Genomic DNA, 144179 nt, shown 5'->3' with positions numbered 1-144179 from the left:
ACTAAATATGTTAAAATAGAGCAAAAAAATTAAAATAGTTGCAATAAAATTTATGAAAACATATTTATAAAACTGGTATAGAAAATAATTTTAAACACACAAGTGGAGCACCAACTATAAACTAAGAATTATAAACCTGACTACATGAATATTAAAAACTTGCATGAAAAAATACACCCGAAAAGACAGGACAAGATGGGAGAAGATATTCCTTATATATAACTAACAAATAAGTAGTATCCAAAATAAAGTCTGACAACATTGATGATATAGGCAAACAGTAATTCCCATATGCTGCAGGGGAGAATATGAGCTGGTATGACCCACTTGAAGATCCACTTGGCCGTAGTTAGTGAAAATGGAGAAGTGCCTACTTATGACTCATCAGTTTGGTTTCTAGATATATTAGCCTAAAGAAAACTCTTGTATACATACACAAAAGACTGCTGCAATAATTTCCATTGTCGCTATTTGGTGCGGAATTATTTTTACTAGAGAATAAATATGAAAATATTGAGATAGATGGACTAAATAAAACCCAAATTAATGGTTGTGTTGCCTTTGGGGGAGAGAAAAAGGAATGATTTATAAACTGAAGCATAAGAGAAATATATGTCATGATCCATTTAAGAAAAAATCTGAAGGAAATATATATTAACATTTGTTAAATTTGGATAGTAGCTATGTGGGTGTTTGTAAACATTACTATTATTTATACCCTTTTAAAATTTGCATATTTTCCTTTTATAAGGAAAGTGTTATATTTTCCTTAGCTTGCCACTGAACTTGAAATCAAACACCTGGACTATAATCCAGGCTCTTCTGCTAGATACCTGCATGTCCACGGACAAGGCTTCTGAGTTTTACATGGAAATGTAACAAGTACCTTAAAAAGGGGGATAAAATGGGATACCCTGAGTCACAGGGCTTCACGTAGTAGCCAACAGTACAAGTTAGGTAGGGACTGCCAAACAATGAATGTACCACAAACTGCATAGCTTCAACCACAGAAACTCCTTGTCTCAGTTCTGAGGACAGAAGTCCAAATGCAAGGTGTCTGCAGGATTGGTTCCTTCCAAGGACTACACAGGAGAGGTCTGATCTAGAGACTCTCCTTCGCTTGTAGATGATCATCCCTTGTGTCTTCACATCATCTTCTTGCGATGCACATCTCATTCCATGCCCCCCTTTCTTAAGAGCATGTCAGTTCTACTGGGTGGGGCCCACCCTACTTACCTCACTGTAACTCAGTTATCTCTGTAAAGACCCTGTCTCCCAATAAAGTTCCATTCTGAAATACCGGTTTTACATCTTAAACATACAAACTTGGGGAGGGCACAATTCAACCCATAGCACCTACCACACATAGCAGATACTTCAAATATACAGAAAGAAAAAAGTTGTCTTCAAGAATGCTAAATTCCTCCCAACTCAAATTGAATTGAATTTAATGATACCCATTTGTTGGTCAAATGTTAAGAGGCAAGACTGAGGAGTGGCAGAATGAGGTTTTCGATCTCAGCTCCTTCCTTTTCGGATGCGTTAGGACACCTGTGTCAGTGAGCCCTGCAGCCAAAGAAGCCTGGACCGGCCAGCTTCTCACCTGTCACTCTCTATCTAGTGTGCTGGGGGAGGGAGGGTAATACCAGCAATGCCAAGATCATATGTTTAATTCCCCTCAGAGCTAATTAGCTTCACTCATCTTGACTCACATCGGCCACTCGGCTGTTGCCCGCTGACCCACGGAACAACTGAGGCCAATAAAAACATCAGGGCACTGGCTGTTTAAAAAGCCCTGATTCTATTCTGAGTCCCAGAATGTATTCCTTAAGAGCAGGAAAGAGGCCGTGGGAAGTTACCTTTATCCCCGTTCAAACCACCATTGTCATATTATTTGAAATCTCCATGACCAGGTAATTAACACTATGCAAAAAAAAAAAATCTTCACTGAATGGAACAGCCTACACACACCAATGATGGAGCAGCAAACTCTGAAGACAGAGGGACCTAAAGACGCCATAGCCTGGGGTTAACAACCCTCTTCTGGCCATTTCTTTCCACCTAATTAGATATATTTTCATACTGAAATAATGACAAGTAAGTTTAAACTGAATAATCATTACTTATAAATAGTTTACCCCCATTTATCAACTATTCCACCTCTTTTCTCTGTACAGAATTGGGCATTGTACAGAATAAGCTTTTTAAAAATGTCACCAAAGAATGTCACCTCTCTCTTGTTTTTTATTTGGTCAAATTTTTGTTATAAATCAAGACAAGCGTTTTCACATTGAGATGCAGACATCAGCAATGACATTCCCAATTTCTTATAAATGCATTCCAAATATCCAAGTCTTTTTTTTTTTATTTTTAAGTGCAGCTCCTTACTGCCTCAGAAATCTGAGTCTTAGAATTGATGTGGACTGCAATTCAGAAAAGTCAGCGAGGAACACAACTCACTGAACTCTTCGATATACAGATACAATGGGGGAGACCCTGCACCTGCACTTCTCTCTGCCTCAGTATCCTGGCAGAGACGGCTGGAGAGCACACCTGAGAGTACTCCTGGTTACAAGCAGCAGAGACTCAATTCAATCCAACAAAAAGAGAAACCTTCTTAAGGTTGTATTTACTTATTTCTAGAGAAAGGGGAAGGGAAGAAGAAAGAGAAGGAAAGAAACATCAACATGTGGTGGCCTCTTACGTGACCCCCCCCCCCACCCACAACCAGGGACCTGGCCTGCAACCCAGGCAGGTGCCCTGAATGGGAATTGAACCAGCGACCCTTTGGTTTGCAGGACAGTGCTCAATCCACTGAGCCACACCACCCAGGGCCAGAAAGAGAAATTTTTGACACTTCAAAAGTCCCATAGCCTTCTTCAGGTACAAGCAGATCCAGGTGCTCAATTCCAAGCATCCATAACTTCTCATCTCTCAGGTCTATAGGATCAACTCAAAGAATGACACAGAGGTCCAGCAGGAGCTCTCAAACCACATTCTACTAGTTTAGCAATACCAGAAGAAAAATATAAACTTCTCTTTTCGGAAATTTCCAGGGAGAATCCCCGATTTCATGACTGCATGCCCATTCCTAAACCAAACAGTGAATCTCAGCAGCTGCTGGGCTCTCTTAGGCACTAGGCCTGGTCCATGTACCTGCCGACAGAGCACAGATGCGGGATCAAACTCCACCTCAACCATATGGATTGAAATAGGCAAGGGCTAGTTCCCCAAAGAAAAATTGGATACTGTTATCGGGAGGGGAAATGGCAGGCAAAAGCAATAGATATTCATTATCAAAGGCCTCCGCTGTTAGCACAGAAAAAAAAAAATACTGTTACTCCTAAGAGGTTGGTGTCAGAAAACACAGCAACAAACTTATCATTGTAACCGGGGAAAAATGAATTAAAAATCCATATGGGCAACTAATTGTAAGTTGTAGTTACCATCCAAAAGCTGCTCTAGAGGCAGGAGAAAGAGCCAACATAGAGTCACACAGGACAGTTGTGCAACTCGTCCCCAGCCACGCATAAAGTCACACCTAGACTTCAATATTGGACGCCCCACAAGAACCAGGAGCTATCATTATCATGCCATTATTATTAAGTTAATAAGAAAATTGATACATGCTGCCTTTCAAGCCCTCTCCATGCAAGGGATGAAGTCCTTTTGTACATGTCATTAATTAATTTTTTGTAACAATTAGTTTCAATGCTCCCGTGAGGCAAGCTAATTTCTCACCAGAGTAAAATGAGCCACTTAGAGAAAACTTGTGTTTCTGAAAGGCATGGATGTCCAGCCCTGATAACGGTTTTGGATCAACATATGTTGCCCCACTCCACAGGCGATGCACATGGAATTGAAAAAGATATGAAAGAGAAGGTGACCTCACTAGGTGTGCTCTTTCAACTGCCACTTACCACTCCCCCGGTTGACGCCTGGCCCCTGGGATTCTCTATCCAGTGGCAGAGTCAGCGTAGGGATCAGGCGTTTTTTGCTGCCATTGTAACACTGCATCATAATTAATGACAGTGTCATCCAGGGCTTAATGTAAATTAATTCTGTATTTGTCCAAATAACCCAACATAATTTGTTTAAGTTTCATGTGTAGCCAGATTTTTGAATGCATTATATGGAAAAGGGAAAAGACAGTCCCCTACAGAGGGTTTGGGGCTTATTTTTTTAAGTCAGGAATTAAATAAATAAAGGACTCACCATATGTGCAGCCTGGGACACTGCTTGCAGCATTTAGCAGGGTCAGATTATCAAGTTTCATTATTTGATACATTTTTCAGGCTGGCAACAGACTCGCAAAGAATTGATGGGAGCAGCAAATTCATTTTAAAATGGGTTTATCGCTTCATCAGGTATTCATTTAAGCAGAATCCACAGCATAACTGGATCTCTTTGGCCCTCTGTGACATGTTTTTCCAAATGGAATGATAATAAGTATGGAGATGTAATATGTAGTTAAAGATTACCCATCTCCGAGAGGCACCCAGTAGTCGAAGGAAGAAATTACATGCATTCTCCAGCCACTGCTCACTAGAGGATCAAGGGCCAGCTGTTTAAGGGCCCCGTTAAAGAGAGACCTAGAAATGACACGACCCTTCTGGTTTTTAGTGAATGAAACTAACAGCTATGTTATAGGAAACCGTCATGAGGGCTTTCATTTCTGGTGAGAAAAATTATAAATTAAGCATTAAATAAGGTATTATAATACATTTCCTTAGAGTTACTAAGCCAGATCAAATAGGAAAAGGCATTAAATTAGTTATGAATATAAAATTACAGTCCAAAAAATATTATTAAGAGACTTCAAGCTATTTTGGATTTCTAGAGCATGTGAATTTTGCACGTGATATGTGCACCAAACCAAAATCTGCAAAATCCGAACTCTAGTTTGAGGTAAAGAATGTTAGTTTGCTGAGTTCTGATAGAATATCTTGTATTTAATGAATCCTCTCATGACCTCCTTAAAACAGTCACTTCAAAATGTAAACTGTTGATTTTCCAAATGCAGATTGACGTAATATTTTGAGAACACACACAGCTGTCAGCGGGGTGATAGTATGCCCAACATCAATAGACCATGGGTGCCGTGGTGGTCCCAGAAGATTACAATGGAGCTGCACAATTCCTATTGCCTAGTGACATCCAGGCTGTCATAATATAGCTGCACAACCCATTACTCACCTGTTTGCAGTGATACTGGTGTAAGCAAAGCGACTCCACTGCTGGTTGTGTAACAGGATACACATGTAGTTACAGAAGTGGGCTACAGCATCCAGGTTTGTGTCAGCACACTCTGCGATACCGGCACAACACAAAGACACAATTGCCTAATGACGTGTTTCTTGGGAGGTGTCCCCACTAAGTGGCCGATGCCTGCATGGAAGGGCACTGCTGAGATCTCTACCGATATGCACTAAGAATCCTGCCACGGTCCAGACCGCTGGTTCTCAGTCTTGGCTTCATGTTGGGATGACCAGGAGAACTCATAAAATACCCCATGCTCAGGCCAGGTATATCAGAAGACTCACTAAGGATGTGCCCAACCCATCAATATTTTTTAAAAAAACCTCCCCAGGTTCTTCCACATGCAGTGAACCTGAGAACCACTGGTTTAGCGATGTTCTCAAAGTCGGGCACCTTGGGCAGCAGCCTCAGCCTCGTGATCCTGGGATCTTGTTAGAAATGCAAAGCAGGTCCCAGCCCACACCTACTATATCAGAGCACTGGGCAATGGTGGGCAGGGAGCAGTCAGTGCAGGTGACTCTGACGGACGCCGAAGTGTGAGGACCACTGGTCGAAAACTTGGAACGGCCCACCCGGAGAAAGCGTGGACCTGCAGAGCACACACACTTCCCTGGGACCATCACTGCTCACCACTCTACAGCGAAAGTGTGGAAAGTCCGGGGTGGATCCAGGCTCTGAGGTGCTTGAAGTTTTTACAGTCTTAAGACCTTTTTTTAAGAAAAACACAAGAATACAAAATTCAGTGCAAAGTAAATATTTATTTAGAATCAGAAAAATCTCCCTTTTTAATTTCATGCTAACATGCTATAAAGTATCACAAACTACAAAATAACAGTACTTTTATTAATTTATTTTCTGGGTCTCCTCTCTAACACTCTTTTCTTACTTTATTTTTCCGTCGAATACTCTTTAATTGCTATTTCACAGGATCCAAAATTTGTAATATTTTCTGTACGGATAAAAATAATAATTCATTCTTTCCTCTAGCATGGTTTTTTTTTTTTTTTGCTCGTTTGTTTTATTGAAAGTTAAGGAAAGGTGTCTTTGGGGTTATTGTTGAATTTAGGAAAACCTCTATTATGTTTCACTCAAATATGAGCTATAGGATTTTTATGGCATTTTAAGTATTTTATTGCAGCAACTAACCTTAAACCCTCTCTGGGTTGAAGTCTCTAACCAGGGCCCTGGAAGTGGTCTTTGCAAACAAGAAGCCTTATGCTTTATTCTCTTCACGCTAAACCTGCCTTGTGCAGACTTCTGATAAATTAACTTCCCCAATCAACCCACCACCTAGGTAACTCGTTCTATGCCTGTGGGGAGGAGGGGGAGATGGTATAAGCAGTTAGGAATGTTCAGGAAAAATCCTGCCTGATGGAAGCTAAATGAAAAGAATCCTTTTTCCCCTGAAAGAAAAGGGCAGTTTGGGGCTTATTTGCATACGTAGAAATAGCCAGATTCCCTTCTCTCTACTGCTCTAAAGAGTGTGATGCTTCAGCTTTTAAAGCTAGAAAGTCCCAGTGGGGTCTCATGTAATTTTGTAGATAAATGGAAAAAGACCAAATGTGCACTGTGCTGTTGAGTGCCAAAGCCGGCTCCCTATCTTTGTGAGAGTTGACTGTTCAAAATAGAATACTGCTGAAGACCCTCATTAGATAAATTCTGGAAGAGAATTATCATTTGGACACCATTCAGAATGGGTTTTTTTACTTGGTTCACTCCCAAATCAGCAAATAAGTGGAACAGAGAATATCCAGGGGGCAGCATGGCTTCCCTGCCCATCCCCAGGGCTGCAGCTGAGGCACACCGGGAACTCACCACCGCCTGAGAAGAGCCTGAACTGAGTGTCGTTAACCCCGGACACTTCAGTACTCAGACACACCTTATTTAACATATAAAAACAATAATGCTGCCGCGTGGGGAATACTTGTTCAGGTTCCAGTTCTCCAGTTCCTTCCAGGGTCAGCACTGAGACACTCCCTCCATATGTGCACCTGCTTTATGGACTCGGGAGCTTTCTATTTTTGCCCACTCACGTGCAGATGCCTAAAACACAGCAGGTGCCCAGCAGGCATTTGTAAGATGAGTGAATGGATGAGCTGAAAGTTGATAGGATTGTAAGACAGACTGTGATAAGTGCATACATGAGAAATAAAAATTGTACCTGGTGCAGTGTTTTCTTTTAACTTTTTGGTTTAATAAAATAGCAGCCTAAATGAAAGTCTCTTTACAAGCTGTCCTTTATCAGTATTTGTCTGCTGACAGGCTAAAAAAAGACAGAACCTATCTTGTTAAGGAATTCAAGAATGCCTTAATGAAGTAGGCAGCATTTTGGATGTATTTGGAAAGATGGAATTGGACAGATGACATATTTCAGGAAAATATTCCAAATGGAAGGAACCCAATTAGCAAACGACATAAGAGTAAGAAAGCATGAGGTGTGTTTGGAGAAAAATAATGATACAGTTGAAGTGAATTGCAGGATTCCTAAAGAGGAGAACACTGTACCGCAAGTGTGAGTCTAGAGTGTCAACCTAGGATTTCTGTAGAAATGTGGGCGGCATGGGTAGATTTGATGAGGAGAGTGGCATAACAAAACTGTACTTCGAGAAGATGTACCTGCCATCAAACATGCAGTGAGGACTAGAGAAGAGAATGGCTGCAGAGAGACAAGATCAGTAGGACAGTAAAGCAAGCATCCCAGTACTAAGGAGCCAATCTTAACTACGATGGTTGCTCTGGAAATAGAAACGAGGGATGAATAGGAAGAGTAGGCAGGATAAGCTTTGCCAAATGTGTCAAGTGGGAAACTCTGTGAGTACGGGGGAAAAGAAGACATGCAAGAAAGCTCTGAAGTTTGAAATCTGGAATCATCATAGTAAACTTGCTGGGATTATACTGTATGGTCTTCAGGCATTGACCCTGAGGACAGAGCCAGTGACCACCAAATGAACAGGAGGCTGCCTGGACCTTTGGAAGCCACCTCCAGGCCTAACCCAAGCTCCATGAAGACAGAGAAACTGTGTCTTTTTTTCATCACAAAGTACTCAGCATATGTACCTACTAGGAGCAGTTAAGAAATGCTTACTAGGTAAAAGAATAAAGATTATCATTGAATTAATGGAAAAGATTTAGATAGCAAAGTATAATGAATGTAGAACTTGGAGAAATAGATCAAACACAAAACCTTGAATAACACCTACAAAACATACATTGCAAGAGGAAGAAAACCATCTAAGACCTGCCACTGTCCTAGGCAGTGTTGAGATATAATAAGCAGGTTAGATTAAGCAGGTTATAATTCATATGCTTCGAGTTCATTGGAAGATAGAAAAATATTTGTACCTGGGATACTTATGGACCCTGGAACAAAAATTGCATCACTGGAAGTTGATGCTGTTTCTTAAAGTGATGGTTAGAAGGAGATGGGAAGGTTGAGTCTCCCATGGTTCTCCATTCTGAGTGATCACACTTTCTGGGGGACCTATGGAGGGGTACCAATTGGAGTCTGTGAACATGTTAATGTCAGAATGATCTTTTTACATCAAGTTGCTTACTCCTCTATTTAATACCCTTGAATGACTTCACATTACACTTAGGAAAAGTCAAAACTCCCTAACATGGCCCACATACTCCTACAATATCTACTCCCCGCCAGCCTCTCCCACCCCCTCTTGTGCCTCCAACTCTTGCAGCCACAACACTGCAAACTACCACTCTCAGCCTCTCCAATGGGCCCTTCTCCATCCTGTTTCACTTTCTGATTAGAATGCCAAGCTCTCAGCCACCACTCTGTTCCCCACCCTTTCACTTCATCTAGTTAATGTCTCCTTACTCTTCAGTCTCAGTCCAAACACCAGTTCTCTGTGGGAGCCTTTCCCTTCTCCTTAGTTTAGGTCAGATTTCCCTATTATATACTGTTAGCATTCCACAAATCTTCAATTTATAGCCTTTATTATATTTTATAATTAGATGCTTATTTGTTTCCTTTTTAAAATATAATCCTTTGCCAATCAACCATCATCTCCATGGTGACAGAGTTGGCTTTGGTTCACTTTTATACTCCCAACATTTAGCAGCCTGACTGGATACAATGGTACTCTACAAAACTCTTAATATTAACAGCTAATGTTCTCATACATTAAGCATCCCCTTAGACATTGTTTGAAGTGCTAACATGAAGTGAAAGCAGTAGAATGTGATGTGAAAAGCATGGATTTGAAAACGGACAGCCTGGGTTCGAACCTCAGCTTCCCCATTGATCAAAGGTGTGAACTCAGGAAAATTATTAAGTTCTCTGTACCTGAGCTTTCCCATCAATAAAATGGAGATAAATGTAAATCTGTGTGATGATTGGGTAACTAAGAACCAGAGACACTGATTAAGCTGCCCAAGGTCTTAAAGTTGTCCGCAGCGGGACTTGCAATCTGAAGTTGCTATTAAACTGTTGGCTACCTAAAGGAATAATAGTACACATTATATTAATACATATATATGATTCCATTTCTAAAATTCTTTAAAGATAGACAGGGGCATCAATAAGTGCCTGCCCGTGTCCCTCATACCCTACCCTGCTCCTTCCTTTTCCTTAGAGCCACAAGTAGACTATTAGGCCTAGACCACCCCAAAGAACACCCCAAGAAGTGAAATCAGGCCAGGATCATCTTCCCCAACAATGCCAGAATCAAACCTGAAAGAACAACAACAACAGGTACCCTGGAGCAGACCGGTGACAAACATGGGTGCACTTGGGCCTTGTTTTTAAGTGGAATGTCGCTTCACAAACAGATTTCAAATGTCATTCCTTTGCCCATACATACCAATATGCTTTAATATTTATCACTTACTAAACACATGAAAGATTGCACAGAATCTGTGTCCAATGATCCTTGATGATAAAACATTAGTGACCCAATTCTTTCCCAGACCTAATGATACTTTGCTTCAGTGGCCTAGTGCTATATCTCATATGAAACAAATAAGACACTCATGCATAAAATTAATACAGTAAGCTCTCTAGGCAGTGATAAATTTGGAAAAGAAACAGGCCCACATAATCATTTCCTCTCTCACGAAGGCACATTTTCTATAAAACCTTGAGTCACCTACATCTCGACTTGTAAGACTCTTTGGGAAATTACGCCATCACATCCCATGAAACCCTGCAGGGCATGTGCAGTCAAGGTGGAATAAAGGGTGCACCCTTTATAAAAGGGAAGCTGTTGAGGAGACGCTTAGAAATATGACCACTTCAGTTTACATGGAAAGGCTGTTGATCTCTAAGCACTGAGAGAACTCTCAGCTTGCCCATCGCTCTTGAGTTTTATCCTTACCATTCTGCTCCTTTTTGGTTCATCTGTCCTGAATAAATGGGTCCTGAATTCTCTTGTTTTATGTAGGGGCAACTGAAGGTGATTGTTTGCCTGGGAAACCATTGGTAAGTAGCTGTATCAAGAGTATAATCATGGAAAAGCAGGGGTCCTTGATTTCCTCATTAATCACTAGGAAGCGCCTCTCCTTCTGAACAGGTGAATCTCATGAAGATGCTCGCCAGTGAAAGCCAGGTGTCCTCAGACACACATCTTCATCACCCAACAATGAACCTTACTGCGAGAGTTTGAGAAAGAAACACTTGAATGCAGGTTTTCAAATCTGAAAACTAAACGATGTTGTATTCAAAAATTCGCATTTGTAGCTTTTGGAGAACACAGGAGGTAAACATCGCTGCATGGATGCTGTTTGACCTCCCTGAGAAGAGGGAAATGAAGGATCTGCTATATTTAGGGAGTACACTGTTAACTTGCATCATATGTCATGTTATACGAGGGTAGCAGCTGAGGAAAATAAGGGATTCTGGTGGAAATAATATTGAGACAGGCGGTTGTTGTGTTGACTTCACCAGGCTCAAAGCAGCATCTCTTCTGAACTTCAGACGCCTGCTATGGCTTTTTAGGTGAGGGTTCAGAATGTGTCTCGTCACTACTATATAATCAGGAAATTATACATGTGGGTGTGTTTGATGAATTCCTTTTGACCTTGTCAGTATTTGTTTTTTGTTGTGTCACCCTGAAGAAGGAGATGAAAAACAAACATTGTCTTCTACGGTTCTCTTTTCAACAAAAGGAGAACTTGCTAACCTTCTGTTTTACCTCTTCAGGTGGGGGTCCTGAACCCCAACGCAGTAGTTTACATATTAAATTGATTAGCAGGAGTCTCCATGGAAAATGAAAGGCAAGCTAAAACACACCCCGAGGGGATTCTAAGGTGCAGAAATGTGATCTCCTTTCTGTATAATCACGGCATTAATATTAATAGTGAGCTAGGTGTACTTGCTTAGCAAGCAACTCTTCTCCCCCTGGGTGTTCTCACAGCACCGACGATGCTCCCTGGTTCTCGTTCTGTTTCCTGGCTTTGAAATCCAGGCACCAGGATGTTAGCACTTTCTTGCAGATTCTTCCTTTTCCTTTCAGGTCCGGAGTCCCAACTCATCCTTCAAATGTGATGTTGGGTTGGCCAAAAAGTTCATTTAGTGTTTTTGGTAAGATAGCTCTGGTAGTGCTTAGTTGTCTTTAACTTCATTTGAAACAATTTGGTTAAGACTGTATTGTGACAGCTGTCATATCAGTGTGCATTTAAAAAAAACTTATCAAAATTGGTGAGTTTTTGTGCAGCCATTTTAATATTGAAGATGGAAGAAAGTATGCAACATTTTTGGTGTGTTATGCTGTGTTATTTCAAAAAAGGTAAAATATAACTGAAATATAAAAAAAGATTTGTGTGGTGTGGGGAGATGGTGCTGTGACTGATCAAATGTGTCAAAAGTGGTTTGTGATGTGTCCTGGTACTATTGACATTTTGGCCAAATAATTCTTTGCTGTGGGGCTGTCTTATGCATTGGGAGATGTTTAGCAGCACCCCTGGGTCTCTACGCACTAGAAGCCAATAGTGGGACATAGCTGACCTTCTCAAAATATTCATATCAATAAAGTTATTGGTGAAAATGAAAACTGTGTCTTTTAATTTACAAAAATACTCAACAGACTTTTTGGCCAACCCAATGCATACTCCATTCCATCGTTACACCGGATTTCCCTTCCTCCTCCCTCCCTTTATGAAGGGTTCTTTTTCCTCTATTTCCCCCATCCACTTATTATGCTGAATTATAGCACTTCTAATAGTGACAGCACTGGATCCCTGAATTATGGGAACTTAGGTTTAATTAAATATTAACTAGAAAAACTAACAATTTAAGTGCACACATAAGTTCCCACAGAAATGCAACCCACATGAAGAGAAACTGCATTTCACCATGAAACTGCCATGTTCAGAGCTTAATTTTCCCCACGAATGAGCATAATTTTCCCCATTTCTTTTTTAGTGGTACCTGTCTTTGGTAATTTAGAGAAAATGGGTGAGTAAAGATAATTACTGAAAAATAACATGGGACACAGTGTTCAGGATGATAGGTTTTTATGTGTTACTACTTGTGTTTATTTGTAAGCATTTTAATGAACAACAGTTAAAACGACCCTCTTTGGCACACTGTAAATAAGTCGTTCTTAAAAAGCTATTTATTCATACACGTTAGAGCCGCCATGGCACCTGCTGGGTCATTTTGAAATAAGAGAGACGTTCGGTTTCTTAGCTTCGTGAAAGGAGATCAGATCTCTGCGCAAAATAAACACAACAGTTTTATATATAAAAAGACAAGATATCCTATCTCACTCCAAAACTACTAATAGGGCTCACTACTAGAGCATATGTAAGTTTACTTAAATCCACAACACTCTTAACAGACTTACAGATACAGAGACCAGACTGACGTTTGCCAGAGGGGAGGGGAGGGGTGGGGCGGGGGCGCTGGATGGAAAAGGTAAAGGCATTCAGATGTACTAACTGACAGTTTAAAAAAAATAGTTACAGGGATAGAGTGAATAATACTGTGATGGCTGTGTGTGGTGCCAGGTGAGCACTTAAAATATTGGAGGGAACCCTGTGTAAAGCCTATGATTGTCTCACCACTATGCCGTACACCTGAAACTAATACTGGGTAATGTCAAATGCAAACTGTAGTTGAAAAATAAAATTTATAAAAATCTTTACCATTCTTCTCTCTCCCTAATAGTTACATGTTACGGTAGGTGTGCACAAACAAATAATTCTCACTGTTGGAAAAATAAGTCTTTGTCTGCTCAGAAGCCCGATGCACTCACTAGACTGTTAAACCTGAAATAAGATTTCAATGCACAAGAATGTTAGACCTCAAATATTCTCAAGTTCATCTTGTCCACCTCAATCATTTTATAGATAAGCAAGAAAAGCCCCAAAGAAATAAGTGGTTTTCAAAAATAACACAGTAACAAAACATATTGTGTAGCTGTATGGAATTGTGATACCCACCATATTATACTGAACTTTCTATTTAAAAAAAAAACGGATTTCGCTCGTGTTTTGCTCCTCTCTTTATAGCACTAAAATATTAGTATGTACAACTTTTAAAATATGAACTCATAACAGCAAAGAAAATGAGAAAGGAGGCAGCCTGCAGATGAGAGGTGTGTGCAGAAAGGATAATTAGTGGAACAAGGCAGAGGAGGCCAGCCTTCTTAGTGTTAACGTGCGCGGCAGATGGCAGGAGGGATAGGAAGTCCCCAAATAGCCGAAGTCCAGCAGACCCAAAATAAACCAGCCCGGCATATACCAGAGAGACATACAGTTTTACAAAAGTTTCCAGAACTAGAAGATGAGCGCCAATAAAATAAAGCTTGAGAAGAGTGGATGGGGATGGATAGGACAAGGAAGTCATAGAACAAGATGAAAACAAAGCTCATTTGAAATGCCAGGGAAAACCATTGCTATACAGAAGCAGAATATAATAATCAGCAATCGACGTTTTCCTAAATCCATATATTTTTTAAAAGATTTTATCTATTCATTTCCAGAGAGAGGGCAAGGGAGGGAGAAAAGAGAGAGAGAAACATCAATGTGTGTTTGCCTCTTGCATGTCCCCTACTGGGGTCCTGGCCTGCAACCCAGGTATGTGCACTGACTGGGAATCGAACAGGAGACCCTTCGGTTCGCAGGCTGGCACTCAATCCACTGAACCACACCAGCCAGGGCCTAAATCCATATACTTTTTAATTGTTGAGATTTTAATTTAACAAACACCTATTGAGCATTTACTATAGACAAGGAGTTGTTGGAATTACAAGTTGAACAAGAAAAACTTCTAGTGCTCCAGGAAGTTATGTCTGGTCAGGAAGACATTTACACATCTAATTAGAGCATAAGGCATACCAATATGCATTCTATGACAATGGTCCAAGCAACTTGTAATAGCTCAGAAAGAGAAAGATAAGTCAGGTTATGCAATCCAGAAAGATTAGCCTGGTAAGCACGAACACAGGAAGAATGCATTTGCCAGATCATGGAGAGCCTACAATCCCAGGGAAAAGAATTTGGACATACTTGAAATTTTTAAGAAGCATGGAGCCATCAAATATATATGGTACAGGAGAAAAGCGATCATATTTTTTAAAGTGAAACTAATAAAAGTATGCTTTACATTCAATAAAATGCATCAATTTTAAGGGGACAGTTTGATGAGTCTTGACAAATACAGATACCTTCATAACCACCATCCTAATCAAGATATAGAACATTTTCATCATTCAAAAGTTTCCCATAACTTTCACAGTCAATCTTTCCATTATTTACCCAGCCAACTACTGATCTGATTACTATCACTATAAATTTTGTCTGCTCTGCAAATTTATATAAATGGAATTCTGTAGTATTCACTCTTTGGTGTCTCGCTCAATTCACTCAGCATAATGTGTCTCAGTCTTCACCTTACTGTGATGCTCCCACCCCATGCACCTCCTCCGTCCACAGAAAGCAAACTCCTCCATCAACAGAACTTGCCCACCTTCAGAGTCTGTCCCCAGCCTCTCTTCCCCTTATCTATCACTGTCCAACCCCCAAACTTAGCAAATAGACAACAATAAGCCTGTGTTTTCCTTACCAACTAACCAATAAGGCATGATTGATGGGAGCAGCTCATCTGTGCTCCACATGACATCAGTGGGGAAGTTCAAGGGGCTAAAGTATTCTCTTCCAAGAGGACGCATTCACACAGCTGGCCCCTTGGTGCTGGCTTCTGGCCGAGAGTTGGCCCTGGGCTGTCAGCCAAGGGCCTTAGTTCCTCTCCGTGGGGTGTTTGGGCTTCCTCTCAGCAGGGTGGTTAGATCCAAGAACTAGTTTCTTCAAGAGACAAGATATGGAAGTAGGAGTTGTTGATCTTTTAAGGCATGGTCTCAGAAACTGGCCCCTCACTTCCTCTGCATATTATGACTAAAACAGTAAGAGAATTTATACAGAATCAATGCGCAGAGACATGGACGCTCCCCTCTCAATACAGGGAACCCCCAAAACTGCAGCCGTATTTAATCTAGCACACCCTCCTATTCAAGGAGGAGGTCTTTTAAAGAAAAGATTTCCTCAACAGCAAAGAAAGCCTACATAGGGCATCTACACAAATTCACCTCATCTTCTTGTCAAACATGATGAACCAACAGAAGAACGGTGGGGGAAACAAAACTGATACAAATAATCAGAAATAACTTGTTTCCATTCTCATTTTAATTCCATTCTAATTTGTAACTGTCACCAAGATAGTGGGGAGTGTTCTTATTACATCCATAAAATACACAGAGGCAGGTTGTAATTTTAAAAAATCTGAGAATGCATTACTGGAAATTATGTATATTTACCAAAATATGAAATTCACTAGAGAGATTGCACCTTAGAATAGATGTGGCTGAAGACCAACTTAGACATCTGAAAGATAACCAAAAATAAATCAGTCAGAGTTTAAAGCTAAAAGACAAAATGATGAAGCTGGGAAAAATTAAAGCACACAGAAACTTGCTCCAAAAGGCACAACGTGTGTCTGCTAGGCATTCCATAAAGATGATACCGAGAAAATTAAAGAGATGAGCAAAGAAAGAGAAATTACCTTAAAAATATATTTTTGGATGAAAAAGTCACCTAATGTCAAGGAGAGTGAATGATAAAAAGCTCACACTTAGCTGTCTGGAGGTGAAAGTTTTGAAGTTTAAGATGAAAAGGAAAGCTCTATAAGTTGGTGCAGATGGTAGAATCTGATAGTAAAAAGGATCATCAGATTGACATCAATATTAACACTGAATTCTAAAAGAGAGTAATTAATCCCTTCAAATGTCTGAGGAGAAATGATCTGAACTTAGAATTTTATGACTAGCCCAACTATCAAGCAAAGTGTGGACAAAATAATTACATTTTCGAACATGTGAGGACTCAATACTCTTATCTCCCGAGACCCTTTCTGAAACAGCACTTAACGTTACGTTCCAGCAAAGTGAGAAAAGAAATCCAAGAAAAGTAAATGGAGTCTAATAGTAAAACAAACCCAGTACTGCAAAGAAGTACTATCCCTGGATTGCATCAGTAAAGCAGGTCAGATTATGATAACAAGTTGCAAGTCCCCACGAAAAGTGATTCGATCACATTTCTTTTAAAAATGTGAAAAATATTCGCAACGTTCCCATAAAACTAAAACGTGGCATTTAAAAATTCCGAGGATAAATGAAAAAGCTCTATGAGAAAGTCACAGTCTAAATAGAAAGCCCACTGTTGAATAAATGAAGGAAGAATCCATTTATCTTAATGCTGAGAATATTCTCCTTTAAATAGTACAGGTTTAGTGACTTGGCATTGTATTTCCTTTTCTCTGGATCTAATTATGTATTTTTTGGTTTAGTGCTGCAATGAATAAAATTTACATAATCATTAAATATTATGTTATGTTTGATGTTTTAATTTTACACTTCACCAATGGGCAGATCCACAATCCTATACAAACATATATATTAAAAAGAGAAAATATATGTTTATATGTATCTGTGCATCTACACACATGTATATGGTACATGTACATATATGTGTGTATGTGTATCCTTACATACATCTCCTCTGTAAAATTCATGTAATAACTGACTAGAGGGGGTGAAAAAGAGTGGCAGACAGTGTAGGTATGCAATTTCCTAATTTTACATGAATAGATACTACTTAAAATTAATCGTTCAAAGAAAATTTTAGATATGTAATTTACAACTCTAGAGGAATAATTAGAAGATCTAAAAAAAAAAACATAACTTAAAAAATCCAGAAGTGAATGATTGGTAGCATATTTACACTGAATGCCTCAGTTAATTCTAGTGGTTAGTATACACATGTTACGTAAAGCCATTAAATCAAGAAGTAAGTTTACGATATGCCATTCAGTACCATTGGGGTCACCAACTTTTTGAGAATGTAGGAATGGGAAGGGAACCCAAGACACATCCGATTGCCCCCCAGGAAGGGACATGACTTTCTGAAGCACCTCTCGTGAGCAAAAGGCAAACCCTTCTTGCTGAGCAGCTGGGCTCTGAAGACCGCAGTCCTGGAGGGGAATCGGGGCGCGGACGTCCGCATCTGTGACGGCGGCCAGCGGGAGCCATCAATCCCTCCGTGTTCACGTCAAGGGGACTCGATACCGGGGTTTGTTGTACAGAGATGGCCTATGTTACTCGGGAATTATGAGGTGGTTCTTTCTCACTTGTAGTAAAAATACTATTAGTGTTAGAAATAGCATAAAAATAGCCCTGGCCAGGTGGTTCAGTTGGTTAAAGCGTGTTTCCCATGCACCAAGCTTTCAGGTTTGATTCCTGGTCAGGGTGCAAGCAGGAGGCAGCCAGTGAGTGCATGGGTGGGTGGACTGGTGAGTCAATGTTTCTCTCTCTCTCTCGCTCGCTTGCTCTCTCAACAATCTATACATAAAATTTATTTTTTTAAAAAAGCATAAAAGCCTGGCTGGCGTAGCTCAGTGGATTGAGTGTGGGCTGCGAACCAGAGTATCTCAGGTTCGATTCCCAGCCAGGGCACATGCCTGGGTTGCAGGTCATGGCCCCCAGCAACGGCACATTGATGTTTCTCTTTCTCTCTCTCTTTCTCCCTCCCTTCCCTCTCTAAAAATAAATAAATAAATCTTTTTAAAAAACACTTAATCTCCCTCATAAGTATAAATGCAATTAAAAAACAAAAACAAAAAATAGCATAAAATAATTCCAAATAATTATTTCTGACATGAGTATTTTTTGTAATAGACTCTGTAAAACCATATGCAATTAGGACATTTTTGCTTGAACCCACCAGAATATAAGGCATGTTCTTCTTCCTATGCAAAATGAGACTCTAAAAATGTGTGAAAATCTGATCTACCCTAATTACAAATTCTCTGTTAAATTTATTCTACTTCTACTCTGTATCATGAAAAGATAGTAGTACATATTCTGTAATTGTATCACTTCCTTACCTATAGGTTACAGATACAACATAATTTTGTTAATTCTGTTTTCATAAAATTAGATTTATAGATATTGTAACAGAGGATGGGTTGAGATTTAAATACCTTTATGGTTTTTTATAAAGTATTACATTCATAAAATACTCAACAATGATAGGAAAGTATAAGGAATAAGGCAACTAATAACTTAAATCATACCACTCAAAAATAACCGGCATTAAAGTCACTCTAGATAGCTCTCTCTACAGATGAACAAGTGGGTAGATGGATGAACAAGTAAGGGAGATAGACAGATAATAGAAAAAATTGTATAATTGGGATTACATGTACCTACTGTTTCATAAAATCTTTACAAGTAATGATGACATGTCACATTCTTAAAATATTTGTGACAAATGACCTTCTGGCCCCTTAAAGATTCTCATTAAAAATCACTGTGCTCTGTGACCTAGCATTCCTCCTAGACTAATTTTAACACACTCAAATTATTCTAAGTTTACATATTTTTTGTTTTCATAGCAAGAAAATCACTGCCAACATGTATTAAGCATTTACAATGTGCCAGGCACTATTTTAAGTGCTCTTACAAAGATTGCCTCGTTTCTTTCAATGCCTCCAACATGCCCATAAATAACTGAGTTCAAGTAGAGAGGTAAAGCCACATGTCTGTGGCCAAACAGCTAAGTATCGGACCAGTTCTAAACCCAGGCTTTTGGACTGCAGGGCCTGCGCATGTAAGCACGAGTCCAGACAAAATTCATAAACCACTGATTAAAACAACCCAGTACATGGGCAAGAAATTAATACCATTCTCCTCATTTAAACTTATGCTGTCTTAAACTCATGACAATACATTGCCAAGTTCAGTAAACAGCTAATCTACTAGACAACAGGTACTGTGGTGCGGGCATGGAATCAAGGGAGAAAAGGGGAAAGGAAAGAAACATTGTATAAAGGTTTTTATCACAAAAGAACAAAGTAATGGGCAGAGGACACAGCTAGTCTATTTTTATAATGTCTGCATTTACCAACTAAGAAATGAATTGTGGCTTATTCCTTGACTGTTCTTTTTCTGTATGTAAATATGCATTTTCTTATAAAACTGTGAATATATTTCCTATGTTTCCTACTCCATTCTGTAGTCTCCTGAGCATTTCCCAGATCGTTAACTATTTTTTTAAAAAATAATTCTTACCAGCTCTTTGGATGTAACTTTAATGGGCACATTTTAGCATATGGCTGAGCTATAAAATATTTTAATTACTCCCCAATTGTTTAATGTTTATGCTGTTAACTTTTTTCTAATGTAAAACAATATATTTAATAAACCTTAGGAAGGTCCCACAGCAGGAATAAAACGATGATTCAACTTTTTCAAGTGTTCAAAACAAGAGGACGACATTTATTCGAGAGATTCTTGGATCCCTAGAATCCCAAATCCATCTCCTAAGTGGTGTTCTCTCTACTTTTTATCCTTGTATAAAATGATCATTTTATTTTCTTCTTTAAATCTCCTCTCTGTTCCATGTATTGTTTTCTTCATTTCTTTTCTTTTTCCCTGTTTACCTTTCCTATGAGAGGGTCACCTTTAACACTGAAAGTAGCCAATATGCAAGCGTCTAAGTTTCCGGGGAAAGCAACTGTTGTTCTTTCTCATTAGTTTCCTGTCTCTTGTTTTCCAATAAACACAGGAAGACCCATACGGCACCAATCTGTACCCAGTTGCCCAGCCTGAGTTCGCCATCACCACGGAGCAAGCACTCAAGCTTGGCTTTAGGGAACCCCAGCACGTCCAGCTGAGGTCCAATTGGGTTCAAGTGATGTGGTACATTAATGGCTGTGGTTACTTCTTTCCTTTCGCAGAGGGAAATAGTTCAGTGGCTTCATTTTTTATGCTCTCATGAATTCAAAAATAAATAAATAAATAACTCCAAAGGCAATAAATTATTCATCGTGTTGCTTAGTCTTAAATCCCAGGTTAATTTTTCCCTTCATTTTCACATATACTCTTTCCTATTCCATAATGCTTCAGATACCGGTTATTAAATACATGTGCTTGCGTGTTGATCACTGGGTTTAATCACATGAATGCTTATCAAATCCAAGGGACTAATTATTTTAAGCTTTCTACTGCATCAAGGAGCATTTTGCTGGGAATTGAATATTAAAAATGCAAAAGATCTCTCTATGTAAAATATTAACTGATTTATTCTCATAAGGAAAGACAGTATAAACTGAAAGAAAACTGCCCCCCCACAAAACAAAATATATTCAAATTGGCTTCCTTCAATCCATTTTGATGTTCCTGCTAAATAAGTAGTTGAAGGAGAAGCCATTTAGTTTGCACCAAAAGACTAGAAACCAACCATCATAAATGGTACTAAAAAAGCTTCTGTAATTCCATCTATTATATTTTGGGGTTAGTCATTATAGCTGTAACTGGCTGGGTAAGAGGTGGTATCCGGTGTTTAAATACGGAGAATGACTTCTTGTGTATGGAAATGTGTCTTGCCCTGGCTGGCATAGCTCAGTGGATTGAGCGCGGGCTGCGAACCAAAGTGTCGCATGTTCGATTCCCAGCCAGGGTACATGCTTGGGTTGCAGGACATAACCCCCAGCAACTGCACATTGATGCTTCCCTCTCTCTCTCTCTCTCTCTCTCTCTCTCTCTCTCTCTCTCTCTGCCCCCCCCTTCCCTCTCTAAAAAAAAAGTAAATAAATAAAAAAAAGAAAAAAACGAAAATGTGTCTCATGTGGGTCGGTTAATCCAGAACATTTGTCCCATGGCTTTTACCAGTGTGAATACAAAGCTAATGATGGGACAAACACCAGCAATTTCAGTTTTGTTAAATGTGTCAGGTGTTCAAAGGATGCAAGGCTGCCTGGTGGCCTAGCAAGGGGAAGGATAAAAGCAGCCACACGTTGAGAGAATACTTGTATTTAACCACATGGGACCATTTCTGAGAACACCTGTATGCACTGTGGCTGACTATTAGTGCTGAGAAGAGGTCCAGGAGGCCATGGTGTCCAGTGGATTTTAAACTGTCCTTCTCTGAACCCTGAGCCTCTTCCACAGAGGGGGTGCCAATGGCATAGAGAAAGAAGGGAAGGCTAAGCAGGCCTCCCCACCTTTTAATCAAAGATGCTCAGCTTTGGTCTGTCTTACAAAGTACATGAAAAACCTAAATCTTCATTTAAAAAATTCTTTGGTCCACTCCCTCATCTCACAGGGAGAAAACTGAGTATCCGACAGGTCACATTATCCATCCACTCGGCGGTTACCCAGGGGCAACCTCAGATGTACTGTCCAGCCCTTTACCTAGCCCGGCAGCTTTGTTTTTTTTAATGATGCTACATTCATATCCTCAAAAGTCTACGTTGACTTGAAATTTTCCAAAAGCCAGATTATTTTTGGTCAACTGCCTTTTCTTAATTTGCTGACTACATCTGGAAAGTCATACTTGAGAGAATTATCAAAAGGGAAAGCTTTTATTTCAGTGAACATTTTCTTTGTTCACGATCCAAGAATCTCTGCTAGGCCTACGACTTTAAGTTGTTAAGCTTCGTTTTACTTTAGTGTCTTCATTTTTTAAAATGAGTATCATAGGCCCTGGCTGGCGTAGCTCAGTGGATTGAGCGCGGGCTGGGAACTAAAGTGTCCCAGGTTCGATTCCCAGCCAGGGTACATTCCTGGGTTGCAGGCCATAACCCCCAGCAACCGCACATTGATGTTTCCCTCTCTCTCTCTCTCTCTCTCTCTTCTCCCTCCCTTTCTTCCCTAAAAATGGATGAATAAAATCTTTAAAAAAAAAAAAAGAAATAAAAAAAATAAATAAATAAAAAATAAAATGAGTATCATGTGATAATATTAAAACAGCAGTAAGATACCATTTCACATAAAAATGGTGATATCAGGTCTAGCTGAAAAAAATGGGGCGATAGCACTCAAGCACAGCTCCTGTGAGTATAATCTGGTTAAACCTTTGAAAACACTTTAGTACAATCTAATAGAGTTGACAACACAGTATTTTATAAGCCAGAGGTACTACTTCTATGTATATGTTCTTAAGTATCATCTGGGAGACCTACATGAGGATGCTCATCGCAACATTATTTCTTAAAGTGGAAAACTGTAAACCAAAGTCCGCCAACAAAGGACTAGGAAGGGTGGGCTTCCAGATGACCAGCTAAGGAACCTAGAAGTCACTGCTTTGCCCAAACAAGTAAAAAGATGAACAGACTGAAAAATCAACAATGCTTCTTAGATCGTAAGGGAGGGGAGGGCCCCCAGGTAGGAGAGACAAACAGGCGAACGAGCTCAAGCAGTCGAATGACCACAGGGAGCCGTGTCTCAGCAGAGCAGAGGTGGTCAAGAAGTGGAACCTGGGAAGCAACTCCCAGAAGGAAACCTTGAACTGGAATTGACCGGCTGCTGGAGACTCAGTGCAGACCAGTCCTGGGGGTGGCGGTGGGAGCTCCCGCAACATTTCGAGGTTCACCTTGAGGAGTTTGAGCTCATGTTCACAGTGAATCTTCAGTAAATACAGGAGAAGAATCCCCTCAGGCGTCCAGCAAGGGAAGGGAACAAGAAACCATTCTGAAATCCAGCAGAACACTGAGGTCTTCTGAATAAAGCCTGTCCTCAGGAGAAACTAGCTAAGGGAAACTCACCCCCCCACCCCACCCCCAGTACTGCTGGAGTCCAATTGACCTGGGGGAAGGGAAACACCCAACTCCAGGGGCTGTAGCCGCCCCCAAGTGTAGGGCCCATGTTGCCAAATATGAACTAATTTCTTTTGTTTCTAAGGAAAATATCTCATCTGCTTCACAATGAACTGTAATTTACGACAAATATTTAACCATTGGAAAATGTCAACGAACATTATTGGGCAGGATTCAGATAATGTAATGTTTGAATCTCCTGGCAGCGTGAACGCACAGAGTCCTGTGCCAAGATCGTCAATTAAAGGACTGAGTCTGCTTCCAAAACTTGTTATTTCTTGGAACACTGCTCTTAAGATTTGTCTAAAGTATACTATCTGTACAAATATAAATATTTATTTCATTTGCAAGAATGACTCACCCTCAGCAACAGACAGAACTGTGTGCCCGCACATAACACGAACAGGGTCCCAAGAGAGACAATCTGGTTAAATGGCGACCAAGTCTGCCCGCCACACGCCTGGCCTGGTTCCCGAAGGGACCGACAAACATGACCTTCAACTCCGCTTGCCAGTGTTTTCTGCCTTCAACGTGGTGTGAATGGATTCCTTCCAACTAGTAACGTCACTGTATCCATCACTGCTCTTTAAGTCCTGCAAGAGGCTATTTTCCCATTTTCTCAATGGATATTTTTTTTCAAGATCTGGAATTTGAAAAAACATAGGGTCTGTCAGACGTCAGGCTTGCTTGAGTGTGGTCGGTAGGGTACGTGAATGTCCCGCACGAGATGGACAGCCGTTTGAACATGTCACCTAAAATGTCATATGGTGGGCTGGAGTGTGATATGGTTATGTTACAGAATTATATGTTTATGATTTTGTAATAAAAGATTGTGTCATAAAAAAGGGCATCATTTGTGCCAGACCCTGGCACAAATTTAATTTTATTTAAATTTCCCAAGGAATGCAAAGAAGGAAATCCCACGTGGAAACCAGCACATGGAGTTGAGACATATCCACCATATTCCTGGCTGCGTCACAGCTAAGAAAGGGCAGGAGATGAGTAGGGCACAGAGAGAGATGTAACAGGAGCTTAAATTGTGTCTGTAGTGTGGTCTTTTATGAAAGCTTCAAAACAAAAATGATAACATTATGTCTGTTAGTTGTTTTGGAGAGTATATATGTATGTTTGATAAATTATTTTACTTTACCGGGGTTTTAAATTTTTCCAAAAAAAACCAGGACCTCTACTGCTGCTGACTCCTGGGTCTCACTGCCAGAGGTCCTGATTTTGTGGGTCTGGGGTGCGGACTAAGAATCTCCATTTTTATCAGCACTGCAAAGGAGAGTAGGGCAAATGGCACAACACCCAGCTGGGGTGAGCGCTGGCCATGTTCAGGGAAATCCAGATGCAAAACAGAGGTACCAGCAAAGATTCCAAAATCGTGGCCATCCCAAAATGGAATTTGGAAATCACATCCCGAAGCCCGAGGAGCAAGCCCCAGCAGCAGAAGTAGCTGGGGGCCTGTGCCCTGGCCGTGTGTGGCAGACAAGGCCACCAGAGGCTCATGACATAGCACCGTGTGGATGCCTCTCACACCACAGGTAGACGCAATGCTCTGACCATCTGTGGCCACCCCTCCCGCCCCTGTTCACTTGTTTCAATAACAGCACAGCCACGTGGGGGACCGAGGGGAGGCAGACAACGGAACTCTGGACTGACAGAGAAGTACTATAAGAACGTCTCAAGTCCTTCCTTTATTAAAAGAAAATTCTAAGCCACATTCGTACGATTGCTTTCTTAATGGTGTGCTTAAATGACACTGTCTGACCTCATTGTGTTCCTTCTACAGCCTTTTTATAGTCATTTATGCTTTCTGATTGCTTTGAGATCATGAACCAGTTAATGGTTAAATTACTAGTTTCAAACCCTCATTATAAAGCAAGAATGTCAAAATCCTTGTTTCTCTTGATAGCTTGATTTTAAAATTTTTAACCCAGTACTATTAATTAGCCCATACAATAATACTTAAGAAATATTTATGCCATGAGAAATTTATGTATGTTTTATGGCACTAACAAGTGCAGCAAGAAGCAAGTTTTAGGGCTTCTGATAATTAAGACAATGTAAATCCAGACCCCTGAATTCTAAATTGCTGTGTGCTCTCTCTTCCTTCTCTTTGCGTAGAAAAATGCAGGTCTGATTTAAAAAACAAAACCAAAAAAAAAAAAAAAAAAGAAGCATAGCTCCCTGCACTTCTATGTTTGAGTTCTCAGAAAAATCCCGATTTCTGCATTAATCTTTTGACTTCCAAAAGCAGAGCTTCTGAAAGCTTGGTGAACTTGACCTAAGATTTTGATTTCTAAGCCTGAAACTCTCTCTCTCTCTTTTCATCTCCTACTGGCTTTTGCTATCTGATGACCAAACTGAAAGAGACTCCCGCTCCAAAACGCAACTGACGAGGCTCATTTTCATCCTAATCAAAGCTACACCATGTGGAAATTATTTGGATATTTTTCCAAATGCCGTGGAGTAAGTGGGATGCCATCTGCACAGGGAGTTGCACAGGCTGTTGCTCTGACTCTGGCCTTTAAACAGTGCCGCAAGCTGTGATTGCAGTATAATGGGCTACACCCGCTAATACATGGACTTTCTGTTATAAAAAATTAAAACCGTCTAATTGTTCTCCATAACTTCTAGTTGACAAAGGCATCTGCCTAGCAGCACCTGAAACACCCTTCCCACTTCCCACTTAAACTCAGTGTTCACAAGTAACACTGATAATTAAGATGATTGGACAGTCCAGTGCCAGAATCTGGGTGGTCTCTGCCCTGACTGAGGCAGGTGCGCTGAGATACTGATGATCATGCAGGGCCGAGGAAAATCAATCCAGGCTTTGCCTCATGAAACACAGACAGCATGAATTAAGGCCAAAAGGCACGTCAATTTCCTTTGCTGTCTGCTCCCTGACCTTGGAGGTCTGCAGTTGGTGACAATGCAAACCCTGGGCAACCACCCTTCAGCTGCGTGAGACTGAGGTTCTTCAATACAAATGAACCACCAGGCTCATGAATCTGTCCTCACGCTCACCTTTTCCTATGCACTGACAGATATTCCAGAATGCAGCCAGACAGCAGCCAATGTGATAGTAAAAGAGAAATGAGGGAAGCTGAGGAAAGAGCCACTGCACCTATTTATAAGAAAAGTGCTCTGCATGGTGGCAGAGGAAGGGAAAACACTGCTGGCCATCCTTTTGGAAAAGACTGGGGTTTTTAATCCATTGGCGAAGAGTATTTGAGAAAAAAATTAGTGGGCGTAGGAAAAGATGACTTCATATCATGAACTAAATTCAATAAAAGCACTTTACATGTGTAAATGCACAATACTCAGTGTAGCCACATGAGTTAAACACTGTGGGCGGGAAAAGTCAGTTCTCTTCTAAAGTACAGTGGGATCCAGTCCCCAGACACTTTAGAAGGAAGCCGTTCGTTAATTTAGCACAAATTCATTGCACGCCTAGGAAGGCGTGCTTCTGCAGCGAGCACCGAGCCTCATCAGAGAGACGTTGCGCCTGTCACTACATGCTGAACTGCTCGAAGTCACACTCGAAATCACAAATAACCAAATCATAACAAAAAAACCCTAAGAGACCAAAGAGAAGAAAAGATAAATTGTCACAAAGCATGCAGAGAAAGGAAGGGGGAACTTCAAGAGAAAGAAATTAAGAACATTGAACTTCCTAAAAATGTGTGTGTGTGTGTGTGTGTGTGTGTGTGTGTTCACCACCCAAAGTCAAGTCTCCTTCTGTCTCCACTGATCCCCCTTCCCCTGCTTTCCCTCTGGTAACCACCATACTGTTGTCTGTGTCTGAGGAGCTTTTTGTCTTTTTTTGGGGGGGGGTTGCTTAATCCCATCACATTTTCACCTGGCCTCTCCCCTCCCCTCCCCTCTGACAGTTCAGCAGTCTGTTCTCTGTATCTATGAGTCTGTTCCTATTTTGTTAATTATCGTATTTTGCCACGTACAGTGCATAATGTGCACCCTCGTTTTTGGCCCAGACTTTCAGGAAACACATACTTTGTTTTAATTTTTTATTTATTTATATTTCAAAACAAAACTGATTATCATATTCAGGGTATCGTTTTGCATTACAGACATCGTTATTGCTGTCTAGAGTAATACTTTTGATGCATAAGCATAAAAAAAGAATGAAGAACATTTATATAGATAAGGAATTAGTGCTACCCATGTATAATGCACATCCTTATTCTAGCCTCAAAAATGTGGGCAAAAAGTGTGCATTACACAGGGCAAAATATGGTAGTTTGTTTTTCTACATATTAGAGTCTACATATGAGTAAAATCTTATGGTGCTTGGTTTTCTCTGAATGGCTTAGTTCACTTAATGTAATACTCTCCAGGTCCATCTATGCTGCCACAAAGGGAGGATTTCCTTCTTCTTTATGACCAAATAGTATGACATCATGTAAATGCACCACAGCTTTTCTAGGCACTCACCTACTAATGGGCACTTGGGCTGCTTCCACACCTTGGCTGTTGTAAATAACGCTGCGATGAACATAGAAGTGGGGACACTGGGTCATAAGGCAGTTCCTTGTTTAATTGGTTCAGGTAACTCCATACGGCTTTCCCCAGTGGCTGCGCCATTCTGCATTCTCACTCCTGGAAGTTTGAGCTGAGTCCCTAATTGTAAGGATGCAGAATGGAAGTAAGGAAGAGCAGGCCGAGCCAAGGCACTGGCGAGAGCCAAGGTAAAGAGCAAGAAAGGAACCAAGACCAAGGCTGCAGAGGCAGAGGGGTGCATCGAGGTGGGAAGCCCTGAAGACTCAGCTGAGGGGCCTGCAGAGTTTTCCCACCCTGGTGACTCGTGAACAATAGAGTAAAAATACTAGTGCTGTGCTCCAAGAGGCAACAGAAAAGAGGCTGTAAATTGTGTCGGGAGGGTTGAAGGAGAGCAGGAAAAAGAGTCTGTTGAAACGGTCTGAGCGAGAATTACAGAATGCCTGATTTCCCATTAGGTGACCTTGTATAGATGAGGACACTAAAGCACCCGGAAGTTACGATGTTCGAAGTCACATGACTGGTCGGTGATAGGGTCCTGATCCAATTCGAAAATCTGGTCAGAGTCTGTGCTCTTCTCCACTCTGCAGCTGAACTTCTCCATCCAAAAGCTAAGGGTGTGCCAGGCCATGCCATTTAACACACAAGCACTTAAGGTATAAATAAAAGTCGGAATAAAAATGTGAGCAATCTGAAATTTCCGTGATAAGCAAGAATGCCTCAATTATGAAACATGCATCACATGGGCATTAAAATGGTGCTTGAAAGAATATTTAGCAGCATAGGAATAGTTTCATAATATGCTAAGTGAAAAAAATCAGATTATCAACCTCTCTCTGTATCTATATATGTATGTAGAATAAACAGGAGAAAGATTTATACGAAAATATTTATTCATAGTGCTTGTTTATCTTGAAGGGAAGCCTTGGAGTGGTTTTGTTATCTTTATTTTTCTGCATTTTACGATTTTTCTGCTTGACTCCTGCAATAAAACTGCATGATTTTTTACTGCCAAATAACCAATTTGCTCAGGGTTGTCACCTCTCATACATATTTCTCACGTAGACTAAGCCTCGTGGCTTCACATTTGGTTTCTATCATGCACTGAGCACTAAGCAAGTACCAGACCCTGTGCAAAGCACTGGAATTACAACTGTGAAAATAAGACAAATAGAATCATGAGCCTTATAGCCTAGTGAAAAACAAGATATTGAACAAATAAATTTAAATGTGATCGTTGTGTCCAAAAGGAAATTACAGGATGCTAGGAGAGTACCCACAAATACCGAGAAGGACTGGCTGAGGAAGGAGGTTTAAGATAAAAGTAGATGTAAAAAAAAAAAAGTGGGGTGAGAGTATTCCAGCACTCCTGCTGTCCTCAAGGGAGGGGTGTGGAAGGGAAGTTAAGGACAAGGATTCTGGAAAGACAGTGGAGATCCCAGCTTGTGTGGGAGGGGGAGGGTCTTAAAGAGACATTAATTTCCATGGACTTTGTCCTGAAAGTAATGGAGAGCCCCTGTCTCCTGTGTATACTTGTCCAGAGAAGGGAAAGAGACATAGTAGCCGGGGCAAAAGTCCTTCTAGAAAGAGTGGTAGCTTGCACCAGGAAAGTGACAGTTTTTTTAGGAAAAAAGCAAATGAGTCAAGAGTATTTAAGAGAGAGAGTCAGCGGGTTGGATGTGGTTGGTGGCGGTAAGAAAACCATAGAGGATGACTCCCGGGTATTTGACTTGAACAACAGAATAGATGAGTGTAACTTCCTCAGCTAGGAGGCACGGGAGGTGGGGAAGAGCAGTGAAGACTGAAAGAGAACCTTCACCTCTAAAACCTAAATGAGTCTAAGAAACTTCTGAAGTCATGTCGACACTTCCTCGTGAAAAGTGAAACTGGCAGAATAAGCAGCTGATGGCGTTGTAATTTTCAGGGACCTGGGAGTGAGGGATTAGCTTTCATTAAGTCCTTATAAAGATAAATGGTCCTCCTGACAGCTGGGATTTGAAAAGAAATACAGAATTTCAACGACTTAAATAAGCAATGACTTAAGCAGAGCTTAGCATCATTTGTCATCCAGACAAACAGGCAGGTGCCTCTTTCTGCATGGGTTCTAACTAGGATCTGGAGGTACGCATCTTCACTGAGTTGCAGCACTGCGGAAAGCCACTTGCTTTCAGGGCTCGCCAACAGTGTTATTGCTCCAATATGGAGTCTGTCTGTGTTTTATCAGTAAGAAGCTTTAAACGCATTTGTTGTACTTCTTATTTTCAAATCCCTTTCTGATACTGTCACGAGTGTATGCTCATGACAGCCTTCCCTGTAAGTCAGCCGGGCTACTGCTCGGCTCGCTGCCTGCTGAGCGGCCCGGCACCAAAGAATAGACAAGAGTCACACACAGTAACTATGCTATTCGCTCAGCTTTTATTGAATGCAGGGCCACTTGAAGTAGAACATCAACATACATTGATACCCTACTCACACTCTAACAATGTAAGAGGAATGTAACACACACGTGCACGGCAATCAATGGGGGCTACAAAACCCCAGTCCCAGAGTCTCAGTCTGCAGGTCCAGGAGACAGTATGGTGGGCAAGGGCGTTGTCAGCGTCTTGCAAGGAAGGATCTCTGGTGCCAAGTGGGCAGCTGGGTAGCCAAAGTCCTCAGTCCAGCAGGGCAGAGCCTCTGGTGGCCGATGCCAAGGGAGATCAGCGTGGTGTGGAGCAGCACTCTGGCGGGAAGAGCTGAGCTGCTTCAGCAGTGGTCTGAAGCCTGTCTCAGTTACACCTTGAGCGTGGTGTACTCCACCCTTCTGGGGCTCTTTGATAAGTGTCTTGGCACCCCTGCTGGCAGGTGTGGGCTTTCCCCAGGAGCCTATCTATGGGTGCCCTAATCTGCAGACACGGCTATTGTGATCGAATGTGCAGATATCTTAGGTGTGTCTCCTTGCCAGGCGTGTCTGCTCTAACTTACGTAGTTTCCTTCTTGAACCAAAGTGTCGTGGCTGACTGACAGCCGTTTCGGTTGACATGAGTGGCTCCACCTTGCTTCATGTACTTTCTGCTATCTTGACCAGACCAATGCCATCTTATTGGTCCTGCTCTCCACAGATACTTCTTTGAAAATAAACTCTTTGGTGATCTCATTGCCTTAAGGATTCACAAGCAGCACCACACAATGATGCCAATGGCTGATTAGATATGTGGAATAGCACCTCAAAATTACCCAACAGGCAGATCGAGAAGACCCCATGAGTCAAAGCAGGGCCTGGGAAATTAAAATGTTTACAGGGGCAAAGCAAGTTCTTTAAATTATTGCACTAGACTGTGTATAGAAAAAAATAAGCAATTTCAAACAATAAATAACATACTGCCCCAGAGTTGGTAATACATTAGGGAGTGGTGGAGACTGTAACACTACGGAATGTGCACGCTCTAGCCAAAAGCAAAATAACTACTCAGCTGATTGGCACCATAAAGGAATATGGGCCTTGCATTGGCAGCTCTTTTTCTTTTATTTTATCTTAACATTTTGTCAGTTAATTCAACTTTGTAAAAATGTGGAAACCAACTAAAACAAGCTTATCATAGGCTGTCAACTTGAAACTGTGATTTAAAAAAAAGCAACTTTGCCAGTATTTCTCAGTAACACCTTAGTTGAAAGGGTGATCCCTTCTGATCACGAATATTTTTAATATCTGGCATTTTCATTTACAAAGTGTCATGAATCCTTTGCCCACATTCCCCTGATGGGAGAAGATGCCGAAAAATTTTAAACTTGGGAGCATATTATCTTTGCAAGACAGAAGGCTGAAAAATACTTGCGCGGCTTTGTCAGTCTTAGTAGATGAATCTTAACTAAGTGTATCAAATCCATTTCTTCAATTATTTTGCAGTGTTTGTTAGGCAATAGCACAAGACAAGACAAAATGGAAAACGTGGCCCCTGCCCAAGGGGCATGAAGTCTACACAAGGAAAACAAAACATCCCAGAAATAAAAACACCAGCTGGGAAAAGACATAATTAATGAAAGAGCGCCGCGATTATTGTCTTGCTACAATTACCAGGTGTTTCTGACACTTCAGCAGAGACTGATGCCTCGCGCTGAAGCGGACAGACTGGGGACTCACATGCCCCGAGTTCTGCGTGGGACTGAAATGGAGTGTAAAGCTTTCATATGCCGCGGTGCCTCCCTCCTGTCGACAAAAGGCAGCAAGCAAAACTAACTGACTTGCCAAGCCCTGTAATAGTCCTTAATGACAGTCATTCTACAGTTACACAGCTGGCTTGACCTTTGCAGAAAATTAATAGCATTAAATTGCTTTACCTCTTCCAGACTCACCCCAATTTATTTTTTAAAGGATTTTGCTATTGTTGTCTGAATTTTTAAAAGGACTTTAGGAGAGAATAAGGGAAAATAGATGGGAAACATACACTGTAACCAACAGAATATGATCCCAATCTTGTTTTTAAAAAAAGTATGTCTCCAAAGGAAAAAAAACTACAAAGAAACAAACCAACATGAACTGGTTCCTGTGAGAGGTTGTTATCTCAGGTGATTGTTATTATAACAGCAAGTAGAAACCAACCATGGTTTTCTTTTTCCTTCAGTATTTCTTCTACAAATCCACTCTATGAATTTGCCTCTTGGATGAAATTTCCCAGAATTCCCCCAATTTTTCCTGGTGACCCTTAAATAATAAAGGAATAGCCTCTCTAGATAAGAAAAAGTCCAATCTGATCTAAGAATCCTACAGCTCCAGTCAGGTATAATATTAAAACTCCCAGTTCTTATCCAATGTAAGTATTTTGCTACCCATCAGGGAGCAGAAATGCTTGTTTAGACCAAACATTGAACAGAAAAGAGACGACAGCTCAGTTCCCGTCTTCGCATCCTCTGCAGCTCGCTCACTGCAACACGGGGCCTCTTCAGGGTTGGTCGACAGCGGAGGGTGACAAGAGCTAAAGGGGCAGGGATGGTTTTTCTCGAATGACTCACCTGCGATCTGGTGTTAGTGCTCTCAGGAAATGCCTCTGGAAATGACTGTTTCTTCCATAGGGATCTTTGTAAGGTCCTCAGGGGAGGTTTATCTCTGGGCATCTCCGATTACCACTCCCTCTCACACCCCCAACACTTGTGCTCTGACATACTTCTGACATTCCCTCTGCCCCTGGACTCCAGCACTCCACACCCAGGATGCAGTCACACTGCACCTTCATATACTATTCTGACAAGGCCGATTTTAATATTAATCCTAGACTGCTCTTTTCAGTGGGGTGCGCATTTGGTCCACAACAAAGAAACACCTGTGTCCTACCTTCAAGGAAAGTACAGCTCCCTCCCTGCTTCCTTGGTCATTCTCTTAGGATTTGTCCTGGAAGGAATCAGACCCCAGTTTTAAGTTCGCCAAACTCCTGGGGACAAATGGCAAGCTGTCCAAATAGATCTTCTGATACCTCGTGTCTCTCCTGGTCAGGGTGAGGAAGGGCAACCCAATCTCCTGGGCCCTGATCGTGGAAGGTCACCCTGGGTTAACGCTGCTGACCAATTTCTCCATCTCATGGTGCATCCTGCTTAAGTGGTCCACATCTCACTTTAGAATGTAGGGTACAGGACACATACTGTATTATTCGTAGTTTTTCGAGTTTCTACTGAAACGTAGTGATAACGGGAATAACACTAACATCTTCCTGAAGTATTGTCTTTTGTGTGCTTTTCTCTGTTTTCTCATTTTTTTTACAGTTACATGATTGTTGATTATGAGAGAAAAAAATGAGTGTTTTTTCCTGAGTAAAACAATTTGACATTAGTTGCATATATTTGTCCAAAAATTTTTAAATATTATTTTAATGAAATCAGTCACAGAATAATTCCCTTGAAATATGTAATTATAAATATTTACAAGCATATCTTAGAAATTTGCCACCTGTATAACCAGAACAAACCACCTCATACCACGTAACCATGCCCACATTGAAGCCACTTCTCTCCCTATTAACATTTGCTCTTGTAATTTAAAGTTGTCGTGGTGATACGATCAAAGGCTTGTTAAGACTACCAGGCTGTCCAGAAAAGGTATTCAAGAATAGCATATCTCTGGCTCAGCCACCATTATCCACAGACTTAATTACAGCTCTTCAGTTTATAAACTCAATTTAATTAGGAACACCAGAATTTATCAGACTAAGGATAACTAAACAAAATCATCAAAGAGTGAACTATGTCACATACTATATGCACTGGGTCCAAATCTCAGATTACAAACCTTGCCGTTCAAGAGATGTTACGTTATGATCCCTATCTGAGTTTTCCTTCTGTTTTGAAACTTCATGCTGCCGAGTGGAGAAATGTAGTGTTGGTCATTTCGTGGTCACCTGTTGTTTTGGGTGTCCTTCATCAGCTCAGGGTATCTACACAGGATGGGGTGAATGGCTTATGTTATTCTGGGAGAAGGCAATCTGGTTTCCTCCGGTCTTGCTAAAACACAACTTCCTCAGGAAAAAAAAAAAGTTTCCCCTGCCTCTTTCTCACAAACTCCCACCCAGCTGCTCAAGTACTCACAGGTTGTCATTAACAAAAGTTGGCAGCTACCCCAATGGGATCACTCTGAAAAATAGCCCTGAGCCATCCCATATGAGAAAGAAAAGTATAAACAAATAAATCAGAGGGCAAAAGACAAAGCAGAGCCCTAGCTGGTGTGGCTCAGTGGATTGAGTGCCAGCCCGAGAACCAAGGGTCGTCAGTTCAATTCCCAGTCAGGGCACATGCTTGTGTTGCATGTAGGTCAGGTCCCCAATTGGGGGCGTGTGAGAGACAACTGATCAATGTATCTCTTACACATCAATGTTTCCCTCCCTCTTTCTCTCCCTCCCATCCTCTCTCTAAAAATAAATAAATTAATTTTAAAACATTTTTTAAAAAGGAAATAAAAGACAAAGTAGGGGAAGGGGGCCAAATAGGACAAGAAGGTTAAAATTTATCCACTGTCTGTGATTTCAAAAACCATGATAAACTACTTTACCATTTTTCAGTTTCAGACACATCCATGTAGATTGAGGGGCTAGTACCAAGAAGGGCTCTCAATGCCCCCAAAAGACAGTGTAGTGTTAAATATGGGCAACTCGTCTTCAAGAAAGTAGCTGAGTCTGGTAGAGGATCATTTAATAAGTTGTAGTCCTGATGCACTAAATGGTGCTTCTGTGGCCTGGGGAAGTTAATTTGTTGTTGTTGTTGTTATTGTTGTTGTTGTTGTTGTTGTTGTTGTTATTTCCAAAACCTCACTAGGTGTCCACTGTATAGCTACCCTGGTAGGATCCAACCCAGAAACCATGTTGGATCCAATAATGTATTTATTACAAGCCTACCATGCAAAATATTGAGTGAGATCAGAGATAGGGAGACTTTCGTGGGTGAGCTCCCAGAGAGCACACGTAACCACAAGCACCATGGAAGGTGCCTAAGAAAAAGAGACCAAGTGTTACATGAGCTCAGAGGAAGGTATAGAGTTTTTCAGGGAAGGGAATTGGAACAGCTTTCCAGAGGTTTAAGCTGAGTCCTAAATGACAAGGATGTGGGGAATGCGAAGGCCATGGAGAAGGGCAGTCCAAGGTCTGGCATGGGCAGAGGCAAAGAGTAGGAAAGAAAGGGACGGTAGGAGGAAGAGAAGGAATAGGTTGCAAAGACAGGTTGGAGCACAGACAAGGAAGACCTCGAAAGTCTACATCAAGACTTGGAAGGCCTTTTAGTGTCATTTATTTTCCTATACTAGGGATGCGCTTGTGATTATTGAGCAAGGCAGTGTAAACATCAGATCTGTGCTCCAGAACTCAGTGGGAAGGAGGCTGCAACATGGGTTAGGGGGCGGGACTGAGGACAGTGAGGAAGAGAGTCTATTGCAATAGTCCTGGTGACATCGGTGACATCAGCAGAAAGCTTCATCTGGGACTGTGTCACCCTGCACCCTTCCCCACTCAGCCCGAGAGGGTTAAGTGATAGCTGAATGAAGAGGAGGGAGACAGTGAATGAGTCAAATTCTTCACCTAGTAAAAGATGGGGAAACGTAACCTGAGGAAGACAAATTGAGTTTTTAGAGAAGGATAACATTGATTCCTGCAGCTAAATCTAAAACTAGGTGTGAAGGTTAAGGTCACCTGATACGTGAGAAGTTAGGGTCATGAACAACTCCAAGGATCTTGGAGCTCTCACGGGCTCTCTCCCTCTCAGGAAGAATAGCTTAACAGGTGTATTTTCTTTCTTCCCTTGTTATTCCCTCTACCTGTTTTAGCCTCACAGTATATGCAGCTAAGTACCACTTTCATTAAAACATGACTTCAAAACAAAAACCTTTATTGTATTTTTTATAGATATAAAAATATCATCTGCTCACTAAAGATAAATAATTTGACCTAATTAATAATTTGGAAAATTAAGAAAATCACTTTAATTCCATCCCCAGAGATATACACATTCAATTTGTATCAAGTTTTCTAAATACATGTATATACATGGAATATAAGTCACTAGAATAATAGATTTACAGATAGAGTCATATATATTGCTGGATAAACTTTTTATTTGGAGTAGTCACATAATCCACTCATTATGTGAACGAAATTCCTGTGCTCTTTTGTTATCTTACAATTTTGTCATCGTTGCTTTTACATCTCCCAGAGTGAGCTCAAGATGAAAATCTACAATGAAATTAAAGAACTCCGTCTAGCTATCTCTTGGAGCACATTACTGTTCTTACTGTAATTAGTTATAATGTGTATATAGGGCATTGGCTGTGAGGGAGCTGGCAGCCCTCATCAAACTCCAGGAAGTAAATAGGAACTACTTTAATCGCGGTGTTCAGACTCACAAAAACAGAAATCCAGCAGCTCAAGGTCACCTTGCCCAGGAAAAACAGGCCTAGAAATGAAAGCCAGGGTTCTGCAGATGGAATCCTTCACCTCAAGATGGAAATGTCTTCATAGAATGTTCAGTCTCATAGATCTGGGCCCAAGAGAGAGTCTAGTTCAACCTCTTCCCTCTACAGATGAGGAAATGAAGGTGCTGGGAGGTTTGATATCTGGTGTGGGTCACATGGCTTGACGTGGGTCATGTTAAAGACTGATCTAGAGAGTTCTTTCCATTGTTTTAACTCCGGGCAGCATACAGGCTTTCTGGACTACATTTAAAGAAAAGATGTTAAGAAAGACGTTTTTCCAAAAAAAATTTTAAACAGTTAATTAAAAACAAATCTTGAGTAGGAAATTAGAGTTCAAGAAAAATTAAGAAAAGGTCTTGACTATTTTTGATGTGATGAAAGTGATTTAAAAGTTAATTTCATTTTTAAACTCAGTGTCTGCTACTTCAATGAGTTTGTTAAATTAAGTTATTAAGTCAATATGTGTTTTATGATTTTTAATTAACTCTACTTTTTAAACATTGTATAAAGCTTTACTACACATTCAAACCAGATTTTATTGATGTGTGATATAATATTTTTTTAAGTGCGTATGGGGGGATTGGGTGTGTAGGTGTTTGAAAGATCATGGAAATATTAACATTGGATGGTGAGATTTCAGATGATTTTATTTATCTTTTCCTTATCTGTGCTTGCTTATTTTCTTATGTTTCTATAATATAAATATATATTTATTATATAATGCAAGAAAGGGTTTTGCCAGCAAATTAATGATCTTTCCAGCTTTTGTGGGAAGAGAGCCATTGGCTGTATTTGAAAAGCAATGTGTAATTGTTCATTGTGGCAGATACTGTGCCTGGCTTGCCTGCTCGATATCTATTCCAGCTCCTTCCATCCTGTCCTGCTGTGTTTGGAAAACTGAAAATGATATTGTTAGACTCCTTTGCAGCTAGGGTTACAACTTGGGTTGTGCCAATGAGACGCCCTCATGCCCAGCTGGAATTCGAAAGGAAGGCAGGCTGTGCGGTGCAAGTGACGGCAGTTCATAGCAGAAGCTGTGTGGCTCTGCAACCCCCTGGCCTCAGCTTGCTGCCTCTGCAGCTGCTGGCAGCACGGTGGCAACGTCCTGATCACAACGGAGGCATTGTAATCCTGGGGCCAAAAGTCATTTATGGAAATTCTACCTACCACCTGCTTCTTTGGCTTTTCCAATGATAACATAAGCCATTGAATGCACGATAAAATCCCATTCTGCTTACAACTAACTATGATGGTTCTGTTACCCATGACGTCATGTTCAAGATGTTCTTGTACATCCTTCTTGGAGTCTTTAAGAGCTACCATTAACTTTTCTCCTTTTGTAGTTACAATAATAATACCTACCTGTTGTAATAATAATAAAATTAGGCCCTACAAAAGTTGTACATTAAAAAATAAAAATCAGTGATCATGGTCTCCACCCCTCATCCTATATCCCAAAGGAATTCCCTATTACTAGTTTGTTTCCTATCTGTTCATATTTTTATGCCTATGAAGTATGAAAATGCAGAGAGGGTTTTTTTTTTGCATTTTTACAAAAATGACATGACACTACATATACATAAATCTTGCAACTTGTTTTTTTTTATCTTTTTATGTTTCTGTGTACTGAGCTACCTGGTTCTTTTGAACTACTATATGTTATTCTATACTTTGGAGAAACTAACTCATCCTCCTATGGACAGAAAGGCTAACACTTATACACAATGTCATAATAATCATCTTTTATCATAGACCTTTGTGTGTCCATTTCAATATTTCTTGAGATAGATTCTGAAATCTAAATGCAAAAAATTATTAAATGTTAGCAGATTGTATTTAGCAGTGTTTTTAAAGAATAATGTCTGTTTTGCTTATTCCTGTATTACTGGTGCTCAGAACAGCATCTGCCATGCAGAAGGAACTGAATAAATATGTGTGAAATGAATGCCAAATGAATGATTGAAAATAGATTAGGAACTGCATTAATGCAATTCACCACATGAACAAATTAAAGTAGAAAAAAATAAATATACATATAACCATGATAATGGATGTCCCCGCAAATCAGGTAAAACTCTACATTCATTTCTAACTTTTTAGAAAAAATATTCATCCAAAAATAGAAGAAATATCATTAGCCTGATAAAAGGATTTATCAGAAACCAACAGCACAATGTATTTGTAAATATTTATAAAAGAAAGAATAATTACCTCCTTCAAGGATTTAACTATGAATAAAAATAAACTTGCAGGCCAGAGATAGAAGGCAAAAATATTAAAATAAGATATAAAATATTAAGGACCCAGAGACTTCCACAAAGAAATGCAAAGCAGATATAATCGAAAAGCAAAACTGTCAGCCACACAGGTGCATTGAATTTACTCTAATGAAGTTCATCATATTGGGGGCAGGCAAGGTGGTCCACTTCTAATATCCGGAATGCCGTGGGTGAGATAAGGAAAGGTGCCCAGGGAGCAGTGACTGGGCTGCCGCTGTCCTCTGCCCTTCCCAGTTTTCCCAGCCTCATCAACAGAAACAAAACCCATCCACCTCTCTTCCCTCCTGTTCTTCTCTATCAGTTCTAAGTGCTTCCCATCCCCTAGTGATGCTCATTTGTAGGATATGGACAGGCCAAGAACAAGGCTCTTTCTAACTTCAGGAAGCTCTGTGATATAAATTCAAATGATAGGAAACAATCAAGTAACCCATAATTTGGATATTACATAACAATTTAAAAACATAGGCAGCTTCGTATGTTCTCATATGGGGAAAACAAACAAACAAAAAAAACCCTAAGATATGTTAAGTGAAAAAGATGGCAGTGTATATAGTGTCATTGTGTATTCATCATTTTTGTGTCCAACAACTTTTTTCAGAAGTCATTGACATAACATAAGCTTACCTATTTAAAGTGTACAATTTCATGATTTTAAGCATATTTACAGAGATTGTGCATCTATCACCAAAATCTAACATAGAATATGTTCATTATACACCCCCCCAAAAAAATTTCTGTACCCATTAACAGTCACTCAACATTCCCCCTCCCTCCTCTCCCAGGTAACCACTAAAGAACATTCTGTTACTATAGAGTTGCCTATCTGAACATCGGATACTGGTGAAATCATAGTCAGTGGTCTATTGTAACCGGCTTCTTTCAATGAGCACGCTTTCAAGGTTCATCCGTGTTGTAGTGTGTATCAGTACTGCATTCATTTTTATGACCCCATGATATTCTGTTGTATGGATTTATCACGTTTTATTTATCCACTTGTCAGTAGGTGGACATTTTGGTTATTTCTATTTCTTAGCTATTATGAATAATGCTTTTATGAGCGTTGGTGTAGACTTTTTTGTAAACATATATTTTCATTTGCCTTGAGTATATACCTAGGAATGCAGTTGCCGTGTCACATGGAAACACTATGTTTAACGTTTTGAGGAACTATCAGACTGTTTTTCAAAGTGGTTGCATGTTACATTCCCACCAGCAACATGTGAGGATTCCAGTTTCTCTCCATTCTCACCAACATTTGTTATTGTCCAGGTTTTTTATTATAGCCATACTACTGGGTATAAAATGGCATCTCATTTTGGTTTTGATTTGCATTTTCCAAATGACTAACAATGTTGAGCATCTTTTCATGTGCTTATTAGCCATTCATAGATTTTCTTTGGAGAAATGTCTATTCAGGTCCTTTGCCCATTTTTCAATTGGGTTATTTGTCTTTTATTATTGAGTCAAAAGAACTATTCATATATTTTGAATACTAATCCCTACTCAAATACATGACATGCAAATATTTTTTTTTCCATTCTGTGAGTTGTCTTTTCACTCTCTTGATGATGTCCTTTGAAGTAAAAAGGGTTTTAATGTTTTCTAAGATTTTATTTACTTAGTTTTTAGAGAGAAGGGAAGGGAGTGGTCAAGAGAGGGAGAGAAACATCGACATTAGAGAGAAACATTGATCAGTTGCCTCTTGTACACGCCCTGACCGGGGACCGAACCTGCAACCCAGGCATGGGCCCTGACCAGGAATTGAACTGGCAACCTTTCACTTTGTGAAATGATGCTCAGTCAAAACTGAGCCATACCAGACAGGGCCAGAAAAAGAAGTTTTTAATTTTGAAGTACAACCGTTCAATATTCTCTTTAATTACTGTACTTTTGATGTCATGTCTAAAATTTTTTTGCCTAATCCCAAGTGTTGTATACATCTTCTAAAGCCCATAGAATCCTATGTAAGCATATGTGCGTCTTCTCTGAAGAGTCCTAGAAATGTTAATAGTGGGTAACTTTGTGAGGAAGGACAAGGGGAAGGAAAGAGAAATTTACATTTTACCTTATTCATCTGTACGGCTTGAATGTTTTCTCATCTGTATGTATCACATCTATTTTGAGGATTTTTTCAAAATCATCTTTGAATAACAAATAGCAATGGACTATTGTTGGCATTTTAAAAGGCCTGATAAATGACAATTCTATTTTTCTGCCTGAATTGAAAACCCGTTGAGATACAGACACAGGAATCAGATAGGTTGAAGCCATATGTCCACCTGATTTCCATTACAGCCATCCTAAAGGAAATGCCTTATGGTAAGAGCCAAACTGACCTGCTCAGTCACCTTGACCAGCCCTCCCTGACCCTGGTTGATTTCTTGGAACAGTCTACCCAAGACAAGTTTGAGTCTGGGAGTGTGCACACTGCCGGAGGACCAGTGCCAAGCCCTGTTCGGGGGACGAGGACAACAGGAGACAGGATCCTCCAAGGCCTAAAAACTTACTGGGCTGGCCAAAAAGTCCATTTACTTTTTCTCATGAAATAAAAGACACATTTTTCATTTTCACCAATAACTTTATTGATCTGAATATTTTGAGTGTGTCAGCTGTCTCCCGCTATTGTCTTCTAGTGGGTAGAGGCCAGGGGTGCTGCTAAACATCTTCCAATGCATAAGACAACCTCACAGAAAACAATTATTTGGCCAAAATGTCAATAGTACCAAGAAACTTAGCAAACAACTTTTGATTGGTTCGATCAGTCACAGCACCTTCTCCATACATTGCACAAATCTTGGTTTTTTTGCATTTCAGTTGCATTTTTACCTTTCTTGAAATGGTAAAGCATAAAACAGTGAAAATGTTGCATATCATCTTCCATCTTCAGTGTTAAAAAAATGGCTGCACAAAAATGCACCAATTTTGATAAGTTTTTTTAAAAGCACCCTGATGTGACAGCTGTTACAATGCAATCTAACAAAATTATTTCAAATGAAGTCAAAGACGACTAAGCACTGCTAGAATCGTCTTAGGGGAAAAACATAACAGACTTTTTGGCCAGCCCAGTGTTATATCGACTTCACCCAAGAGAAAGCTGTAAATCAATACCTTTCACCCACCAAGCAATCAGCTCACTCGACCTCCATGACAAGAACCAATTGTGGAGGGAAGAGGCTTAAAAGATTTAAGAAAAAACCCTCTCCATGGACTACAGAGAAGTAGGTAAAATAAGCATCTCCCCCTGACAATTATCACAAAATTTTAAGCTAGAGTAAATAGAAATGCGTACCTAGATACTAGTATATTCTTATGTCTTATTCCTGATGATACAATATAAAATTGGTGTGTACATGCCAGTAATTGGTAATTAAGTAGCAAATTAGGACCTAAACCACCTTGGAAACTCCAAGGCATCTAGATAGGCATCACATTTCCTAGGAAAGCTATTTTGGGGGGAAACTCAAGATTTTAGGATAAAGTATTTACGTTCAAAAAGCAGATAGCAGAATATGATTCTAAAGCACATGAGTGGAGCTGGGAATTCAAAGGCTTTTCAATACATAAAAAAAAATCACCAGAATACTTACTAAACTATTTCTTGCTTACCACTGTGACAGGCACTTAATGAGGCCAGGGCTCTCCCACCTGGCTGCTACAGTGCCTTGTGCCCCAGGAGGCTGATGCTCTTAGCCCTCAGGAAAGACAGGCAGAGCCTAGAGTCATTAGAGCCCGCAGGTAGGTCACCTCCAGCGAGATCAGCTTTTCTCATTTCCCTGGTGGGTCACTAAAGATTAATATTTGTCAGTGTTTGTATTCATGGGAACGACATTGGAAAGCACTGTGACATTAAGATACAGTGAAGAGTAAGATACAGTCATGGCTTTTAGAAATCTCTGGTTCAGTGAGGGGAACAGGCATGTAAACAAATAACAAGAGTTACTAAAATTCCATGCAGTAAGTGCTCAAGTAGAAATAAGCTCAGATGAGAGCCTCATTCAAGGGCCTACAATAACACCTGATTTTTTGTTGAGTAATTACTGTGGGTAAAGCCCTGTGGTAAGCAGTTTCAACCATTATTTCTCTTGTGCATTAGAACCTCATAGGTGGGTTCTATTATGACTCCCTTTTCCAGATGAAAATATCAGGATACAGAAGAATCAGGTAGCCAAGGTTCATGGTTCACAAGCAGAGGAAACAGGATTTGAACCTTGCAGTCTGAAGCTGGAGGTCTTGTCCTTAAGCACGGACCATAGGCAAGTTTTGGCACCCAGGGGTGGTCAAGCAGAAAGTATTTAAATATGTCGCTGAGTGATATCTCTCAAATACCTTCTCATTTAATTCTTCAGACATTAAGTGTGCCCTTGCTTGCAATATATCAGATTGAATGAGTAACACTATATTTTAAGGGCCTGAACAACCAATAGACATCTAAAACCATCACACACATTTAAAAGTAAAGCTCCAAATTTGGTAGCCACTGAGGACAGACTCACATCTTCATGAGGACAAGGCAGGTGTAGTGTCTTCACCACCTTTGGGTCCTTAGTTCAGTACCTAGTATAGATGAGAATCTCAATAATATTTGTTGGATAAATGATAAATGAACAAAAAACAAGTGGAAGAACAAATTCAAATAGCTTCTAGACACAAAAAGTAACAACAGTCACAGAGGAAAAACATTCTGCAAAAAAAAAATTAGTAGTGCCTCGACTATCAGCAATGATACAAAAAAAACTTTGTATGAAAATCATAGCTCACAGTCTCGACATTGAGCTCAGTGTATTGTTTGAATTCTACAATGTGACATTTCCAAGGGCCCTAGAAGATATCTAGTCTGACTCGGTTGTGACAGCCCCTGTTGGGACCTAAGAGGATGTCACTAGGTCTCCATTTGAATGCCTCCCATGCTAAAAAGCCACTTATGACTAGCTCAAGTTTTTCAGTATATGGCAGTCTTCCCTGTCTTGACCCCATACCTGATTCCTGGTCCTGGTTCTTCTGCCAAAAACCACCTTCAATCTCTCTAGCTCATCACGGCCCATTAAATATGTGAAGGCATTGATCATGTTTTCTTGTTTGTACTCCCAATGTTTTTGCTGTTTTCCTAGAGTACTATTTCATCCTGTCAATTTCATATGACATGTGCACATGCATTTCAACACATATGTGATGCATGGAACGTGGTGATCATCGCAGTTGGAAGCTTGAGAAGTCCTCTCACAGAACATATTCAGGATTTCATAGAGACAGAAATTACATGCTCCTGGATGGAGAGAGAGCTGCCCAGGTCTCCCAAGTTCCCTAGGGGAGTAAGAGCCACAAACACCACCTACTCCTATTCCCAGAGCAAGATTCTACTAGGCGTAAAAACTCACTTCTGCATTTTCTTGGGGCAATTTTTACATCCTCATGGCCTCCTCTCCCACCTGCCTATTGTAGAGTCTGTGTTTCTGTACTCATCAGATGTGAAGGAATAATGCGTCTTCACCCTGACCCTAAGAATGCACTGTAAGACTGACTTTGAAACATCAGCTTTTCAGGAACATCCCTCAGCAAGCCTAGGAGCCTGGCCTGGCTAAGTTTCATCCCTGCATACCCAGGGTTCTTCTCTTATCCTACTTTTCCTCCTTGCTGTTGCTTAACTTTTTCAATATCTAGTTTCCATCCCAGGAGAATGAAGGGCCCCACAGGAGATAGGCTAAATCAGTACTGTTGTAGAAAGATCAATCCATGCTCAGAATATAAAAACAGGACTTTGCTATTTATAAGCACTTCCCTGCGGGAAGCAAGAGGAACTGAAGGAAGGGACCAGGGCATCCAGTTCCCTAACACGTCCTTAAGACAGCCTTCGGCTGGTACATGAGCACTGCCAAGGACCCTCCAAGATTCTCTTGTAGTCAGCAGGGCAGGTGGGTGACAGGACATGCATTTAAGGAAAATGAGATCTCATGACATTCAACAGGAAAGGAAAGGGTGGAATGTGTACTTGAACCTTAGCAAACTACACAAGCTATATCCAAAGGATATCAACAACATCTGAAAGTGGTCACAAGATTGGACAAGAAGACACTAACGATCTATAGAGAGTCATGGTGTTTGTCCAGGAGAAGAGGACATTGTAGATTTTTTTTCCATTTTAAATTATTGTATTGTTTATGCTATTCCAGGTGTCCCGATTTTTCTCCCTTTGCCACCCTGACACTGTAGATTTATAAAGATGCCCCAATATCCATCCAGGAGGGTAAAATAGTAAGGATCTCTGTTAGTTGAGAATTTTATCATTTTAGAACTATGACACAGAGTTTTGTGGCTTACAAAACCTGCTTTCCTCTCCTGTACAGAATACGCTGTGGGTCTCATTTTTAAAGGGTGACTTGTCCCTTCACCCTCCCTAGAGGAGAAGGTGTCCCATTGCTCAGCATGTCAGGAGCCGCTTTGCTCATTGTTTGTCATGCTCCCCATCAGCCTTCAGCCAAGGGGGACTTTTAATATTTTAATGGGGGCAGAGAGTACTTGCAAACTGTCATTACCGCATGAAAGCCCCATTTTAAAAAGGAAACTTTTTATATATTTATCTGGCCCTCTAAACTGAAATTGTGCTAAGGAATTACATCTGTCTTTTAAGAAGTCATTTTTTTGCCATTTAGTAATGAAACATAATTGCACAAATGGATGTTAATTTATGACAATGAAACAATAAAATATTGATGAAATAAGAGTCCCTAGACTTCAGCGATGAGAACAGGCATTTAAATTAATTCTCCACACTGGCACCAAAACACTAGCCAGTTTGTATTTCTTGCTTCTAACACTTCACTAGCTTCCCACCGTTTATAAAGTCCAAACACATCAGTAAGATAAAATATTTCCTTCTTGGTTGACTCTTGCTTGTTGCTTATACTCCACCACTGGAATCTGCTCTTTTACAACAGCAATGCTAAACTATCCACAGTTCGCAAATACACCTGCTATTTTATGCCTCATCATTTTAATGGAATCCCTTTCTCCAGTGTCACCCAATAAGACCCAAGCATCTTTCAGAATCCAGCCCAGGTTTTACCTACTCCAGAAAATCTTCTTCATGCTAATGCTTCCCTGAATAAATTCATCACTCTTTCATTTTTCCTCCACCTCTGGACCTCATCCATATTTCTATTTTTCTATAGTTTCATTTGACTGCAGTGTCTTGTAGACTCTTTGAAAACAAACTAATTTCTGTGTCAAACTACATAGAACACTATAAATGCAAGCACTGTATAAAAATGTTTAAATTATATAATACAGAGTAGATTATTTGATACACAAATACTTATATTTTTATAGACCCTGGAAAAAGGAATGCAAAATATTAGTACTTTAACATAATACAACTTAGACACAACCCTCAGACAAATGTTTCTACATTATTAATACAGAACAGCTAATAAGTGAAAATGCAGGAATCAGAACCTAAGACTTTGACTCGTTCACTATCAAATATTCTGTTTATTACCTACTTTGACAATAAAGCATTTGCTCTCAGAGTTTTTTTTCTCATCAACCTGGTGAGAAGGTTCTCTGGGATGAGTCTCAAAAGAATCACGCTGAGGGAATGAGGCCAGACCAGAAAGAATGTACGGCATATGACTCTATTTATATAAAACTGTAGAACACTGTAGAACAGCGGTTCTCAGCAAGAGCCCATGCTGCTCCCTAGGGGACATTCGGCAATGTCTGGTAGCATTCTGGGTTGTTCCCTGGGGCAGGGGTGCGGCGAGTGTCTGGAGGGTGGAGACCATTGCTACTGATAAACCTCCTGCAGTGTGCGTGACCGCAGTCTACAACAAAGAATTATCTGGTCCGAAATGTCGATCGTGCTGAGGTTGAGAAACTTGGGGGCAGGAAACATAAACTAATCTATAATGACAGGAGGAAAATCAGTGGTTGCTTAGGGATGGGGAGAGCTGGCGAAGGAGGATGTGAGAAAGGGGTTACAGAAGACCTCTGGAAACTTTCAGGGGAGGTGGATACATTTGCTATCATGATTTTGGCAATCATTTCATAGGTAGGAACATATGTCAAAACTGATACATGTGCACATTAAAATAGGTACAGATCATTATTTGTCTGTTATGCCTTATTCAAGTTGTTCTTACAAAAGGTTTAAAAACTAACTGATAGAACAACAAAAAAGTCCCTATGGTATGAGTGCAAGTTCTCAACAATCCTCTGTTACTCAAACATATCATGTGTTTTAGAGGGACGAAAGCCTGGCTTCAGGATGTCATCCTGACCTCTTGGATGATCAATAAGTTTCCTTTCCAAGCATAATCCCTGGCAAGTTATGATCCACTTCACATGGTAGATTAGCATTGAAAATAGTACAGTAGAACTACAAGGAAGATTCAGAAGCCAAGATGTAGGTAACGGTTTGACACAAAGCACAAGGTGTTTGCTTATATTTCAAATAAACCAAAACAGAAAGAGGTGATGAACATAAACATTGTCCATTGACCACTGAAGAAAAGCCTGCTGCTGAAGCTAAGCACCTTGTATGCTTCTATCAGAGTGGCTGGGCTCTGTGGATACCAGAGAGCCACCAGGAAATGCCCAGCTGTGAGAGCGGGGACTTGGACCTGTACCCTGTGGTCGGTTGTGACTGGTACAGTTACACAACTAGGTAGAATGCTCTATCAGAGTAGGTGTTAAATCTCAAAAAAAGTTTCATACAACACCTCTGGTGCTTGGTAGAGCCCATTTGTGGTAGCCAGAGTCTAAGATGGCCCCCAATGACCCACCCCTTTGTACCAACATCCTTGTATAGCCTTTTCCCACACTGGACAGGGTGGGCCTCATGAGCAAGATTACTTTCATGTTAAGTTTCATTTCTTTACAATTTGCAAAATTATGGTTTACATTCAGTGTTATTTTGTATCAGTTTCAGGTGTATACCATAGCAGTTAAATAATCATATACCTTAAAAAGTATTCCCCCTGATATTTCCATACCCACCTGGCATTATACTATAATATTGTTCACTGTATTTCGTATGTTGTACTAACATCCCCATGACTATTGTGTAACTACTTTTTTTTACTTTAAATACTTTTAATACTTTTAATACTTTAAATACTTTTTTTTACTTTAAATATTTTATTTTTCAAGATTAATTTGAAAAGCATTCAGCTTATACTGTGGTCACTCACTCTCTCTCTCCCTCTGTCTGATACACACTCTGGGTTAAGCCAACTGCCATGTCACGACCAGCCGCACGGAGAAGCCCATGTGGTGGGAAAGGACTGAGTCTGCTGTCTGCTGATCGACGGCCAGCCAGAAACTGCGGCCCGCCAACAGCCATGTGAGCGAGGACCCTCCAACCTCAGCCAGTTCTGCAGATGGTAATTTAACTACAATCTCATGAGAGATATTGAGACAGAACCACTCAGCCAAGCCACTTTGACCCCCAGAAACTGAGTGTGATAACAATAAATGCTTGTGTTTTCAGCAGCTAAGTCGTGGGATAACTTGTTATGCAGCGATAGTAACTATCATACCAGCCTACTCCTGAAATGCAGGAGTCAGACCTAAGTCTACATTCGGTACGTAGATTGTCTTAGGAGGCCCATGTTCCAGCCTAATAGCTACTCCTAGGATGGCATGCCAGCACCTACAAAAGATCAAATATGCTCTTTAGATGCATATTTGATCTTTTGTAGGTGCTGGAGAAAAAAAGAAAGAAGGGAGCCAATGCAACCTAGTCTGGGCTCTGGGTCTGTGGAGCGGAGCTGGGTAAAGGAAGGACGTCCCTGTGATCGGGAGCAAGTGCCTGAAGCTGCTGGGGAAGCACAGCGTGGAGACCTGCACGGAGGTCCTTTCATGTGCCTGCTCCAAGCAGACAGACTAGGGGCGGGAAGGGGATTCACAAGCTGAGTGGAGATTTATCATGAAACATTTCACTTAACATAGGCACAGTTAGAGCCACAGCTTTGGAAAAGGTATAAGATGTTCTCTCTGGAAGACTCCAGTTAAAATGCACATGCCACGTGAGAGAGGAGCAAAGAGCCCCTTCCACTGAGACTTATGGCAGAAGGGAGATTGCTTAATAAGGTTAATTTTTTTATAGCACAAAGAGGAAAGAGGAAAAATGAGAATAAGGACCAAGTTTGTTTCAAATGTAGTGCTATCGAGGGCAAGTGATTAAAAATAAAAAGTGGCATCAAAACAACAACAAAGCCAACACAGTGGTTCGCAGCCCTAGCTGCATAGAACACTTAGGGGCCTTTAAACATCCTGATGTCCAGATCTATTACTTCAGTGTCTGTGAAGGTGAGAACAGACAGCAGTGTTATTTTTTTTTACGCTTCCTGGATAATTCCAATATATAGCCAAGTTGGAGGACCACTAAGCTGCGGGGATATGAGATATAAGAAGAATGCTGAGAGAGTGAGGAGGGGGAAAAAAACCACACTGAATTTAGCACATATGTCCTATCTCTTTCACAAAGACAGCCTAAACGCTCTGGCTGCCACCGTTTACCGGACAACATGCTCCCTTAGTACCATATTCCTCGTTTTTCACAGCACCAAGTGTGCCATTGACATTCTACAAATGTTCGATAATAACAATGGTCTGCTGTTAGTTTTTCGTTGTAGTTGTCACCGTTGTACAGCTGTCTATCAGGCAAAGAGGTTGTTCAGCACATTCCAAGCATTTGGACAACACTGTGTTGGTCAAATCAGTCTAGCATAAACCCTAGGGCAATGAAAGTGCAAGTGGAATGTCAACACATGCAGTTCCCGAACTGTCACCTTGCTGTCCCAGAGCTCTGCAGCTCCATTGGCTTCCCACAAAACCTGGGGCTCTTTCTGTCCTCTCCCATGTTGGCAGCCATCCTGTATTTGTCTCCATTGCTACGATGTGCTGTGGCCTCAACTCAGAATCTAGATTATCTCCCAGAGAAATGGTCCTCTGCCTCCTCTTCCTCTTAACAAACATTTCTAAGGTCACCTGGTATAAACCTGTCCCGTGGTTGTGGGAAACTCTCCAGGGGTTGATAATGAATAACCAATTGAAGATCAGAGCCTTAAGAAAACTACATTTCCAACGTCATACACAATGATCTTGCATTGTAAGTAGCTTAGAATTATTGCACGTCCAGGCTCTTGAGTATCAATGCAGGATCTTTACATTACAAAATGCAAGCTTTTGCTTTGCTTTAATAATGTCTTTAGGCTTCCAGTGGGAATTCCTTCAATATGCAAAAATGTCAATTGGAGAATAAGAAAAGTATTTGCAGAACTTTGTCACCTACAGGCTTTCTTTGGTAGAGTTAGATATTTTTTTAAGCATACGAAAAACATATTCATGTTTTGTCTTCTCCAGGAAAGCTTGATGCCATAATTCTAATATGAGTCTGTTGTGTAGTTTAGGATTTTAAGCAAAAGTTTCCTCTGTCGGCTGTAGCATGCCAAGGCGACTTAGAAAATAAAACAAGAGAAATGCAATTCTCTTGTGAATGCGAACAGCTCATTTAATGAGTTACACAGTAGAAAAAAATCGAGGAAAATGCAAACAAGATCCTGGCTCTTTATTTGTGTGAGCCACCCTCCTTTCTCTGCACACACACCCCCGCCAAAAGGCTCCAAGTTTCAAGTTTTCTTCTTTATAATCCAGAGACCAAAGAAGTGCAAAGACATAATTTCTTTTTTAATTAAAAGGACTTTTACCATAGTAACGCCGCATATTATTACACACAGCCCATTGAGAAGAAGCAGGGGTGTATGACAAAGCAGGGTTAAAGCCTGGGCATAATTTGTGTGCCTGAAATTCCTTATTATAATAATATGAACTGGAAAGGTGCAATTATTATGCAGCAATAAAGGACTATTGTACTGAAGGCTTACTCGTTCACTGCCGGGTTTCAGACATGTTTTTATTGCTGCTTTGTGCCACTGTACGACGGAGCCTGAGGCCTGATAGTGCCACGGCACCGAGGCAAACACATACACTGCATGTGTGGCACGTGGGGCTTTTGGTGACAGCTCTATCTGTCACTGCAAACAACTGGGGTAAACTACCTATTCATCAGTAGGAAATATTTTAAATAAATTATGGTAGATGTACTCATGGAAATACAAAGCAAGTTGTAAAACAGTGAGGTGATTTTTGAAACTCTCCTTAACAGATATAGTTACCATGTTTTCCCACATATAATGTGCACTTTTGGGGCCCAAATTTTTGGGGGAAAAGAAGAATGGATGTCATATGTGGGTAGTTCCTGAAATACCTTGTATCCGTTCTTGTGTTTTGTAATTACTTGTTGCATAAAACTTCTTATACCATAATATGTCCAAGAATAAATGTCAAAATTCCTTTATAATACAAAAAAGTATCTAAATATAAATAAATAAATAAATAATTGAATTAAAAACTTAAAATGAAAGATTTTTTCATAAAATGTTTGGGCCAAAGACATGGGTGTGCACTACAGATGACAAAATACAGGAATATAAAATTAGAAAGATGCATTTTAGTATATATAATATGTAATCATTTGTGGGACAAAAGGAGGATTAGACATGCATATATAATTTGTATATGCATTGGCTGATAAAGAAAAAGTAAATGATAATTATGGAGAAGAGGACTGAGAGAATAAGAATTAGGGTTAGGAGAAATAATTTTAAACTTTTTTGTGTTGTATGTTGTCTGAAATTTTCTTTAAAATATTTCACCCTGGGAACCTCTGCTGCATGTGGTGTTTCTGATTCATTTATGTGGGGTTCCCCTACATACGTATGTGTTAAATTTGGTGATTTCCTCTTGCTAAAAATATATAAAATAAAATAAAATACTTCAACATAGATAGTATGGCATATATGTATATGTTCATTATTCCTAACTCATTCCTGTACCCCAGGGGATTAATATTTAAAATACCTTAATCAGGAATACACACTTAAATATTAATAATTAGCACATTAAACTGTCAATCAAAAGTTGGCATTTTACAAACAGGCTAATATAATCACATTATCAGTCTTTCTAATCAATAGCAAAGTTCATGTTAGTTTTAAAAAATAGATTTTATTGATTTATTCTTATGTTTAAGAAATATTTATTTAGCAACTACATGACATATGTATGTATATGTACAAATGTATATATATGCATGTATATACATGTGTACATGTTCTTTAATGTTTCAAAAATAAAAACTAAATCTGCTATTGAGGATTTTCTTAAAAATAATTTGATCATCATTTCAGATATTCGGTGTCTTTGGAAATCATTTAAGATGTGTTTATAGTATTCCTTTTTACTCAAAAGTTACAAATACTCAAGGACAAAATAAGGGACTATTTTTAGGCAGAATACTTCTATTACTTGTGTTATCTGTCTCTACAGAATCCAGATCTCCATTATGAGATGCGGTGAGAAAACTACAGACCTCAGTGCTTTCTCGGGACCCCATCAAGACGGAGGGGAGCATGGGGGTGCAGAAAGGTACTGCAAGGGCTCTGAAAGCAGGAACTGACTGCCTCACGTGTTTCCGAGTGTCCTCTCTCTGTGTGTCTGGTCCTCAGCCTGCTCTTTATGTGTAACTATCCCGAAACAGAGTATAATTCAGAAGCTGCATGCAGTTTCTTTCATTATAATGCCATGATATCAGCAAATATGACTAGAATTCTCACAGTCTTCTATTTTGGTATGATTTCCTTGGACTCAGAAATCAAAAACCAAACAATTGTCATTAAAAATTATCAGATTTGGCATGTAGTTTTAAATTTTTGAAACTCTCAAAATATTAATGACAGATTCGCTGTGTTTATTTCCTATTTGGAAATAAATCTGTCACCTCATTGGCTCCCAAAACAGTTGTGCGCCAATGGGCTTTCATCAGAAGAGGTTCTGGGCACACGTGTCAGTCAACACCCAAGTTTCCAAATGCAAGGTGACGGCAGTGTCATCAGGAGAAAGTACAGACAAGGCGTGACTTCACCCTTGAGTGGCTCTTGGATTCCTGCCGGACACTATGCTAAAGGCAGTGAAAAGTGAAGATGTGCGGGCCAGAGAAAACAAAACTGCCTGATCTTTAGTGCCCGTGATTAGATCAACATTTTTATTATTAAGAATAGTTTTTAGAAAACAGACTCTTCTCTCAATGACTGCAATGAAAAACCATAAAACCAGAAACACAGATCAGTGGAGCGGAACAGAGAGCCCGGACCTATATGGCCAACTGATGTCTGACAAAGAAGGCAAGAATGTCCAGTGGGGTAAAGGGAGTCTCTTTAATAAACAGTGTGGGGAAAACTGGACAGATACATGCAAAAAAAAAAAAAGAAACTAGACCACTTTATGAAACAATATACAAGAATAAACTCAAGCTGGATTAAAGACTTAAATGCAAGAACTAAAATCATAAAGCTCCTAGAAGAAAATGTAGACAGTAAACTCTTAACAATATTTTTTGGATATGTCTCCTCAGGCAAGAGAAACAAAAGAAAACATAAACAAATGGGACTATATCAAACTAAAAAGTTTTTATACAGAAGAAGAAACCATCAACAAAATGAAAGAACAACCCACTGAATGGAAGAAGATATTTGCCAGTGATATATCTGATAAGGGGTTAACATCCAGAATATAGAAGTAACTTATATAACTTAACACACACACACACACACACACACACACACAACCAATCTGATTAAAAACTAGGCAGAGGACCTGAATAGACATTTCTCCAAAGAGGACATACAGACAGTCAAAAGAGAACCCTCGTGCACTGTTGGATTGTTGTAAACTGGTATAGCCACTATGAAAAGTATGGTGGTTCCTCAAAAAATTAAAACTAAACTATGACATGACCCAGCAATTCCACTTCTGGGTATTTATCTAAAGAAATCTAAAACACCAATTCAAAAAGATATATGTGACCCTATGTTCATTGCAGCATTGTTTACAATAGCCGCAACATGGAATTGACCAAAGCGTCCATGATAGACAAATGAATAAAGAAGATTTGGTGCATAATACAATGGAATATTACTGAGCCATAAAAAATAAAACCACACCATTTGCAACAACATGAATGGACACAGAGGGTATTATGCTAAGTGAAATGAGTAGGACAGAGAAAGACACATACCAAGTGGTTTTACTTGTATGTGGAATCTAACAAAGCAAGTGAACAAACAAAACAGAAACAAACTCGCATGTACAGAGTACACACTGTTCCTCACCAATCAGGAGGAGGATTTGGGAGATGGTTAAAAAGATGGAAGAGATTAAGAAGTACATATTGCCAGTTATTAAAACATGTATGGAGATGTACAGTACAGCATAGGGAACAGAGTGAATAAGCTTGTACTAACCACGTATGGTATCAGATGGGCACTAGACTTATTGGGGTGATCACTTTGTAAAGTCTATAAATGTCATATAACTGTGTTGTACACCTAAAATTAATATAATATTATATGTCATCTGTAATTAAATTTTTTTTTTAATTAAAAGATCCTTCAATTTTTGTTCTTAAAAAGTTTATGTTTATTCATGGGCTTTCATTTTTTCATATAAATTTTAGAAAGCCAATTTCTCAAATTTCATAAAAACATCCTTAAAATTCTAACTGGAATGGCATTAAATGTAAGATTAATTTGTGGGAGAAATTAAGTCTTTGCTATGTCATACAATCTCATCCTAGAATACATTGTATCTCTTGATGTAAAATCTACTTTTATTAACTTAGTTTTAAAAAATATTTCTACTTAAAAATCTTGTGCATTTTGTTAAGTTTATTCCTGAGAATTTTATAGTTTCTTTCGTTGTTGTTGCTATAGAAGGTATTTTATTTTCTTGTGCTTTCTACTTAGTTTTATTATGCTTTGCAGAACTACTGAATTTTATATATGGAGCTTGTACCCATGATTGTCTATTTAGCTTTTTTCCTCCCTTCTATTAACTCTTTTTTTCTATTTTTAGCACTAATGTTAATTAAATAAGCTTGACATTTTTGTCTCTAGTCTTCATATCTGTTAGTTTTTCATTTTTTCCATTTTTTTACCCATTTCTGATACCTTCACAGGGAATGGCTCCATCCAATCTTCCAACTTGCTAATTATTTTAATTCAATCTTCACCCCAAACCATCCATTGAGACATTTCATCTGCCCAAATGCTAATTAAAGACCGCTGAGTCACCCTAATGACACCTCACTATGTAAAAGAAAGACTTAAATTCTGCCCATATTCTTGACCCCAAAATCTGTGAGATATAACATTTATTTCCTTAAAGATGACACTAAGTTTGTTGTATAGTTTTCTATACAACATTTGATAACTAGATTATCATGAGATGGTAAACAACGTTGTTACTTCCAGAGACAGAAGAATCAAACCCCAGGCTAGATCTTGAAAAAATAAAAAATAACATAAAACTATCCAGATTTCAAAGACAAAATAAAAGCCACCCAGACTGGTCTGAGTGCAGTCAATCCTGTCCCTGCTCTTACCCCTCAGTGATGTCACAGGAGCCACGGCATCACAGAGACATCAAACTCCCAAGGAGCCTTCCTTGTCCCCAGACTCACCTGTGTGGACCACCTGGGGGACACTTCCGTTCCTGGTGCTGTCTCCCGCTTATTACCTGGAGCAGCTAGACTCGTTATGAGTACATCAAAATGTGCTTGTGTTTGCTCTCTGGATTCTCCGAGCGATTTTTAAAACACCTTTTCTGTAAGCTAAGAGCCTCTAATGAGGACGGAAACCATCAATTCAAAATAACATTAGGCTGCAAAAAAGAACAGCTAACTATCTTTTGGGCTGTGAGCTGACAGTCCCCACATAGGGGTCGAACAGCAGACTGTCATTCAGCAGGCCTCAGTAGAGATGACAACCTACCACTGCCCTTGACGAAAACAAGCATTATTTGCCTCTAATTTGTCACAATTATGTAAAACTCAAAAGCTGGTTGCCCAGGAGAGAGCACTGAGCCTGCACGTGAGGGGAAGAGGAGCATGAAGTCATTAGATATGCCAAACCCGGTATACCTTGTGGGAAGAGTAGAAAGATCCTTGGGAAAGTTGGGTTTGTTAGTTTGTTTTCCTACTCAGCCTCTGTTTCCTCATCCATACAAGAAAAACAGTAATACCCACTCTCAGGACCAAAGGCAGGAGTTATATTTAAATTGCCTGAGAAGCACTCAATAAACCAGAGCTGTCGCTTTTATCTTTAATGCGGGAAGAATGAGCCTCAGTGATTTAAAACCAGGTTAAAGCCAGAGATATCAAGGAAAAGAAGCATTCTGTGAAGATGTTACTCCAAAACCAGTGATGCTACGGATTCACTAGGAAAACACCAGACACACCACGACCAAGCCACTCGGGGGTGCCCGGGGGTGCCGCATCAGAATCCAGGAAGCCCGTGCAGGCAAAATACTCAAAAGAAATCCAGAGTGGGCCGAGCTCCTGTAGACAGCCCGTGTTTGACCTGGCTAGCCCATCCCACTTTCTGACGTTTCTAAAGGGCAATTTGCCTTGATTAATTCTCATTAGAATACTCAGGAACAGGAAATCTTTAGGTGGAGGGCAATACAAATAAAATACGAGGTAGAGATGTTGTTATCAAGCATTCCTTTTGCAGAGAGCTCTCACTGTTTGGAACGAGTACTTTGATAAGGGTAGCAGACACTGTCAGTGTTCAGCCATCCAAAACTGCCTCTCCTGGTGCTCCAAGAGGTAATATAGGCTTTTCACGCTCTCCACCACACACCCAAACTGAAGGAGACAGAGGAAATCCACTCTTCCGTTTAATCAAGTTCCCCAGTCCTCCCTTCTCCACTCGCCTCTTCCTCAGGTTCATCAACCCATTGCAAATTAATTGGACGCCATAACGAAGTTTCTGTCAGCCCACCAAGTCTAACCAACAAGCATCAACAGTTTAAGTTTTTTCTTCTGTTTTTATGTGCCGATGGTAATTATTCTGCAGCCATTTTACAAACATATATTTTTCGAAAGGTGTGTGCCAGATCAAGCCATGGTGTTCTACAATAAACTATTTTGAATCACTGAGCAAGGAGAAATTTCATTTAGAAAAAGCAAGTAATCATCTACATAACGGCAGAATCTGAAACAATTTTTAGGATGCCATAATGCTTTCACCAAACATGGAGACATCCTCTTCTACCCCCCACCCCCACCAGGCTATAAACTCTTCGTCCTTCCTTCCACTGCAAAGCAGCTCCATTTCCCCTCGCTGGACCTGGGCTGGCCCTGTGATATGCTTCACTCAATAGAAGGCAACATACTGACACTGTACAACTTCTGAAACATTTGCAGTTTCCTTCTTCACTGGTAAAAATACTGCTCTCTCTCTTTCTATTTACAGCACATCCTCTGCACACTGTATTGTGTGTTCACCATCCCAAGTCAAGTCTCCTTCCATCACCATTTATCCCCTCTTGATCCTACTGCACCTCCCCCACCCCCTACCCCGACAATCACCACTCCAGTGTCCTTTTCCGTGAGTTTTCTCTCCCTCCCTCCCTCTCTCTTTCTCTCTCTCTCTCGCTCTTTCTCTCATTTTTGCTCTCTTTTTGAAGCAAGTTGATATATTCTTAGAAGTCCAAGGCAAGTCTAAGTTGAGAAGCCATGTGGAGAACCAAGACACAAAGGGGGTCGTGGAGCCAATACTGACTGCTGGACATGTGAGTGACACATAATGAATGACCCAACCAGTACAATCTAGATGCCTGCAGTCCCAGCTGATACCATATAGAGAACCACCCAGTGAATATAGAGAACCACCCAGTGAATCCAATCAAGCCACAGCTTCATAAAATATGATACATTTTTAAGCCACTAAAATTTGTTATGTGGTAATATGTAACTCTCTCTCTCCCTCCCTCTCTCTCTCTCTCACACACACACACACACACACTCATGTTAGATCAGTTAATAAATAAATTACCAGTTTTCATCTGACCTAGATTTAGAAGGATTCTTAAACTTGTTAAACCATCAGGAAAAGCTAGTTTATCCTCATGAATCCAAGACTATGTTTCCTCATCTTTAAATCTACACACCCATGACTAGTACTACGCCTGGTCACCATATAAATGTTTATTAAAGAAATTATGCTTTTCAGGAGATAGATATTTATAACATCAAAAGTAAATGAGGTATAAGGAGTGGAGACTTTTTGATAAGCAGTGAAAAAATCTAAGTAAGACTTGGAAAATATTTTGAGCATTTTAAGAAGAATGATGTTTACTGATGAAATGCTTTCTTTCAATAATAAACAAGAAAAAAGGGACTGAAAAAAGAAAATGCTTTTAGTGATGTCATTTTATTGTCATATTAGATTGACCTTTGATTTCTGCTATGTTTCAGAAAATATTTCCTGTACTATCATGTAGAGTTTAGCAAGTTTTTAAGTTCAGAGCCAAATTTCAATTTCACTTACTTTTACAACACTGTAAAGTACAAATTTCGGGCTACCTACAGCTTTTAGATTCCTCTCATGTGTTACTTTGAAAATTTAATAGTCTGGGCCATTAAAGACCCCCTTTCTAATTCTTGAAGATGACACTGAATCTATGCATGACTGAGAATCTAACGTAAAGATTAACCTTGATTGCAATTTATGATTCTCCTACACCACTGTAGGTAATTATGAGGAATAGCTCAGAGAAATATTTTTTTATATATTGTGAGGCTAAAAAAATTACAAGTCTTAGAAATGAAACATTTTTTCTAAGAATATATTCTTAAGAATGTAAATAACCTCCTTTAAGAAATAATTCTCTACCTTATGAAGTTATATGAAGAAAGGATAATAAATAATCTGAATTGTTATCCAAACTACATAATAGTTGTAATCTTGGTATATAATAAAAGTATTCCATGATTCTAAGCATGTAAGTTATTTATTAAAGATATCACTAATATTTTATCTACCTTTGACTACAAGGCATAGAAAATAGTTCAAATTTAGATAGGTTGTTAATATTTTGACAATATTAAATTATTGCAAATCTCTTTCTTGGAACCAGAGAGCTTCTGGAGATGCTACCCATCTCTAAAATATTAGACCTATTTCAGGTCAGTAACTCCTCCCATTTCTCCTGACAGCCAATAACTTTGTCAGCCTTGGTCAAGTACATACATTGGCTATTTTTTTTTCCTTGATAGAATAAGCTCTAAATTTAGAGAAGCTAGTTTGGTGTCATAAGCCTCCTAAATTATAATTCCTTATATCAATGGAGAACTTAATTTACACATGCCTTATTACTTGATGTTCAAAGCAACCTGCCAGGATAGTCAAAAATTATTTTTTTTATACAGGCTAAGAAAATGAGACTCTGAAAGGCCTTGTCCAGGTAGACAGTCAACGGTCCGGTGGGACCTCAGTGCAGAACCTCGACTCCTTGTCTCATATGCCTGCTGCTCTATCAGGCTGCTGCAGACCACAAATATAGTTTCACTTGAGGGATTGATTGCAGAACCTACAACTGCTGACTTAAAAAGGAAAGTGTAAATTTATTTTATGTCATATTAGAAATTACAGAACATTGTGAAGGACAGAGACATAAAGTATGGTTATTGTCAAAAACACCTTTAAAAAAACAGCACATCAGAAGAACATATATTTCCTTGCTGTGCGTCCTCCAACTCACATCTGCCTAGTTTACTCAGAAAAAACAAGCATGTTACCTCCCCCTCTTCTGAAAAACTAACATTGCTACAAAAGAGTGAGACGCAAGTTACTCTGTCTTGTGAACCAAAAATATTGCTGACTAAATCCTGATTTCAGAGTTCCTATTGTTGGTAATAAGCCAAAGGAAACATTATTTAAAAGGAAAACTCGGGGACTGCCAGCCAAGATGGAGGCATAGATAGACACGCTGTGCCTCCTTGCACAACCAAAACAAGGACAACAACAAATTTAAAAACAAAAAAACAACCAGAACTGATGTAAAACTGAACTGTATGGAAGTTTGACAACCAAGGAGTTAAGGAAGAAACATTCATCCAGACTGGTAAAAGGGGCAGAGAAAGGCAGCCGGGCAGAGAGGACTCACAGCAAGGCACCAGCTGGTGGACCAAGGTGGGCAAGGTGTGGCTGGCAGACCTGGAAAGGTGGTGGGTTGTGGAACAGGCGGTCCCATGTTCCCATGCAGATAAACTGGGAGGAACAACTGGGGAGCAAGACAGACCACGTGACCCAGAGTTGCAGTGCATGAAGATAAAGCCTCAAATCCTCTGACTGAAAACACCTCTGGGGGTTGCAGTGGTGAGAGAAACCCCCAGCCTCACAGGAGAATTCATTGGAGAGACCTGCAGGGTCCTAGAATGTACAAAAGCCCACCCACCCAGGAATCAGCACCAGAAGGGCCCAGTTTGCTTGCGGGTAGTGGGGGAAGTGACTGAAAACCAGCAGAGAGTGGAACAAGCAGCACTGTTCCCTCTTAGACTCCTCCCCCACATAGAACATCACACATGGGTTACCCTGCTCTGGTGAAGACCTAAGACTCCACCCCTCACTACGTAACAGGAGTGCCGAGACAAAAAAAAAAAATGGCCCAAATGAAAGAACAGATCAAAGCTCCAGAAAAAATACAACTATGTGACAAAGAGATTGCCAACCTATCAGATGCAGAGTTCAAAACACTGGTTATCAGGATGCTCTAGGAACTCACTATGTACTTCAACAGCATAAAAAAGACCCAAGCAGCAGTGAAGGTTGCATTGTGTAAAATAAAGAAAAATCTAAAAGGAACCAACAGTGACAGGAAGGAAACCAGGACTCAAATCAATGGTTTGGAGCAGAAGGAAGAAAGAAACATTCAACCAGAATAGAATGAAGAAACAAGAACTCAAAAAAAAGAGAGGCTTAGGGACCTCCAAGATAACCTTAAATGTTTCAACATCCAAATCATATGGGTGCCTGAAGGAGAAGAGGAAGAGCAAGAAATTGAAAACTTATTCGAGAAAATAATGGAGAACTTCCCCAAACTGGCAAAGGAAATAGACTTCCAGGAAGTCCAGGAAGCTCAGAGAGTCTCAAAGAAGTTGGACCCAAGGAGGAACACACGAAGGTACATCATAATTACATTAGCCAAGATTAAAGAGTAGGAGAGAATCTTAGAAGCAGCAAGAGAAAAGGAGACAGTTACCTACAAAGGAGTGCCCATAACACTGTCAGCTGATTTCTCAAGAGAAACCTTGCAGGCAAGAAGGGGCTAGAAAGAAGTATTCAAAGTCCTGAAAGACAAGGACCTACATCCAAGAGTACTCTATCCAGCAAAGTTATCATTTAGAATGGAAAGGCAGATAAAGTGCTTCCCAGATAAGGTCAAGTTAAAGGAGTTCATCATCACCCAGCCATTATTATATGAAATGTTAAAGGAACTTATCTAAGAAAAAGATTAAAAATATGAACAGTAAAATGACGACAAACTCACAGCTATTAACAACCAACCTTAAAAACAAAAACAAACTAATCAAACAACTAGAACAGGAACAGAATCACAGAAATGAAGATCACATGGAGGGTTATCAGTGGGGGAGTTGGAGGGAGGAGAAAGGGAGGAAAAGATACAGAGAATAAGTAGCATAAATGGTAGGTAGAAAATAGACAGGGGGAGGGTAAGAATAGTATGGGAAATGTAGAAGCTAAAGCTCTTATATGCACGACCCATGGGCATGAACTAAAAAGGTGGAATGCAGGTGGGAGTGGGTGTGTAGGGCAAAGGGGAATAAAGGGTGGGGGGGGGGGGGAATGGGACAACTGTAATAGCATAATCAAGAAAATATATTTTAAAAAATTAATGGTTTCAATGCTGTTCTTCATATATAAAATAAAACATTATTTAGCAAAATGTTATATTGAACCCTGTTTCAGAAATACTTGAATTTGCTCTGATAGAGACAGAAATGCTTGACATCTTAAGTCTTGGACATGAGCAGGTGCTCTGATATGAGTTGCAGTCACATTTCTTATTATCAGGAGACGGTGATTTAATTTAATAAAGCCTTGACTTTTATGTGGCAGAAATATGTAGCAAAGCTCCAAGAAATTGAGAAACCTTGTACTGGCCTAATCATGCCTAGCAGTGATTTGAAATTAGTTGGGTAAAGCAGAATCCTTCAAGCCACAGAGAGTACATCTACATAAATATCAGAAGCTTCAGTATGATTGCATCAGCTCTTATCATTTTAATAGCAGAAACCCAGCCGCTGAAGCCAGCAAACCCCATCAACCCCGCAGTGAGGCTGGCTCCACAGACAACAGCAGGACGGAAGTACGCCCAACGTCCCCCGAGGGCTGTGACGACTCCAACCTGCAATTCCCACAGCTCATGGCTTCCCTATTGGTTCCAAAGACAGTTCAGCACTCAAATACATCTCCAAAGTTTTTAGGTTCCTTTCATACTAGATGGGACAGATTTTGCCTCTTTTCTGCCTTCTCTGGTTACTAGTACATTTTACCTAAAAATGCAAGATCTTTTCTGAGACTGGCCTATTACATGAAAAGGTAAACATAAATTCCATCAGATCAAAGGCAAAAGAAATGCTCACAGGCCACTGTCCTCCCTCAAACACAGGCATATTTAACATCATATTGTCTTCATATTTTAAGGCAGATAGGGAGAAATCACAGTTATCTTCTCCAGCTAGACCATTCCCCAACACTGTAAGAAATTCATCATTGGCAGTGAACCTGGACAGTGTTCTTCGCTGGGTTGTCTTTTTATCAGTTTCATCCATCTTGCTTTGAAACTTGTGAAGATTCTTTTATTTAATCCATTAATTATATGGCTGAGAAAAAGTATGTATTTATTTTGTTTTGCTTTGCTTTGGGAGGTGGCAGAGTTCTACTCAGGACTGATTTTGTCTTTGCCAGCCATTTATTTGACACAGGTTTGCTGTGGGAATTATAATGACTTCGTAAGCCAATAGCATACAGGATAATATCTCTTAATAAGCCAAATTAAAAAATAGCATACTCCAAACGACTGACAGATTAATCACACTGTTGTTGCAGGCAAGGGGAGATGAAAGAAATAAAGTCAAAATGTAATTTGAGGTGTGTCATTTATATGAGTCTGGTTTCTCCAGAGAGGTGGCTTAACTACCCGGGAGGTGACTTCCAGCTGCCAGAGCCGAAACGCCAAGTCCCTGGTCATCTGAGCCCTTTGCCAGGGAATGGAGGCCCCTGCACTGTTGCCATCCAGGGGCCGCTGCACGTTTTAGCCCTGATACTGACCAGTCTCCTTGACCACCGCGAGAGCAAACGTCTCAACATCCTCACAGAGCTGTTTAGGTCAGCAAAGTGCTCCTGTCCCAGACAGAACCTCTGGAACAGTCCTCGCAGACTCTCGGTAGTTCCAGTCTGAGGGTCCCCTCGCCAGTTCTTCCCCATGTGTTCTTATCGGTAAGACCCCAGCGGGGCCCCTCCACACCTAGGCTGCAGGCTGTCACAGACGACAGATGAGATGAGGCATCCCCGAGCAGCTTGCTTCACTCTCAGAGCAAAACGACTTTCCTTCCCAAAGTGACTTGATTTGTCTTTGTCATAAACAAGTGGATTTGAAATCAGATTAAACCCAGGCACTACTGGTCCCCTGGGATGGCCAGACTGCCCCAAGCCCACCCTGAGAAGCTTACCATCCTCATAGACCTCTTGTCTTTTAGAGCAAAAACAATGCTATCAGCCCTTTATCTCTTAAGTGAATGTTTTGTGGTTTTGGTTTGCATTCCCCCTGGGAGTGGGGATAGGCTGAGGAAGAAATCCACATTCGTTATTGTCTGGAGTACAACCATTTACGAGAAGGTCGGCCAAGGACAAAGGATAAGGGAGCAGGTACTTAATCCCTGTGGAGTTCAAGCCCAATATAAAGGCTTGACCCAATTAAGGTAACTTTCTAACATCTTAAGGCCTGAATGTGAATATGTATGCCTATATACAGATTTTGCACGCCATTCTTCTGCAGAGGTCAAGCTCATTCTTTCTGCCTAGCAGGAACATCTCATTGCCTCCCAACCTAGTCCCTTCAGCTTCAGGAGGCTGCTCCTGCTCAGGCGCGCTGCAGGCCACAGCCGCTGCTCCTCCAGGTCCTCCCTGGTTTCATGATAGATTGTTCTTTCTGCTGCTCTTCTGGAACATACTACACATGTGTAATTACCATGGGCAAGCACACACACACACACACATACATGGTAGCCCCTTCTTCCTCACCAGCAGTTCCGTTTTTATTGTTGTTAGAATCAACACTTTGCAGATGGGCAGGTCCTGTGGCTTTCTGGCCAGTAAGACACAGAGAGCAGATTTGGGGTATGGCTGATGGACCCGGGAGCTCTTTTGCTCTCTCCTTCTTTTAATTTAAAATGCAGACATGATGGCCAGAGCTTTAGTGAACACCTTGTAACAATGCTGCAAGGTGCAGACAGGGGCCTACCGTACCAGTCTCGGGCCACTTTCCTCAAGATTCCGTGTTTCATTAGAGAAACGTAATCCCCTCCCCGCTGTAGGCCACAGCCTTTCAGGTCCATGTGACTGATCTACTGCTCAGTCTGGCCCCGTGTATATGTTACTTGATGTATGCCAAGCATGTTACATGTTCTCATTTCATCTTCATGAGCCATCAGTGCATCATTGTGCCCATTTTACAGAGGATGAAAACAGTACCAGACACAAAGTCACCTGCCCCAATCATTCTTACCTGTTATAACTTCAGGTTAGCCCGTTACTAACCAGGTGGCACGTTGCCTCCTTCACACTGCTTTTCAGAGGTCATTCTCTTTAGACTTGTTGCTTCGGTCACCTCTGGGGCTGATTCTTGACACCAGAGGTTTTCTGGAGTCGTATCTGGGTTCAGAGATGGAGTGGGCTCTTGAGTCACACTGTCTGAACTCAACTCTCAGCAGGACGAAAACTAACTGTTCGACTTTGGTCCAGCTACTTAAACTCTCAGAGCCTAGTACCGAGGAAATGAGGCTGTGGCAAGAATTATGAAACATGCATTATTAACCAATGAAAACTGTGTCTGATCATGGTAGGCCTGCAACAAGAAGGCATTCACTGCTGCAGTCACTATACAGTCCTAGCTTTAAGGAGCTTGTACAAATTAGGTTACAGGGTTTGTTTGTTTTTTTTTTTCTTTCTTTTTTGAATAATAACAGCCAGACCTGGCTGGCGTGGCTCAGTGGATTGAGCGCTGGCCTGTGAACCGAAGAATTGCTGGTTCGATTCCTAGTCAGGGCACATGCCTGGGTTGTGGGTCAGGTCCCCCAGTAGGGGGCGTGCGAGAGGCAACCACACATTGATATTTCTCTCCCCCTCTTTCTCCTTCCCTTCCCCTCTCTCTAAAAATAAATAAATAAAATATTTTAAATAAATAAATAGTAACAGCTAAAGGAACATTGGCTTTCACCAGTAACTGGGAATGAAATGAACATTTTAGTAACTTTTTGATAGCTACACTAAGTAAAGACTGAAGTAAAAGCCCAATTTGTGTGTTTGGGGTTGGGGGTATGGAGGGCAGGGAGAGAAAGAAAACAAATAATTTAAGGGAAAATGAAAAAAGTTAGTGTTCCATTCACTGAAGTGGGTGAACTCCTGATGGCTTTATAAAAGTCATTCCATTCCATAGACCATTCCAAGAATCTTGGGTAACAGGATTTTTCCCTCTCAGATGACAAAGCTAGAAAAAAAACTGGAGAGCATCTAAGCTCAGAACTTCTGAGACTGCCTGCCACTGGACAGCGAAGGAGGAGCAGAAATGCAGAGCAAGGCAGGAGAATGGGGATAGCTATGTGGATGGAAGTTTAGCAGAACTTTAAAAAAAAAAAAAAAAAAGGTGTGCCAAAGACAATGCAATCAGTCTTCTGTCCAAGACATGGGACAGAGATGGAGACCGATGTCTTTGTAGCAAGGGAGCGCCTATTGAAACTATCTGGTGACAGAACTGGCGAGAAGAAGACACCCAACTATAAAATGGAGAAAATAGGAAAATGTAAGAATCAGGATGGGAAAGCTCTGAGGTCCAGTTCTGTAGCCTTTTAGCCGGCGTGTGATGTAACATTTTTAACAAGCAGTAGCCTGCCTTTAGTGATCCTGATACTCACCTACAGATAGAAGAGATTTATGAAGGAATAAAATTTTGGAAAAGGTTCAAAACAAGAGAAGGAAATGGCTCAGGATCAAGATTCTGATTCAGTTTCCTGTCACTCAGCACACTCTGACAACTTTAGTGGGAATGAGTCCGTCAAGGAAGGACAGGTCCAGTTCCATTCCTTTTTTGTTTTACTAGTTCATTTTCTTCAAAAGTTATTATGTAGTATTTAATACATTGCCCAGCAGTAACCACCTGGATACATTTCTATAGATTATTTACCACCCAAAGCAAGCTCAGTGGTTTACTTCCCCTACCTCCCACAATGGCGAGGTGAACTGAAAACTAGATGACTATTTTCTTACAGATGAAAAGCCACAAAACCTGAAAGCTTATCTGTCAGTGAAGAGGTTTGGCTCACCTGCCAAGAAATTCTTAAGAAATTACAGTGTGACATAAAAAGACATAAAACAATTATTATACATACTTCAGTGTGTTTGTTCTTTCTCCCCCTTTCCTCAACCCTAGGAAATTGACTGGCTTTCTACTTGATCTTCCACCCCTAAAATATCTGGTTGGTCCTCGTCAGGTGTCCTTATCTTTCTGTATCATCTTGAGCTGAGAGCTCTTTTTTAATGATGCCTCCTCAACATCCCCATCACACCCCGCTCCACCAGGAGACTTTCATTTGCACCTTTGCAGATCTCCCCTGAGCACGACCTCCATTCCTACAACTCTCAACAGTACTACCTGAAGAAAAAAGAGCCCACTAAAAAAATTCACTGGGAATGTACTGGTGCTTTATACGAAGAATACTGCAAACTGACTCAGTGGGCTTTTTCTGGGTAGGTAAGGATTCAGTCATTTATAATCATCATTCAGCCCTGACTGGTGTGGCTCAGTTGGTTGGGTGTTGCTCTGCAAAGCGCAAGGTCACCAGATCGATCCCTGGTCAGGGCACATGCCTGGGCTGTGGGTTCAGTCCGGGCAACGCATGTGGATTGACTGATGCTTGTCTCTCATATTGACGTTTCTCTCCCTCTCTTTCTCCCTCCCTTCCCCTCTCTCTAAAACAAACAAACAACAAAAAAAATTAAATCTTTAAAAAAATAAAAAATAATAAAATCCTCATTCAAGGGTTCAAATCTCATTTAGAAAAGAAACGTTGACTAACTTTGGTTAGCAGTTGCCCCAGGCCCCACGTGACTAACCTGCCTTATTTTGTCCAACTTTATTACTCTCAAAGGACCACGTTACATGATTTTAGACAAGAGTGTGCCCAATTATTTCTAAGTGTTAGAAATAATGCAAAGCACCAGATGTTTTATTAACTATGCACAGAAGGTAAGAATTTCTGGTTTGAGAAGAATGAGTACCTATGTTTAAGGCAATGCTTCACTGCCTGCCCCTTTCTCTGCCTGAGAACTACACTCAATAACCGGACGTGACCCTCAACACAATATATAATTGGTGAACATGGCTTCGTAGAGAGGAGGAAGGTCAAAACCAAGTGCCTATAGAGGGGACACAGACAGGGATTCCTGAAAACCCCACTTTGCTAACTAGGAAGTATTTACCAAGCCAAAGTCAGGGGTGAGGGCAGAACAAAACCGTTTTTCAGACAAAGCACTTACAGATTGTATACTTTCTCCTGAGGCTCCTGAAGGACAGGGTCCATTAGAATGTAGCTGTAAAGCAGACAACAGGGACTCTGGCAGCAAAGAAAAGCAAAGGGGTCTGCTGGGGTCTGGGAGAGAATGGGGGTCTCAGGGCGCACTGGCACGCAGTTCACGCTGTAGCGGGGTGGCAGAGGGCCGCAGGAGGGCGGTTTCCAGGAGGAACACAGGCTACTGTGTGTCCCAAACAGATCCGTCTTGGAGAAAAATGAGACTGCGAGACCTTTTCCAGAGATGTCAGAGAGGAGTGAAAGATGTAGACGTAGGTTCAAAAGTGTAGATATAGATTTTTTAAAACTAATACAAATTCAAGAAAAATGAAAAGGTGTACAGAAAAGAAACTGCAATCATTCAAATAACTCTGAAGGACACTATTTCCATAGTCCTCATAGTGAAAAGCCTGAAAAACCCATTTAAATTACCTATTGGGAAAAAGGGCAGAGGAAAGAAGGGATCTCGGAGTGCCAAAATGATCAATTATCGTAACAGGAAGTCAATAGGTGTCTGAAGTGGATGAATCAAAAGAACACAGCACACACACACACCTACTTACGTAGAAGGCAAATAAAGTCAGCTACCAACAGAGCACAAAGTGGTTGTTTTTGCACAGAGATTGAGAAAGAGGGACAGGAGACTGATGCTTTTCAGTCTAAATCTTTTCGCACCTTTTGACTTTTTTCCATTTTGATTGAATATTGGGGAAGCACTGGTTACTAAAATTGTATAGGTTTCAAGTATACAATTCTATAACACATCATCTGTGTACTGCATCATGTGTTCACCACCCCAAGTCACATCTCCCTCCACACCACTTATCTGACTTTTTAAACTCCGTACACAAGTTACTTCACTACAATATGGAAAAATTTTTAAATGCCAACAAGTCATTTAGAAAACCTTTCTTATATTAAAATATGTCTCCCTTCTAATGACTACATCTGAATTTATTTTTTGAAAATACAGCATGAAGATTAAAAAGATGCATTTTTAAGAACAGTAGATAAAATTAAATTTGCTAACTAAGCAAATTAAACACTGAGGGCAAAAACACTCATTTCCTATTCAAGGCTTAAGCAAGCTGCATTTCCTATTTCTGACTTGACTTCCTAATTAAAGAAAAACCTTCTAGTAAACTATTAATAAAATGTCATTCTTGTCCACACACGTATACACACACCCCTAAAAGTATCACTCAAGCGGAATCAGAAAATATTTTGTGAATATCACAGTAAATATTAACCCATCTGGTCCAGAGAATGAGTCCTAGATAGCATTTCAAAAATAACCTGAATGTGCCCAGAGCAAGCACTGCTCGATCCTTCTGCCCAGTGCGTTCTGTGTGGCGAGGCAGTCTTCTCGAAGGATGCCCTGGCCCGGTGTCAGGCGCCTGCCCAGCCCCAAACAGTACTTGTGCAATCACCTGCTGACTTGTTTGGCTCTCCTGGTAGATTGTGAGCGCCTCGCAGGCTGTGGCCATGAGTTGTGCACCTTAGTGGCTCCATGCGAACACCATCACCTGATGGCCAATAGCTTTCCAATAAATATTTAACGAGCCGATGGACAAATCAGTGAGCGGATTGCAGCCGACTCTTGTTCAACCTCCTTTGAAAATGGAAATCTAGATAAGTATTTTTTAAAAAGAAAAGGATAAAATGCCTACGTATAATTGCTGGGGAACCTCTGCATAGCCCTTTATAAATATGAGGATACTTACTGGGAAAGCCAAATGCCTTTTTCACAAGAAGATTTGGTTCTTCTGTCATAGATCTGGAAAAGGAAGGCCAATGCAATTCTTCAGACTGTACTTTCCAGAATGTCTTAATTCCCTTTTAAAGTAAACTCAGCATCATACTTGTTAACCACCACATCCACAGCCCAGAAAAATAATTGGAATTTACTACCAGGACCTCCACAGAAAAAGGAAATGGTTATCACAGTGAGAATAGTAATGGCACATCCATGGCCATATTGTACAGCAAGCGCCACATGCCTTTAGTTTTAGAGATGTGTGTCTGGGTAAGCAGATTCGGTACACACATTGTATATGGCTAACATTTAGTCAAACACACACACTGCTTTGCAGCAGGCACCTAAATCAGGAATACAATTTCTACCAGGTATGACCACGGCACAAGTGAATTTTCAACAATAAATGACACCAGAGCAGTGCCTTGCAATGGGGGGAAGTGCAGGCATAAACATCACTCAGAGAAGGTTTTCAAATTATATTCCTCCATCCTATTCCTTCTCCCTCTCTTTGAGCTTTTTTTTAACCCTTCAACCCTGAAGAAAGGCATGTCCTCCCATCTCAGAATCATTCTGTACCGAGCTACAGTTATTGACTAAAATGTGTCCTATGCTTCTGGTAAACTTCTGCGCTCTCGGCACAGCTACAAACATAATTACTTAGGTTTTTTAAGCATGGCTCAGTCTAATGATAGCAAATGCATCCATCTGCTGTATCAAATTGACTACTTGGTTGTGGCTACTGGGGACAAGGGTTGAGACCATAAACAAAAGACCCTTTTTGATCTCAAACACAGGTGAGGTAATGAGTGAAGTCTGCTGAAGTGGAGATGAGGGTTCCAGCACAGGTGGGATCAATGCCCTCTCCCTTCTCGATGTCCTGGGCCAGCCCCATCCGTCCATTCAAACGCAAGTCAGGTCCCAGTCTCTGCAATAGCAAATACTTTGATTTACTTAAAGATGCAACGCCCCCTGAGATGGTGAGGCACAAAAAGAACCCGTGTGTTTAATCTGGGCCCAGCCAGTAGGAACCCGTGTGATGTTGTCTGGACCTGTTTCCCCGGCTCAGCACGGTGTCTCCCCACTGTGCTAATGCAAAACGATCTCTGAGGTCTCTACCAAAAGGCCCAGGATTCCTTCCACCCTCAGCCCTCCCCCCCCTACCCAGTTTTTCTGTGTTAGTTTCTAACCCCTGAGATCTGGAACATTTTAAACCTTACATGTAGTCTCATCAACTCATGAAAATCATAGCAATCAATTAAGGCTCATTTTGTAATTTTTATATTTTAAGCACAACTGTAAGTCTTAATTTAAATGTATATGCTTGTGCCTTGCATTTTACAAAAATGTTAATGACAGATGGTGACATAGCTTTACATTTTAAAGAAAATCTCCCACTCAAAATTTATCATAACTACGCTTTTTGCTTTTATTTTTTATTGCATTTTTCATTAGCATTTAGTCCCCTTATACTGCCCCCCCACAATCACCACACTGTTGTCTGTGTCCATGAGACCTTTTTCCTTTTTGCTCCATCCCTCCAACCCCAACCTCCCTGCCCCACCCCCATAGCTGTCAGCCCACTCCCCCCACTTCCTCCACATCCTGACTCCCCCCATCAAGCTGTCAGCCTGCTCTCCCTCTGAGTCTGTCTCTACGCTGCTTGTTAGTTCAGTTTGCTCATTAGATTCCACATACGAGTGAAATCATATGGCATTTGTCTTCTCCAACTGGCTTATTTCACTTAGTTTAATGTTCTCCAGGTCCACCCATGCTGTCGCAAAGGGTAAAATCTTCTTTTTTAAAGCCAAGTTGTATTCCATGGTTCCAATGTCCCATAGTTTTATCCACTCATTTACTGATGGACACTTGGGCTACTTCCCTATCTTGGCAATTATAAATAATGCTGCAATGAACTATGTTTATATAGCTTTATCTGTAATAGAAATAATCCAAATATTCACAAGCAGGGATTTGATTAAATAAATTATAACACATGTTGTGGATAGGATGCAACTACTGAAAATGATGGATAAAAATATTTAATTACATGAGAAATTATGCAGTAAAAGTTTCTTCAGGGTTTACTTCTTAGTTATAAAAGCGGTGTGTGCTTGAATAGAAAAAAGATAAGAATGTTAATAGTTGTTTGTGAAATGTTAGTATTTTTTGCAAGTGTTGTGGGTTAACTATTTCTAAGGCCCAAGTAAATAAACAAAGTGGAAGGGGCTAGGCAGTAAGGAGTAGTGGGGACTGTGGAAAACTGAAGCACACATGCCCTTCAGTAGCATTCAATAAATGTGTTTAACACTCCTAAGGCTAGAGAAAGCAATTTGTCTACTAGCAATTAGTTACTTCATGATTCCTGGATTTGGGGGTTATTTTCTTCCATGTTTCTGTACTCTGCAAGTCTTCTATAGTAATTATGTGATACTTCTGTAAACAGTTATTTAAAAATTTGAAGATAGCTATACCAGTAAAGTCCAGGAAAAAGCTTTCATATTTCACTGATAGCAAAATGTCTTGGTAATATTATTTTTTTCAGCAGAAATATAAGAATTATTTTGGCATAATCGTAGTATTAATAATGAAAATAAGTCTCAAATCATGGACTAAAAGTGGAAAAGCTCGGCCTCCATTTTTCAAATAAATGTGTAAAGTCAGGATATCCCAAAGTTGTACAGCAGGTCCGAGGTGGCCAAAGGGCTTGTGACACTGCGATGAGAAGTCTGGCCCCTGCTTTCTAATGTAGATCTCTAAGCCGCCTCGGTATCCAGAGTCAGTGCATTCAGGAGATGAAAGCTAAACAAAATCGTAGCTGAATGGGCAGGCCAGCTCCATAGATGGGGCAACTTCACACACAGATGGAGAAAAAAGGCAGAGGCGAGAATCAGCCAGAAAGGCCTGTTCCTGGTGGTTGTCAAGTCTATCCGTCGAGGGAGAACCGGAGGACGGGCGGCAGTCGGGCAGGACTATTCAGAACCTAGATGGGCTGTGCTACCAAAGCCACTTGTAGTGAGCTGCTGTTAGAAACAGCTCCGATCCACCGTGCTCACAGAGGTATCAGAAGGTGGTCTTCCAAGTGCCTACGAGGTGCTTGGTGCTTTCGTTCACCTTTATGCCCAGGTGAGATGGACAGCATTTTCCCCACTTTAAGAACTTTGTAACTATAGCTCTTCATTTTATACACTAGTGAAGAGGCGGTCAACAAGCCCACTGACTTCAAAGCCTGTACAGGAGCCGTGCCCCTCCAGTCTTTAATCCAATCCCCAAGCCTGACGGTATGTTGCTGACCTCAGAAGGGCCTGTGCAGGCACGCCAGGCATTGGGGCCAAAGGAACCTGCCTCAGGTCTAAGCTGCTAGTCACCAACCCTTTACCCCTATGGAGGTCGTGGCTGATCTGAGAGATGCAAACTCTTTTCTTTAATATTGTTACATAGATCAGGTACATAGGTTCAAGGTCATGATTAGCTGTGCGTTTGTATGTGACTAACCCAAATTGAAGAAAACCCTAATGACATGAATAAGGTTCCCTCAACAAGCAGAAAAAGATGTGTTAGGTGCTATGCATCCAAAATGAGTCAGTTATCAAAACATTTTTGCAAGTGCTGTGAAAAGTACTATACTTTAGGCATAAAAATATTGTTTGACTGCTACATTGTGCAAAGCCTACTGAAGATTCTGATTGTTAATGACATTGTATTTTTTAACAGTATCTATGTTTCCGTTATTTCAAAAAAAATTTTATATTTAATAATTTCTAGACCAACTGAAAATAAAAAATCATGTATTTTATTATATAAATGCAAATTTGCAGTTTAAAATTCTCCCCCACATTTCAGCACATACTAGTAACTAGTGTATCTATCAACACACATGACCGCTGTAGGGTTAAGCCAGGTCAGTTACAACAGTCTAGTGTCTTCCCCAATTCTCACAGTTGAGTACCATTACAATAGACAAACATCCAGAAATCAAAAGGTGCACCCTATGCCTTAGAAAGCTCCACAAATAATTAACACTGCTAGCTCATGAGTATGCCAAACGCAGTACCAGTTGACTGAAAGAAATTAGAACAGTTGCTCAGTTTTGATGTGCTTATCTTTAGAGTTAACTTATTAAGACACAGGTTTGTCCAGAAAAAGTCCAGCCATCGTTAATATGAGGATGGTTTGTGCAACATCGATGTAACCTGGCAGCCAAGGAGAGTAGACTGGAATGTGCATGCTTAAACAATGACTTCACTGTACCAGTCAGTGTGTACTGTGTGGGTGTCACATTCCAAATGACTGAGCAAGCAGAGCAATGAATCTACCTTTAATTTTGCATTAAGCTTGAACAGTCCTCCATGAAAACCATTCAGATGATTCAGACAGCTTTAGGTGACAATGCAATGAATGCAGTGCAAATAAAAGTGTGGCACACCTGGCTGGTGTGGCTCAGTGGATTGAGTGCCAGCCTGTGAACAAAAGGATCGCCAGTTCGATTCCCAGTCAGGGCATATGCCTGGGTTGCGAGCCAGATTGCCAGGAGGAGGCATGTAAGAGGCAACCACACATTGGTGTTTCTTTCTCCCTCCCTTCCTCTCTAAAAAGAAATAAAATCTTTTTTAAAAAAGTGTGGCACAAACACTTCAAAAATGGCCAAGAATCTGTTGAAAGTGGCCCACGTTCTGGAAGGCCTGCAAAAGCAGAACACCTGAGAATGTTGAACGTGTATGGGCTGCAATCCACAAAGATCAGCAACTGATGGTGAGAGAACTAGAAGCTGATCTGGGGATTCCCAACACAACTGTGTCCAAGATTTTGACACAGGAACTTTGCAAGAAACATGTCGTGGCAAAATTCATTCCATGGCTTCTGCTACCAGAGCCGAAGGAACATCGTGCTGCAGTTGCTAATGACTCTAGAACTGTGTAAGGTCTGAAGGTGCTTACTTTGAAGAGAACTGAGGCATCAATGTCCTATGAACACTGTTCCTTGTGTCTTGTTTCTTCAATAAATCTTCATATTACATGGGTTGACTTTCTGGAAAGATCTTAGACAAGGGTAGGACTCCAAAAAACCCAGAACTTACTTATACAAGATCGTGTATGTATTCTTACATGTTTAAACTTCAGATACCTTCAAAGTACTCTCCATTAGATACAATACCTATTGCAACATTTTCCCCACTGCTTGAAAGTTTTTGAACTCTGTCAATTTTGATGCCTTTTAGTGCTTCTGTCTTTTTTGTTTCAGCTCTTCCACATAGGCAGAATGTTCCCCTTTGAGGACTTTTTCATCTGGGCAAACAAGAATTGCTGGGGGCGAGATGAGGTGAACAGAGAGAGTGGGGAACAGGAGTCATGCCATTTTTAACACTGCGGTGTGGGCAGGTGCACTCACATAAATCACCCATCATGAAATGGGCAAAAGCATCCAGTCTCCAAAAAAAGTTCACTAAAGCCAATGTAGCCTCTCACACCAGCTGCTACACTGATGAGCTCCTACAACACTTTCTCACTTAGTGGGGAAAGTCTGTACTATAAAGGGCCCACCCTCCAAAAGATAATTCCATGCCTTTTTAGGGTCACCCCTCACACATTAAATTTACAATGTTTGGTTTGGTCGTCTTCAAACAAAATAGTGGCTTCTGGTTATTAAATAAGCATCATTTCCTGCCATTTTAATGTGTTTTGATTAGAGAACAGAACAGACATTTGTGACTGTGATAAGGTCCACGAACCTTTAGCACAAAATTGACTTTTTCTGCACCAACCCAAAGCAGTGACAGCTACTGTGTAATGTGACCCACCCCACCCCCATCCCACCCTGCATCTTCTTATTCCTACAGGAAACTCCAAACCTCCCAAACCATAACCATCATCTATGGAGAGGTCACTTAATTGCAACATTCACAAAGCAGGTTCAAAAGAAAGCAAGACAGATAAAATAAATGGTGAACCTTATCTACAAAACTGTATTTAATGACGACTCCAAACTATCATGGTTACATTGTATTCAGAAAAAAAATTATTTAAGGTACTAATGTATCTAATATACATGAGAAATAGTTCTATCCAAAAATAATTAAAAAGCATTAAGAGCTAAAAAAGGCAAGTTTTTATTAGCTGAAAGATGTCCTCAAAGTCTTTCTGAGTCTCATTCTTCAGGAATATAGAATAAAACACTTCTATAGAAGACACAGAAACACAAATAACGTTTAATGGTTTCAGCAAATAAAAGCAAGCTTGAATCTATGATTGAAAAATGAAAATAATTACAAGTATACATATGCAGAAAGTACAAGTTTCGAGAGCTTGACATCAATCAACTGCTGTCAAAATACATACTTAAAATAACCCAAAATAAAGCTGCTCACCAGTGGGGCACAAAATGTGACAAGGAGGGAGGGGCACAGGCCAAGAAAAGGGGTAAGTGAAAGCGAGCAACCTCCCCAAAGGTGCTCTTACACACGGACCCGGAGCGGAGGAACAGACACAAACCTGTCTAGGAACGTGACCAATGAGCTCACAGAAAGTGATGAAATGTCAGGTATAAATCAAAAACGATGACCCAAATCCCAGAGTCTCTTACATTTCACCCAGACATTAGCTAACCCCCTCGGATCTGCGTGGTGCTGTGGTGTTCATCATTCTGCACTGGAATGAAATGTGGGACAAACACATTACTGGCTGGAAAGTGTGTCTCAGAGCTAATTCACCCCTGAAGGTCAGGGTCAGCAGTATAGTACTGTAATCACACAATGTATTTCTTGATACGGAAAAGTAATATGTCTAAGGGGAAATTAAAGTAAAATTTATTTTGAACAATCAGCGGAATCTCAAACTTTCAAATGAAGGGATGTTGAAATGCCCATTCATTTCAGAATCGCTGTACACTCTCTGCCAGGGACTATCCCACTGTGCTGTGGCCCAGGAGTCACCTAACCGACCGGTCTCACAGAGGTTTCCAGCCCGTGTCCTTCCTCTCAGGAGAACATTCCGTTTCTAAGACTTCTTTAAAAATGTCCTTAAATGAGGCAATCTGCCGAGAACACGCAGACGAGAGGGGCCGCCCTGGGGCTCCCCGCCCTCAGGCGGCACCGCGTCCACCCTCCGCAGCCTCGGCTGCCTCGCTGTGCTGAGCAGGTTCTCCCCGCGCCTCCGCCTGAACCTACTGTCACGCCTTTCGCTGTCATCTGGATACAATCTGTTCTAAATCAAGTAATCCCCAACTCCTGCCTCCAGAGAAATCCACAGATGAAAAACAAAACAAAAAACCTTTATGAAGGAAGAACTTAAAACCTTCAAAAAATTATTTTAGCAATAGGTAGCAAAGTCTACCAGAAAAGACTGCCTCCTAATTTATCAACATTTTATTGACAATTTGCAAGTCCGATGAGACCTTCTAAGAAATACAGATACTAAAATATGTTAGAGAAAACGCTTGAAGTATGTATTCATATATGTAAACACAGCAGCACACTGATAGTTCACAATAAGCAATCATATACGATAAATATGTGCCATAAACCAATGTTGATTTTTACAACCAAAAAACAATGTTATGGTTCAAATCATGATTTCCTGATAAAGAGGCAAGGTAAAAGTAAGAGATAAAAATGCAGGTACAGACATCCAAGTATAATAAAAAACTAAATAAATACAATGTAAAATGAAATACAACTGTAGACAAGAGAGGAATTTAACACCTATGGTAACACATGTAGGCCAGGTACTCTACTTTCATTACGATAAAGCCACAGAAAGTTATTTGATACTATTCTTTGTTTACTAAAGGATGGCAAGTATTTCTGCTGGTGGCAGGTATGGATTATTTCATCAGAAAACATTACAAGGCTGAGGCATTAATGATACCACTTGTACATCAACCGATAGTTCCAATACCCTCTCATTAATCTTTGATAGCTGATAATTTGAGTAGAAAGACATGATAAATCAAAATATATGTCAGTTTTAAAAAGAAAATCCTTCAATGCAAACTCACCATCTAAATGGTAAACACAGGATAAATTCCTAATCTGACATAAGGTTTTTTTAATTCAAGGAAAAAAATACATGAATGAGTCTATCTATTTATGAAAATGCAAATGATCAAAACAGCAAACAGTAAGTTCAATTTGCAGTGCTCATCCGGTGCAGTATTTAACTGTCAAGGGGGAGCAGCTCAAAGGACATCACGGAATCTATGAACCAGCTAGAAGGAGCCATCCACACCTTGCCCTGCCGGACCCTCTCTGGGCGATGACTGGACAGGTCCTCGTAGATGATGTACTGTGTGCAGAAGCGCTGATCGGAGTCCGGGTTGGCATGGTACGCGACTGTGTTGATGGTCTGAGTCACGTCACTGTCAGGTTTGGGCTTCCTGTTGAGGATCTGGCCCCCAGCTGCAGTGACGAGCTTAATGAGGTTGTCCTTTGGATGGTGTTTGAAGATTCCTCCGAAATAGAAGTAGCATCCATCAAAGAGCTTTGGCAACTGAAATACAATTTTTTAAAAAATAAAAAAAGATTTTAAAAAACTTGTGAAAAGCAGATCAAAATATTTTAAAACACCGCATAAAGATGAGGGAATTAAAAATATAGTCATGAGCAGTTAGTTATGCAGCTACTTAAGGAGGCTCGGGAACAAAGTGGACTAAACTTCCCTAGTCAACCATCTCTGGTACTTCCGACTCTCCTCAGATTTCAGGCGTGTTTTGCATAAAACAAACAACCCCCCCCAAAACTGTTCATCAAACTTCTTTTATCAGAAAGCGTATTCATATTTAGCAAGACTTAAAGGCCAAGGATCGCTGAGTATCTGACATATGCTTCAGGGAGACGGGCTTAGACGGTCAGAGTAACATCACCGGGGACCACCATCTAGTTCTGCGCATCCACGGTCAGGACCCTGGACAGTACCAGCCGAAGGTCTCCAGGGCAGCGGAGTGGCAGTGTGGCCTGTGGGGGTCAGAGGCGTATTCCTTGGGGCACAGGACATTAGGAAGCCATGGCTATGGGTCCAATTAGCTATGAAACACACTTCTGTGTGCTTTATGAAAGGAAAGTTTCAGACTCCCCTTGCATGAAAATTTGTCATTTCTAATGTCCATCAGCAAGATAATGGAGTGTTACCCATCACAACTGCGTCTGTGGCCATAAAGACATATGGTAACTAAATCCGAGCAGCAGCTGTAAGTCTTCTTTCAAGTTACTTCCTGCATCTGAGACTCACCTCCGATTCCGAAAGGTTTATGGGAATGTTCAAGATGCCAAAAACGCATTAACAGTATGAAATTATTGCCTTCTGGATTTTACTGCTCATCGTGATCATCTCTCAGAATCAAGTGTTTGAAATAAGTACAATTAAAATTTTAATCAGTCACCTGTACTCACTGAGAGGGCAGGCGAAGATTTTCCTGATGGTGATAATAATATTCAGACAGAACGAGAACAAGGAAAGTAGCGACAAAAGAGAAATACCAGCTGTTCTCTGTTGATCCTGCTTCTCTGGGGTCCTCCAGGAACCTCAAACTTCTCTTCCTGCTCCCAGTCTCCGCTTTGTAGACAAGCATTCACCCCTGACAAAAAAAGAAAAAAAGAAAAAGAAATGTCAAGTGAGCATTACTTCTTTCTCACTGAAAGTAAGCAATTTACCTAAGTGTTTTTTCTTCTTCATAAGTAGTGTTTCTAAATAGAAACTTTATGCCAAACCAAATGCAATAAAATGAGCTTTCCGCATATAAGAACATATGTTCCACATATAAGAAAATATAAGAAATCTCTTCTTCAGAGGACTGAGCAGTAAAGTAGTACTGAACACTAACAAATGTGTTTCCTTGCTGAAAAACCAAAATCAATACAGCATTTCACAAATATGAACCTAAATTATCAAAAGGACGGTGAATAAGCAGTCCCCGGTTTAGCTCAGCCTACAGTGATCTATCTAAACTTGAACGTTTGTCATCCGCATCCTTGTTTTCTGACATGAAGCGAAGTGCTTTGGTCCACTGCCCCAGGCTCAGCTGGCCACACCACAGGGGCTCCACAGCCCTGGTTCAATCACCAATAAGCAGAGCCTAAGGCATGTCTGGGGTTTGACAGGTACACAGCGAAGTCACCACTCTAGCGACGACTCGGTGAATACCTCTAGTGCTCTGGAGCTGCTTCAGCGGAGGTGTTCGAAGGTGCTGCTGAACGCACAAGGTCAGGAAATTTTAGTAACTCAATGCGGCATCTCTCCAAAAGCAGAGCTTTGTCAGGAGACTGACTTTTTTCTTAACTTGGGGCTGTTAATGCATCTTCATATTCCACACTAAACCTTGGCCTACCTAGAACTCCCTCTCACGTGACACTTAATTTCTTAGCACAAGACGCATAGTTGGCCAAGTCTGCTATGCTGAATCCTATTCTAAATCCTGTTCTTCTCATTAATTATTCCTCTCATAAACATCATGGTTCTATGAAAATTGTTGGGTTTTTTGTATAGTAATTATATTTTACAAATACTATAATTTTTAAGTCACTCACTTATAAAATTTTTGACTAGGTCAAAGTACCCTGCTAGAAACACTGCTCGTGTGTTCACATTACATCTCATACTGTTTCAGTATTAAACACCAACCCCCAAAGCATTAGTCGTCTAGCTAAATCACCAGCTTACATCAAACTCATTGTTTTACATGTGAACCATTGCTTCTACTTTTTACCATCCGGCATGGAGCGCCCCGTCTAAACCTCCTTTCCTAATGATACTTGCAGAGCACTCATAACAGAATCTTTAGACAACGAATAGGTCAGCCGATGAAGCCAAGGACTTAACACGGAACACCCCTACGGCATTTACTGAAGGTGAATGGCTAATGTCTAACTACAGAAGTGGATAAACGGGCTATGTTTATGCTTGTTGCTTAGCCATTATTGTTTTATTTACTGTCAAAAAAGCATACAAAAATGGTATCTGTTCATCCTGGCAATGTGCTGACTTTAGTCACTCAACAGGACACAGCCATAACAGATACTGGCAGGAGGCAGCACGGCATCGAGGAAATGAGGACATGAGACGGCAGGCACCAGGAGGGCAGCAAGGCACTTCCCCTGCGCGATGCCCGTGCCTTCACGGAGTGAACGTGCCCCGGGTCATGAAACTGTCAGCTGCGCAGCCGTTGTGCAGCGAACTTCGGTGGAGTGCGGAAGGAAATCCACGCTTGATTACTGCGCTGAATGAAGAATGCCTGCCTCTGATATTCCCTTACTCTAAGTAACAATGTGCCAGCTCTCCAGGCCACCTAGTATCAACTAAATAAGCAAATATATTGTGTTTCCCCTCTGAAAACAAAGTGCTCCATTAGAACTGCTGTCATAACATGGGAAATATCAAGAATTTCTCAAAGGCTGGGGGTGACAGCTAGTCCAAGGGTTGCAAGTACAATGTCTGCAAGGGTCAGATCCCACACAGCCATGAGGAACCTGGTGCAAACTGGTAGGAAGCTGTGGAGACGGCAATGAATGAGAAAACGCAAATGATATTTAAAGACACGAAAATAAAGTGGGTATGCTGGACATAACCACACAAGTTGTCTTCTGTGGTCCTTTGCCACGCTGAAACTCCTTGATGCTGCATCTACTCAGCCTCTTCCTTTCTTAGGAAAGGAAACTTAAGTCCTAAGAGATTTAAGCAACTTTCTCCACAACAACTGAAATGAGACCTCACATATCCACAGTTTAAAACCATGTATTCTTCTTTAATCTTTATTCTTTTTTTAAAAAAACATCTTAGTAAATGCAAGGCATTTTCTACTCAGATTTAATATACTGTGACTCTCTTACAACAAATCACATAATCAGTTAATATATGAGTAATAGGAGGATCCTAATTTTTAATAGATTAGCCAGGGTATATGAAATGGCAAAAACCAAACACTGCTGGCTACCTTAGAGAGAGTGTAGGAGAGCCTGCATTTGGCTCTGCCGTCAGCGGACCAAAGAAATGAGTTTAATTAACCTAATTACTATCAACGTTGCCACTCCAGTTTGAACCCTAGGACTTTCTGAATGAAGATGTACTGCACAGCAGACTTTTACGATAATTACAAACTCATATCAACTTCCTAGTGAACCTCTTGAGATGAACTAACTGTACTGGTAACTAAACAAGTACAAAAACAAGAATGAAATACTTTAAAATAAACTTTCAGCAATTTAAATGTTGATACATTAACATCATCAAGGAAATGGGAGAATCTCCCAGACAAAACATTATCTAATGAACCTGCGTGAATAACAGATTAACATTTTAAGGTTTTATTTACTCAATAAAAGTTAACCTGCAACAAGAATACTTAAGCCTAATCTCCATGTTAAATACCAGAACTTTCCCAACATTTCTACTCAGAAGCTCATCTAAAGGATGATATAGTGTGATATAGTGTGATATAGTGTGATATAGTGTGTGTGTGTATATATATATATATATATACTATAATATATATCAATATCTTAAAATAGGTCATTGTTCAATAGGTACTTTTTAAAATTTAACCAAAATATATTTTATAGTCATCATATATATTTAACAAAGTCCTTATTCTTCCATTATCTGCCACTAATATAGTTGAGCACAAAGATAAACTCTTATTCTTTTTGGAAAAAGGAAGCATATTGCAAGACTCCCTGTTATCTTTCTCAGCGATTAATTTCCAAACTGAAGTGACTTTACATGAATAAGTTATGCTATTTATGTAAACATAGATTTTTGCATATGCCAGAATGTATACACTTTAAAATGTCACTACCCTTATAAAAATATGCTTTATATCCTTTCTTACTTTTTACATTGCACTGTATTTTAAGATTTTGACCGAAGCTATCATTGTGCAGAAATAGAGGAATTACTTATCTTATTAAAGTAAGAGATTCTTTTAGCCCAGATGTATTCCTGATCATGTCTGCCATTTCAGGTAAGCTTTCCTTTGGCCTGGTTGTATTACTTTTTTCATATATGGGTAAGCAGCCCCATTCCCAAAGTACTGCTTAACTTGAAGTTATTAACTCAAAGTCATTAAGGTAGCTCTGGCTACTTCAGCAAAACCTGGAAGCTTTGCATACTGAAGCAGCTTATGAATTCTGGGTTACAATAATTTTTTTCACAAAAGAAGTTTGTACTATACCAAAAGGCATTCCTTTATTCTAAATCTCTAGTAACTACTCTTACCTCCTACCTCATAAACACATATGTAACTACAGGTGTGTATTTTCATTTTAGCTGCATGAACGAGTGATGACCTTCACGGGTCTGTATTAAGCTTGGTGACTTTTTGTCATTTTACAAGAGAAAAAGAATCATACAAACAGGAAGGAGAGGGGAAAAGGGGGTTCCCGACTCCACTGCCACACACGAATGATTACAGAGCACAATGAAGCCAGAATAAAGCTTCAGCATGAAGATCTGTTACACGTACAAAGGGGCAGATTACCCGCCATGGTAGGACACAGAATTTGCTCACTTCTTTCAAAAGCTAGAGCAGTAAATAAATCCGTATTTTAAAGAATTGTTATTCTTCTGCAGCTACTGTAAGAGGTAAAATGAAAGCTAAATGCTCCATTCAGGCCATCATACACACACATCCAGTTTTGGAGCTGAAATAGCACTGAAAATCACAATTAAGTACCACTCCCAGTTAACACCAAACGTCCCAAAAAATAATTAAAATGGGATCAAACATCACTCCATGTCAAAAGGAAAAGCCTTAATAAACGTCATTAGATCTACACTAGGCACTTATGTAACTTAAGACAGCAGCATATTAAAAAAAAGTGAAGAAATTCCCTCTATTAAAAAACAACACTCATTATAAAAACAAAAGAATTTACTTTTAAATGCTTTACTTTTAGGCTTTTTAGTCAAACAGGATGTGATGTCACTGAACTTCAGAAAAAAGAAAATCACTAGAAGAAACATTTTAAACCCATGACAAAAGAAAATGGAAAAAAACAACTTACACTCACATCCATTTCTGAAAAACTGGGTGGCAAGAAAAAGAGGAAATAAACGTATTATTATGAAATTCCACAGCAAAGAGTGAAAGAACAATGAAATAAAGGCTAAAAGGGAAAATAAAAGCTAAATGCTTTAATTATGCCAGCACAAACATCCAGATTTGGGACATCACAGAAAACTGTCACAGACCATTAGATTTTGTGATTCTACATAAATACCATTTAACAACTGGTTATTTCTGGATACGTTTAAGCCAGCATTCTAATTATAAACATATTGATATATAAAAACACATTTCTTCATATGACAGTATATTGTACTGATTTTACTTAATGCATATGAAGAAATAGGTCAAATTCTATCACAAAATATATTACTGTATCATAGAATTTTCTTAGCAAAAACTTGGATAGCAATTCTAAAAATTTGTTATGAGTAATATAAAAATCATTCTCTTTACAGATGTGGTTAAAGACCATACTCAGTCTAATGTCCAAAAATTTTAATAAAATAACTTAAAAATCCATGTAAGATGACTATAGGGGGCAGGGGGCGGGTGGGAGTGGAAGAGGTATGTATAGGGAGGACATGTATGGTGATGGGAAAAAATAAAACAAAAAAGTAGTTTAAAAACTCACACACACAGTATTCTTTTTCAGCCATATCTTTACAGTTCAAATATTTATGTAAGAATATCTCTTGATTAGGACAACCACGTATCAAAATGCATTCGCTAGGTCCGCACAACGGGCACCACGGATCTGGCTGTCAGAGGGAAGAAACACACGCACAGGGTCTAAGCTCGCTCACCGAGACGGGAGCACTGCCTGCCCGACTGCTGTCTGGAAAAGACTGCATGAAGAAGGCACCGCTATTAGAACCTGAGAAGTTGAATTTCCTCCTCGACAACCTGAACTTCACTTACCTGGCACTGTTTCTTACACTGTTATAAATAAACAGGCACCTACTTATTAACCCACCACTGTTTCTTTTGATTATTTCTTTGCTGTATGCATTCACATATTTATATATTTTTAAAGATATAATTGTTCTACGTATTTTAAAACTAAAACAATCCTGTTTTTTAGTACTACAGTTCTTAATCATATAAAAATGCAAGTTTTTTCAGAGAGTATCTTTAAACATTTCAAATTTTTCTTAATTCTCTCATTAGGTTATTCTCCCTACTTCTTGCTATTAAGAAATAACAACAGAAATAGTCTTTTTCTTTCTTTAATTGGTTGTACTTGCTTAGGGTAAATTCTCAGAAGGGAAATGATTAGATCAAAGGATGTTAATTTCTCCTTGGACTCTATATTAGAAAACATGGGGATATGAACTCCAGTAAGAGATTCTATCCACCCTTCATCCTAAAAGAACCACTGATACTAGAATATGTTATTCACTACTGTGAGAATCACCAAATAGCACACTATTAAGTCAGCTTGAGTCCATCAGTGATTCTATAAAAATGACATGGCCAAACCATTAAATTGACAAAAATGTCCATTTCTTAAAGAAGGCAGATTTTATGGGCATGAATCATGTGGCCTGTATATGTAACCAAATGCAAACTCAGCATATTCACGAGAACTATACACTCAAAGTTAAGTGGTAAATGCCGTAACATTCAAAATCTCACATGGTTTCTTTATTACTGAGACCTTATTATTATGAAAATCTATTCCTTCCTATAACCACTGGCAAGATTTCTGGCACAGATTCAGTACAAAAGCATCTATAATCATGAAACCATTTTAAATCAATTTTTTTAAACACCGAGACCCAGTTAAGACCTGCCACAGGTTTGAAAGGGAAAAGCTGCAAAAAATAAGAGTGAGACAGAAAGAAAACCTTTTTTTTCTGACACAAAAGGTTATGATACTTGCTTATCAAATTGCTTATCACACTTCTCAAGCTCATCAGGGCTGGGAGGGACTAACGACAGAGCCCAATGAGAAGGGGGGGATGAGCCTTGCTGGTCACAGCCACCTGAGTGGATACGAACACCCCGTGGGCACCAGCATCGCCAGACAGGGGGCGGCTGCATTTAAAAAGGAAATGAGCACCAGCTGCTAAAAGGAAACAATTTTACAAACCAAGTCAACTTCAAAAGACAGATTAAATTAAGAATATTGTAATAAATCAAGCATTTCTACCATAAAATTTCAAAGCACAAAGCCAAAAAACAAAGTTTTTGAAAACAAATTCTGATCCATTATTTGCTTCTTACAAAACATAAACTCTTCTTTTTTCTTTAACTGTTTAATTTGAAACAATTATAGATTCACAGGAAGTTGTAAAGAAATATACAGGGAAGCCCCGTGCACCTTCCTCCAGGGGTTCATGTTAACATCTTATGCCATTATAGCACAATACGCAAAGCAAGAATTTCACATTCATGCAATCCATACGGCATATCCAGTTATATGTGTACTCGTGTGTGTATGTTATGTGTGGTATGTGTGTATGTAGATTTATCATTTAACTACACGTGTAGCCTTGTAAAAGGTAAACACTAGTAGGATCAAGATAGTAAACTGTGCCATCACTAGACTCTTCCTATGACACTTTTCCATCACTGTTCTTATTATTTTTCACTGTATGTTTTCCATTACCATTTGCCCCCTTATGCTCCCCTCTCCCACAGTTAACACACTGCTGTCCATGTCCATGAGTCCTTTTCCCTTTTTGCTCCACCCCCCCGCCCCCAAACTCCCACCACCCTGCCCCAAGAGCTGTCAGCCTCCTCTCTGTCTCTACCCTTACTCTTTTTTAAACCACTTGTTAACGAAAAAAGATCAATCTATCATCCTATTTTGGTCACTGTAACAAAAGTAGATGCTTTTGCTGCTGAAGAGTAGAAGATAACCCTGTATGAGTTTTCTTTCTATTTGTCTTCAAGCACTAGGTGAACGAACCAAGGTTAAGAAAGCCAACAAGAGCAGGGAAGGTGAAAGGCAGCTCTGATGGGGGTGGTGGCTGACAACCACCAAGGAGCGGGTACGGGGTACATTTTCAGAGGAGATTTAGACAATATAGACAATAGCAGTACAACTGCCCCCAGCCGGGCAGTACCAGCTGTCAGGCTTTCCCAGCAGCTTCCTAAAATATACCAGATTAGCTAAGAAAGCAAAAGGGTGTTTATGTAAGTTTTTAGAAATCATAGAGGGAAAGCAATAAACTACTTTCATTTCATAGCAGCGTTATGTAAAATATGCATTTATTAAAGTTAAACTTATGATTTAACACCAGTATGAATTGCTTGGGCTTAAAAGTCTACAACATAATCCATTTATGCTTTCTTAAAATAGTTAGTATTATAGAAAGAGACTTTAAAACCAGAACGTATATGTGGCCATTTACCAAGAACATCAAAATGATACCATTAATACGACAAGCTTTTGAAAAATGAAGTGGATAACTACAGGTAAGAAAATTGGTATAAATTCTTGAAATAATTATTGGCAATAGTGAACTGTAAAAAAGGAAATTAGTTTGCTTGATCCATTTTGTAACTTTCCCTAACCCAACACTTACACTCAAACTTCAGGATCCAGCATCCACCGAGAATCCCCAGCATACATTTTAGGGTGCTCTGAACTGTGTCACCAGGAACAATGACGTGAGTTACTAGAACACAAAAAAAAGCAGTAAAAGAAACAGAGATATGAACCAAAATAATCCTTTAACTAGCCTGCTATTTTATAACCAGTCTACACTTTATAAACTTTTATCTGAATTTTCTTCAAAAACAACTTTTATACTTAGGTATAAAACTTCTTTTAATATCATTCTCTAGCCTAGCCACCACTATAAAAAATCAGATCATAAAACAAATATCTTAAAATGACATTAGCATAGATCATTTTTCCTTTATTTTCAAATTAAAACTGAGGAATTAAAGCATTACATGCACTATAATTTATCTGTCATTAGCAAAGTCATAAATTTGCTCTTCCACAATATTGTTCCATCCTAAACTAAGGGCAAAGCTTTAAACTTTATATTTCCTAACCAAATTAAGCCTATAAGTATTTTATAACTATAGAAATATTTTAGTTTGCAAGATTCAAAGTATACAGCCACTTCCCAATGGAGTTCTACAAAGGAATTACCTATTTAAAATTTTTTCCTGCCAAAAATAAATAGCCCTCACCTGTACTGTCAAACTCAGCACATTTTTTAACCTTAAGAATCGTTGCAAGGTCACTGAGCTTCTTCTGTTGTTCTGAAGAAAGTCCACTGCCTATGAGTACAAAGGGTCCACCCCTACGCTGACCAGCATTCACCTGTTAGCAAAAAAGAGGAAATGCCAGTGTTAAAACATTTAAAGACTAGAGAAAGATATCGAACTGACCTTTGCTTGATGTAAGCTTGAATTTCATTCCTTAGCTTACTCTATCTACTAATTCCCAACAATTTCCACTGAATCATCACTCAAAACCTTAATGCTCAATTTATTTAAATAATTATTTTTCTATTTCTCTACTGCTCCCCGCCCTCCTCGCCCCAATTAAAATATTACTTGGGATAGCTCTTTATATCCAAGGCATCTTGTTTCCTTGATTCTAAATTGGGTTTCTTTAGGGTTTTATGACTTTATTCTGTCATTAATAAGCCTTTTTTTTTTAATAACCCGAAATACCCACTTAAAATGATCAATTCCTTATCTCCTGTCCACTAACTTACTATAGTAGAGTTGAACTCGAACTTGGTCTATTTAAACCGAGGTTATGTGAAAAATCAAAAAACACTAAGATTTCCTGAACAGCAATGATCTCAAAGACAGAAACAAATTTTTAACATTGAAACTGTTACCTTTCAAAACTAAGAAAATGAAAAGAGACAAGAGAATACAAAAGTTAGATCAGATTCTCCACAACAGTAAGTCAACACAGCTCATGAAAAGGAAAGAAGTGCTCTAGGAACAAAGTCTAGTGTTTTCACTTCAACAGAAAGACTTAGAACTGTATCACAGGAGGCAAGAAAGACAAAAATAAAGAGAAGTCACCAATGGGTAGCATTAGAGATTAGAAGTGGAAGATTCAAAAGAAAAAGCGGGATAGTGTATCCAGTAGTAGCCAACAAATATTTAATAAATGGACCTGGAATGAGAGTTAACTGAAAGCTCCTGATAAAAAACAAACAAACAAACAAAAAACAAAGACTGAGCAAAGAAGCAAGGAAAGGTAAATCAACACTACTGCACTAAAGAACAGAAAGTCAAACACAGTACTGTAATTTTCAAATACAAGACTTAACGGCCCTCCTCCGTGTGCGAGTATATAAGTGTACTGGACACCTAGGGTCTCCAAGCTCCAAAGAACAGGAGTGAAACACTGGCAGGGTGGCTACCAGCACAGTCCAGCAACTGCATTAGAGAAAGTTGGCATTTATCTATTCGCTTCACCTACCAGAGTGGTGACTACTTATCTGGTCTGATGCCCTAAAATATTGCATCTAAGCTGTTGGCTACATCCATAAACATGGAGCTCAATAATTCATTCACTCAAAATACATTAAATAGAGAGTCTAATATGTGTTAACTATATATATAAGACATTTTTTAAAAAAAGATTTTCATAAAAGCCCTTTTAAACTGCAACGTTCCACACTTTTATTGCTCTAAGTTCGAGTTACAAGGATGTTTTCACTGGACGTGCTGTGCACTTCACACATTTACACCACACCTCTGCCCATGTATCTTTCCTGCTCACTAAGTAACACGATGTAACCGTGTCTACACTAAACATCGTTAACACTCCGTAACAAGAAAATAGTTCAGTGTACTTTATGGATTGTTCGATTACTACATGATGGTAGTATTTTAAAAAACAGTATTTCAATAATTCTTGTCAGTTATACAAATAAGTGCCATAAAATAGCTCTAACTGGAACATATTACTTTTAAAGTTATATAACTCCACTTCAGCTAAATTAGTTCTCTACACAAAATACAAGAGTGAAAATATATCAATTCTAACGGCAGAATGATACCATTTCTACCAACCCAAGGAAAACACCAAAGTGGGTAAAGCCTTTTCCTATCACAGTCTTTAAATGTGAATTAAAAAAATAGAAACTGGCACTAATTTCCCACAGTTAAGAACTGCTATCTAAAAAAAACAAACAAACAACATAAATCAAACTGCTACCAAGGCCCCATATCTGACAGGGAGCAGGGGGGAGGGGAGGAGTGAGGGACATTTGGTTGAATAAGCAGAAGTCTCAAAACCGTGAGGTTCAAAAGACATTTAAAACCATCCCAAGTGGTTCAATACCCTGATTTTATAGCAATTAGATACTATGTACACTAGCATTGAAGTCTTATTTAAAGGATAATTCAATATGGAATGATTGCTTAGATGAATTAGTTATCCTTAATGAGTATCAAAAATAAGGTTTAAAAACCATGAAAGAAAAAGGATAAACATGCTGCTAAAAGGGATCACGGGCAGAAAAGTCACAAAAAGAACACAGCGAGCAGCTTTTCAAGTCTTCAGCTTAAAGAGTGCTTCTCTAATCCAGAAGTGCTTTAACATTCTAAATGGGACATAGAGGAACTCAAACCCCACCCACTCATCACCCCTTCCCTTCTGCATGACACGGCCTGATGTGGCCCTCTTGCAGGATAGCTTACAAGTCACTGGTGTGAAGGACGGCAGACTCAGCCACCAAGCACTTGTGCCTGTCTCAGGGCTGAGCACAGGTTACCAAGGACCCTCCATTCGGCACACACTTCTGAGCACCTGCTCTTTGCCAGGCACTGTTCTCAGTGCTGAGGCTACTGAGAAGGGGCTACGGTAAATAGAAGAGGCAAGTGCCTGCCCTCAGATAGTTTATAGTCTCGCTGGGGAAGAAGAAAATCAACGAAACAAAAATAGCGTCAGGTAAGTGGCACTGGCAGGATGCTGGTCAGTCAGTATACTGCAGTGCAGAGATCTCTTTGGTGGGCCGACAATGGAGTCAGATCCGGAGAGAGTAAGGGGCCACGTGGACACCTGCTTCCTCACGTTAGTTCCTGGCAGAGCCAAGAGCTGGTGCTGGTGCTAAGGACCTGAAGTGGGGCATGTTCGGAGGATTCAAAAACCAGCAAGACAGCCCCTGTGGCTGGAAAAGAATGAGTGGAGTCTGGTAGTGAATGGAGGAAGGCAAATCCCAGAGGTTCGATTTTAAGATAGCTCATAAAGAAAAACCCCTTTCAACTTAGCATTTGTTATCATTCGTTTTCTTTTCCTTAGTCAAGTATCTACCTATCTACCGTGAAGATAATAAATAATGATATCCACTGGTTATGTCCACGTGACATGCAAAAAGTATAGGTTTTCTACGTTTCCTAAAGATACAACAGTGCCTGGATAGTTGAACTGGGAAGAGGATAATCACTCTGCTCTTTTCTGAATGGCATTAATATCCTCCGATTCCAAGAATACCATAAAGATATCTTTATTTTTGACACATTTAATATAATCCTTCTCCGGCTTTTACATAAAAGGGATGTTGGCAAATGATAACTTAGTTATGCTATGTTCTGCCAGAAGAGTTCAAGTTCAAATGAATAAAATAACTGCCAATTTAGAGTTGTTAAGTATGCTTAGAATGAATGAATACTGACCTAAGATTTCAATAATTTGTGTTCTAACTGATCCATTAAAAAAAAAATGTTTTTATGGCTGATTAACCCTGGGTAAATCACAACCTTTCCAGGTCTCAACTTTCTCATTTCTAAAATGAAGAAATTAACCTAATTTCTAGGGTCTCTTCCAGTTCATCACCACTGCCCTTACTAGAGAAGAAGTTTCTCTAATGGTCCTAGGTGTCCACATAGCCCTTTCTCTCATTTCCCCCACCTGAGCAGTTGCTAAATAAAGTGAGTCCACCATCCATCTCTCCATAAAACCCTCTCATCCTCCCCATCGCACACCACTACCCCCACCTGTAGTTCCACCCTGACCACCGCACACCTGGGCTCCACCACAACGGCCTCCTGGCAACTGGTCTCAATCTCATCCCAGTCCTTTAAGAAAGGGCTAAGAGTGCCCCATTAACTGGGGAAATCAGGTCTAAACTCCTCATCTGGGAATTCAAGGCCTTTCACAACCTGATCCCAACCTAGCTCTTCACTGTCAATTCCTCTTTAACACACCATATGCTCCCGTCACACTCAACTCTAGTTTCTCAAATTTCCAAAGGCCTTTATGCTTCCTTTCTCTCTGAGGTGCTGTTCTTTATATTGGGGTTGCCCTCCTCACTTTGTATACCTGACTGCAGCGGGCAACACTGGTTGCACATGTTAAACCCATTCCTCACTTCCTACACGTTACAAACATCCCGATCTTCAACCACGATGTGTGTCAAAACCAATGAGACATAAGGGAAATTCACTAGAAGGCTCTGAGAGGTTTTTGCCCTTCTTTGAGCATTGCAATCACTCTATAACCACTAGGGGGAGATCACTGGGGATAAGGCTGAGGATGGCAAAGTATAAAGATGGTAAGAGTTTGGGTTTTGGGTGCAGCCACTTAATTGCTGAACTAACCAAGTGGAAAGCTGTCCTATATTGGGATTATCTTTAAGCATTTCAGTGAAAGTTTTCTGTTATTTACAGCTAATAACATTCTTTTTTTTTAAAATTCAGATATGACTGACATACAACATTGTATTAGCTTCAGGTGTACAACATAATGATTCGACATATGTGTATGTTGTAAAATGATCACCACAATAAGTATAGTTAACATCGATCACCATACACAGTTATAAATTTTCTTTTCTTGTGATGGCAACTTCTACAATCTCTGACCCATTTTCAATCTGTTCTCTGTGTCCTGGAGCTCATGTTTTTGGGGGATTTTTGTTTGCTGCTTTTAGATTCCACATTAAGTGAGATCATACAGTATTAAGTATTGTCTTTCTCTGTCTATTTCACTTAGCATAATGCCCTTAATGTCCAGCCACGTTGTCAAAAATGACAAGGTTCCTTTTGTTTTTATGGTTGAAGATTATTCCATTCTGTGTGTATGTATTTCTCTTAATCCATTCATCCACCAACGAACATTTAGGCTGCTTCCATATCTTGGATGTCATAAATAATGCTGCAATAAATGTAGGGTGTGTATATACCTTTTCAAGTTAGTGTTTTTGTTTTCTTCAGATAAATACCCGGAAGCAGAATTGCTGGATCATATGACAGTTCTATTTTTAATTTTTGAAAAACCTCTATATTATTTTCCATAGTGGCTGCACCAGTTTACTTTCCTACTAAAAGTGAACAAGGTGCTCCTTTTTCTCCATATCCTCGCCAACCCTTACTTCTTGTCCTCTTGATAATAGCCATTCTAACAGGTATGATTCTCACTATAGTTCTGATTTGCATTTCCCCAGTGATTAGTGACACTGAGCATCTTCTCGTGTTGGCCATGTGTATTACTCTTTGGAGAACTGTCTATTCAGATTCTCTGCCCATTTTTTAATCAAATTGGTTTTTTTGTTATTGAGTTGTAAAAATTCTCTACACCAACAGAATTCTATTAGATACCTCACTAAAGCCTTTCCCTTTAAAAGCTTCATAGAGAAGGTCTTAGACGTGTTCTGTGCCACCTTCTCTGTGAAGCAATCCCTGATTCCGCCTGAAGTTCGCTTCCTTCTTCTGCCTGGTTCTACCGTACATTGCTATGGTTTCTACTATGAATTTATTATATGTGTAATAAATATTTTTACATCTGTATTCCCTACTAAACTACAGGTTCCTAAGGAATAGGCATCCTTGCACTTTAGCTTTTACCTCACTAAGCTCAGGCTCACATAACCAACTGCCTATTCAACATCTTAATTTGATGGCATATAGACATAAAATTGACAAAGAGAACTATTATTTTCCTTCTCCACAGCAGCAAATGGTACCACCAACTACTCCATTGCTACAGTCATACCAGTTCTACTCTTTCCCCATACCTGATTGATAATCCATCAGAAAATTTTGCTGGCATTCACTCAGAAACATATACCAGACCTCATTACTTCTCATAATCTCCAACGCTACCTTAACTCAAGTCATCATGGTCTCTCTACCCTGCACAGTAAAAGTCCTCAGTAATCTCCATTCTTGTCCCCACCCCACAGCCTCTCTTACAAAGCAGTTAGAGTAACCTTTCTAAAGCATAAACTAAATCATGTCACCTCTTTGCTTCAAAGCCTTTCAGTGTTTTTTCATTACTCCTAGACATTTCGTTACTCCTTAGATTACTCCTAGACTCACTGGTTGCCAGTAATAATGACCTTCCCTCTAACCTTCAAGTATGGCAAGCTCACCCATGGAGGGGCCTATGCACTTGCTGCTCTTTCTGCTTGGAACACTTGTCCTCTGGATATCCACTCGGCTGCCTCGTCTCATCACGCAGGTGTCAAACCCAACATCAGCTCTTGAGCAGCACTCCTCGATGACCTTACCAAAAAGCAGTGCCTCTTCTGGAGCCCACCCCCCTCCACTGAATCTCAGTCTACAGGGTCTCCATCACGGCACTCCCCTGTAAGCTCCTGGAGTTATTTATACTGCTTACAAACTTACGGTCTGTTTCCTCTCTCTCACTAGCATGTAACCTCTTTGAGAATGAGAGTTGCTATCCTTCATATTTATTGTGCATGAATGCTGCCTAACATATGGTGGGGGGGGGGGGCCTCAATAAAAACTTGTTGATACATTTATTCCGATTGTCTTCAAATTCACAGTAACTACTGCACAGGACGTGTTCAACAATTGTTCAGTGAATAAAAGCAATTTGCTAACTGGAAATTTTTCCATTATGCTCCTTTCATAACCAATTTCAATAAAAAGATATAAATTTCACAAAGGTAAATCCATACTTACTACTGAGCAATGGCTAGTTGATGATGATTCATTCTTCTCCGGTAGCAGCAACAGCGATTTCATGATTTCACTCTCGGTACAGTCCACAGGTCGCAGGCCAAATATGTTACTGGTAGAAAAAGTGCAGATGGGTTTAAGTTAATAAAATGTGACTTGTTTCCTCACTAAATAGATGCACTAGCAAAATAATTTTTTCAACTTCATTAATAATACATTATTTTACTAAAATAAATGACTCAGAATTCACACAAAGCATAAGGATCAAGCATCGCAAGCTGCTGAATTCAAGGGGAAAAAAGAGCTAAAATTTTAATTTGACACTGCACCACTACAGGGTATATTTTTAATGGAATATATTGTTATTTACACACGAACTTTTTTCACAACTCTGTGTTCTTCTGTGTTCATATTCATATTTTACAATATAGCTTTATAAGCATTAATCACTATATGTGAGATATTTTCAAATGCCAATAAGTCATTTACTGTGCAGTTACAGGCTCTATCATCTATATAAACAAATACAGAAATTAGATAAATTCACAAGACAGGTACTTGGATCCACTAGAAGGAAAGTTAATGCCACATGACAATTTAATAAAGTAGTGAGCAGGGCATTTTTTAAATTAACTTTGACATGTATGTACACTACAATCTGCAGTAATCGCAGCCCTCATGGAAAAACTAGAACGGTTCAGAGAACAAGCTGATGCAGACTTCTCACCCTGTGCTAATTCACAAGTCACAGAATATTACACTGGAGGAGCCTTTAGAGACAGAGTACAGCTCCGCTGTTTCATTGACCAGAAAAACAAAGAGAGAAGGTTCCATTGACTTGGCTTGCTCTCGTGTCTTCCTTGTTCACTACAGTAGTATTCGTTACTGCCCATCATTTGTCTTTCACTCATCAGTGAAACGTAAAAACTACACAACTCTTTTCTACTATTCCACTTCCTTACATATGGCTTCAAAATTATTTTAGTATATTACGCAATGGCAGAAAGTTTTCTAAAATGGGCATTTCTTTTATAATCTTTCATGGTTTTTAAAATTATTGTACACCCCTGCAATGGCCACTAAAGTGCACGTGAAAATGCAATGTGTGAAACAGGATATGCGATGATAAACCTGGGATAATACCAGTTTTTACAGTAGTACTGAATGCACAGAAAAAGATCTGGAAGGAGACAGTGAAACGTTAGGGGAAGCAGGAGGAGGAAGGTGTCACCTCTGATGCCGCATGGAGGGCACACAGATGAGACACCTGGGTAAGAGACAGAAGCATCTACTGAGTTTAGGGACAAGGTCATTAGTGACCTTGGAGAAAAGCTGTTTTGATGGCACAGTAGGAAAGCTAGTGGAGTAAAAAAAATGACCCACAGCAAATGTTTCTCTAATGACTGCCATCCATGACCATCAGGTTCTGTCTCCATTTTTTCCTGGGACAGTGCTGGGTTAACACTGATAAATTTGTGTCCTCGGATTCCTCTTTATGCCCAGGTCCAGTAACGCGTAACCTCTCTCTGGCAACAGTCTTTTTCCAGACAAGGTACACTACAGCCAGATATATTTCAGCCACTGGATTTACAGCCTTGGCCCGAGCCATCATCCTGGAACCTGGGTCTTAGTAAATTCCCACATAGTTAGGCAGACCATCTCAGCTTACTTCAGACGTAGTTGATCTTATCACTGTACTTAATACTTCTTGATTTCATTCCCTAAATGATTATACCCATATACCAAATACGCAGCCTCTTCACAGACATACTCTGTAAGTATGACAATCCAAAAATAGAAATCAGAGTTCAAAAACCAACATTCTATGTCTTAACCCACCATGTGCAAAAATGAATTAAAAAGAAAAAAAGTTGCACTATATGCCTTAAAAAAACACTACATAAGGAATTTTTAACAAAGAGAAATATAGAATTTACACATCAAAGAAATAAAATATAAGAGCCCAATCACATGCACTTCAAGGCATAGTAACTGTAGCATACTTACTTTACACAACTACAAATCAAGCCCACTATAACGAAAAAAAAAAGTTAATGAAAGTACTTCCCAGTACTTCCCATGAGCATCAGCTAGAGAGGAGTTTAAAGTAAAACAGTGGTCTTATAAGGTGCCTTTACTGTCTGAAGAACTGCTTCATAAAATGACTAGCAGGATTCTAAATTACATTCACTGCCCTTACTACACAAAGCTTACTATGTCATCGGGCCTTCAAACGCGTGGTTTCTCTACTTGGATTACAGACGGCTTCCGCGAGCACACAATGCACCAGACCCCCAGCCCCGCGTGCTGTTAATGAACTGGAGGACGGCACGTTACAGACGCTACAGTCTGAAAGACGACCGGTTAAACCTCAGCCCTGCACCATGGGCGATGGAGCCTGTGAAATCTCGTCATGTTTCTGCTGTGTCGTGGACCACTAGAATTTGGAATTAGACACAAGAGTAAAGTGGCACCTCCAGAAACCCAAAGCAAGGGAAGACAAGACATATGCAGGATTTATCCTTTATTATGGGGACACAGAAAAGTCGTAAAACCTTTTTTTCCCATAATGATATATTTGAATGGACTAACACTTTGCTTATAGACTTTGCACGAAAAATCAGTTTAAAAGGTATAGTTAAATTTATTTTTCAAAAAATATAGCTAATACATGGAGGAAAAGTCACATGACACATGCACAAGGGACTATCGATGTGATTGCTCATTAAGTGAAGGCAGCGACGAATCAGTTATCATCCATTACTGCATAAGGAAGATTTTCTTTTCTAGATCTGCCACAACACCATGGACTCAGGGTAAACATCAATAATCTCATCGGAATAGGTTACCAAGGGACCTTATACACTGTTGAAACTGTTTGCTTTTTATGTTCTTAAATATAGCATATTCTCTATTTTCTGGCATATTTTAGCCTAAAGACTTACCATGGACACTAGGTGTTTTGGGGAGATACATAAAACTGAGAAAATACTATCCTTGCCTGTAATCTTTCTGAAGACAAATACTCATTCAACAGTAAGTATAAAACTGATCAATTTTAAACCAAAGGACAAGTAATGAGGTGAAATGAGATGGATTCCAAAGAAGGTAAAGAATACACATTTGCAAACAAAATGGCCTTGAACCCTAGACTAGAAACTGGAAGGATGGATGCATGTGAAGGGCCTGTGGAGGGAATAACCAACAGGACTGTTGAAATGAATGGAATTAATGGAAGGAAGCCTTCTGTCAAGGCTGAAGGATCTAGTCAATGGATGTTCCTGTGCAGGACCCAAGTACGATGTGGAAAACTGATGGAATAATCAGGCATGAAGCAACAGACAGTGGAGACCAAAAGCAGCATGTAGCTGTGAACATGGAAGGCACAGCGTTTGTTAAACCCTTGGGCCAATGTAGCACCCATACAACGAAGACCGTGTTCAGCATCTTCACTGTAAAATTCGCCTGCAGTGCAGGACAGTGTATTAACACCTGTCACATGCACCACCTTTTACAACTCAGTTCTCTCAAAGCCCTATCAAAGAAAGCCTCTTACAATTCAGTGAAGTCCAAATGATTACATTGAAAATGTGCTTTATCTACCCTAAGAGCGAAAAATTGTATTTTTCTGGTTATTGAAATACTTTATACAATCACTAACCAAAAAGATACCTTTCTGATTCTGAATTTTTTTTCTGTTTCTTCACAATATAGTACACTGGCAAATTTTACCAGTTTTTCCCCACTAATGTATTCCTGCTCTATTCCTTTAGCTGTGATTTTCCATCGTAACTTTGAAAATACATTTCATGTAAAACTTTTAATGATATGATTGAAGATTTTAAACTTACCTTAAAATCCTGGCAGAAGACCTACATGTTCCTAAGTTACTGTTTTTTGCTGTCAAATGCTACTATGAAGTATTAGAGAATCATCGCTACTGACAGGGGTTAATAGATTCTATGTAAAAATGACTGTATATATTAATATACATAACATACATATGCCCGGACTATCAATAATCATTTAATTAGTATTTACTTAAAACACACAGAATGAGTACATGTATATGCACATGGGAGAGAGCTACAAATATCATTTGGTAATCAGCTTGGCAAATATTTACTCTACAAGTACCTTTAAAAACGGTTTTACTCACTGAAGAACCAATGAAATGAAAGGCAGTTTCTGTCCTCACAGAGCTCAGTGAGACAAAGCAGAGGGAAGCCAATAGGAAAGACTTAAAAAGTCTGGTAAAAATTCCGAAACGTGAAAGGAGAATGAAAAAGGGGTAGAGAAGTAGAATACAAGTACCCCAGGAGAGAAGAAAGTGTGTGCAAAGGCCTTGAAGAGAGCTAATATGGCAAATTAGAACATTGAAAAAAGAAAAAGAGAACAGCAAGAAAGACAGAAAAAGAAAAGAGGCAGGAGAGAGTGGGAGACAGAGAGGGGGGAGAGAGAGAGAGAGTGGGAGACAGAGGGGGAGAGAGAGGGGGAGAGAGAGAGAGAGGGAGAGGGGGAGAGAGAGAGAGAGGGAGAGAGGGGAGAGGGGAGAGGGGGAGAGGGGGAGAGGGGAGAGGGGAGGGGGAGAGAGAGGGAGAGAGAGGGAGAGAGAGAGAGAGAGGGGAGACAGAGGGGGAGAGAGAGGGGGAGAGAGAGAGAGAGGGAGGGGGAGAGGGAGAGAGAGGGAGAGGGAGAGAGGGAGGGAGAGAGAGGGGGAGAGGGAGAGAGGGAGAGAGGGAGGGAGAGAGGGAGAGAGAGAGGGAGAGAGGGAGGGGGAGAGGGAGAGGGAGAGGGAGAGAGAGATGAGGCACAGGGGCAAGGGGTGGTCTGGAAACGTAAGCTGCGGCCAGATGAAGGAAGGACAAAAAGGGTGGTGTTAGAGTTGAACTTTATCCGAAGGGCAAAAGGAAACCCTGAACACTTAGCTCTCCACATGGTTGTAGGCAGGGGGGATGGCATCAGCAAAGCGATACGAGCTGGGGTCACAGAATCAGGTGGCCTGAATTCAGATTCCAGCTCTGCCAATGAGTCGTTGTGTGACTTTTGAAGAGTTACTTAACCTTCTGTGCCTGTGTCTTCATCTATAAAATGGGAACAACAATACAACCCAACCTACTTTATTGGATTGTTGTGAAGACCAAATGAATTTATATACCAAAAAGCATGTAAACCAGTGCCTAGCAGACAGTGAAAAATGAAAGCTCAGTAATTGCTAGCCATTAACGTGATCAGGTTTGTATTTTTGAAAAGCAGATAAGTTATGTGTATAGTGTTGACCCTCATCTCCACTTTCCCCAGCTTTATAATACACTTCATGGGTGCTTCATAATGGTAATTTATATAGTATAAGTATAAAGACAAAGAGTATGTACTAGATGTCCCTCGAAAACTTTTCTTCACTAGGGTTTTTTTTTGATCACTAAGACTAAGGAAAAAGAAATACTTATTGGAGTTCAGAATATAGTGTAACCCTTTAATGTCCTTTCCCCTCAAGAGTGACATACTAGGTACCCGCCTACCACTGTGCCTGTAATGAGTTGCACCACTACTGAAAAGCAAAAGGGCAAGATGGGCAAATTTAAACTTGCACTTGGCACAAACACATAAGCAAAAAGGCATTTTCACTAATGTTAAATCTATCACAACTGGCAGGAGATCATCCATAAGTAAAATCCTTTATGAACAACCATGAAATTGCAAGCACATAGGTTTTAATTTTTCAAGTCACTTGGCTTGCTGTGAAGCAGGAAAAAGCACAGAAATTCAAAAGAGCAACATATTTTTTTAAAGCTATAAAACAACTTATCTCTGCTGTACCAGATTAATTTTTTTTAAATTAGGTAAGGCAATTGAAAGGACCAATGGTCCATATAACATTTTCTAATTAAGAATTCTACATCCTTCCAAGGAAAACTTTGCTAATGGCAGACTGAAGAACCAAATCCTAAACTATATATGTTTAAAAAAAAAAAAGCATCTGATACTGTCCATTCACTCAGCATGGCTCTGATGGACTGGCAGCTCTTGTCTCAGGTTCACTGTGGCCACCAGGGTTTGTTTAAAGGAGACAGTGGGGAAGAAGGACAACCAGGGAAGTTTTGAACAGGTATCAACAGAAATATTCCCAGGCAACAAAGAAGTATAGAAGACAAGGGTCTTTTTCTCATTATCTGCCACTTCGCCAGGTAAACCTACTTAAACCAACACATCCACCTGCGAGGGCACCTGTGAAGGCAGATCCACTAACTGTCTCCTGCCCACACCTTGTATATTAACCAGCTGCACAGTGCACTGAAGACTCATGGTGCTCAAGCCTCAAGACAGGGTCTGTGTTTTGGCTCATTAATCCTCACTACACTCTGAAGAAACAGAAAAGTAACAGACAGCACCCATGTTTTATAGGTGAGGACACAAAGGCACAGAAATTAACCTGCCTGAGGCTATAAAGTCAGTAACAGAGTCACAAATAAAAGCTCGATTCCCTAATGCCCTGACCAGTGCCCCATTCATTAAAGTAGTCATGGCTGATTTAACAACCCAAGAATAGAAACTCTTCTATTTCACCTGACCCAAGTAACCATTTGTTTTATCAAATCGCTTGCTACACCCACAGGAGGCTCTTATCTGTTAGGTCCATTATCTGTATATGCATCTAATGTAACACGTGTGTGCAAAGCAAAACGAAATCTTTTTTTAAGAATATGTATTTCCTGACTTTGCCCAATCATCTTTTCACATATGATCCGAATACTAAACACACTTACAGACACTAACAGCATCAAGATATAACATATCCCTGCGTTATTAATTTGTGTTACATGGTTACCTATAAAAATTACAGCCTAGAATGCAGCAGCCGAGACCCACTAATGCATCGCTGCCCTGACGCTGCAAAGCAATTTACCCAAAGCTTCATCTGAATGATGTGAAAAATCTAAGAAACAATTTGACTGCCCTTGCCTAACACCTGAATTCTTACATATTTTAACTGTTCTTATTCTAACTATGCAGGAAAAGGAGGAAAGGAAAGGAATATTTAAAACAACTCAGAAGTATTAGGAAAAATATAAAGTACTTATTTCTATGCTTGATTCTTTTCTTATTAAAAAGTATTAATCAGCCTAAAGAATATAAAAACTAAATTTGTACAGAAAGTCAAAGCTTCCAAAATAAATTATATAAACTATTTCTGAATTAAAAGAGCGTATTTCCCTCAAATACGTATCATGAAGGAAAAGGGCATGAATGCTGGTTTTAAATCCAGAATTTAAAGGTCACGTCTAACTTTAATTGTGAAAGAGAAGTGAGCCATCAACTGGATAACAAAGTCTTTGCTTCATCGCAGACCTTGATTTAGGCATTCATGTCAATGAAAAAAGTCTCCACGGTGAACTACTCACACAGCGTTCCTGGAAGCTCCATAGGACAGTAACAGCTTGACTATGTCCACGTGCCCATTCTTAACCGCATCGTGCAGCGGAGAGTCATTCTGATAGCCAGTAGTGTTCACCAGTGCCTTGTGCTGGAGTAACAATTCCACCACCTTCAGGTGCCCATGACTGCAGGCTTCATGCTAATTTTTAAAAAAGAAAACAGTGATGAGGAAGAGCAATGGATATCATCATAATAAAACCACACTTTATAAAAATGAATATGAAATGCAGTCAGTAAATTGGTTCTTACCTAAATACTTGTACAGACCATAAGTTGTTGACAAAGTCAAAGCCACTATTAATAATCTTTGTGATAAGATACATCATGATTAAGATCTATGCAATTCATGGGAAAAGATGTCTTTCATTTGAGCCTTAGGTCAAGAGCTCTTTTTTTAGTAGAAAATGTAGCTTTAAACCAATTATAGCTCCTAAATTATTCTACGGTAAGAAATTTAAAATGACAAAAAAGGAAAACACTTAGAAAGTATTTAAACACCAAATCATGCATAAAATCTGAAATTCTCCAAGGCTGAATAGAATTCACTAAATTGGGTGGGTGGCCATAAACTAGGTGGTGTTCCTGCACATATACAGATTACTGTATGCCTGGTGTCAATGATAACAAATAACATGGAGTAGATCCTCAAAGGGGCTTACCAAATGGATGGCATGAGTGGTAATCATGGAATGTTCAAAGATACCTCAAGTGCAAATCTTTCCTTGTGTCTAATGAATGCTAAGAATGCCCCTCTGCTATAATCTGACAAGTTTCTGGCATGTTGTGCTGTTCAATTCTCAATAGGTGATATGTACTAAGCGTGTACAGGTTTATTTCTAAGAGGAAAGAATCTAAATTAGGCAACAGGTCCTCTAAATCAGATCCTCTAAATCACTCGCCAGTTTTTACTACATTTTGCCTTAGTAGCTTAATAAAAAAACAAACAAACAAAAAACAATTTTCTTTGAAAAGGTTAGCCAGGTCATAGAGTCCAAACAATGAAGACTGATCGAGACTAAACCCTCCCAGCTTAAACCTGGCAAAGAGAAGTCATTATGTGCCACTTTAAACCTTTTTTGCGCCTGGCCTAACGAGGATCTCCCAATTCTCGTGCATTTGCAGTTCCCAGGATAATAAGGGCATCATCCACTTACCTGTTGACACGTCTAAGGCTGTATTCAAGTCACCCACTTACTGTCCTAATGTAATTAGCCCATAGCACTTGTTCCCATGTATTTGTGCCATTCTTTTTCCAGACCATTCTTCATGCTGCATTTTAGTAAGAATAAGCAGAGACTTCTAAAAATGTTTAATAAAGCAAAGTGTTACTGCCTCTATATATCTGGAATTGGATAGGGTATATGAGTGAGGCTGAGGCAGATCCTCAGTACGAATCGCTGCCTTGTGATACATTCCTAACCCACCCAGTTCCTCCTACCTCTGTTCCACTAAATGTTCCCGATTACACACAACGCTGCAGAATGGAGCCTGATGCTGGTCTCGGCAGTTACCGCTCCACACTTCTGCTAAACTCAGCAGCACGGTGTGGTGTAATAGGTTTCCTAAATTTAAAGGTAGTTAAAAGGTAGTTCATTTCGTGCCTATCACACCTGATGAGCTAGATGAAAAATAATTATTTTCTCTTAGTGAAAATACAAGTTTTCAGATTAAAGAGTGTATACATGGCAGAGAATGATATGTAGACAACTACATAACTATAAACTATCACAACTATAAAACATAAATGGAAGAGGAATAGAACACAAACAAACAGAAAACTACCAATGGTGTCCATCCAGCATGGTCTTTAACATTCGGGTCGTTTCCATTTTGTAAGAGGTATGCAACAGAAGGTATGTCGCCCTAGTATAAGAACAAAAAAGAAAAAAAAAGAAATTGAAAATCATAATGGAGAATTAATAAAATAATGAGATTTTTTGTGTTTTTTTAAAGATTCTACTTCTTTAAGATAAAATAAATCTTTTTCTCGTATGCTTACTGTTCATGAGGTAATAATGGCAAGTTGTGCATGAATTAACCATTTTGAGGTACCAAGTCCTGAATTCATCCTTGAATACAGAGTACAAAATCTCTGCAATGAGCAACGCTTACTGAAATTCATTTCAAAATACCAAATAAAGGACAAGAACCACAGATCATCTGATAATACAGTTTTTAAAGCCCTTTCATTTGTAAAATACATCCTTTTTGAGCATATATGAAAATGGTTTCTGAGTATCATTTAAAACAAAATTAAAGCCAAGGAAGAAGACTGCTCAGTAAAACTAATGTTAAAACTGCCAAAAACTGTTGTCTTATGGGCTGTTACCCTAATCCTTAATATACCAATTTAGCTCTTATTCACCTTATTTATCTAAGATATATTTCTAGGTAGAAGCAAGGCTTATTTTCTCCAAAAGTAACTAACAGAGATTTCTCTGAAAAATAAATGTTAAAAGCTCTATTTGACAAAAGTTACTTATGACAATGTTGTGTCTTGTGAAGCACTTCCTTAGGGAGAATGAAATCTCTCCTCTCCCACTCCCAGCCCTGATGCTCTTCTGAAATGAGTTTTTATCATCTATAGATTGATAATATTGAAGTCATTAAATCCTCTTAATACAGCATTATTAGTTTCTAACTTTTAAAAAAATCCTCATCCAAGGGTATGTTTACTGATTTTATAGAAAAAGGAAGGGAGAGGCAGAGAGAAACAGAATGTGAGCAACATCAAGTGGCTGTCTCCTTCCTATACATGCCCCAACAGGGGATCAAACCAGCAACTGGGTAAGTGCCCTAACTGGGGACTGAACCCACAACCTTTTGGTATATGGAACGACATTCCAACCAACTAAGCCACCTGGGCCAGGGCTCAAATACAGAATACCTTAAAACAGTAGCTTACTTAGTTCTCTAAAAAACAAATCCGCATGCAACACACATTTTTCTATGTTACTAAATTAACCAAATGACCTTAAATATTCAGTGCATATAAAAAATAAAGATGGTATGCTTCAAATCAAATGCTCCAGCAGGTCAAATAAGAAGTATTTTCCCTAGTTCTTGAGGGGTGCGAATTCTGTATTTCTTGTGCAAGTTAACATGTATTTAGCAACTTTAGCTTTAATATTCAAGTCAGTTCTAAGTGAGCTCAGAAAAATCTGTCAAGATACAAATATGATTTTTTTAAACAATTAGGGGAAGAGGAGTAGCCACAACCATACACATTCCCAACCTTTGACATGAAAGTAAACACAAGAAGTGGACAAAAATCCTTCTAAAAAAAAGTTCTCATTCTAATTACACGGTAATCATTAAACCATATTCACCTAAAGAAGCCTAGAAAATAATGTAAATGCCACCACAGAATGGAAGATCACAAGGGAACAGTCACACAGGAACACGGTGACAGTTTCGAGACTGAAAGGAGAATGTCCTGCAAGGCTGCTGGACAGCAGTATGGTTCTTTCCTGTAACCTCTTCATAGTATCAGAGACGTCTTTTGTTAACAGTGCGCCCCCAGGCTCCCCTGAACCGGAGAGCTGACTTGCAAACTGCTTGCTTTTAATACCCAACCTGCTTCCTCTTCCCTAGTACTTAAAAGTTTGTCATATTTTCACCCTTCTCCTGTATGTAAATGTAATGTCATGCACATAAATAAAATTATGATAATTAGATAGGGTCCACAGTAACTGGGTATGCTTGAGCCAATATGAAGTTTCCAGGAAATAGATTAACTTCCGTTTCTGATTTCTTTAAATTACTTTCTTCTGTAATAGAATATTTTCTGAGTAATAAGCACTCACACTTTTACGCTCGTCACAACTTAAAAAAAAAAACCAAGGTTTTTTTAAACCACAGCAAGAAAAAAAAAATCATCTGAGGAAAGTATTTACCAAGGCTTATAAGAAATTTTAAAAGAATTTGATATTTTGAAGTAACACCTTAAAGGCTGAAAATAAGGAAGCATGTGTGACTCCTTACATTTTCCTACTGCTAACTTTTCACTCAAAGGATTCTTCACACATTCTTGCATATGCTATCAAATAAATTAACATTCTAAAAACAAACACACACACACAAACAAAACTTTCTCCTTATTATAAAAGTTAGCTATTCCTATTCCAAAATACTATTAATAAATATCTTTATAAAAGTAGTACAGGACTTTATGGTTAAATGCAATAATAATAATAATGAGTTACCCAAAATGGTTAAGCTTTCCACATATATGAACTGACCAAGTACCTAAAACTTCTTTTAGCAACTAGATGTCATTAAAAAGAAAACCTAGTCATCTGGAATGGAACTCTAAAATACATTAAACATTTCCCTGGTTCCCGAACCAGAGTTTATGAATAAAATATTCCACAGAAGATTCTGACAACCAGTCTTCGCAAGGTCAGTTCCTGGTAGTACAGAGGTGGAGGGTGACAGACAGAGGGGAAAATGGGTACTGACTCCAGAGGTGTTCTAGAAATTAAAATCTTGAAAATATCACAGATGCCAGTTTGCTTTTGAGTCCTTCGCCACTGTCTCAGGAAGCTAGTATGAAGGAACTGCAATAAAGCAACTTCACACACAATGTAACACGACTGCCTTGAAGTCTAATGCATCACAAAGTCAAACCCCGAAGGAGGCTCCTCGCCAGGGACTCTCTCTCCACCCAGGAGAGCCTCATCGCCTTGGTTATGTTCAGCACATCATGCCTTGAGAGTTGCCTTCAAAATATTATCCGTTATGTCTGCATAATACATACATCATATGACATGCCAACTTCGAGCCTTTCTTGTATTTCATAATGCATTCACTGCTGTGACACGAACTGTGAGTGATCACTACCATTTTAAGTATCTAGACTAGAGAACCTTGGGAGGTTTTTCCCAGCACCTACAAATTCTCCAGCAAAGGTGACATAATAGAGTAACAAATCAAAATTTTCTTTATGTGTACAGAAATGTCAAATACTGAGGCATTTTTTCATTAAATCAGAAGAATAAAACAATATGAGTATACATATTAGTTTCTACTTAGGTATAATGCTTTCTCATAAAATCTCTCATTTATAACATATTTTTAGTAGCATTTTAACCATAGGTAACATGGTTAAGAGCCTAAGAGAAAGATAGGGAATAAGAGCCTAACAGTTCCCAGCTTCTGTTCTGGTTAAAGGAGAATGTTCACGACACTCCTATAGTGGAACAAAATAAAAGTACATCAAGGTATTCAAGAACAGTCCTGTGCAGGTTTCATCCGAGTAATGCTGAACTTCCCCCAAACTAAAAACTAGCAAGCTGGCCTGTGCGCTCATGACCCTGAGGGGAAAAGGATATGAGAACTGACAGTCCAGGCAGCATCTATTTGCTGAAGATCTGTCTACATTCCGGCAGCCTGAGTATTTAGGCAATTTGGATGTTTCATGAGATCTTTCTATTGCCAAGGCAAACAAGATAACAGGTGTTTTACATTAATCCAGAAGTCCCACTTCCAGGAATGTACCCTAAAGATATACCTGCTCACATATGAAACAAAGATTGCTTACTACTGTACTGTTTATAAAAGCAAAAGAAAGAAAAACAGGCATCCATCAGTAAGGTACTAGGTTAAATAATGAAAACTCATGGCAAGCTATGCTACCATAAATGTGTACAAAACGTGTGTACTAATATAAAGGCCATCTGCTTATTTGTATAAATTCACAAAAGATACACAAGAAAATAAGAAGGGTGGTTAGCAGGAAGGACTTGTCCACAATAGTGGCTGGAACAGAAATGGAAGCGAGGCTTTGTACTGTAAATACTTATTTTTATTTTTGAAATATGAAGTTGTTATTCATATTTTGGAATTAAATTTTAAATGAAGAATATATACTGGAAAACCACAAAATTTAATTGAGGAGTCATATTATACTCAGAAAACTAAGTGGATGTAAGTGTACACAAAATAATGTCCCCATAGAGAAGAAACTAACGCTGGGAATTCTGGGGGAAAACTTACTAAGCCGTGAGCCAAGCTTTGAGGTTAGGCACAGCTGACCAGGACAGAAAAGAGAAGGCTGCAGAGGAAAGGCCAGAGAAAAGAACACAAAAAAGTGTTGAATGCTTCTGAATAATTGAGAAGGTTAAAGTTCAGTGTGACAGCAGATGGGGTTCAGGTCATGGCTGAGTGGAAAATTCACTCATTTATTCAACAAATATCATCCTATTATGTGCCAAGCAATGTTCTAGATATTGAAGATAGAAAAAATGAACAAAGAGAATTCCTGTTCTCTAAAGAGAGAAAACAAAGAAATCCACAGTACTGCCAGGAAATAATAGTTACAGGAAGAAGGACAAAACAAGCGGGGGATGGCCAGGGCTGCTGTTTCAGAGACGGTAGGAAAGGTCTCTCTGAAGGAGTGGCAGTTGAGCGGAAACCCAAAGGAGGGGGCTCACAGTGCTGTGCAGACATGGAAAGGCCTGTGGGTTTCATTTCAAGTGGGCCAGGGAGTTACTGGTAGGCAGGGAGAAACAGGTTCTAACTTAGGTAGATTACCATGTCTTCAAAGAGAGATCTGAATGCAAAAAAGCGGGGCAAGAAAATGCTTCATGGTATGGCTGGAATAATGACCTCCTCCCCACACACAAAAAAAACTGTCTATGCCCCAGTCCCCAGAACTTGCATGTTACCTTACATGACCACAGGGACTCTGCAATGAGCTGAAGGGTCCAGATCCCAGAGGGGAGAGATTCTCCTGCACTGTCAGGGTGGCCCTGGTGTCACCCTGGGAGTCAGCAAAGGCAGTGTGCATTTCCTGGCTAGGTCAGAAAGATGATGCCAGGACTCCACTCTGTTGCTGGCTTTGAAGACAGAGGAAGGGAGGCACAAACTAAGGAACTGTGACAGTCTCCAGAACCTAAGAAAGCTCCTTGGCTGACTGCAGTAAAAAAACAGGATCTCCATCTTACAACCACAGGGAACAAGAAGTTCCTTGGAGCAAATCAAATAATCAAACAATGGATTTTCTCGTGAAGCCTCCAGAAAGTAACATAACTGACCAAGTGACTTCAGCCTGGTAAGACCCGTATCGGATTTCTGACCTTAGAAAACAAATTTGCCCAGTTTAAGTCACTAAGTTTGTAGGAATTTGTTGTTACAACCAACAGGAAATTAACACAGGTAGTCAAGGCAAGAAAAGACAAGTGGCTTCCACTGGGGTGGTAGCTATGAAAAGGTTGTGGCCAACAAAGATGCCTAGAGGTAGGTCTGAAGCAAGACACTGACGATTTGGTTAACAAGGTCAGAGATCATTCTGTCAAGCTTCACTGCGGCAAAGGGAGCGACCTAGCCCCAGAGAACACCCAGACTGCTGCAGGGTCCCCTGCCCTTGGTGTGCACACCAAGCATGCATCATGCGACCGTGACCTCCAATCTGAGGGGACAATGGGAATGTGGAAAACACCAGTCTGCTGATACACTTTAAGGAAAAATAACAACTATAGACAACAATGACAAAAATCTATCTTTGACAGCAAAAAACCTGGTATTCTCCCATATTTGCTTTGGCTGTCTGAAAGGTCATCAAATCCATTTTCATTATTCAGCTGCAGAAGCTCTCTCCCCTTTCTCTGCTCATTTTACAGTGGTTTTAACTTCACAGTCCTCTCTAATCCTTTTCTCAAGTAGATGGGTACAAACCACAAAGTAAGATAGCAGAACTGCAATATTCAGTTTCCTAGTACAAATTATTCATATTCAGCTGCAAATTTAAAAGATAGGGTAAAAAATGAAATAAATATTATTTATAAAAAGAAAAACATGCAAATAAATCCACTGAGTTTCTTTCAAGTATTTGTTCTATTAAAATCGAGCTGCATAGGGAGTGTACATTCAACTCATAACAAATTTTTTAAAGAGACACTTGTTAGTGATTTAAAACAATAAAAATCAATTAAGTTTTTCATAAGTGTACTGTATCAGAATCCGCCAACTAATGACAATAAGAGCATTTGATAAGCTCAAGAGAATCAAAACGGGCAACTCCAAAGCTGGCAAGACTCTCAGTAACCTGACAGCCTGACAAACCTTGTATGAAACAATCTTCCATGGAGAAAACTCACAAGCAGCTTCATGCCACCATTTTTTCCTTTTTTTTAAGATTCTATTGTTAGTCACAGTCAAGTCATTGCCTCGATCTGGAAGGCAGCTGCACTGGGTCTCGTCCATTCTTCCTGCCCCATCTCTCCCTCTTTGCACCACCCACCTTCTTCTGGCAGGATGGCCCACCGACAGATCTACTACGCAGACAAATACTTCGACGAGCACTACGAATACCGGCATGTCATGTCACCCAGAGGACTTTCCAGACAAGTAAGTACCCAAAACCCATCTGACATCCGAAGAGGAGTGGAGGAGACCTGGTGTCCAACACAGTCTCAGGTGGGTCATTACACGAATCATGAGCCAGAACCACATATCCTTCTCTTTAGACGACCTCTTCCAAAAGATCAACAAAAATGAAGTACATCTGGGGATCATCAATTAAATCTCTTCGAATTTAATGTGCATGTGTATATAAGGTAGTCTTCAGTGAACACTTGAAAAATGTACAAATCATTCATCCATACCTGTGCATGAGCTGTATTCTTCACAGCAATAGAGCTCAGTTAAATGCAACTGCAAGTGGGTTTCTGTAAGCTGTTTAAAATTTCTTCTAGTTAACTCTTAAAGTGCCAGTTTGGCTTTACATGTTACTTTTGTTAAATAAAGTTTGTATGTTGCATTAAAAAAAAAAAAGATTCTATTGTTGCTTGTTTCCATGACCTCGGCCAGGGGAAGGCAAACTGCAGCCAGCCTGCGGGCCAGGCACCTGGTTTTGTAGGTCAAGTTTTATCAGTTCACATGGTGCCTGTGGCTGTCCTCGCACTACCGCAGCAGAGCTGAACAGTCGTTAGAACTGACCTGCGAAGCTGGAAATAGTTACTCCAACTGCCCTTTTAGGAAATAGTTTGCCAAACCATGACCCAGGCTCTAGGTCCTAGAGATCCTCATTAACAAAGATAAATTATTCTTACAGTTAAAAGAAAATTTTCTACCAGTGTTAAGTGGATGCTTACCTGGTGGTCTGAAAATAATTCCCAGAAAGCAAAAATGTAAAAACAAAAGCAGCCACCTTATGTGTTACTCAGAAAAATGAATAGAAAATTATTATTATGCCAGCTACTTATGTCTATGAAGCATTAATAACATTATAATGTTAAGATTTATAACAGCTTATGTGTATATATTATGCATATAAACATTATAAGAAGACAAAAATATATATAGTCTGAGTTTTTTTAAACATGCTTTGCAAAAATCAAACTAAAATGTAACCAGAGCTATCTCCGAAAATTCAAGTTGTTCAAAGGACATGTAATTCTGAACATGTGGTCATATTTCAGGTTCTCCCCCTATGTGCATCAGATACAGAGTATTCTACATCCATCCTTTACTGGAAGATAAAGCAAGGAAAATAATAAAACATTAACAGTTGGGAGAAATTCACTTTTGTGCTTTCCTCCTTCTCCACATACAGACACCGGGTCCCCTGGACTCAATGTCTACTCCATGTTCTTCCCAGAGGTTTTAAGTCACCAACCTCATGGAGGGGTTGGTTCCTTCCGACTTCCCAAGTTCCCCATCCATACCAAAGACCCAAGGACTGCCCAAAGCATGTAGAGGAAGATCACAACACCTATCTTAATTTAGTGCTAAACTCTCCCGTGTCATATTTTCTAACCAAGTCCATAAAGCTATGGTACTAACTGCTCCTCCACACGTGCAGTGCCCGTGTCTATTTCAAAGACCAACCACCTCAGCACCCCAAACCCACCAGGTCCCACAAAACAAACACCGCCACACCCCAGGAGTGGAGGCAATCAGTAAAGAGGATGAACTCCAATGACCAGGCCAGTAAAGGGAACTGCGGGCTGCAGGGCACAGAGAAGTTCCTCTGTGGTGAACCACAGGAGCCACTTCTCACAGCCCAGCACCGCGGTCACCGGAGAAACACTCGGCTCGCCACTTTCAGCCTCGCGAAGAATTCCGCCAGTGCCCCCGGGAGTGTCAAATACACAGAAGCCTGCCACCTCTCCCAGTGCCCCTAGCTCTCTTCCTAGGAAAGACATGCTGCCAGCAGTAACTCGGCGATCATCTATGTTCATAAAACAGTATGGTGAAAACTGAACAAAACCATTACGGAGCAGGCGAAAATGAAAGCACTTGCCAGAGTAGAAGCTAAAATATTAAAACACGGGTTTTCTCCCACAAGATCATGTTCCTGGGGCCCAGGGGCCACTGCTGTTACTGAGATGGGCATGCAGCCCTATGAATTTTACTTCTCGTTTGATCTTTAAGGGTATCACATCTCTGGTAGATTAATTTTCCTAGTAAACTGGTCTCATTTTTCACAAACGCCAAAGGAATTGTTTAATACTTGGTCTCTTTCTGAAACCATACTTCAAAGTAAGCTTCCTACCTTAATTGAAGCAATATGGAGCAAAGTCTCTCCCTTATGATTTCTTTTCACAGCCGTAAGGTTGCTACTGGGCGAAAGCCTCATGGCTGAGGGGCTGGGCAGCATCCGTCTGAGACTCGTACTGTTCAGGGCAGAAGGTGGCGTGCCTGGTGAAGAGCTGACGGACTCATCTAACACACTACTGTTTTTCCTCCTTGCTGTGTCACCAACTTTACGTTTCCTTGAAGGTGGCAAGGAAGAGCCAGGCCTCGGGATGTTTTCCGAGAGCACCGTTTGCTCCACAACATCTCCACCGGTGCTGGCAGCGCTGCTCCTACATCTCTTAGACGCGGGACTGGACAGTCTCCCGCGACACCCACGTTTTCCTTTATGACCTCCGGGCACAGGTTTCTTAGGTGTGAGATCATTCTCGCAGGGATTCTTCTCAGGAGTCACTACTTCATCCCTGCTCTCAATTTCTGGAGACTCTATATGCTCAGCCAATGGTAAAGACACTTCGGTTAAACTTCCCAAACATTCATCTTCTGCTACAGAGCCACTGGCTAGCAAGTCTATTTCACCATTTCTCTGAGGGCTGGCAATGATGGTTGGCTGGATACAGAAAGATACCAGCTTCTCCTTAGATTCCTCTTTGGAGTCAAGTTCACCATCTTTTTTGTCTGCCTCTAAATTCCATTCCTGGTTGATTTTGTTTAAAATTTTCTTTTTCTGTCTTTTTCCAGGTCTTGCAGAAGACTTTTTAGCCCTCACAGAAACATCCACTGGAGGACTTGTGGAAACATACTCATATGCTGAGGCCTGCTGAGCATTTTCATCATTTATCTTGTGAGGCTCGGTTTGCACGGAAATTTTACTTACAACATATCTGACCTTCTTACTTCGCGGACTAAACCACATTTTTATTGAATTCTTCTTGCTTTCTGCATCATGAAATAAACTTTTCCCGGATGTATCTTCTTTTAAATCTAGTAGAAAAAAGAGAAAAGAAATCTGTTATATGGACTTAATCTCTCCCATCTTGAGCTCCCAAAGAATTTTGTTTATGGTTTTCCTGAAATGTATCACACCCTTTACTTGTGTTCTTTCTCCACTCCTACACTATGAACTCCGTTAAGCACAGATATTCGGTCATTCAACAAGTATTCAAGTATTTACAGAACCCCACTTTAGTCCCTATAATGTTCTAGGATCCAGGTGTACACCAGAAAACAAAACAGGGAACTTAGGTTCCACTGGGGATGACCAGATCATACAAGTAAGGAAGCAGAGCATACAATATGCTGGTGGTTAAAAGAGCCATGGAGAAAAGATATATTAAATTACTAAATATGCAGATACGGAATAAGCAGTAGTCAAAAAATTAAGACGTTAACTGATGGTTAATTTTTTTTAACTTTTGAAAATCAATGTAATTTACAGTATCAACAAACTAAATGAGAACCATGTGATTTTCTTAATAAATAATGAAAACAAAATACAATAGCCATTCATGATCTGTAAAAAGAATAAATTATGGAAAGAAGGCAACTTCAGCCTGATGCGGAGCCATGTACAAAAATATACACAGGCAGCCCTGGCTGGTGTGGCTCAGTGGATTGAGTGCTGGCTTGTGAACCAAACGGTCACCAGTTCAATCCCCAGTCAGGGCACATGCCTGGGTTGCAGCCCAGGTCCCCAGTTGGGGACACACGAGAGGCAAACATACATCGATGTTTCTCCTTCTCTTTCTCTCTACCTTCCCCTTTCTCTAAAAATAAATAAATACTTTTTAAAAATATGCACACACGCAGTATCATGCTAATTCTGAAAGACTAAATCCACTATTTTGTTCCTATTACCTTCCTATTATCAAGAACAAGGCAAAGATGACTGCTATCACCACTCCTAATGGGACATCCCACAGTCCAGTTGCCTAGGACAAAAACCTGAGAGGCAAATTTGCCTCTACTGTCTCTCTCATATCCCTTAATGCAAAATGCAGTTCTATCAGTTCTACCTCCCAAACATATCCAAAATCTGACAGCTTCTTACACCCTCCTGGTACCCTGGTGTAACACACCGTCATCTCACCAGGTTATTACAATAGCCTCGTAAGTCACCTCTCTAATTACGTCTTTGCTTCATTCCCCAGAAGTCTATTCTTAACACTGCAGCCAGCAATCCTCTTATGGTCAGACCATGTCACTAAAACCCTCCAGCTACCAAAACCTTCCAATCTGACTGCATAAAAACTAAAATCTTAGTAGCTGAGCACACGCCCAGCAACAACCAGATCTTCCTCACCTTCCTTTTCTCCCCTCCCCTCCCCTCACTCACCATGCACAGCACTCAGCCCCCCTGCTGCTCCTCAAATACACAGCACACTTCTGCCTCTCAGGGCCTGTGCCCTGGCTGACCCTTTCCCAGAAAACTCTTCCCCAAATAACTGCATGGCTCCTTCTCACCTACTTTTGGTCATTGCTCAAATGTCACTTTTTTTGTGAGACAATCCCTTATGCCTAACGTCCCAATTAAACTTATAAATCCTCCCCTCCTACTTATTTCACTCGTACTTATGTTTTTTGTGTCTTGTCTTTCCCTTCCCATCAGAATATGAGCTCTCTAAAGGCAAATATTCACATCGGTACTCTGCCAAAGCCCCAGTGTGTATAGTGTCTGGCACGTGGGCTCAGTAAGCTTGCTGAATAAATGAGTGAGAGCTTACAATTCATGTAAAGCAAGCTGCATCTCACTGAGTCTCAATTCAGGGAAGGAAAACAAAGCTTTACACTTTAGAATGAATGACCACTCTGGCTGCTATGCAAAGGAGGAACTCTAGAAAGGAAAGGGGGAGGGGACCCAGTGACCATTACATGGCTATCATCCAAGATTAAGATCACAGTGGCTTTAGCAAGGACTGTAGCAGTAGATATGGTAAAAAGTATGAGATACATAATCTGAAGGACTATTAACTAAAGTAAGAGGCTAGGAAAGACGATAAAATGTTTAAAGATGCAATAGGGCTTATAATATGTTTATATACTTAAGGAACTAATGACAGCCAGTACACCTGCCTTGCAGAGACCAAGGAAGAAAGTGGTATAATGATGAGACTATAAAAATGGGCTATAACCAGGCCATGAAAAGTCCTGCTGGCAATATTAAAGACTCTGATACCTATGCTAAGAGCATCAGAAAACCAATAAAATGTTCTGCTTAACTCAGGTGGCAAGACTGCCTCTGTGTTTTTAAAAGATCATCACTCTTGGCTCGAGTGTAGGGAAACAGATTGGGAGAAGGCAAGAGTAGACACAAGAATAAATGTTAAGAGGCCAAAGTGGGAGTGTGAGTAGAAGATAAGAGACTAGGGGGGTGGTGATAGAGAAAGGAAAAAAAAGTAGAATTATTCTAAAAGTATTCAGGAGCTAAAATTCATAGGATTGGGTGACAAAAGAAAAGACAGGGGAGGAGGTGACAAGGATGATTCCCATGTGTCTGCCTTACACCACTGAATGCATCTAAGAGAACATCAGCACCGTGACCACAGAGACGAGCTGCGCAGGGCCCTGAGCATCCCTGCACGTCCTCACGGGGTGAACCAAGGAGGCGGGGCCCCGGCTGCCCCTCATCCAGGCCATTTCTCAGGGCTGTCTTCAGCAAGCAACTCTGACAGATGTGGTAGTATCTCCTCACTGAGGGGGTGGGGGCGGGGGGAAGGGGCAGAGCAGGCCAATTTCTACTCATTACAAAAACATTCAATTTCCCAAGCTCGCTGCATGTGAAAGAATCCATGATGGGCCCTTTGCCAATTATGATCAAAGATATACAAACCTGCTAAAAGATTTGCAAATCAAATCCAGGTATTTCAAAGAAAATATGATAAAATATTTGCAAATTTTAAATGCATATACCCTTTCACAAAGGAATTGCACCTCTAGTAATCTATCTTATAAAACATACAAAATATTCATGCACATGCCTGCCAGGGATGTGTAAGAATGTTAATCACGGCAATGTTTGTAGTAGCATGAATGAGGGAAAAAGTCAGCGTTCATCAGCTGGGATGAGTTAAGTATGGAGCATTTATATTACAAAATCTTAGCCAACCACTATATAATTAATTAATATGCAAAGAGTTTGAAGACACGTCTAAGTGTGGTAAAATCCCATTTATATTTTAAAAATTCTGTTACATTTATACTCAAGTATTTTTATAAATTCAGAAAATAAAAATGAGATGGTTAAACAATGAAAACAGTCCTTCTGAAAAAGAAAGGAATCTATGCTTTGTGGTTGAAGGAAAAGAGTAGAGGGAAATTTTTTCATGTTTTACCCTACACACTTTTTACCACTTATATCAGCAACAAAAAAAAGAATGTTCTCTCATATATTTATTACATAAATTAAACAAACGTAAACAAAACTGGTGTAAGAGAAACTAACCATGATTAGAGGGAAGGAACTTTCAGTCCCACCCCTTGACCTCCAAGAGGGGAGAGCAGTTAGAGACTGAATCAATCACCAATGGCCAATGACTTAATCAATCTCACTGATGTACAAAAGCCTCTACGAAAACCTAAAGGACTGTGCTCAGAGAGCTTCCGAGCTGGGGAACAGGTGAAGGTGCTGGGAGAGTCATGTAACCAGGGAGGGCGTGGGAGCTCCGCACCCGTTCCCACACACCTTGCCCTGTGCGCATCTCTTCCATCTGGCCCTTCCTAAATCACATCCTTTTGTAATGAGCCAGTTATGTAGTAAGTACAATGTTTTCCTGAGCTCTGTGAGTTACTCTAGCAAATTAATCAGCCTGAGAAGGTTGTGGGGTCAGGGGGAGGACAGTCTGTGGGACCGCGCTCCTAACCTGAGATCTGATGCCATCTCCAGGTAGACAGGGTCAGAACTGAGGACCCTGCAGGACGCCCAGCTGGTGTCACCGAATGGCTCGTTGCGTGTGAAAGCCCCACACCTGGTGTCCGCAGTGAAGTGGTGCTGTGGTGTGGCAGTGCGACAGTCAAGGAGACACACAGGAGAAGTGAGTTCTCCTTGCTTGCACTGTGCATTAAAATCTCTGTGTGTAGTGTGTTTTAGACCTACCAATCTTGCCCATTAACAGACGCTCAAGAAACCCCCAGCGAGGGAACCGTACAACCAGCACTGCACTTTCACTGTAACAAGTGACCTCTTCAAGTTCTTCCACTTTGTTTTTGTCTCTAAGCGCATGCATTTTGCTTTTAAAAATAGTCCTTCAAATTCTCCCCTTGCACCCCAGACAGACAGGTAAAACCAACCCAGGCCACGAGCACAGTGGTGAACTTATACTTAATATTCAGAGAACTGATGAATAAATTATTTTACATCCTTCCTTAAATCTTGACGAGGGAGGTTAGAATTCATTTTAAGGGCTAAAAAGTTATCTTGAGGGATCACTCGTCCATTCTGTCAGTTTAAAGATGAGGAAAGAAAAGTTAAACGGGAGGTGGAGGGGGAGCCTCCTAACATAGCCCAGGGCTCTCCTCTCCACAGCCACTGGGTTACCAAAAGGCCGTTTCAGGGGCAGAAGCAACACCGGGAAAGGCAGGGAAGCCACCATCACAGCCACCTTGCGGGCTGGGCGATGACTAAGCAGTAATTTCACAGGGCCTGATATTCGCTCTACAATTAACGCTGACAGTAATAATCTCCTCTAACTGGGACACTTAGGACATGTTTTCTTTGCTCTATACTTTTAAAAAAAGAAAGAAACGAAAGAAAAACAAAAAAGAAAGAAAAAGGAAACTCCCCGTATTTTGCCATGTGTAATGCATGCACACTTTTTGCCCACATTTTTGAAGGAAAAATAAGGATGTGCCTTATACATGGGTAAAACCTGAAATACCTTGTATCTGTTCCTGTGTTTTGTAATTTTATTTGTTACATAAAATCTCCTGTACTATAATATGTATCTGTTTTTGTGTTTTGTAATTATGTTACATAAAATTTCTCGTATCATAATATGTTCAAAAATAAACGCTAGCATTCCTTTATAATACAAAAACCAAGTATGAAATATAAGTAAATAAAGAACTGAATTTAAAAATTAAAACTAAAGTTTCTTCCTGAAAGTTTGGGCCAAAATCATGGGTGTGCATAATACATGGGAGCACATTATACATGGCAAAGTACGGTACCTGAATCACGTTCTGTTTTTCTCCTCAGAGGTCACTCCCTATTCAAGCTGAAAAGAACTTTGTGTGGAGCTTTTCTTACATGACAGGATCTGAAGAAAAATTTTAATGAACCAAGTTCTAAAGCTGAGTCATCGCAAGAAGAAAGCCATGGTGTCTTACTCCTAAGAACTGGCAACACCCACTGTTCAGGAAATATGCATGTCTTTCACGACCAAGGTGTTACACAGACATTTTTCTTCACGCAGAACACTGTTTTATTATTTTATCCATTCAAAGTTAATAATACACTAGAAAATTAGTAAACTAAAATCTCAAAATCTAGTCTTCTATCTATTCTTCTACCTCATGTTGCTTGGGTGTAAAAGTACTATCTTTATAAATAGATCTGCCAAGACAGTACTTTAGACAGGTTAAAAAAAGAAAAAAAAAAGTGCATTTTGAAAACAAGTAATTAGTATTTATCTCAGTAAAAATTACAAAGACTCGACCCCTGCCTCGCCAAGGAATTCGGTCACACTCCACTCCACTCCGAAGAAGCCATCCCCTACTCCTGGGAGAAAAATGGAAGAACTGCACTGGAAAGACAGTGACTGACGAACCCAGCTGAAAGCAAGAGTGTATGGAGAGGGGCAAACCCTCCCGCATCCTTTCTAACGTCCCAGCCGACCTTCCCCTGGTTCCAAAGTGCTACTAGGCCAGGGCCTTGGAAATCATAACAAACGGAATGAGGTACATCCACTCACACAGAGACTTAATGTCTAAATTCAACAAGGTCTTCCTCCACAGTGGTAAGTAGACTTCAAGCTAAGCCATTTCTGATATAATCTCAAGTCTAGAGAAAAGGTCAAAATGAAATGTTACCAGGACTATCTTTTAAGAAAGACTGCGGGTTACAAAGAGTAAAGGTTTATCCTCTGGTAGTCTGTAAAAACTTGTGTGTGTGTTTTTTTTAATTTATTTTAAATATAGATAATGACATTCAACTAAAAAGTCAAATCCTGAAATCCTTGATGCTTATAAAACTTACAAAATATAGAATTAGGCATTTAACAAAAAATCTAAGGCTTGTAAGTAGCAGCAACACATTCAATCTAAAAAGACAACAAATTTCACTCAGGTGTACATATTTCTTAACTTACAAAGCAGCTGGCAGCATACATCCATGCAATGTATAGGTATACAGTAACTTCAATAACACTAAATTTAGTCAAGAGTATTTTAATTGTGCGTATGGTCCTAAGTAAGCAAGGGCCACAACAACAAACATGCTGTGAATTCTGGACTTTACACGGCACATCTCAGCTAAGACTATAAACAGCAAAACCGCCCCCACTGTTGGAACGTAAGCCACACTATTAACAGCTACAACAGTTTTTATGGGCGAGTGCTTCTGAGCACAATAAATTACCATACTCATTTCACAAAGGAAAACACTGGTCCTTCCTCTACACAGTAAATCTCACAATGATGGCATTGAAGGGGACCGGCTCTCCGCATTTAAACATCCCCGAGTGCTCCACAAACTGTCCAGAAACAGAGGTGCGCACGCTGCCAGGGAGCTGCTTAGCCAAGTTTATTCTTAAAATTGAATAATAAACTATAGAAAAGGGAGGCAATTAGAAATGTGATTTAGCGATCATTAATCTACATCAAAGGGTTATAATGATGTACATTGTGTGTCTTTCAAATTATCCTCTATTATAGGTTTCACAACAGAAGTTGAGAGATCTCTTTGACAGACTAGCCCCTTATTAAAAAATCAAAGGAAAGTACTTTGCTACCATCTGTGCAACGTTAGCGCCTTTACTGAAGAATGATTATTTTGTAAGTTAAGAAGTATTCAGTTCTGTCTAAAAAAATAATAATAATAAAAGCAACACAGCTATTCAAATGCTCATCTTTACCTATTATAAAAAAAAGTCACAGCATATATGAAACACTATATAATTCACCACAGAAAAACCAGCATCTCTCCTCAAACCAGAAAACAAAACTGTGATTCTATGAAAGCATAATCACAATTTTTTTAATGTCAGCAACACCAACATATATTTCGCAGAACCTGACCAGCACCTGCAAGGTCTGATTTAATATGATGGAGCCAAGAGAAAATAAAAACTTAAAACTTAACTCCAATAGAAGAAAGCAGATTATGTTATAAAGAATAGGGAAAAATTACTCATAAATGGTTGTCAGGAAAATTTATGACCGTCTCTTCGCTTTAAAACACACAGAACCGAGGAAAATCTGTGCAAGTATTTAGGAGCTCATTTTAGAAAGTATTACTGTAAATCAGGCTTCTTTATCTCCTGTAGAGACCACATACTATGTCCATGACTTGACAAGTTCTTCCTAATTATCCACCTTAATTACAGTAATTATATATTTTATAGTAAATGCAAATAACAAGGTTCATTGGGAAGATAAATTGTGAACTACGGGTTTAAAAAAAAAAAACTGAAAATGTGGAAGATGTCTAACCATTCCTCTCAATTCATCTTCAACACTTGACTATTTATGTAATCGTATGATTTTGGAGCTAGACCTTAGGAATCACTTAATCTAATACCTTTATTTTATGAGGTCATTTCCAATTTCCTCATTATAAAGGAGATCAACCATTATTTGATCCAACTATTATTTCTCTCTACTCATTCACCTTATATCACTTAAGTTTTAGATGTTAATTGCTGGATAAACTAACAAAGGTACCACATAAAATATATTCAATAGGTAAAACTATATAGAAACACCCTCAAAAAACCTCAAATGCCCTTCAAGGCTAGTTTAGTTTGTTTTAAGGGACACTGGGAGAAAACGTTGATGACAACGCAATTCGCGATAAGCAGAAAAAGCTTTGCACCATGGAAATTAGACCTGGATTAAAAATTTATATTGCAGACAGAACTTACATTTCTCAAGTTCTATAAAAGTAGCAAAGGAGGATCTTACCATTATAAAATGAATTGTCAAAACCAAAACCTAAGAATCTGTTTTAAAACTGTTTTGTTTTAATTAAATTTAGTCTCTGGGGTATGAGTGAAGTCTTAGCACTGTCACTTTTTCTCCAACTCAATCCAACAAACATAATGAACACCTACACGTCTCACGAAAGCAATGTGCTAAAAGACAGGACAGAAAGCAAGACACTTACCTGTACAACTGAGGACCTTGCTTAACCAAGGTCCTCAATTTCCTCAACTACAGAATAAAGGGATTAAAGATAACCTCCCAGCTTCTGAAATTCTGATTATATTTTATCCAAACTGTGACATTCCAATTCATCTTAAACTAAGTAATGTTAAAGCCAGGACTATTCAAATCTGCTAAGGGCTAAAGTAACTACTGATCATATAATAAGGAAAACAAATACAAAATAGGCTTCACAAGATGAATCATCGTAAGTCTCTCCCCAAACTCCCTCTCTAGTCTTAGGTGAGAAAGATGGCATTCTAAAGGGCCTCTGATCCCATACAAAAACTTGTTCTAAACTCAATAATTTTTCTAAAAATCTCTTTTGATGATGAAATATTAAGGCATTTCAACACCATAATGATGATTCAAACGTCACTGACCACAGTAGAATTTCTGGAGAAGCCATCCATCTTACTCTTCTTCGCACCCCACGGCACCTACCGGGTACCCCAGTCTGCCATAATCTACTACTCATCAACAACTACTCTGCTTCCCTTCTTTCAGCACTATCAATGTCACGTGACTTGTTATGGGTTAAACTATGTCCTTCCTAAAATTCATGTATAGGAGTCCCACCCACAGCACCTCAGGATGTGACCTTATTTGGACACAGGGTCATTACAGATGTAATCAGTGAAATCAGCAGGGTGGGATTCTGATGCAGTATGAATGGTGTCCTTTTTAAAAGCGGAAATCTGACCCAAACTCGAGACAGGGAGAGTGCCAGGGGAACGGGACTGCCACCATCTACAAGGCAGGGCCACCATCTACAAGGCAGGGCCACCATCTACAAGGCAGGGCCACCATCTACAAGGCAGGGCAAGAGGCCTGAACACACCCAGCCCTCACAGACCCTGGAGGAACCAACCTCACCAGTGTCTTGACTGTGGACTTCTAGCCTGCAGAACTGTGAGATAAGACATTTTTGTTGTTTCAGCCACCCAGTCTACTGTGTGCTCCTTTGCTCCTTTGCTATGGCAGCCCTAGCAAGCTAATATCACTATATTAGCACTAATAATCACTACACAGCCAACTGGAGAAGAATCAAATCCAAACATCCTGAGAGGACACAAATCTCACAGGAGCACCCCAAATTCCAACGCTTGGCCGACATGCCAACAGACCGCACATCATCTCTAAGGATCTCATGAAAACCACTTGCACGGAGACGTGAGCATCTTTCATATCGTACAATTAACTCAAGAGGCTCACTGATCCTCCCCCTCCACCCCCATCACTGCCAAAGATGCAGGGACTCTTGATTAAGAACGGGAGCTCTAATCAATGTGACGGGGAGGGGGTGGGGACCAGATCGCATGCTAATCTCTTTCATTAGGAAATAAACACTATGAGCACTGTCTCTGAGTAAGAAGGAAAAGAACATGGATGAACTTAATAAAATTTTTCCTCATTGCGCTCTAATAAGATTTACAAAACAGTATTTTTTGAAAAAGGTAAGTACTTTTAAAAATGTGTATGTGTATAATTCCATCTGAAAACCAGTAAAACTTTTAGCACTACAGCAATTTTATCATAACAGAATGGAGTCTAATATAATAATTAGATAACGATGAAGAAAACTTTTTGTAGATAATTATGATTTTAATTCTTCTTAAAAATATGGACCTGGTCAATAAGACAAAGTGTTTGACTTATCTCTTTATTTTCTCCAATCATTTAATCCTTTAATACTTGATACCACATTGGAAAACTAAGATCAAAAGATTTTAAAACAGAAGTCCAGCCCTTTTATATGATCAGTATCAATCTTTAGTGGCTTCCTGCCAGTCAAGAAAAGGTTCTCCTACATAGAAACACAAGCTCAATTGACGTGATCTGGTCAATAAAAGGACAATTCCAAAATCTAATTATGAAGCTTCAAAACACTTTATGTTCCACAGCTAATTAGTTCTCAGCAGAAAGCACAATAGGAAGATACACAGTTAATACGCAGTCTAAGAACAATCTGGAAAACATTAACCCCCATTTAAACAAAAAAAAGGATAAATATTAGATTTTTGCTCTTTCAAAATGTGCTCCATGAAAGAAAGTTGTATTCTGTCTTGTAAAAGTGCATTTAAGTGAGTTCAAGGACAAAATCACTAAATTAAGGACAAATCATTATTCTCTATGTACATTACACAGAAGTTGTCGAGACTGAAGAGGCAGGCAGGGAAGGTGGTGAGAAAGTCTCTGGACTATCAGAGGAAACGTGGGCTCTGTGTCCCCTGCTTCTGGCACTAACTACACGCGACTTTAGCAAGATCATTTAACCTCTGAACCTTGGTTTCTCGTCTATGAAAATGGGAATCAGACTTAATTGTATCTAAGGTATGTGTCACTCAAAATAATTCCAAACACTATAAATCTGAAAAACTGAAATATGCATTCAGAATTCCTGACACCTCTTTAACACATTTTACATGATCAATACGAATTCATCAGTTACTTAACTAAGAGAGACAGCTGAAATTTCTCACCTGAAAGCTCATTCTCATGTAGCAAATTGCGAAGCTTACTGCAAAGCTGGATCATGTTGTCCAGTTGTCTATTTATCTTCACATCCTGTATCCAAGCTGGGGTACCACACACTGGACATGTGGTTCCGATGCAGTCACTTACACAGTTACTTAAAAAGGATTAAAAATACACAGGTGTAATTACCAACGCAATCAGCAGAATCTAAATTCCAAAAAATAAATACAAGCAGTGTTTGAAGCAGAAGTAAATGAAGAAAAGGTTGTTCTAACAATGGGCAATTACAAATATTTTTTAACAGTGTTTTTTAGAGACACACACAAAATCTGAAGTTGCTCAGGTTATTTGCAATGAAGAGACTATGCACCTAGACATTATTAGTCTGTGTAACTTTTTCCTGCAAATAAATCTAAAACTTCTAAAGGGCACAGAAGAAGACATAAAAAACATATTTAAAACTTAATATATGACAGCCATGCATCTCAACCTCCCTATCCTTAACACTGTGCTTCATGAAATACCTACAATTACCGCAGGGAAAGGTATTTTTTTGTTTTGTTTTTGGACAAGTGTCTAAAAGCTTAGTAGTTTTTGAGAAAAGATCTTTGGTTCTTTCAAGTACTTGTATAACTGTAGATTCAATTAAATTTCCTTGGATTATCTACCCAGGAGTTATAGTCTCATAATTAGAAGAGTTTTCCTAACTATGCAGGTTAAAACCCTTTGCAAATCTGATGAAGACATACACAAGCTCTTGTTAAAAAAGGGGGAGGGGGGAGGTCACCGCCTCCTCTGAAGCCTATCTGTGAATTCTAAAATAAGAAACCTCTAGATCCACTTCTTCCTCAGCCTCACCAGACAGGTTCTCGCGGGACTGCCGAATACAATGGTCATAAAAGCCTCATTTCCCCCAAACACTCTATTCCTTTTCTTGTGTCCTACTCATTTAGTGCAGAGGATTCTTACAATATGAGCTCCCTTTAGAAACAGCTTACGGCATTTCTAATCTTTGTATGCCTAGAGCCTAGCATGATTTCTGAATCAAAGTAACTCAACAACATTTGTCAAATGAACCTATAAACTATACTGGTGCTGGAAGAGGCCGTCCAGATCAATGGATACAATACATGTAAATACAAATTCCTTCCTTTAAAGGAACTTCTTTGAGTTTGTTTGCTTCCAGTTAAGAACTCTTCGCCTGGAACCTGAACGTATAAAGTATGTGAACTGATTCCTCAGAAGATTTAAGTCACATGTTGTGCAGTATTTAATTATTTGAGAAACACTATTGAAAAATAGTCAAATCTCCTGGCTGGCATAGCTCAGTGAACTGAGCGCGGGCTGGGAACCAAAGTGCCCCAGGTTCGATTCCCAGCCAGGGTACATGCCTGGGTTGCAGGCCATGACCCCCAGCAACCGCACATTGATGTTTCTCTCTATCTCTATCTCTATCTCTATCTCCCTCCCTTCCCTCTCTAAAAATAAGTAAATAAAATCTTTAAAAAAAAAAAAGAAAGAAAAATAGTCAAATCTACTCATCGAAAACCATTACCACCCTGGCCAGGTAGGTCAGTTGGTTGGAGATAAACCTGATAAACCAAAAATGCAGATTCGATCCCTGCTCAGGGCACATGCAAGAATCAACCAATGGCACCAGCCATTGTAGTTCGGCTGGTTGGGCGTCATCCCAAAAACCAAAAGGTCGCAAGTTTGATTCCTGTTTGGGGCACATGCCTGGATAGTGAGTTCAGTCCCCAATCAGGGTGTGTGCAGAAGGTAACCCAATCAATGTCTCTCTGTCTCCCATCAGTGTTTCTCTTGCTCTTCCTCCCTCCCTACCCCTCTCTCTAAAATAAAACAGGAAGGAAAAAAATTAACTGATAAATGCATCTAAATGGAACAACAAAATCGATGTCTCTCTCCCTCCCTCTAAAAAACAATCAATAATTAAAAATAAAAAAGTTATCTCATTTCCAGATGAAGAAAATGAGACCCAGTTAAAGATACCCAGCACCACACCAGTACCCAGACTTATCTTGTCTATTTCATCTATTCTACAATATAATGTCCTTCTCATAACGGTTCTCAAATTTCTTATACACATTAACCCAGCATTCTGGGGAAATGTGACATTTCTCAGTAAATCTGTGTCACTGGGTGAGCCAGTATTTCCCAAATGACCAAGGTACGATGTCATAAAATCATGCTTGGATAAAAAATCACTCCAAGTACAGATTAAACCAATGGAATTTAAAAGAATAAGAAACCCACTGATGTGGTTTCAGATTCTGCACTGTTACAAATTTAAGAAACTCTCACTTGCCAAGAAGTGATAGGAGTACCCAAGGAGAATATTCAAATTATCTCAGTATACTTTTTCCAAAAACAGATATATGTAAGATCAGATTTTCTTCACATTTCAGTCAAAACTAGATATACAACAGACTAAACACATAAGCAGATATGAGAATCTACAAAAATGTAAAATAGTGGCATTCCTCTCACTATTTTTTCTTTGGTTTGTTTTGTAAAAGTTATTTTTACTTAAAAAGCGTTATTTGTGTTAGCATGCAATGGACTTATTATTGTTGTTTTTAAATGAATGATTTAGTATTTTTAAAACCTCCATTCTATATGGTAAACACACACACACACACACACACACACAAAAGCTCTTTGGGGTCCTTGATTTTTAAGAGTATAAAGTGGTCTGAGACCAAAATGTTTGAATCCCCCCATTATGCCTTAAGTAACTTATTTCTTAAAGTGAGTAAGTATGTGTACTACTTTTATAAGGAGTTGGCATGAAGTCCCTCGAACCTACACAACACTTTCAATGATATAAAAAAGTTGAGCCTCTCCGACCTTCCCCTACTTGTATGTTCCAGCTGGACTGGGGTATATCAAAACAATCTTTTAAACTGCAGGGTATTTATGACACTGCTCACCAGTGTTATACAACTCCAAATCTGCGAAGAATACAACAGCTACCTAATTCTTAGCATCAAAGAATCAAAATAAACCAAAACTGTACTGAATTGTTTCTTTCCTACCTTTATGTCATCTACAGATGACCATTTTCTCTTTTAAGATGTTCTCCTGCCTCTCTTAACCTTTCACTGGCTGTTTTAAGTCTCAGACCCCTTTGGAATCCAGCTAAACGTTACAGATCTCTCTCCACCTCCCTCACTAACACACACACTTTACATATAATTTCATAACAGTCTGTTATGTTCCAGCAGTTTTGTCACTAATCTAATATTAGGCACAGTGAGCGCATCAGCTGAAACGATGAAATCTGCTTGCTACAGCGTGGAAACAGGGAGCAGGTATCATTTCATAAGGGGAGGCCTTTTGGAAAACATGACATTGTAACCGATGAAGTTGGCCTCCCACAAATTTAACAAAAGTACATTCCAGGTAAAAAAAAATAGCACGTGCAAAAGTCCTGGGGCAGGAATGAGTTTGCTGTTGCATGAACTGAAAGGACACGGCTGGAACAGGTGAGCCACAGGGAAGCGCAGTCCAAGAGGCAGGCAGAAACTAGGTCTCGTTCAGGGTCTTGTGGACCTTAGAGCGGAGTTTGGATTTCATTCTAATCACAATAGGTAGCGGCTGAAAGGCCTTAAGGAGGGCAATGGTATGGATGTGATTTACATTTTTAAAAGACCACTGACAAGTATGACGAAAGTGGGGAAGGGAACCAGTTATGAACTTATAACAGTAGCCTGTGGAGAGATAATATGATGATGGCTTGGACCAACGTATAAACAGTAGTAAACAGAGAGAGAGAAGTGAGAAATTCAAGATTTTGGGGTGCAACTGACAGAACGTGCAGTTGTGGGCTACGAGAGAACACAGCAATCGGACATGACTCATGGCTTCCGTCTTGAGCAACTCTGCACCAGCAGGGCACTCACTGAGGCAGGGACGGCTTACAGGGATGATCAACTGGTCTGCTCTGAATGTATCAAATCTGAAATCCCTTTCATCATCCAAATGGAGGTACCAGGTAGGTGATAGGTACTGTTCCCTACCTCTTCCTCCTGCCAGAGATTCCCCATATAACAGAACTGTTTCTACAAACAAAATTGGGACCCCAAGCATAGCTGCCTCCCACACCACCCCCAGCCCACTTAAGTCACACAGGCAATTGTTTTCCTGTGTGCTTAAACTTCACACTGCAGTTTGCTCATGCCAGAGAATTTCAGTCATAACCTGAACTAATTAAAAGACTGATTGAAAGGAGGTTATATTAACTCTGCTCAAAGACAATTAAACTAAGACATTCAGCCCTTAAATTGACTTCTCCTGAATAAGAAACAGGATGAAATGAAAATCTAATGTTCTAGTCTATTAGCCACAGATACTACTATTCATACTACTACATGGATATAATTTCACAACAACTGTTGTGGCTTTGACTGTATCCCCCAAAACATTTTACTTCTAGCACCTATGAGTGTGATCTCATTTGAAAACTGGGTCTTTGCAGACAGTCATGTTAAAATGCGATCAGCAGGGTGAGATGTAACTGGTATACTTACAAAGAGGGGGAACGGAGAAACGAAGACCAACATGCACGCAAGGGAGAACAAAGGCTAAGACCACATACAGTGATGTATCCATAAGCCAAGGAATGCCAGACATTGCCAGAAGCCAGCTTCTGCACCAGAGTGCAGGAAAGACACATGGAACAAAGTCTCCCTCACAGCCCTCAGAAGAATAAACCCTGCTGACACCTTGCTCTCAGATTTCTAGCCTCCAGGAAGGAGAGACAATAAATTTCTGTTGCTCTAAGCCACCCACTTTTTGATGTCTTGTTATGGGAGCCCTAGGAAACTAATACAGTAACTATAATTTGGAAAGTCTACATTCAAAACTAACTGGGAGAAAAAAAAGGAGACATATCTGAATTATATAATAGATACTGATTTTTCCCCAGTTTAGCAAAGTTGCTTATTAAACTTTATAACTTTGATCAACTCATCCTTTTTAAGCTTTGATTTTCTTATTTGTAAATTAAGACCGTTATAAGGGTCAAAATGAGATAATATATAGTAAGTTACTTTGCAGTCTAAGACAGTTACACAAATATAAGAAATATTACTATCACTATGATTACATGATTGTTACTAGTAAAACAAACATTGTTGCTACATATATATCAATATAATATATATTAAGCCATAACTACTCACCTACAGAAGATGTGCTCACATCCTCCTAAACACACAGGCTCTCTCAGAATATTATTGCTGTTTGAAGAAAGGAAAACAGCCAAGACTTAGTCACCGACAGATGAACATTTATACCCAACATTTCCTAAACCCAAAGCCTCATACTACCATATTTCTTTCTTTTCTCAAAGCCAAAGATATTAAGGATATATCCATCCTGGTTAAATATTGTATCATAACATACCAGCTGAATTCAAATACCAACTACCAAATTCTATACAAACTGTAACACTTTTTATAATATTATACAGGGAAGTCATAGAAAGCAGTAGCTTTATTCAACCATCTCAAACTTCTTACAATAGGCAAAACCAACCACAGGCTGCTTCTTACTAGGATACATCTCCACCTAATGATTCAAAATGTGAATCCTACATCTCCAAACGAGACCCACAGCTGAATGAGACCATATAGTGTATCTTTGAGACCATATAATGTATCTTCCAAGTGACAGCATTTCTGAGAGTGAAGAGGAGTGACAACTGGACAGGAAGCTGGAGCAGGTCTAATCAGGCCTGTCCCAGGAAAATCAGGACATCTGATCACCTTGTAAGAATTCAATGTTCCCACAACAAAACATTGGTTCTGGCTATTGTTAAGTAGCCCCTACTTTTATAGGCACCTTGTCAAAAATACTGCCATTCTTTCAGTTCACAGGAAGTCAACTGTTTTGTTTTTAAGCAAGAGCAAACAGGAATCATCAGTCTGACAATCACTCTGCAGACTGAATGAGACCCGTAGCGTTGTTGGGAAGTGAGACAGAAACACAATTATTCCCAACGCTGTCCACTGAAAGGCCTGGATATAATTGATAATCCTAAGAAGGTAATGGTACTTACTAATGAACACACACCAAGTCATTATATTCAGAGGGCATAATGCAGCAAGAGCAAACAGAAGATTTTAAAGGCTGAACAGGTTTTTTTGTACTTGGTTTATTACACTAATCCTAGGATCTTTAGGTATTTACATCATTATTATTCACTTACTTCTTTGTACATACCACATTGGTACAGACACCAGCCCACAGTGTCTGCGTCATTACGGATGAAATGAGACATTCACACAGAAAAGGGACAGTATGGCTTTTCTCTCAAGGGGAGCAAGCCAAGACAGGCCTTTATTTCTCTTCTCTGCACATGACTTGATGGTTCTCATTTACTGTGCACAGGTTGCTTTAGGTGGTTACCTTTTACGGAAAGCAAAGGAGCTAATGCTGCTAATCACATCACATAAGAGGGGTATTTGGAAATGAAAAGGCTAAAGTGGTTGAACTAGTTATACTCATCTTTGGAAGGTTTAGCACAGACTTTAAGAAACTTTGCAGTAAATGTCCTCAATTCAGGGTGAGGGAGTTTTTTAGTACGAGCAAGACCCAAAGTGGCCTAGGCACATTGCAGGCCTGATTACCCACGGGAGAACCTATTCATGGGTGTGGGTCCTGCGCATCTCCAAGTGGGAGCTGGGCCCACACCACCTAGAACGGTCTCCTACACCACATATCAATAAATACAATTGTAACATTTCTTATGAGATCAAATGTATCACACTGCTCATTTTAACAGACTGAAACTTGAAAGTGAAATTTGGCTTTCAGAAAGAGTGCTAAAAACAGAGTATGCAGCCCTGGACGGCGTGGCTCAGTCAGTTGGAGTGTTGTACCATAAACAAAAAGGTTGTAGGTTCGATTCCCAGTCAGGGCACATACAGAGGTTGCAGGTTCGGTCCCTGGTCAGGGCATGTAAAAGAAAGCAACCAATAGATGTTTCTCTCTCACACTGATGTTTCTTTCTCTTTCAAAAAAAAAAAAAAACAAAAAACAACAATGAAAAAATGTTATGGGGTAAGAATAAAAAAATTTAAAAAACAAAACAACAGAGTTTGTACCTACAATGTTACTCTCAAGCTACCAAATATGGTACTTACTGACATTATAAAACCCGTTACTTTTTAATAACTCACAATATTTGATTTTTCTATCATGCTACATGGAATATAGTGGTAATGACTTGTGAGGTGCCAGCCAATTTTGTAATTCTGGCAATTAAGATGATTTCTGGTACGATTGTTAGCATAGGTAATTAGATAATTATTAATAAGGGAGAGAGCAAAGGGAATCAGATATTAAACTTAATAAACTGGGAAGCTGAATCAGATATTAAGACAGCATTCCATTAAGCTTACTTGGATGCTATTGCATTTAGAAACTCGTTCACACACTCCAGGGGACTGCTAGGACAAGGGGATTTAATCAAGAAGGGAATTTAAGCCACAGAGCAGTCAGGAAATCTCCCCAAGGGCGTTGGGGCCTGGCAAGCTGCTACTGTAGGGAGAAGGAGGGGAAAGTCCTCCGCTGGCTGGCACATGCGCAGTAGAAACTAGATGACGTAACAGAAAGTGACAGGTGTGACAGCAGTCAAGATGGCGCGTGGGGAGGTGTTTTTACTTTTGGACCTGGCAGTAAAAATCAAAATGGCAACACAAAGGGGCGGGGCCTAGCCTGGGCAGAAGTAGAAAAGTAACCAGATTGGACAGAGGGCGCGGGACCCAGGAATAATCCGGAAGTTGGGTTGAATAGTCTGAATGGCACCGTAATCACTACCGAGACCAAGAAAAGACAAGGATTAAAGAAAGCTTCGGGGCAGTTGCTGCTAGAGCCTGCCCGACCTCTGCGTCCCCAAGAGCGTCTTACTTCCCTCAACCCCAATAAAATCGTGCCACCACCTTTACATTTTTCCATGCCTGTGTCGTTTGAAATTCCTTTCTCTTGGGGCAAAAAAGAACTCATTTTCACCGGTAACACAATGTGCATGCTGCTTCTGTAATTTTTGTTCACTTTGACCTAAAAAACCTAATCCATCTCCCAATCACGTGTGTTGAACTCTACTTCATTACAAGCTCTGCCTCTGCGACCTCACATCCCCCCAAGAGAGTATCCTCTAGCTCTTTGATTCCATCACCCTGAACGAACCCCCACCTTCAGGTTGCCCATTCAGTTCTTTAGCCTCTTGAAGTCAACAGCCAGCCTAGACCACAGAGTAAACTACAGGATCGGCCAAATGGTCTGTATGTTTTTTCCATAAAATAAAAGACACATTTTTCATTTTCACCAATAACTATTGATTTGGGTATTTTGAGTATGTTGGCTATCTCCCACGTGGTATAACACTGACTGTTCTCAACTAATGTATCAAGCTGATCACCCTCCAGTTCAGCTGGTCTACCCCTCTGTGAAGCATCATGCAGAGAGACTGTCCAGCAAGAAATCTCCAGCAGGAAACATCTCAAACCACTTTTGACTGGTTCAATCACAGCACCCTCTCCATACACTGCACATACCTTTTCTTACATTTCAGTTGCATTTTTACCTTTCTTGAAATACTAAAGCACAGAATGCTCAAAATGTTGCATATTTTCTTCCATCTTCAATGTTTTTAAAATGGCTACACAAAAATTCACCAAATTCTTTTTTAAAATGCACACTGATATGACAGCTGTCACAAAACACTCTAACAAAGTCATTTCAAATGAAGTTAAAGACAACTAAGTGCTACTAGAGCCATCTTACCAAAAACACTAAATGAACTTTTTGGCCAACCCAATACTCCAGGGGCATCTTTACCACTACCCCACTTCCTTGAACACTCGGATATGCAAATCTGTGATGCTACACAGGCCACACAGGCCCCACAGTCCACTCCCTCCTCACGGACTCTCGGGCTATGTATGACTAATAATCAGAAACAGACAGAATGAAGCAAACATATCTCCATAAATTTATGTGGTAGCTTCTTTACCTTTGTACCTCTATCAAAGTGATGTATTAGATCTTCTGTGAGTAAACAAACAAATGGATAGCTATTCAAAAAAAATCGCCATGCTCCTAAATCTGTTAACCTAACTGGTGCCAAATGGTATGAGCTTTTCACCACCTAGACTCATTTCTACCTCTTCACCCATAATTTCACCCCTTCTTCCAGGTATAGATGAAAAAGATCTCCTTTAGTCATTTTCCTTCTTAAAATGAGCTGTTCTATTTGTCCCTAGAGCCCATAATTTCTCTGGCTCCTCAAGTATTCTATTCCCATTATAGTCACTTTTCCCATCTGCACCTAAACATGCACAGATAATCTCTCCATCAACCTAAAAAAAAACTTTTTTTGATCATGCTTCCCACTCTACCTTCTGCCCCAGCTCTCTGCTTCCTTGAACAGATAATTCTTTAAAAGGGGCCCTTACGGGCTAAGTTCCTCTCCTTACCTTGCTAGCCCTAACTGCCCACTGCTGAAACCACTCTCCAAAGCATTTCTGATCCTCATTCTCCTTCATCTCTGTGAAAAAACATTTACATCCCATTCTTTCCTGAAACCTTTCCTTCCACTGAGTTTTAATTTTCTTATTTATCTGCCTATTTTAGCACTTCTCAAACTACTTCTTTTCCTATCTGTCAATGTCAGCCTACCCCCAGGATGCAGTCCACAGCATTTTGGCTTTCTCTGACATTTGACTCAGCACATTAATTCTTCTGTTTCTAAACTTAAATTTCCTTCCTACGATGACTGTGGACCACTAATCTATATAGCTTATACCCTCCACCCTAACAATAAAATGCTACAGTGTAATTAGCAATAAATCTGAATGTCTGAAAAACTGATCAGTTGCACCTATTATTCTAGAGTACAATGAACCTCAACATATTTTTTTGTTGCTGTTAAAAGGTGGGAAAAGACATTGGGAGAATGACTGAAAAGTACTTGCCTGTGTATTGGGGGAAGGAGCAGGGAGAAGTGTTATAGCCAACGCTGGAGAGGATAGAGCCATCTTCAAAGGAATGTTGATGAAAGAGCTTGAGGGGAACCAGTTTTGCCACCCTGAAATATGCCTCTTGGGATATTGATTTTAAGCTGGTTATTAAGAAACAAAAGACTCAGTACCTCTGACCCTCCTCCTCACCTGCCTAAAGGAATTCAGATAGAAAAACCTGCTTCAAGAAAGGAAGCATCACCTTAGCATCATAATATAAATTAAATGTGGCAGACAGAGTGAACTCTAGCAGAGCCTCTTTTATTTAACTTCCTCCTGTTTCCCATTTTTTTCTGGGTGGCCGGGAAGAATTTGTTTACATGTTTGCTCTTTCTCATTTGCCTGTGAATTGCCTACTTCCCCTTGGAAGTCCCAGGATAGTCTGTATTTAATCTGCCTGATCCCCATTTTTTTTTTTCAGTCTCAAAGCAGACTGCAGTCCTCCATACAAGATTATCTTGACTTTCGTTTTTTCTGAGCTTCCTCAACACACTGTTACCTACCTAGCATGGTGTGCTACGTGAACAGCAGGATTTCAATAAAGTGGAAGAACCAAATGGAAGACTATACACAAAAATGCATATATGGGGTGGGCAAAAGTAGGTTGACAGTTGTTCATAAGGAAAAGGACATGCAAGTTATCCTTACAACAGCTTTATTGACTCAAAAGAATTTCACTCGCGACTGTAAACCTACTTTTGCCCATCCTTGTATATTAACAATTCTATTTGATCCTTCACCTGTTTTTTGCTTGATATACATATATATTAGAAAGAAAGAAATCCAGAAAAATAAGAAAAGGCATTTGCATGGTAACAGGATTTCTGGGCCTTGAAAATTCCCATCTGCGGTCATACCTCTGTTACTTTACATGTAGTTGGTTTGGAAAGATAGTGAAGTGAGAGGATTACAACTTAGGGATGAACTAATAGTCAAAATAAACAATTTTTTTTCAAAGGTCCTATTAGATATAAAATTTTCTTTGCAAAGAAAAACAGGAAAGTCAATTCAGTTGCAATTACAAGGCAGACTCATTTCTTAACTGAATGGTTCCCCAAGCTTCCATAAAACATCAACTGCTATTTAATACTGGGCCAGATAGCTACCACAGTGCTCTTATATTTTAGAAAATCTCCAAGGTATTTTTAATGTGGAACAACATATTTAACACCAAAATGAACAGGTTCTCCAAGCCACTTAAACAATTTTCTGTTTATGTTTACAAGAATAAACACCATTATTAACAGGAAAGGTGCACTGATAATGACATGGAAGCATCCTATTCTGTACAGTTACAATATGCCACATTCAAGCAAATCACATGGAGAAAATAAGGAAACACGCCTAATTGTTCAACGTCAATAACTACTAAATAAATCAATGTGTTGAATATCCCAAAAGTCAAAGAGACAATAGAATTCTCTCTGTTAATGACTAATTGTAACAGGATCTACCACATGAGACAGATACATAAGTTAGAGAATATTATGTATACCCAAGCTCAAATAGTTTTGGTTACTCTGTTTTCTATTCCCTTTTCTTCCAAGCAAAACAGTACATTAAGTAACTGTTGGACTTCACCCACAGCACCTAATGTCCAAATGTCGAGCTTCAAAGCTCAGACCTAGGTGTCTGTCTTTACACTCTCTTCCCTGCCCACTTCCAAAAGAATGCCTTCAATTACCATCTATATGCAGATAGGGCATCAATCAAAGAATCCAAAGATAAAGTAAATAAATCCCACAATTTGAAGGGCTATGTGATACTGAACACCAATGATGTGTGCCCTTTATGTATGTTAAACGTCAATAAAAAATTTTAAACAGCATTCAGTGGACCTAATAATTCTGGAATCTGTGAACTGGAGGGAGCCTCAAAAATCAATTCACCCACTCTCCTCATTTCATAGATAAGGACACTAAGTCTCAGGAAGGCTACACGAAATGCTCTCCTTGGAAGAAGCAACAGGCATACCTCCGAGATGCTGCAGGTTAGGCTCCAGACCACCTCAATAAACAGTATCACAACAAAGCGAGTCATGATCTTTCGCTGATGTTGTGGGGATGGGGGGGGGGGGGGGTCTTGTCTTGCCTTCAGTTTGTAAAATAAATGCAACATCTGTGAAGTGAAGTTGTGCCTGCATCTGACCCAACTGAATAGTCCGTTAGGCTACTAATCACTCTGTGATTTGACCCTGCCTTAATTCTCTTCCCATATGACTCACTTCACTTTTATTCTACAATACTTTTTAGCATATTATTTGCTAATAATCCCCCACTCGACTCCGTTTATAAAAATCTACCCAAGAACCAATTCAAAAGCCCAGGAAGCTTTCCTCCACTGTCTCTATCCAAGTACTCTTCTCGGCATCCCCTTGGCCTCCATCCCAACTTACCCTAAACTGTGTGAACATCTTGCCCCTTGGTATTATTAAGCATATGCTCCTGAAGAGTAGAAAATGTCTCACCTCATTAATACTGTGCTTCAGTGATTGCTTCTTGCCCTAATAAATAACCAGTGCCAGAGCAAACCCAAAGGAGTAATCACCTCATTTAAGGATGAGGAGCCTACAGAAATGCCTCCCGACAATGGGAACTCCTGAAAAGGCAGAAGCTGACCGCTGGAGGCAGGAAATCTATCCCTTATTTTACACATTCCTAGAGCACTTAGAACCTACTAGGCATTATTCTAAGTCCCTCATAGATATTGAGGCATTTAATTCCCACAACCACCTTATGCAGTACCAACTACTAATTCATTTTAGAGATGATGAAAAAGAAGCAAAGAACTAATTTGACATCACTAAGGATTTGAAGCCAAGGTCCAAAACCCATGCTCTTAACAACTAAGCTGTGCTGCCTCAAAACCTGATTGCCTAGTAAATGACAAGAGATAATTCAGAAAAATAAAATCATGTATCCTGAAAATTGTAAGATTACTTTTTGACTTTTTACTAAAAGTTGATTTAAAAGGTGCTGGAACTCCAAGTTAAAATTATCGTAAGTGCCAACCCATCCCACCTATAAATGTCAAGGCACCTATTTTAATTCATAAAACAGTATCATATGACACCTGAGCTTTTGCACCGCAGCTCCTATCATCATCTCCTGCTTCCTTTAAGAACATATTACTCCGCTTTCTGCCGGCCTCTCAAATGATACAGACTTCCTGTCTCATTTTTCCAAATCTCTAGCTTCTTCTGTCTGGTTGTGAGGCTTGGACTTAACACAAATGTCATATCTGAACAATTTAATCAGCTTCACCTTGGAATCATACTTATACTAAAGGTCAAGAAAGAAAGCCCTGTAATGTAGCCAATCTACCCTCACCAGCGAATGATACTTGCTGCAAGCTGAATGTGAGGGTAATGGAGTAATCACTAGCCCACAGGCAGAGCTTTGAAACTCTGTAAAAGGACACACTGACATGCAATTTTTAATGATTGCTGGGTAGCAAAAGCAAAATGCAGACCATCTTGAGTTGCTCCTTTTGAGTAAGTGATGTCATGCAGCTACTAGGCAAAGGCATAGGTGAAAAGAATGTGTTTTCCCCTACGGGTAAGAAGCAACCCTGATCAGGCTTTATTCCCTAGAGGCAGTGCCAAGCATGCAGAGATACCAAGGGAGGAACACAAAATCATTTCTTAATATCAAACCCCAAAACTATTTTTAAACTTATCTGTTAAAACAGAGTTTGACAAAATATTGCTTAAGTGACAAATCAAGCCAGTATGCTGTTTTCATACAGCCCTTGAGCTAAAAATGTTTTATGTTTTTTATGTTCTTTAGAGTTGTAAAAAACAAAAGAATGAGAGACTGTTGCCAGCAAAACCTAACATATCTACTATATGACCCTTTACAGAAAAAGTTTGAAGAGCCCCATGTTAAAATATGCATTCAAAGAAACTGTTGAGATTTAGTCAATCCATCAGTGGTTCACATACTAACTTTTTTTTTTTTTTAAATCACTGGAGTTCAGCATCATTCTCCAATCAAGGGATGAGTTGTACTGAAAGTCCAGACCGAGCTACTGATGTCTACTTTCAGTCCTGTGGTTCTTATTGTCTACTCACTCCTGTTGAAAACTGGAAAAATATTTGGTAGGGGATAAAAAGTGAAACTGGCTTTATTAGATTTCAGGACAACCTATAGATTATTCATATAAATCATCTCTCTCGTTCCCCCAAACCAGTCGGCAAGCAGACTATGCTTTAAGACACCTATTACTTATCACTTATTCTCTGACCACCACCGCACTTAACACTTTACATGTGTAATTTCATTTAGGTGCTTCCCTCTCATAGAACTGTACCTTAATAAAGGTTGGGGTTATTTTCCCACTTTGTTCACTAATGAATACCAAATGCCTGGAACATGCCTGGCCCTTTGTAGGTGCTCAGTAACTTTTTAAAAACTTATTATTAATGAGCTCTACCATCACTCAGATGGGAAACTGAGGCACAGAGAGGCTGAATGACTCGGGCCTTTCAACAGTGTCAAAACTGGAACTTGAAAGCAGGCAGCCTGACTGTACAGTCCAAGTGAAGCACCATGCCACTGCCCTAGTGCCATTTCTGTCCATACAGAAATGTCCCGTCTGAATGTCCAGCTTCTCTTAAACCGACGATTCAGGTATGACTAAAATTGCTCCTTTTAGAGCAACCAGCAGAGGCCAGCTCTGAACTTCTTATTCTCAGATGGATAACCCCTGTGCGGGGGGAAACCACATACAACTCAGAAGGTCTGCATACCCTCACTGCAGCAGAAGTGCCACTTTTTCAAGGAGTGCAACCATGTCATGCTTGTCACAGGTCTTAAAGTTTTTGTAAAACAAAATATAAGTGCAAAACTCAGTGACAATTAAGTGCATTTCATGTTTAAACAAAAAGCTGCTATGTTATTTATATTTTATGTACAACTAAGTTCTGCAAGTTGGAAGTCAGAGGCAAAAAATAATAATAATAAAATCTGAAAAGGAAATATGGTCAGGACAGCTACAAAGACAGAAAACCTGCCACAGCGACACTGATGCCGAAAATCTGGGCTGTGCACACAGCAGGTGCTCAATAAATGCTTTTGGAAGAAATGAAAAGTGAAACAAGCCCTTCTTGGGTTTTATAAGCCTTCCTGGCTCTTACACCAGGAAGACCTACTGGGAAAGGAGAAACAAGGAGTATCAGTCATGAAAATGATGTCTTCAGATGGAATGAAAACCTTGGACTAAGAGGACTCACATGGTGTAACAGCATGAAGGAAAATAAAAAGCACAAAAGGATAGTAAGTAGCATCTCTAAGAGCTGGAACCCCAAGCCAGTCTTTTGACCAAGTCAAGGAAATTTGAAATTGAATGAGAAATAAAATGTCAGTATTCGCCACAGGGCCATCTTCAACCTACCTTCAGCAAGAGTCCCCAAAACTCCCTCCCTCCCTGCCTGCCCACCCCCCAGAAAAGCTGCTATGGAGAAAATGTCAAAGAGGCCAGCTCTGCAAAGAGTGACAGCAGCTTCAAACTTAGCGCCAGATTCTGGAATTAGCTTGTCAGGAAGATCCTGCCAAAAGTGACGCCTTAGCCCCACCCTATCCCCACCCTAGCCCCACAGATTCAAACTCTGGAGGCGGGGCCTGGGAATAGCATTTCTAACTACAGCTTCAGGCTACTCTTTAGCCCGCTCAAGTTCGACAACTACCTTCTTTGTTGGGTTTGTTGTCAAAAAGAAAATAAATAAAAAAGGCCAGAAGGCCACCCAGAAATACGAACGGGAGCCAGGGAGTGTAACTCACACCAGAAGCCTAGGCAGATACTAACTCCGCTCCTCTGCCCGGGGACGCGAACGGAAGTAGAAAACCGGGGGTTTGGAAAGATTCACCCGCCCCCCCCAACACTGGGGAGCCCCCAGCCCCGCCGTCGCCCTCGCGGCAGCCCCTCGAGGACCCGTCCTTACCAACGCGAGCAGCGCAGCAGCTTCTCCAGCCGGTCGAGCGCCGCGCGGCTGTGGGCCCAGTCCCCGCCAGCCGCCGGCTCCATGGTGGGCGCGGGGTGAGGCTGGTTCCCGGAGCGGACCCTCAGTTGCCGGTTCTCCGGCATCGCCCTGCCTTCGCAGGAAAACCTCCTCGGACAGTGGGAAGCAGAGCGGACCGGGACAACGACCGAGACGCCACTGGCCTGTGACCCCGACCCCTGACACCAGCGATTCCCGCGTCCGAACCCGCAGGACGCCGGGGGCGGGGCGCGCGGTGTGGGCGGGGCAGGGGCAGGAAACCCGCCAAATTCTCGGCGCGCGGGGCCGGAGGGGCGGGGCCGCGGCTGCAAATCCCAAGGTTCGGTGGGCGGGGCCTCTGGGACCGGAAAGGGGGCGGGCTCAGGAGACACCCTCGTTCTCCGGGAGGGATAAAGGCAAAAATATGTAAATGAATGAAACTGAGAAAATGAAAAAGCCGTTGCTTTCCTGCGTTCCTGGAACAGTGTTGGCACCCTCACTTGAACTTCACCGGTGAAAAATTACAAACTGAGAAACGTTTAGCTGAACATTACCTATCAGGAATGCTGTTTCAACTACTTGTTGAGCTTAGCAAAGTTTTGCTCGTAACGCTGAAAGTGCCACTCTCTTTACTCCTAAGAAAGTAACCTTCTTCTCCACCTTCCCCCAGCTTTTTGTCTGTTAGAGAATGCGTCGAGGATCTTTCTCTGATAGCCATAATTTACAGATAACATCTAATGAGCTCCCCCTCACCTTTCACATCCAATTCATTGCCAAAGTCATTGCAATTCCACCCCTGCTCTTAACTTACTGTCAAATCTACCACTTCTCTCATTCTTCACTCTACAGCAGGCCCAACTGTATCATCCTCACCTGGCCTGTTCCCATAGCCTATCTGTCCACACGAGTCCCCTTCAAGCTTCAGGCTACATTGTAACCATCTAAAACATTTGCAAATAAATACTTGGTTCATAGAAGCAGAATAAGTCAAAGTAAATAAAATCTTACAGGGTATTTTGACTGACCTATGATAACACCTTAAACTAACCAAAAAAAATTTTTTTAACTCATATGTAGCCAAGAAGTTAATCCTTGATTATGAACCTTGTTAAACCGTTGTCTTGCAGAGCCTCAGTGAAGTCACACTCTAGAAAACGTAAAATGTTAAACTTGGAAAGATGCCATCATGCTTAATGGTGTAAATTGGAGATTTCAAGAGCCAGACAGTCCCACTTCTGATCCCGTAATGATCCACTAGATAATTGTGTGATTTCAAGGTTGATGCTTGGCTTTAATAGAGATGTATATGATTTTTTGAACCAACTCTTCCTCTCAGTCAGGTATCCTGAATTTGTAAAGCTATTTCTTTTTCCCATGAACATACATATGTGTGGGTAAAAGATGGACAAACTATTCAGAATGAAGCACAGCAAGAATGTATAAAATTCTGGCACTCTGGTCCAAGAAAAACGCCCCCCAGGGAAATCCAGTCCAGCTATAGGGTCTTGGTTAAGCCTTGGCTTAGGGCATTAGCGATATCCTCTTTCCACTTTAAAAAGGGTTTAATGATATTTATTTCCCTTTCCTTTCCTTTCCTTGCAAGGACCTTCCATGTACATCAAAGTTTAGCTTTTTTGCTCCATTTCACCCCTCGTATATTCTCTTCTTCCAATTAAGCAGTATTGCTCAATACGTTAGACTCTTTCAAAATTATTCATTCCACCCCAGTGTAAACACTCCAGTCCTCAGGGAATTCTGAAGCAGACAAATTGACTTGCTTTAGCCTGTTTACACATCCTTCTCTCTCCAAGCCCCTCTACCTCATTGCTTTGATTGCAATACTCCAAAGCATCTCTGGCCTGCATCTCTTTCCTGATCTTTGGGCTCAATGCAATGGTTTGTTGAAAACAGTCTAAATGCTAATTTTTTGTTTTCTGTTGTGTTGTACAAAGTAGTAAATCTTCCTCATATTCACTTGGATAAACATGTATAACAAGCAAAATGGAACACACATAATACACAGGCTCTCCTCCCATGGAACACGAAGCTCTGTCACAAATTCAACACGTTCACTAATTCTCCTCTTCTGGCATTTAATTATGATGTAATACAGTGGGATTGGCCACTTTAACTCTTTTAAGTACATTCTCTTTGTCAGATACAAATTTTCTTTGCAAGAACTCTTGTAAGAAACCAAGAGTTCCTCACCACACATCCCCCCCCAAAAAAGTTCAGCTTGAGAATAATTGACAAAGATCAATCAAATGTAAATGATGGAGTGGAACAAACTCCACAGCATCTAGGAATGTGATGTCTGCTCTCCACGTGGGACAGAGCTAGCCATTCTATGTGGAAATGCCGTTAACCAAAGGTACAGTCATAAGTTCTGTGTTGTTTTTTCTGGACTCCAGTGTGGCATAACAAGTAAGTGTGCAGAGCTCTGGAGGCGAGCACAGCTGGGTTCCAAAGTAAGCCTTGCCATTTCCTAGGGTTGTGCCCACAGGCCCATTGTTTAACCAGTCATGGGATCTCGTCCCATCTTTTGTAAATTTAGGATTAATGTATACAACCTCATACTCACAGGGTTGCTGTGAAAGCAACAACAGATTATGAAACTGTTCTAAACCAAATAGCGCAGCACAACCTGTGGAAATCCCTTCACAATGGACTTTACTGAACTCTAATGCATATATTAAAGCTTAACTCACAATAAACATTCAATACATTTTTCCATCTTTAGTATTGGTTTTGGCACAGACTTACAGTAAACCAGCTATATTCGCTTTAAAATGCTTTTGTGAATAAGCACGTACTCTGAGCAAGAAGGACCTCTTGCTCTGTGACTACTGGAGCAGAGATGCTTGCTGTGGCCATGCCTTTGCACGTATGAGGCAATAACTCCAAGGAAGCTTGAATCCTGTTTAATGATCATAATCTGTTTTAGCATCATCTCAAATAAAGTATCCACTGGACTCCTAACACCATCTTTGGCATGATTTTAGGACCTGATAATGAAAGTCTTTATAGTTTTTGTTCAATTAACTTGAAGAGCTTTTATTTACATTTCGTTCCTCCTTTAAGAGACAAAAAAAAAAAACCCCTCAGCAATTAAAAGCAGTGATTTTGTCCTGTCTTTGTCCCATAGAAGCATAGACAGCTTCTATGAAGCAAACAAAATGGTAGAACCAAAACTAATAGAATGCAGCACCCACGGATGCCCTAGTGATTAATGTGAATCCCTCCTTGGTGGTGCCGGTTGTACATGCATGTATTGGCGAAGTTATCAGCTGTGATGGACTGTACTGAAATGTTTTAACAGGCTGCAGTCTCTTTAACTTGCACATAAAGAGATAGTCTCAATGTCATGAAGACCTTGGCATTTACTGAAAAACTACCGAACTTCCAGAAGGAAGCATCTGGATCTTTTGAGAAAGTTTTTGAAAGGATGTTAACTCGATAACTAAGGATGTGGGTACCTGCCAAATTTCTGCCACAGGACCGAAAGTAACCAGTCTAAGGATAATAGTTACATTAATTTGTCCTTGCAGCAGTGGCTTTAAAGGTTTTGGTATCTTCTGTATTTCCTGATCATTCATCACATTCAGTCTGACACAGATATTTCGCTGGCCATTGTTTTTGTTCAATAGACTTCAGAGTTCAGCCCATTCCGGTGCCTTTTATGGCTTGCTATTTTTAAGAAGACACCTCTGTAGAAACCCCCTTTTTCTGTACAGTGTAATTACTGAAGCACATAAAGTGGTTATAGCAGGAATTTATCACTTTCAGGTGGAAATACTCTGAGCCAAATAAAAGATAGAGTAGGAATGCCAGAGGCAATTTATAACAGGCTCACTGACATTTTATGTTGAGAAGTTCTACCACTGAATAAGCATCAAGTCATAAATCTCTGTAAACGTGATTAAAGCAAGTGCGTTATTCTTTGA

At 40.0% G+C, this 144179-nt stretch overlaps 1 protein-coding gene and 1 pseudogene across 1 annotated transcript; one reads left to right on the top strand and one right to left on the bottom strand.

The window, feature by feature from the left end:
- Window positions 1-75694: 75694 nt before the first annotated feature.
- BARD1 (BRCA1 associated RING domain 1) lies at window positions 75695-140478 on the bottom strand. The gene is made up of 11 exons (XM_028509301.2): window positions 140200-140478; window positions 129417-129473; window positions 124218-124366; window positions 112397-113361; window positions 103681-103761; window positions 101865-102037; window positions 94465-94573; window positions 87754-87886; window positions 87135-87227; window positions 79079-79176; window positions 75695-78092 (listed from the first exon to the last, which is right to left on the bottom strand). Exons 1-11 carry the CDS (start codon window positions 140340-140342, stop codon window positions 77760-77762), a joined length of 2334 nt encoding a protein of 777 aa, XP_028365102.1. The 5' UTR covers window positions 140343-140478; the 3' UTR covers window positions 75695-77759.
- On the top strand, window positions 110080-110532 carry LOC114494292 (annotated as a pseudogene).
- Window positions 140479-144179: the final 3701 nt, after the last annotated feature.

The sequence above is a fragment of the Phyllostomus discolor genome, chromosome 4, assembly GCF_004126475.2.
Source record: "Phyllostomus discolor isolate MPI-MPIP mPhyDis1 chromosome 4, mPhyDis1.pri.v3, whole genome shotgun sequence".
NCBI classification, from domain to species: Eukaryota; Metazoa; Chordata; class Mammalia; order Chiroptera; family Phyllostomidae; genus Phyllostomus; species Phyllostomus discolor.
The sequence above is the reverse complement of the archived record's forward strand: the minus strand, read 5'-3'. Positions and strand labels throughout refer to the sequence as shown.

Bases quoted from the DNA above. Each gene is read 5' to 3' on its own strand.
- BARD1 (XM_028509301.2), bottom strand. From the start codon at position 140,342: ATGCCGGAGAACCGGCAACTGAGGGTCCGCTCCGGGAACCAGCCTCAC. The intron at 102,038-103,680 runs GTAGTTTTCTGT...TTTAAAAATTAG, and splicing joins ATGCTGGATGGACACCATTG to CATGAAGCCTGCAGTCATGG. The intron at 87,887-94,464 runs GTAAGTATGGAT...TTTTGCTAACAG, and splicing joins CAACTAGCCATTGCTCAGTA to GTGAATGCTGGTCAGCGTAG.